Source organism: Apodemus sylvaticus, chromosome 19 (genome assembly GCF_947179515.1).
Source record: "Apodemus sylvaticus chromosome 19, mApoSyl1.1, whole genome shotgun sequence".
NCBI lineage: Eukaryota > Metazoa > Chordata > Mammalia > Rodentia > Muridae > Apodemus > Apodemus sylvaticus.
Genome location: NC_067490.1, coordinates 6,895,302 through 7,038,203, shown reverse-complemented (window position 1 = coordinate 7,038,203; position 142,902 = coordinate 6,895,302). Strand labels below are relative to the sequence as shown.

The following is a 142,902-nucleotide window of genomic DNA, read 5'->3' as shown; positions in this document are numbered from 1 at the left end:
TGTGACCCTACAGGCAAATCTCTAGATTTGCCTGTTTTTCAGTCCGGGATGGTGGAATGGATTCTCCGCAAGGAGGCCCTGGGCAGGTGGAGCTCTCATTTCTTCTCCCTGTGTCCCCTCTCTCTCCGCTTCCCTCCCCTCTCCATTAGTTCCCACCTTTCCCCAGCCCAGCTCTGCCAAGTGCTGGGAAATGAAGACCTCACCTGCCAAGAGGAGCCGGGAGGGGCGCCTAGGGCCCTGCCAGCAGCCTGGAGCTGTCAGGCTGGCGGTAATTAATTAATCAATCCATCCGGGAGGCTCGCCGAGCCAACAACAGCTTCTCCTGAGCAAGGCACAGTGGGCAGGGATGGCAGCTACTCCAAGGAGGATGGGGTCACAGAGGCCCCGCCAGCCTTGGCTAGAGGGCCCTTGGTCCTCTGACCTGTGAGAGGGCTAGGGGAACAGAGAGGAGGGGCTTACCCACTCAAGCCTGATATGTCTCTGGTTCACTGATTCCACAAACACTGTGCACCGCCAGCTGTGTGTTTTAGACTTGCTGGTGGCAGGCTGAGACAGGGTTCATAGGATTCAGATCCTGTGCGTGCACACGTGCGCGTGCACACACACACACACACTTTCACCCTTCAAGAATCCCTCAAGTGGGGGTGGGGCAAGGTTATTAAATGCTAGTCTTGGTTAAATCCACAAGTCCTGGAGCACACACAGGTTGCAAAACTGTCTTGCTCTTTGGGAGAAGGACAGTCCTTTCTGCTTCCACCTCAATGGTCAATGGCTGTGTGCTTGTCTGTGTGTGTGTGGTGTGTATACCTCAAGGCACTTTCCATCGATAGAAGGTAAACACCCCAGTGAAGCAGCAGCTAGGAGCCCTTAGCAGAAGACCTCCCAGCAGCTGAGGGATAGTTGCACCTGTGTGGGTACTGGGACCTTGGGAAGGTGTCTGTCAGTTTTAGTCACTAGAAGTTCTGTGAGCATCATGACCCCTGGACCAGGACTCGCCATCACAGCATCATCTGGGAGATAGTTCATTGTTAGCCCCACCCCACATATTTTGGATCCCAGCCCTGCCACAGGGGCCATCAGAGAGTTTGTAATGAGGAGAACAGTCCACATGTTTATGAAACTGGGGGGTCTTGTGTGACTAACTGGTAGGATGCTGTGGGGGTCTGTTCTTCCCATCCATGCTTAGAGGAATGACTGCTAATGTGAATGCTCAGAAGATGCTGAGGTAACAAGAATAGTTGTACCTTTTGTACAGCGCTCTCTCTGAATGTCTGTGCTTGTATGAGACTCACATGCGGGTCTTTGACTCCTCTTTCAGGCTGCCGGAGCATGGAAAATGAATAGTAACTTGCTTGGGACCAACTTACTGAGGTTTAGTGTGAGTGTGTGTGTGTGGTTTGTTTGTTTTTTGACTCCATATATTTGAGATTTCATTTCTTCTCCGCTGACTACATACTTCCATTCTTAGCCTCCATCCTGTACCTCTGTGTCCCATTTCTGAAGATGTCAACCTCATGAGGAATAAAAATACTCCTTTTGCTGGGCAGTGGTGGCGCACGCCTTTAATCCCAGTGCTTGGGAGGCAGAGCCAGGTGGATTTCTGAGTTCGAGGCCAGCCTGGTTTACAGAGTGAGTTCCAGGACATATAGAGAAACCCTATCTCAAAAAAAAAATTCCTTTTATTATTTTCAACACTTTTTTTTTTTTTTGGACACAGGGCGTCAGAGTGTAACCCTGGCTAGCTTGGAACTTGCTATGTAGAACAGGCTGACTTTGAACTCCCAGAAATCTACCAATGCTGGGATTAAAGGTGTATGCCACCACACAAAGCCTAAAAGATGTATTTATACTATTTTAATTACATGTATATGTGGGCTGGGGCCATGCATGTAAGCGCGGGTGCCCTCAGAGTCCAACAGAGGGCACTGGTTATTCTGGAACCGGAGTCACAGGCATATGAGCTTCTGGACGCGGGTGCTAGGAACCAAACTCAGGTCTTCTGAAAAAGCAGCAAGTGCTCTCAACCGCTGAGCCACATCTCCAGCCCTTAGCTGGTTATTTTTATTATATTTCTTTTGACTTAATTTGTGTGCAGGCATAGCGGGAAATATTACAAATCAACCGTCCCGTCAACTCTCCTGCCCCGCCTGGGCCTCAGCACCAAGACCTTGCTGGGCCCTGCTCAGCGTGGCTCTTGCTGCTGCTGCTGAGCTAACCTCTCCCAGCTACATCCCAGCTGTGTTTCTTCTCTGCTATAGACCCTGTAATTGGTGGACCCACGTTCCAATAACCCCCAAGCCTCCAGTTCTCCACCATCGGTGGACCCACATTAAATTAAAACTCTTAATGGTTAGTTAGCCAATTAGGTTTATGTATATCATAAACACAATTTCATGATGCCAATACAATATCTCTAACCTTATACAAACTCCAGAAAAACCTCCGAAACTATCTTAGCCCAATATCTCTAACCTTATAAAAACTCCAGCAAAACCTCTGAAACCATCTTAACTCTCCGACCTCCTGTGCGCCTCCTTCTCACACGCCTCCAGTCCCTTCCTCGCCAACTCCTAGCTCTGCCCCCCTTTTCCTTGTCCAATCATAAACCATCTCTGCAGGAATATCCTGCAACATGCAGATGTATGTAAGAGGCATACGTGTGCCGTAGTGTCTACCTAGAGATCAGAGGACAATTTGTAGGAGTTGAACCCCACTGAAGTCTTCAGGGGCCCTTCCCCAATACCTCTGCAACCTAGAAGTATTCCTAAATGCCATTATCACCCTAGGATGGCTGGTGACAACTGATGCGCAAGGGACTGAGAATCGAATGCATACGTCCATTAGATTCAGCTGACAGGGATCTCTAATCAATTTTCACTGAGCTGGGTCTCCTCAATGCCCATGACCATTCTGGCACCTCCAGGCGAGGGCAAGCATGATGAAGCGGCCAGCAAGGAGGAGGAGAAATCTAAACTGGCTCTGGTCAGGAGAGCCGTGCTCGCAGAGCGTGCACAAGGTCCCTGCATACGCATCTATTTGTCAAAGCCTCTGAGTGTCTCAGAAGGGGAGTCTCAAGCAAGTGGCTTTGAAACAGAAACCACATCAGACACATGGTGAATCCATTGGATCTGCCTCTGAGTGCCAGGTTGGGGTGGGGTTAGTGTGGGGGACATAGGAGCTTGCAGGTTCTTGGGGACAGTTGTCCATCTAGCCTCGGTCCTGTCTCCAGGCCTCTCTTTTGCTGGTTATATGACTACTGCATTCCCTAAGACAAGTTCTCTGGACCAGGGACAGGGTACCTGAGCCACCCTGGTGACCCGAGTCTCATCCTCCAAGATGGAGGAAGAGAACACACGGACAGACACACAGACACAGACAGACAGACACACACAGATAGAGAGACCCAGAGGGAGAGTCACAGAGAGACACAGAGACAGTAACAGAGATAGAGACAGAGACACAGACAGAAAAATAAATAGCTGGACCGTGGTGGTGCACACCTTTAATCCCAGCACTTGGGAGGCAGAGGCAGGCGGATTTCTGAGTTCGAGGACAGCCTGGTCTACAGAGTGAGTTCCAGAACAGCCAGGGCTATACAGAGAAACCCTGTCTCGAAAAAACCAAAAAAAAAAAAAAAAAAAAAAAAAAGAAGAAGAAGAAGAAGAAAAGAAAGAAAAAGAAAGAAAGAGAAAGAAAGAAAATGTTAAAGTAAAGTGATTGCCTGATGACTTAGTGACAATTCATTCATATCCCTTTATTTATTCTGGGGGCAGGGTTTTCATGTAGTCCAGGCTGGACTCAAACTCACTCCGTAGCAGAGGATGACCTTGAGTTTCTGAGTTTCTGATCCTCCTGCCTCTGCCTCCCACTCCTAGTTTATACAATACTAGGGGTCTGACCCAGTCTTGCCTGTGCCAGGGAAGCACTCTCCCAACACAGCACATCCTTGTTTATATCCCTTTAAGTGGCCTCAGGACTGAGTAAGAGCCTGCTGGTCCTCCCTCGCAGGAGGGCATGCAACGCCACTCCCTGACTTTCATCAGAGTGCCCCCCACCCCCACCCCGAGGCTAAGGCTGCTATTAGGCGCTGCCATCCTTCATTTTAGGATTAATTTGGCAATGCCTTCTGGGAGTCTCGTCAGAGCTATGCCTTGAGGTAGGTCTGAGGGAGCTACACACTGGGCGGGCAGGAGGGTCCATGTTCTCTCCGTTCAGAGACACTACCTTCAGGACCTGGACTTGTTCCTACTAAATGCTCTTTTAGCCTCAGTCTGGGGCCGGCCAGTGCCCACATCCTCCACCCAATTCACCTCATTACGCTCGCTGCTCCTGACCGTCCTGCCAAAATCACTTTGAATCTTGCTTCTTCATGCCCGATCCTCCCTCTCCCTCCTGGCTCTGTGTCACCAGCGAATGCGATAAGCCTATTATGTCTTCATTGCTGTCCCTGATAACAGCCTTCCCTTGCCCAGACTGAGGATGGAGCCCAGAGGCACTAGAAGTCTCCCTGCGGGTAGACATAGCTCCCTTAATCAGCGCCCTTCGGGGACAGCAGATCAATCCACCCCATTACATGGCCACCAGGCCAAGCTGGGCCATTTCTTCTCAAGGACATTGTCAGAGGTCTTGTTGCCTTCCTCAGTGGAGATCTGAGACTGGTGACTGTGTCCAAGAGAGAGGAGCTGATTTGTTCTCCAGCCATTGGTGCTCAGCCGTTCTCTCTCTGTCTCTCTCCCTTTATTTCTTCTTCAAGATAGAGTCTCACTATGTAGCCCTGACTGCTTGGAACTCACTCTGTAGACCAGGCTGGCCTCGAACTCACAGAGACCTGCCTGCCTCTGTCTGCTGAGTGCTGGGATTAAGGTGAGCATTGACATGCCAACTTTTATTTATTAAAATGCGTGTGCGTACACACACAGATAGACAGACAGACACACATACACAGAGAGAGAGACAGACAGACAGACACAGATAGACAAACACACATACACACAGAGACAGACAGACAGACACAGACAGACAGACACACACGCACAGCTATTTTATTGAGACATACATTTAGGTCAGTTCTCATGTCACAAGCATACAGCTTGTGACTTCCCAGAGTGACATACCATATAACATTACCACCCAGAACAAGAAATGAAACAGTACGTCACTAGGGCCACCCCATTAAAAAGAGCCTCTAGTAGCCAGGTGTGGTGGCGCATGCCTTTAATCCCAGCACTTGGGAGGAAGAGGCAGGCAGATTTCTGAGTTCGAGGCCAGCCTGGTCTATAGAGTGAGTTCCAGGACAGCCAGGACTACACAGAGAAACCCTGTCTTGAAAAACTAAAAACAAGAAACAAACAAACAAACAAACAAACAAAAAACCCAAAACCAACAACAACAAAAAGAGCCTCTAGAGCTTCTAACATCACAGATTAGCTTCTCTTGTTTTTGAAATATATTTATTTGAAACACATGTATATTCTATTTGAGTTTGCTTTATCTTTTCCCAGATTTCCTCTGCTGCCCATAGCTCTTAGTATAGAGTTGAGGCCTTGCTGGCTTCTCCCTGTCCAGTTTGGCTGGACCACTGGTAACATCCTTCCTCAGCTCATGTTTGGATGGCCCTGAACCTCGCTTCTGATGTACCAGGAAACACAAATCTTACAGCAAATGCTCTGGTCTTCTGGCTCTTAGAATCTTTCCAGACTTTATTTTTTAAAGATTTATTTATTTTATGTATATGAGTACACTGTAGATAGACAAATGGTTGTGAGTCATCATGTGGTTGCTGGGAATTGAACTCAGGACCCCTGCTTGCTCTGGCCCCACTCGCTCAGGGCCAAAGATTTATTTATTATTATATATAAATACACTGTCACCATCTTCAGACACACCAGAAGAGGGTGTCAGATCTCATTACAGATGGTTTTGAGCCACCATGTGGTTGATGGGATTTGAACTCAGGACCTTCAGAAGAGCAGTCAGTGCTCTTAACAGCTGAGCCATCTCTCCACCCTGTTCCAGACTTTCTTATGCGTTGTTCCCTGAAACTCAGATACAGGATTTTTTTTTTTTTTGAGACAGGATCTCATGTAGCCCAGGCTGGCCTCCTATTCACTATGCATCCAAGGAGGACCTCTGCCCCCCAGCTCCTAAGTGCTGGAATTATAAGCCTGTGACGTTATCCTCAGCCTCATGTTTAGTTTCTTTTGCTCATGTTATATCTGACCCTCGTCTGTATTGGAAGCCACTGTAGATGTCCATTCTCATGGATGCATAATATTCCACATTACAAAGCTTGCATAATATGTTCACCCATCTCACTGTGGCTGTCTAGCTGCTTAACTGTCACAACTATGATTTATGGGCTGTACAGATGGGACTTTCTGGTGATCTTTTTTATTATATGACGCACATGTACATAACTTCCTGTTGAAGGAAATATTAAAAAGAAGTAGAACCAGGAGCACATTCCTGTGCTTGTGCCTCTGCCCTGGCGACCTGGATGGCCATGCACTGGCAGGCAATGGCCGACCTGTTTTTATCTTGTGGAGATTCTGACTCTGAACTCCACAATCTCTTCACCTAGCTCACTAGGTTCCCACTAAGCCACTCACTACCACTCCATCTCCGTGCTTTAAATCCCCCACAGTCTTTGTGGAGCACCTCAGGCAATCCCATGCTTTGCCTTTGTCTTACCTTTATCTCTTGAACCCAGACGAGCCATCACATAAAGGAAAATGCAACACAAACTTAGTTTAGAAACAATGGCAATTCAATCTCTGGGTGCAACAACTAAAACCTAATCTTGTAAGCCTTATTAAACTCTGGTGGCAGATCCTTGTGGCTCTGCCATGATACTAGGAAACTCTAGCGGCCATATCTTTCCCCTCTACTGCTCCAGTTCCAAAGAGACTAACTCTCTTTGCTTCCTCTCTTCTTCTGTCATCTTCCAACAGGAAGTCCCGCCTACTCACCCAGTGATTGGCTCCTTTATTCATTAGGGGATTGATGCATAAAAACAGCACCAGGCCCATCCACAACAACTTCCCATGCAGACTCAGTTCCCTAGGAGTCAGTCAGTTTCTGGGTCATGATTATGTAACTGGTAGTTTTATCAAATAGTTTCCCCCAAATACCCAGTACTGGGTATCCCCATGAGCATCTTCACCAGCAGTCAAGGGACTGAAGTGGGATTCTCTGTGTTTCCCAGTGATAAAATGGAGTGCTCGCTCACAGACAGACTCAACAGCCAATCAGATGGTTTCTTTTGGGAGTTCTCTGTGAAGAGCCTTTTTTAGTTCTTCTACTGGCTTGTCTGCCACTTTGCTTGTTACTTTGTAGCAGTTTCTTTTTGTATTCCTTGTATTTTATGTATTCCTTACATACACTGAGACTTTGTTTAACCCCCTCTGATTATTTTTGCAAATGAGTCTACCAGGTCCCAGGAGGCAGCTAGGAAGGGGTTGGAAAGCTGAGTAGGAAGGAGACTGTGAGTCAGCTGTCATGGCTTGGGTTTACACCTCCATGTTTTTCTTGAAAGGCAATGAGGAAGATATTGAGTCGAAGCCAGCATTCATGCCTAGGTGGGGGCAGGATGGCAGGGAAGGCCATTAGAATGTTGTTGAGGAACTCTGGGTGAGAGCACTCACCTTACCAGTTCTGGGTATGTCATCCTGGGCCAACAAGCCTTTCTAAGCATCTGTTCTCTCTTTCAGGAATAAGAAATGAATACCCAAGTTGGCACGATGGCTCTGTGGGAAAAGCGGCTTGCTGCTAAGTCAACAAAGATGGTGGAAGGAGAGAACTGACTCTCACACACTTACTATGGCATGGGGACTCAGTTACAAATGCATGTGAAAACACAAATAAATACATGTAATTACATCTTTGAAAATGCTGAATCTTTCTGGGCAGGCTCAAGACATCCAGAGCCCCCTCCCCTGGTGTTGCTGAGTGGCCCAGCCATTGAGGGAGGCACTGCAGTGTGCAAGTATGTGGTAGAGAGATGGGAGAGAAGGGGAATAATTTGAACACTATGAAGGCAGGGGGAGCTGGAGATGCAAGGGTGGTGAGGAACAGCCTGATGTGAGTACCCTGCCCTGCCACCCAGGGCCATGGAGAAAGGGGCTTTTATCAGCTCACATTTCCAGATTACAGTCTATTATTGTGGGGTACTCAAGCTAGGAACTTCAAACAGCTAGGCGTATGAGGGTCAGGAGCAGAGAGAAACAAGTGCAGGTATGCCCACATGTTATTCATGCTCAGCTCCATTTTCCCACTCTTGCACAGTTCAGGGGCTCCTGCCTAGGGAATGATGTCGCCCACAGTGGGCTGGGCTTTCCCATATCAACTAAGACAATCTCCCACTGACATGCCCAGAGGCCAACAACGTATGTAATCCCTCATTGAGACTTCTCAGTGATTCTCAGTTGTATTAAATTGACAATTAAAACTAAGTAAAGTGTCCCATGCTAGGATCAAAGAAGAGATACACATACTAAGGATACACACACACACACATATATGTACACACGTACATATACACACATACACACAAACACAATTTTGCCTTATGTTTTTAACTTTGTAAGATGATATGAATATTGTTTCCATTTCCAAGGTAAGGAGAGGACAGGTTTTGTAGATTGCCAAGGCCACCTGACCCTATACGTAGTAGAACCAAATTTGAACTCAGACCTTCATGGATATGTTGCAATCTAGCATAGCTAATCCAACTGCCACTAGATTTGAACGTGTCTTGTCCATTTTTAAGAACCCTTATCGGATGCCTTCCTAGATTTCTCAGGAGTTAGAGGGTCAAGAGAGGCGTGAATCTCTAGATCCTGAGACAGTGGAAATACGTGGCTTGGCATAAAGGAAGGGGTTTGCTAAGGGTGAAGACACTGAGTCTTCAGCACTAAATTGCAGACCCATCAGGAGCCCCCACACTGGAGGCTCTCTGGAATCCCAGGGCCGGAAGCCTGGGATGGCCCTGGGGCTTTCTGTAATGAGCCTGCCATACAGTTGGACAGAGACTTATGACTTCTGGCGTCTGGGCCGCCTCCTCCCGCTTGTCCTCCCTGGTTATTTATCACATTTGTCCCTCTGGAGAGGCAGGGTCATCGCTTACACTGTCCAGAACACGGAATGCAATAAAACTGGTTCTACAGGAAGCCCCGAGTCCCGGCTTCCCTGCACCCGTGGTTCTCTGCTGGGGGTAGGGCAGGCCCCCGCAGCAGTGTTGACCCCTGTTCAGCTTCCCTGGAGGTCTCTAGAAGTATCATCACATCACAGTGACAAATGTCACTCACCTTGTCAAGCTACTATAGCCCAAAGAGGGTCACCTATAGCATCCCAACATCCACTTATTTATCCTTTATCCCCTTATCCTGGTCATCAAACTCAACCAGCCTTAGCCACAGGAAGGTGATGCCAGGCTGAATGAATATCCCTAATCAGGAAATTCCAAAGTTGAGATGCCTTGGAATCTAAAACACTTTGAATGATGACATAATGGTGGGAAGTGGAAGACTCTAAGCTTTACCTCATGTGACAAGTCCGAGTCAAAACACAGGTGCTCTAAAGAGCGTGAATAAAATTACCTCTTTGGCCTGGATGCCTAAGATGTATGTGAAGCACAAATGAGTTACATGTTTAGACTTGGGTCTCATTCCCAAGGTATCTCATGAATCCTTAAAAAATTTAGATTTATTATTTTTATGCGTATGCGTATTTTGCTTGCGAGTATGTCTGTGTACCGTGTGCGTGCCTGATGCTCTCATTGGAGACTAGAAGAGGGCCTCAGATCCTCTGGAACTGGAGTTATGGATGACTGTGAACCATTATGTAAGTGGTGGGATTCAAAACCAAGTCCAACCACTGCTTTTAACCACTGACTCATCTCTCTGGTCCCCAAATTGTCCCTTTTAGCTTAGCCTGCAGAAACCAGAGAAGGAGAATTGTCACAACTCACCCTGTCTCTGCTTTGGGCTTGTGTCATCTCTCAAAGGCTTCTTGAGGAAACCGCAACCTTCTCCCATGATTCCCCTGGTTCCTTGGAGGCTGTGGGAATCATCAGAGGAACTTGGCTCCAGATACCTCACGTTGGACTTGTCTGTACCACTGACCACATGGGAAGCCTGGAGCCACTCACCTATTTCCAGTGTCTTTGTGGTTTTATCTGGTTTTTTGTTTTGTTTTGTTTTTGTTTTTTAAAGGGAGCTGGAAAGATGGTTCAGTGGTTAAGAGCACTGACTGCTCTTCCAGAGGTCCTGAGTTCAATTCCCAGCAACCACATGGTGGCTCACAACCATCCGTAATGGGATTTGCTGCCCCCTTCTGGTGTGTCTGAAGACAGCTACAGCATACTCATATGCATAAAACAAATAATATATATTTTTTAAAAAATGGGAATAGCATGGACCATCTCATGAGGTTACAGGAGGGAAAGGTGTTGCGTCTTGTATGCAGTAGGCGCTTAATAAACACCACATAGGATAATACTGCTATTCTCCAGCCTTCTTGCCTCTGCCTGGAGAACTTGCCTCCCTCCTTCCTGGTCCCCTAGCCCAGGACAGTAGCTTCTCCATCTCCCCCTGCCTGACCCAGTTTCTGTGAGAAGCTGAGATTCTCTCAGGGAGGAGATGACAGTCACACCTACAGGTCTCATCGTCCTATTAGGACAACATCAGTGTAAACATTAGTTATTCACAAACCCAATTACATTTTGATTGCTCTGACCCAACTGAGATTGGGGTTACTCTCAATCCACATTTATTTTTTTGGCACAGGCTTCCTAAGGTTCGGAGAGATAAAAAACAACCTCCCTCCCCTGCGCTGGGCCCTGGCAGGAATCTTTTTCCAGTGCCATTATTTCTTCTCCTTCCCAGTTCCCAGACGCAGTCATTCCTGGGCACTCTGCCATTCAAGAGGAGAGGATCTTGGTTAGAGTGAACCGAGAACTTCTACCAGGAAACCAGAAAGGAGGGGACAGAAGGAGGATTTAGCGTCTTTACCCAAATAAGGAGACTCAGAGAAGATCCCTGCCCTTAGAGCACAGAAGGAGGGCTAACCTGCCCACACCAGGGACTCAGTTCTAGTCTGTGCTTCTAATAAACAATTGCAACTTCAATCCCACATCACTCCCTCCCAACCCAGAAGTTGCTTCTCCCCAAATCTTTCCAATCCCAGTACATCTTTGCACTTGCTCAAGTGAGAAACTTTGGAGTCTTCCCACAATTCCTTTGTCTTTTTTTCACTGCCATCCATCAGCACTATTGCCACTGTATAGGTCCCCTCTCTTGATGCTATGACCAAGTAGCTGACAAGAAACAATTTAAGGGTGGGGGGTGTAAACTGGGCAAAGTGACTCAAATCTTTAATTCCAGTGCTGGGGCAGAGGCAGGCAGATCTCAAAGCCTCTCAAAGCGGGGACTTCCAGGACGGCCAGGGCTACATAGAGAAACTTTGTCTCAAAAGGAGGAGGAAAAAGAGGAGAAGAAGGGAGAGGGGAAGACTCTTTTAGATCTGAGTACAGTTACCAGCACCCATGTTTGTCAGCTCACACTGTGTGTAACCCTAGCTCTCAGGTATCCAATACCCTCTTCTGGCCTCCAAGAACACATGTGTATATACCCATACCCACACACACACATGGTTATACATTATTGAAGATAAATCTTAAAATAAATAAATAAATAAAATGGGGAGATGCTATATTCAAAGGGCAACCCAAGGGCAAGAACTTTGAGGACAGGTTGTAGCCAGCCTTGTCTCTGCTCTTCCTGAGGCCCCCAACTCATAGAAGCCAGAAGTCAGGAGGTTCAGCCCATGCTGTATGCCTGCAAAGCAACATCCTAGGGAGCAGATCTGGGGGAAGCAGGGTGGAGCGTGCAGAGACCAGTAGAGAGTGTCTTTGTTACCCTTTGTTCCCGAGCACACTATCGAAACATTATTATCACCACCTGACTCCACAGCCGTCCTGCTTTTCCTGCCTGTTTTTCTATTTAATGCTTCCCATCTTTTTAAAGCACCCAGCATTTTTATTCTTTCTCATCCTCGACTAGATTGTGAGTTCTACAAGGACAAGAATTTTGTCTCTTTAGTCTGCACATATGTCCTCAGTGTCCAGCCCCGGTGCTTGGTGTTCTGTAATAAATCCATGACAAAGCCAGTGGGCCAGTCCAAGGTGGGCGGTGGGGCGGTGGGGGAGGAGCAGGAGCAGGACCGGGGCCTGCGGCTGCTCCCAACAGCTCAGGTCTCTGGGTTTGGCCCTGGAAATTGCCATCTGTAATGGAGAAAGAATGCATTTGTTGTTCGGGTAATTGGTAGTAACTGATGGTAATTTCGAGTAATTAAACACTAATTAATTCAATGAGTCAGTAATGTACTTATTTATGGTATCCTTGTTTGTTCCCTTATAAATATTGGTATTACTTTTGTCAGGCAATTAAAATCCACTGGTGGGGACTGGCGGAGGTCCCGGGAGATTCTGAAAGTTTGATCTGGACTGAGTGGAAGAATGAATTGGGAAGGGGCTGGAGAGATGGCTGAGCAGTTAACTGTGCTTGCAGAGGGCCTGGGTTTGGTTCCCAGCACTCACGGGACTGAGTACTGGGATTACGGGGACTCACGACTTCCTGTAACTCCCATTATAGGAGATCTGACACCTTCTTCTGGCATTTGTGGACACCTACAAGCATGTAATCAAATATGCACGCACACACACACACATGCAGGCACATACACATACATAAGCACATATGTACGTACGCAAGCATGCTTAAACTCTCTTTTGGGGGGGGCATGGTTGCGGGGGTGGGGGTAGGTTTTTTTTTTTTTTTTCTGAGACAGGGTTTCTCTGTATAGCCCTGGCTATCCTGGAACTCACGATCAGGCTGGCCTCGAACTCAGAAATCCACCTGCCTCTGCCTCCCAGAGTACTGGGATTACAGGCGTGCGCCACCACCGGCCGGCGGGGGTAGGTGTGTGTGGGGTTGGTGGGGTAGGGGTTGGTTTCAAGACAGGGTTTCTCTGTGTAACCCTGGCTGTCCTGGAACTCACTCTATAGAGCAGGCTGGCGTCAAACTTAGAGATCCCCCTGCCTCTGCCTCTGCCTCCCAAGTGCTGGGATTAAAGGCCACCACCACTGCCCGGCGTCAAACTCTCTTAAAGGAAACGAATGAGTGGTAGGACTCAGGTGACGTGGAGGTGGGTGGCACTATGGCTACTGAGAAGTTCTGTGTGTGTTTAGCTGGTGCAGATTTGGGGCTGGGGTTTTTAAGAAGCTTATTCACAAAATCCTTACTAACCTCTCCACTTCCTCATCCATCGCCTTCCCCAACGCAAAAGCGTTGCTTTTTTAAGATTAATATTCGGGAAACCTGTCGGGGACACGATGGAAGGGGGGGGGCGCTCTTTACCTTCTCTTCCGAGACCTCTACTTGAGGTCTGACCCTTTGGCACATGAGCAGACAAACCTGGATGGATCTAAGATGGAGTAAGAGAGGGAAGAGGGTTCCTGGAGCTGGAGCAGGACCTGAGCTGCTGAGTATGTAGGAAAAGAAAGATCCAGCCGGGCAGTGGTGGCACACGCCTGTAATCCCAGCACTTGGGAGGCAGAGGCAGGCAGATTTCTGAATTGAGGCCAGCCTGGTCTACAGAGTGAGTTCCAGGACAGCCAGGGCTACAAAGAGAAACCCTGTCTCAAAAAAAAAAAAAAAAAAAAAAAAACCAAAAATAAACAAAAAAGGGAAAGAAAGACCCAGATTTTTTGGAGTCTTGACGCTTTGGATCAGGGAGGTACACATCTCCAGGTTGTGTAGATAGGAAGACATGGAAGGGCAGACCCGACCCATGAATAGGAGATCTCATCTTCTTTTAGGTTCTTAGTTCATTACCTGTAAGTCTTAGGATTTCTCGGGAGCTTGAATGGGCAGGTTGCCTCTGCCTGCAGGGTTCTTCCTGAACTGCCATTCCCCTTGCTGTGGGTCATAGCTACTCTCCTGATGCTGTGATGAGATTTTCCAGCCAGAGCAACTTAAGGGATCTCATGCTTCTGGGGATACACACCACCCTGTCGGGGACATTGAGACAGCAGAAGCGTGAGGCAGCTGGTAGTATTGTGTCCAGTCAGGAAGCAAAAGACCAATGAACTCCTATGCTCAGCTCACTTCCTCTTTAACAATTTTTTTTAGAGACTAGAGAGACAGGGAGTGCTTGTCGATCTTTTAGAGCACCTGAGTTCAAAACCCACATCAGGCAGTTCATAACTGCACGTAACTCCAGATCCAGGGATCCAACACCTCTGGTCTCTAAGGGAACTTCTTGCATACCCATATGTACAAACACACACACACACACACACACACACAGAGAGAGAGAGAGAGAGAGAGAGAGAGAGAGAGAGAGAGAGAGAGAGAGAATTAAAAATAAAAATAAATCTTTAAAATATTTAAAATAAGTCTTTGAGAATTTCACGTGCTATATTTTTGTCCATTCTTTCTCCCAGAATCCTTCCAGATCCATGCCCACCTCCTTTCCCTCCATGAAACTTTATGTCCTCTTTTTTTTCCCCAGCCCTGCTCTCTCTGACTCCGCTTGCTCCAGCCCTTGTCTTCTTTTTAAAATGACCCATTAACTCCTCTTTGCACTGCCTATATACTCCTGGATATGGGGACATCTACTGGAGGGAACATAGTCAGTCTAGCAGGAGTCACACCGCTAAAGAGAAATGACTCTGTGGCTCCCACCCCTGTAGCCACTGATGCTCCATAGCTCCTTGTTTAGGGGTGAGGGCTTAAGAGTCCCTTCCCACAACATGCTAGAACGATGGCCGGCTTGATTTTGTATAGTTCTTGTGCAGGTTACCGCAGGCGCTTCGAGTTCTTTGAGTGTAGTGGTCCTGACATGCCCAGAAGACACTGTTTTGATCCAGTTCTCCCTGACTTCTGCCTCTTACAAACTTCCCGCCTCTTCCTCTGAGCTAGTCCCTGAGCCTTTGGGAAGGGGGTGTGACACAGGTGTCCCTTTGCACCTGAGCACTCAATTGCCATTTACTTTCTGCACTTTGAATCCTTGCTTCTTTTTATATAGATAGAGTCCAGGATCTCAACCTAGGGAATGGTGTCACCCACAGTGGGCACCACCTCGGTTAACGTAAACAAGATAGCTCCTCTCTCACAGCCATGTCCAGAAGTCCATCTCGTAGGTGATTCTTTTTTGTTTGTTTGTTTGTTTGTTTGTTTGTTTTTTGGAGACAGGGTTTCTCTGTGTAGCCCTGACTGTCCTGGAACTCACTCTGTAGACCAGGCTGGCCTCGAAATCAGAATCCGCCTGCCTCTGCCTCCCAGAGTACTGGGATTACTGGCATGCGGCCCGGCTTCGTAGGTGATTCTTGATGCAACCGAATTGTCAATAAAGGGGAGGGTTTATGACTGCTGTTCTTCAGAACTGTTATTACTTTTTCCCATATGGTTTTTCCACAGGGACGTATGAGGCATGGGCTCTGGGATCAGATGACACCGGAGTGATGAGCTGGGAAATCTCCTCAGTACCTTTGAGCCTTGTTCTTTTACACTTTCCCACTCTGTAGAGTTGCCAGAGCCTTGAAACATACGTAGCCACATGAAGCTCTGGGTCTGTGTGACTAACTGGTAAGAAATGCTCCCTCCTGTTCCTTAGATGACGAATGTACTACCTGGCCCACCTGTGACTCACTTCCTCCTGTCAGTTTCCTTGTCTTTTTTTTTTTTTAAAGAAGCTTTATTTATCTTATTTTACATGTGTATGTGCACTGTGTGCATGCCTCCAGAGGGATGTCAGAAGAACCTCTGGAACTGGAGTTGCAGATGGTTGTGGGCTGCCACGTGGTAGTACTTGGAACTGAACCTGGGCCCTCTGCAAGAGCAGCCAATGATCTTAACCACTGAGCCACCTCCCCAGCCCACCAGTTTCACTCACTTTAACTTCAGAGATCTCCACCCCCCACCCCCTACCAACCCCCCTCAGGTCCAGATCCAGATCAGCCAGAAGGATTTACCCTCCATCCATGGGCTCCATAGCTTCCTTGTCTCTCTCCTTCTGCATGGAGAGAGGCTATGTTCTCCAACTGTTCCCAGGGAATTCTCCGTCTACACTGCCTCGCCCCCACCCCCGCCGCCGTTTCCCAGCGTCTGCTGAGACCAGCTCGCTGCATTCTCCTCTTGCTATATCCCACTGGGCCCCCAGCCTCCTGTGGCCTCTCCGCGGCCCCTTGTCTGTCTTGCTGCCCTTCATTCTGGTTCATCTTCTCTCATTTCTCCTCTCTCCCCCCTTTGTTCTCTCTGTCCCCCTTAATTAGCGATGCTCTGGGACTGAGGTGTTTTTATTATGTTTTATTTATTGAATGGCTTTACTGTTTCCTGTTCTTAATTTAAAAGGCAGATCGATGAGATGCTTTATATTCCCTGCTCAAAACAAAGCTAAGCCAAGTTGTTTTTCCCTCCCTCCCTCCCTCCGCTCTTCCTTGTCTCATTCTCCCCAGGAAGAAAAGATACCTCACCTACATCCTTGTAATCGACAAGAACATTTCATTTGTTCAGTTCATTTGTCCATTAATTATTCAGTAAGTAGTGATTGTGTGCCAGGCACTGTGCTGGACTCAGGGACCCCAGACATCATTCAAAGCAATTTCCTTGTCCTCCAGAGGCTCCTATCTAGCGGGGAAAGCTGGACACTGATATGTGACAGATGAAGCTCGCGGTAACACGTTAACGTATGTAGTGTTGCGTGTGGCCAGGGAGGGAGAGGGAAGGCTAGTGGGTGGAAACTAGATGAGACTCAGAGATGAACTGGTATCTTGATGCAATGCGGTCTCACACAGAGACAGACAGATCCTAAGATGAGGAGATGGGTGTATGTGTGTGACTTAGGAGGGTCCCAGGGAGTGTGGCAGCATATGTCAGTTCATGTCTCGAGGCTGTGACAAGAGGCCCGAGGCCAAGCCCTTAGAGGAGGAAAGAAGTATAATGCTCAGTTTCAGAGTGTCCGTCCACGGTTGGCTGACTCCACATTCCTGGGCCTGTGCTGAGGCAGAAGGTCAGGTGGTGAGACTGAGGGATTCCTTTCATGGCGACCAGAGGAACAAACAGGAAGGATATGCCCCTCAAAGGCACACACCCTCAGTGACACCCCACCCCCCACAGCTGCACCCCTCCGGATAGCCTTTTCGATTTTGAAAAACCGTTTTAATTAATTAATCTATTTATTGTATGTGGCTGGGGTGCACGGGCCATAGTATGTGTGTGTGTGTGTGTGTGTATGTGTGTGTGTGTGTGTGTATGTGTGTGTGTGTAGGGCAGAGGACATCTTGTTGGAGTTGGATCTCTCCTTCCATCATGTGGACCCTGAGGCATCCAACTCAGGTTGTCTGGCTTTACTGCAAGCTTCCTTACCTGCCCAGCCATCTTATTGACCCAGTCTAGTCAACTTCAAATTGGCCAATGGAGTGAATTACTGGTTAGGGCAGAGCCCTCACAGGTGCCCAGTGGTGTGCTGTGGTAATTTCTTGTATGTCTCTCAGGTTAATCTCAGTGATCAGGGCTAACTATCATGGGGGAAGGCCGTTTGGGTGGTGGGGTGGGGGAGGGGATGGTGGTGGTAAGTCTGGTAGGAAGAAAGTTAACAGCGGCGGCAGGTGGGCATTTGGGCTTCATTCCCTGTGGAGGTTTTGGGGGAGACTACAGAACATGCATCAGTGATGCCTTAGGTGGTCAGGGAGCTGAGTTTTTCATCCTCTAGTCAACTGTCTCCCATCTTGCTGCCCAAGAGATGGGGTTCCTCCACAGATGGTTGGCTGGAGAGCCTTCATGCAGAGAACTGAGGGTCCTGCTACCATTGGCATTGGGGGCAGGAGGAAGGTTCCAGATAGACCGAACTCCCGAGAGCGCCCCCTGCAGTCTCAGGAGGTCTCAGAATTCAAGCGCAGGAGACCTCACTCATGTATGGAAGGATGATGAAACACCTTCCCCGCTCCTCCGAGGTGATTTGCAGGGAGCCCCCGCTCGCCCAGGCCCCTGTGGAACAGAGCCCCATTCAGCCCTTTCTTTGAATCCCTCAACCGCACCTCCTGCCAGCCTATGCGAGGCTATTTATGATGTCCTGTCGATATCTGTCTTGGCGCGGGAGCGTGGAGGGGACGGATGGAGCCTGGGGTCCTATCCATCAGTCACTTGGCCGCAATCTCTAAAGAGATTTTAATTGTGAGCTCAGATTTACTCCCGCCATCAGCTGTGCCCGCCCGCCTACTTTACCAGCAAGAGCAGGGCCTGCAGGCCCGCTGCGCTTAGCCAAATGCACATCTTGTAGCAACGCCGAGGAAATATTTGCTGCAGTGAAACCGTGTGCCCTGCGGAAAGCAATCGCCCTAAATCGCCCCCTGACAGCCGTCCCGGCTCTTTGCTACACAGATCTGCTTTCCTGTCTACCTTCCACCCTGCTCCCTGCCCCCAGAGACAGTGGCTTCTACATTGAAATGGAGAGACCTTGAGGCAGGGGCCACACACTACGCCCTCTCCCGGGGCCATGAGGTAGAGGACTGCAGGACTTTAAGGTAGCAGGGTGATGGGTGGGTTGGAAGACCCAGCCCTGAGTGAGGCAGGCCTGTAATGGGCGGGTCAAATAGCCAACGCCCTATGGCCCGCTTACAACTGGAGGCGGGTCCCAGGTTAAAGGACATCCTCTCGAGACTTTGAGGCTGTTAGGTTTGATGATCTGGGAATTGGCAGAAGGCTGGAGCTTTGGGGCCTTCAGCGTCCTGTTCCAGGGACCAGGATCTGCTTCCCTGTGCACACTGAGTGAGCCTCCCAGTGGCTCCTCTGCTAGCCCACGGAGGTCTTCTCTCTGCAGAAGGGGCGGGTGAGCACATGCCACTCTCAGAGAACTAATAAAAAACATTGTTTTAAACGACGCTTATCTTGGTAAAAGGAAAGAGGAGAGAGGAAGGGGGAAGACGGAAGAAGGGAGAGGAGAGAGAGGAGGAAGAGGAGGGAGGAGAAAAGGAGGTAGATGTGGAGGAGGAGAGGGAGGAGGGAGATGAGAGGGAGGGAAGAGGGGGGAAGAAGATGGAGAGAATGGAAGGAGGGGAAGGAGAAAGAGAAGGAAAAGAGATAGAAAGGGGAAGAGGGAGGGGAGGAGAACAGGAAGGAGAGGAGGAGGGGAGGAAAGAGAAAGAAGAGGGAAGGAAGAGAGGAAGAGGAAGGAAAAAGAGGAGTAGGAGGGGAGGAGGGAGAAGAGGAGGAAGGGGAGGAGGAGAGGAGAGAGAGTTGGAGGAAAGGAAGGAGAAAGAGGGGAGAGGAGAGAGGGAGGGAAAGGAAGGAGAGGAGGAAGGGGAGGAAGGGAAGGTCTTTTCCAATCTGCAAAATCATTCAAATGAGAGCTGCCCATTCCGCCTTCACCTTCGAGGCTTACAGCTCTCCCAGACCTGAAGGTCCCATTTGGTCACAGCGCTCGCTCCCTCAGCCCCCAGCAGGCCTTCTTCGGTGGAATCCATCCTGCTGCTGAATCTACCTGGCCACAAGAACTGGGGGCTGCTGACTGCCAAACCCCGGAAATTCAAATATCTCTTATTAGGGACACCATTCCCAGGGCTGGACAGCCCTTCCCCCACCAAAGAGCAGGGGATGCGGAGCCCAGGAGCATCATGGGAGGCGGGAGAGTCAAGCCTGAACATGGGGACCAACTGTGAAGAGCTCTCCCAAATCAGGCCACTAGGAGCAAAGTGGCTGTCCCCTCCCCCCTTGTCCCTAGGGCTCTGCAGTACCCAAGCTCTCTCATTCAGGGGCTTCTGAACGGGCTGAGTAGGCAGTCCGAATACTGTTGAGCAGGCTCTAGTCTGAGACGTGCTTGCCGCCGCCCCCTACCGCCCCCCATCACATAGGTGAGCCATCTGGGAGCAGGAGGGCAGGAGGTTAACATAAAAGGTTGGGGAGCACCCACTAGGCCTCACCTCAACACTGGGATTGTGAGGTTGGGGGAAGACACCCCCCCCCCAGCTCGTTCTCTTCTCCGTGTGGGGTGGGGAGGGAGCCAACGAGGAGAGGTCTTCATGGCCAAACCTGATTTGGCTTGCAGCCTCTTCTATAGTGGACTGATGCTCCCTTCTCCGCATCCCAAACCTTCCTTCATCAGACATGGCCTTCTGAAGGCCAGAGTCTACAGAACGCATGCACGTTCTATGGTAGATGGAGGCACAGCTGGGAAAAGCACAACTTCTTTGTCTCCCATCTGGGCCCGGCTTCCTTCAGTGGACCAGTCAGTCAGCTTCCGCCTCAGGGACTCCTTGACGGGAGTACTGGGGTAGTAGTTGAACGAGAAGAGGTGGTTTGTCCCTGTCCTGTCTCCAGCCTGAGAGCCTGCCTCACCTTCCCCATGTTGTTTACCTTGGCCCGCTCTCCCTGCCCTGCTCTCCCAGCCGATCTGATTGCCGTAATTAGTTAATCAGTAACTGGCATAATTTCCCCCTGATTAATGCAGGAATAATCACCCGCCAGGGCTGCCAGCAATTTGCTTATCAGAGTCACTTTGAAACAGCTTTGAAAATGAGCGATTGGCACCTTCCTTGGGGTTAAAATTAGAACCGGGGAGGCCGCCCTCTGCCGTGGGCGGCTGGGAGTGGCAGGCGGGGTTGGCAGGGGAGCCTCCGCCCCAACGTCTGGGGCAAGTGGTGTGGGTGACTGCCACAGTTCTGTGTCTGACTGATCCTGAAGGAATACTGTAGGGACGGGGTGTGGATATTTGTGCTGGGGGCGGCTCCCCAGGACAGGCGAGATAGATTGGGGTGCTGTGGCTGCCTCTGGAATGGAGCTGCCCATGGGGATCTGGACAGAGAGGCTTCAGACTATCATGATGCATTGGGGTAACAGCACAGGACAGAGGACATGCTTTATACAGCAGTAATAATACCAGCAGCAAGAATAGCAAATCAGTCACTTTCAGTTTGTTTGTTTGTTTATGTCTTTGTTGTTGTTGTTTTGTTTATTGACATGGTCTCTCTATGTAGCCCTGGATATCCTGGAACTCACTCTGCAGACCAGGCTGGCCTTGAACTCAGAGATCCAACTGCCTCTGCCTCCCAAGTGCTGGGACGAAATGTGTGCCGCTACTATGCCCGGTTTCTGGTTTTATGATTCTAGGGATGAAACCCTGGGCGCTGCATAATCGAGGCAAGCGCTGTACCCCTAAGCCACACACACACTCCCCAGCAGAGAAATTACTCCATTCTTTATATACATTACCTCATTTAATCCTAAAGAGATGCAGCTATCCGCAGAGTGAGCTCATCCACTGGACCAATACCTGACTCATTTATTTTTTTTTTCACAATTTTACCTTTAATTAAGGAAAATTTCCCATGTGGGCAGAAACCATTGGGATAATGAGCTCCTATGAGCTCACCACCCACTTTCTACACGTCACCCGATGTCTCCCCGATCCTCTGTAACCACTCTTGGTAGTCCTGGTATCTATTTAAACCAGTTCCAGAAAACAGTAGCTATCCTTCCTGTAAAATGAGGTGTGGGTAATCAGAGTCTCTGCCTCTTGGGGCTGACAGGAAGTTTAATGAGATCCTTTGTGGAGTTCTGAGGTAGATGCGGAGCATCATCATGTTCAGAGTTGAGGGTGCTTTGGCTGGGTGCTGAAATCTGTAGGGTCTGGAGGAGAAGAATCAGACAGAGATGGGGAATGCAAGAAGCCAGAGCTGGCATGCACTCCAGTCTGCTGGGATGGACCACTCACACGGAGTTACAGCAAGTGGGTTTGTTACTCACAGATAGGCAGCAGGGGGTTAAAGGGGTGTGGCCTTATGGGGAACTGCCTGGAGGGGACAGAGTATCTTCTATGCACTGCCTACCTGCAGCATAGCAGGAGGCCGTGCTCTTGGGAACATCTTGAGAACTCACAGGGCGCTGGGAGATCACAGAGGAGAGAAAGGCAAGGGCAGCTTTGCCCAGACCACAAGGACCCCCCACAAGGAGCTGGGCAGGTTACACAACCATCTCTAACAAGTCAGGCATCACTACTAAGCAGTGTGGGGTCTGATCCTCCGCACCTACATGTCTATGTGCATGTCTATGCACATACATGTATGTGCCCCCACACACGTGACCTTGCTCCCGACTGAGCTGTTTTGCCCACTCTGACTGTTGCTCTTGTCAGGAAGATGCAGACACAGTATGTCCTGCACGTGTGCATTCTTGAGAGCCGCAGAGGAGAAAATTAGGAGCCAGGCAGAGAGTAGGTGGGTCTCTGAGGATCACAGTCCTGCACAGGGGTGAATGAAGGTCTCCAGGGTGTTAGTGCAGGGCTTGTACACCTAGGTCTTGCGGGGATGGGGAGGCGAGGCAGGTGTGCCGGCTCTGTTTTATTTGGATGGACCTCAGGGCGCCATGCATTCACCATTGCTGTTGTGTAGACTTTTCCGAGGGAGGTGGCAACAAATTTCTGCTGACCTCAGATAGTGCCGACCAAACCCAACAGACCAAAGGAACATCGTGCCACAGTCCAGCATGGTGGGACAATATATCACTCAACTTACAGATCACAGGGGACCCCAAAACAGCTGCTACAGGAAGTTCCACCCTAGCGTAGATGACCACCTCCCCATAGCTGCATGTGTAGAATGGGCCCTCACTGCAATTAACCTTCCCGGATATATACTCCTTCACATCTCAAGACTCCAGACCACATGCAGCTAGGGCTGAATTACAGCTGGGAGGAAGGTATAGACACAAGGTATAGGAAGGCGCTGTTGGAATCTCAGAGAAGGGTCTAATGACACGCTCTCCCTAGCCCTCCTTCTGAGGGAATGCAACAGACCAGAACTTGAGAGTCTCTTTGAGTAGTCAAAGTGCTTTAAAGTAGCGACGGCTGCTACATTCAGAAGACAACTGAGCTATACCCGGGGCCAGCCTCTGAGGAGCGTTCTTCTTTATGCGATTCACCTGGGGAACTGCAAGTGAGGTCTAAAGGGAGGATCAAAGGGGCTGCTGTGCCCCAGAAACTGAATGACGGCTCTACAGTTGCTATATGGTTCATGGAGTACAGGTTTCTTTCCAGTTTTCTTCCTCAAAGATCTGGGGCAAAACCCAGGCACCCTACACCAGGAGGGTTGGGGCAGCTCCATTATCAGATTTGCTTTAGGGGGCGCTGCTGAGTGAATCAGTAGTGCTGGGGCGTCTCCATTCTCAGATTTGATGCAGGGGGCGCTGCTGAGTCAGGAGGTGAGAAAAAGCGATGGAGACTTTGCCCCGCCTTCGCCCGAAGGTTCTCACCACCTTGTGGGAATAAGATGAGTTAAACAACGTTGTAGAACAAGACAAGCATTTGCCTGGAAGTAACGCGCTCGCGGACAAACCAGAGCCCTGACCTGGCCTGCTAGGGCACATGCCCGCTGACGGATGCACGTGTGCGTGGGCATGTGTGCACATGCGTGGCCTCACGCTCCTGACTTGCAAATGAGCAGTCCTGTGCACACATTGTCAAGGAACACCTGTCATAGAGAAGCCTTTGTTAGGGTGAGGAATAATGAGACGTTAATTTAGAAAGATTTCTCTGTCAAAGAGGTGAGACTGTGCGACTAGAGGCATTAAAAATAAATCATTTAAACACCACAAAAGAATTTAAAAACGGACTTTATATTAAAAGAATCGAGCTGCTCCCATTAGCCAATTTGCAGGGGGGGAAATGGGGTGTCCCACCCCCACCGTGGGTAGACAGCAACTTCCGGCGCGCGCGGTGCTGAGCTGGTCTGCTCCCTCTTTGTGCAATCGTCCCCTGCCTTCCTGAAGCTCTGCTTTCTGTTTTTTCCACTTGGCAGGGGCTGGACTCATCTTGTGGTCCTCCTTCACCTCCTCCACCAGCTGCTTTTTCTGTCTTCTCTCTTAGGCACGGGGGTGGGGTGGGGGTGGGGCCCCTGGGACTGAACTCCCGTTCATGTTTCCGGTGATCTCCTCTATTCTCTTTACCTTCTTATTTACTTGGTTTTGTTTTTACTTTTGCTTTGTTTTTGTTTTTCACACAGTTTCATGTAGCTCAGGCTGGTGCCAAACTCACTAAGTAACTGAGGCTGACCTTGAACTCCGGATCTACGAAGCGCCTCCACCTCCCAAGTGCTGGGATCCCAGGCACGCGCCATCACCATGCCTGGCTTGCTTTCTAGGTTTTACCACAGGCAGACATCTCCCAAACAGTTCCTATGTCTGTCCCTTTCTTCCAGAAAGTACTCCAGGCTGTAGCTGTTCTCCTTGGGTCCCGGACACCTTCCTCAAGGTTCCCTTGCTGGAAATTCCAATTCAATTTGTCCTTTTCAATTTGTCAGACTCTTCTTCCGAGGATTAAATTATCCTTCTTTGATCTCTACACTTTCAACAGGCACCACCATTATCTAAGACCTTCAATCAAAAAATGTGGCTATCACATCTGCCCCCAACACACCCTGCGAATCCAAGGGCTTCCAGCTCCTGGCTCTGCCTCCCACACATCCCACCACCGAATACACCGCGATCCTGCAGGATCCTCATTCCCTGCAGGATCTCCGTCTCTGACTCGGTCTCCCTCCCATCAACCCTCCAAATCCCGACTGTGGATATGAAGTCCTGGCAATAAGAAGTTACTGGAGCTCTCCATGACCGGTTTTAGCTGGTGCCCTCTTTCCTCCTCTTTACCTCTCTTCCTGAACCATCTGACTAACCATTGCTGGGGAAATTGAGGGACAGGTGACCTCAACTCTTGGGACCTGTTCCTCTGCCACCCTCCTTGCTACCTACTTTCTGTCTTTTTTCCGCAAATGCCTTACTTCGGAGCCACACCCCCAACCGTACCCAGTTTTATTAAGTTAGGTATTAGGTTGAGTTTCAATAATAGAGATTCCACATTGTGATAACACAGGTGCTGTTTCTCATCCACGTGGACCTCTCATGCTTAAAATCCACATTACCCTAGACCATTTTAACTTACTCCCTTGTCTACTGATGCCCACGGTCCAAGATGGTAGCCAGAGCTCTAGCCATTACTCTGTGTCCTAAGTATTAAAGAGGGTAGGGCATGTTTAGTCTTTTGAGGACATCTGTCTGGAATCCCCTGGTGTGTTTCCACCTGCATGCTCTGGGTCCACTGCAGAGAAGGGGCGTGACATTTCATCTCTGTTCTGAATTGTGTACCTGGTTGAAAACCCAGCCTGTATTACTGTTCCAAAGGGTGGATGGTTTTGTGGGGGACACCTTTATCTAATGCCATCTGACAGTGCTATTGCACTGACTGGCACCTTTAAACCTGACAACAATGGGAAGACAAAGGGAGGTGGTTCTCTATGAGTTCTAGGCCAGCCTGGTCTACATAGTGACACACACACACACACACACACACACACACACACACACACACACAAAGTAATATGTAAATTATATTTCAGTATGGTGCTGTTAAACCAAACTAAGGAGTCAGACAAGTAGTTAAGGCAGATCCTTATGTGGTAGCAGCCACAGACTGGGGGTTTCACTGTGCTGTTACACAAGGCCACATATCTTTTTGAAGCAAGGTATCATTCTTTATACAGCCTTGGCTGGCCTTGAACTCACTGCAGAATTTAGGCTTGCCTTGAACTTGTGGTAATCCTCCTGCCTCACCCTCCCAAGTATTGGGACTCTAGCTATGAGCCACCATACCCAACTCTCACTACACTTAGTTCTTATTTATATATCTTTGTGTGCTTTTGTGTGTGTGTGTGTGTGTGTGTGTGTGAGAGAGAGAGAGAGAGAGAGAGAGAGAGAGAGGCAGAGAGAAAGAGAGACAGAGAGACAGAGAGAAATCATGTAGCCCAGTTTGTCCTCAAGCCCCTTGTACACCTTGAAATTCTTACCCTCTCCATCTCCATGCTAGGACTGAACCACCGAACCCAGTTCATGCCATATTGGGGATTGAACCCTGGGCTCCAGCATACTTACAAACCTTAAGTTTTGCTGATCATGTCTAAGCCCAATGGCTTTTTAATAAGTTAAAATAACTCTATCTGTCCTTACCTTTAGGCTCAGAACATCTTAAGGGATATTCTTCTTCTTTGGTTGCTTTGAAACAGGGTCTCCTGTAGCCCAGGCTGGCCTCAGATTCCCTATTTAGCTGTGAGTGATCTTGAAATCCTGATATTTCTAAATCTAACTTCCAAGAGCTAGGATTACAGGCATGCCCCGTGACACCCAGCTTTATTTCATTTTTTTTAAATGACATTTATTTATTTAGTGTGTGCGTGCATGCACACAGCTGCCTTTGTGCACGTATGGTGTTCAGAGGGCAACTTGTAGAAGTTCATTCTCCCTTTCTACTGTATGGGTCCAGTGGTTCAAACCCAGATCATTAAGCTTGGCAGCAAGACCCCTTTGCCCACTGTGCCATCTTGCTGGCCCTTTATGTTCTAAGACTTTCTGCAGATGCCTGAAACTGAAGATATGGCCCAAAATCTATGCATTGTGTGTTTTTCCTATATATGCATAATTATGATAAAGTGTAATCCATAAGTTGGGACTGGTAAGAGATTAATAGTAACTAAAAATACAAGTTGTAACAATATAATAAAATTTCTTAAAAGGGCACTGCTTTTAGAATTTTCTGTTTGATATACATGTAGTTTTTTTGAGGCAGGGTTTCTCTGTGTAGCCCTGGCTGTCCTGGAACTCACTCCTTAGACCAGGCTGACCTTGAACTCAGACATCTGCCTGCCTCTGCCTCCCAAGTGCTGGGATTAAAGGTGTGCACCACCACTGACCGGCTTGATATCTTTTTAAAGGCTTTATGTGCATGTGTGTGCCTGAGTGAGTGTGTATGCACCATGTGCATGCAGAAACCCACAGAGGCCAGAAGAGGGCATAGGACCCCGGAACTGGAATTATAAATAGTGTGTAGGAGCTGCAATCCAAACCTTAGTCCTTTGCAAGAGCAGTAAGCGCTCTTAACCACCAAGACATCTCTTCAGCCCCACACTTAATGGCTTTGGACATTGCTACAGAAATTGAAATTGCACACAAGGAACAAAAGTCATGGCTTCTCAAGCCCTAGCATTAGCTCAACCACAACATGTCTGTCCTCCTTTTCTGTTCCATAAGGACTTTTGAGATGACACAGTTCTTAAGAGTATATATTACTCTTACCCAGGACCCAAGTTTGGGTCCCAGCACCCATGCTGTGTGGCCCACTACTGCCTGTAGCTCCTGTTCCCGGGATCCAGTCCCTCTTCTGAACTTTGTAAATCTCTGCACTCGTATGAGCATACGCCTCCCACACATATATGCCAAAGATTAGAACATTTTTAAAATAGTTTAAAATTGTAGAAACTTGTCTTCACAAACGTTACAGCACATTGGAATGTTGACCGTGAACTTGATCGGCCTGGAGATTCGGAGTTGTTGCTGTGTTTCTATGAGCATTTAACATACCTAACAGGGCTAAGGTGGCCTGGTACATGAACTGTGGCTTATGGTCTGGGAACTGTGAACCTGAAAGGCTTCTTGCTCATGTGAGCATCATTGGGAAACATGGAAGGGGCCCAAGATGTAAGCATTGCCTGAGTGAGAGACTAAAGTCACAGTGGTTGAAAGGGAACCCAGAGAGACACAGAAGATTTGGAGGGGAGAAAACCCACCCCTTTACCTCCTCGGGCACAGGGATGCTAGTGGGCAGTCAAAGAGCATCCAGGCAGAAAGTAGATACCACTCCAGACGTCTCACATGAGGGGAATGTAAGACAGAGGGTTTGTCACAAAAGGGATGGTGAAATGACTCAAGCTACTGCGAGAAGGAAACTGCTGGTCTGTCCTCATATTCTCCAGAGACAGAGGCAGGAAGTTATTCCATACCCCCAAGGTAACTGCAAAACAGTGAAGATCAGCAGGAAGCTAGTTGCCACAGGGTCTGGTAATGCACAGCTCGAGGGGCCATCTCTGCAGAGGAGAGAGGGCGAAGGCCGGAAATGGGTCTGCAATCAAATCTGCCCTTGAGAAGGCTCGAAGGGCCTGGTTATGGGACAGAGACTAGGTAAGGGAAAGGTCACTTCATCCAGACCATTTTTGCCTCGCTCAGGGCTGTGTAGGCACCACTGGGATCATGTGGGCATCATTGGGATCATGTGGGCATCATTGGGATCATGTGGGCACCACTGGGATCATGTGGGCACCACTGGGATCGTGTGGGCATCATTGGGATCATGTGAGCACCACTGGGATCATGTGGGAATCATTGGGATTAGTTGGGTATCATTCTGAGAAGCACTGACTTGTCCTTGAATGGGGAGGAAGACTCTGTGTGCTGCCAGACACCAGAAAGATGCAGAGCTTGGGAACAAGCCTACTGCCCTCAAGTCACTCTCCCACCTTGACTTCTGCTCTTCACATACAAAGCAAAGGATGGACAAGACAACCTCACGCATTTCTCTGGCCTTGACCATAGTCCAGTGAACCACTAAACCAGATGCTGGGGCTGCAGTGTGTAGCTTGGGTGGTAGAGCACTTGGCCGGCATGCAGGAAGTCCTGATTTCAGTCTTCTACACTGCCCAAGCTGGGCGTGGCGGCGAGTGCCTGTGATGCCAGTACTCAGGAAGTGGAGGAAAAAGTCGAAAAAGATCATCTTTGAGTACATAGCCAATTCAGACTAGCCTGTGCTCCATGAGATGCTGTATAAAAGCAAAGCAAGACATAATACCTCAAGGGAGAAAAAAAACCCTAAATGTTGAAACAGGTCATGAGGCCATGAGGGTAACTCATGAGGGAGGCAGGAAGGTGGGTCCTCAGGGTTGGAGAGATGGCTAATAGCTAAGACCATTGACTGCTCTTACAGGGAACCTGGGCCCAGTTCCCAGCACCCACGGCTCAGCTCACAACTGTTTGTAAGTCCAGTTCCGGGGATAGGATGCATTTATCTGAGCTCAGTGGGGCCCAGGTATACACATGGTACCCATACATAAGTGCAGGTGCACACATATCCACAAAAAATTAAAATAAAAGTGATAAATATGGAAGAAGAAGGAGAAGGAGGGGAAGAAGAAGGAGAAGAAGGAGAAGGAGAAGAAGGAAGGGGAAAGGGGAAGGGAGGGAGAGAGGGAGGAAGGAAGGAAGGAAGGAAGGAAGGAAGGAAGGAAGGAAGGAAGGAAGGTCAGAACAGATTCCATTTACCCAGGGTCTATAGGCACCTGCCAATTAGAGTCTTATTTATCTTATTTGTGTGTGTGTGTGTGTGTTATATGTAACTATAGCCCCCTCAACTTGAAAGCATCACTAGGTCACTCCCCCTCCTCTTGGTATTTGGTCACAGAAACAAGAAAAGTAGCTAATGAGGGCTGCTCTGAGAAGAGTAGACAGCATTAGAAAATTTTCCCATAGGCTCCCAGGGCTAAAGAACGCAATCACGTGCTCCAGACACCAGGCTCTCAGCTCGGGTCAGCCTCCATTCCTTCGTACCTGTGTGGTTTTTTTTTCTTTCCCCTTAATGGACGAGACACTTTTACTAAAGCCAGAACGATTTACACAAGCAAACAGAGAGCTTGATCCAGCTTGATTGGCTCTATGTGGCCCCTCTATGTGGTGGTTGTCCCTCTCTGTTCTGTAGTAAAGACAAGGCCATGACCTCACGTAAGATACCGACCTCGGGTGTGCTGGCTGGCTCGGTGAGAGAGCAGATGGGTGGGGCCGTATGTGGTAGCGAGGTATGGATGCTGCACCGGTGTTATGTGACAGAGGTTGCATGGAGTGCGAGGTGCGTGGTGCTCCAGTGCGGAACTGGCAATCCGATCTGCTTCCCCTGTGTCTCCTCCCCACAGGCTGCCCACATCTCATACATACCAAGTCCTTACCACATCAAGAATTCATAATCATCCCAAAATATTCAATGGGGATATGAAATATTTACACACAAGGCACCAGACGATGAAACGAGTGTGTCCCCGGCCCTGACAGAAACCTCTCTCTTGCGGGGCCGGGGGCCGCGCAAGATGGCGCTGAAGGGGAGAAGGGCGGGCTGGTTGCTCTCCATGGGTCCTCATCCCCCAGAGCTCTGGTTTGAGGTGTGGGGAGAGCTCTAGCACTCAGCCTCCTGCCTGCTCCCCATATGGGAGCCTGAGGGCGGGAGAGCCTCAACTGTCAGGGACATCTAAGTGAGAGGAACCCAGGGCCTTCTCTGTCCCTGGAACCTCAGATCCACTCCCAGCTGTCAACCTCAAGTGTTTCAGGGAAACCCATCTGTCTTCTTGCTTACACCCCAACCACGAGGACTTATCATCATTTTGCAACTTACAATTCGAAAGCTCTTCCTTGAGAGGTGGGCATGGTAGCACATGCCTGCAAGCCCAACAAGTGAGAGGCTAAGGTAGGAGGAGCCCACGTTGAAGCCAGATGTGAGTTCAAGACCAGTCTAGGCTACATAGAGAGACCCTGCCAACATCCTTCTCTCTGAAAGAAGAAAGAAAGAAAGAAAGAAAGAAAGAAAGAAAGAAAGAAAGAAAGAAAGAAAGAAAGAAAGAAAGAAAGAAAGAAAGAAAGGAGAGAGAGACAGAGAGAGAAAGAAGGAAGGAAGGAAGGAAGGAAGGAAGGAAGGAAGGAAGGAAGGAAGGAAGGAAGAGATGTAATAAAGGAAGCTGTCTCTGCTTTGAAATGCCTCCATATCCCCCCCCCCCCTTAGCCCTGCTCCGCCTGCCATCTCTGTAGCTTGCTCAGAGGTCACCTTTTCCATCCCTTGGCAGCCTGGGTCTCCCGTGTCAGCAGACCCCAGCTCTGACAGCACGCTAGGACACACCAGAGCACAGATGGGCCCCCAAGCAGCCCTAATGGGCTCGTCTGTCTAATTAGCATGCAATTAGCCTAATGCATATTTTAACATTACATCAGAGTTGCTCATCAATCATCCCCTAGCCAGGCCTAGACAGACAGACAGACAGACAGTTGGTCTGCAGAACCGGGAGGAAAAGGATCTTGCTAGTGACTTTTGGGGGGGGGGTCCTGTCCCCACTCCTGGGGGGGGGCTGACTGAGAACTGTGCCAAGTCAAAAGACCAAAAGTCTTTCCTTGTAGTTCCCATGGCAGGAAAGAGACACCCAGGACTCAGTTTCCCCACTGCAGCCAAACTGCCAGCTGGACCAGCAGAATCGGCTGCATCTTTATGCTAATAACATCTGCTTCCCTCCCCAGGACATTGTTTCCCTGCCCCTGTCCCCGCTCTCCCACCCCCACCCCAATCAGGCTGTGAATCCTTTGAAGACAGACTCCGGTCCTCCCTTTTCTCCACCTTTCCCAGAATCCCCAGCTCAGGTCTATGCTCCTGGACAGAAGGAGCGCTGGTATGCAGGACAGCGAACACAAGTGTCACACAGTGTAGAAAAGATGGAGGTGCAAAAGCTAAAGGTTTGATCCAGAGCAGGCCCACTGTGGGCTAGCTGAGGTAACCTTGAAAAGCTGCCTCAGCTTCTCTGGGCCTCTATTCTCTCAGATGCATGAGGGGTCCTCATGCTGCCTCCTTTGTGGGGTCGTTCAGAAGAGAATTCGCTATTATCTTTTCTCATTTGGCCTTCAGTTCACAGGCTCCTTCTTGGACTCCGGCCACTTTGCTGCTGGTGGCAGGAGAGGCATAAGTCTGGGCGGGGGTGGGGAAAGGGGAAGAAGGTCTTTGTGTGGAGAGATGGGGTGCAGTCGTGAGTGGGAGAGGGAGAGCCTTCCTCCTCCATGGGGATGAAGTGGGATGTGACATTGTTCCCACCAGACCCCGAGCGGCAGAACACAGAGGCGCCTAAATATTTCATGGTCAAATTCATCAATAATGGAGACGGAGACTAAATTACATAACTGTCACCTTTCTGTTAAATAATATTTTCTGCAGGGGGCTGGGAGGGGGCCAGGGAGGCCTTTATTGCGAGTCATGAATGATTTAAGACAGCAAATAAAGGGGATCTGGAAGAGAGAAGACAGGGACTTCTAGAATCATCTAACACACTGCCCTGCCATGGGGGACAGCTGGACAGACTCTAAGTATGGGCAGAGAGGGTCTGGCGTCTCTGCAGAGTGTGGCAGACAGGCTTCTGTGACTATAACAAAACACTGGAGATAAATTAATAAGGCGAGAGGAAAGCAAACGGGGACAGAGCTTGGTTGGCAGAGTGGCTGCCTGTGCCAAGCCCCCCACTGCAGAAACGGGGTGTCCTGGCACACGTCTGACCTCAGCACTTGAGAGGGTCAGACCTTCAAAGTCATCCTGTACCACATAGAGAGTTTGGGGCTATCCTGGGCTGTGTAAGATCTTGTTTCAAACAGAGCATAACAAACCAAAACTGAACACAAAGGGCCAGTGGGCTGGCTCAGCACAAAAGTGTTCATCGTGACTCCGGGGGCCAGATAAAGAGGAAGAAGAAAAGCAAATCCATGAAGTTGTCCTCCGGCTTCTACACACGTGCTATGGTGCATGTTTGCATCACCTTCAGCAGCATTTACATACACACACATACACACACACATATACACATATATACACATACACTCACACACACACACATACATACACACACATACACACATACATACACACATACATACACACATACATACACACATACACACACATACACACACATACACACATACATACACATAGACACACACATAGACACACAGACACACACACATACATATACACATACATACACACATATACACACACATACATACACATACACACATACATACACACATACACACACATACACACACATACACACATACATACACATATATACACATATATACACACACAGACACACACACATACATACACACATACATACACACATATACACACACATACATACACACATATACACACACACATACATACATACACACAGACACACACACATGCCATAATAATTGGGGGGGGTCTTTTGAGAAAGAAAACCTACCTGATGATCCAGGCTTCTAATCCCAGCACTTGAGAGGCTGGGTGGCAAGAAAATTGCTGCAATAGTGTGGTGAACCCGTGTAGCTGGCCTGTGGCTACTTTGTGGCTTCCTCCCTTCCCCCCTTTTCTTCCACTCTTTCAGCCCCCCTAACACTAGATAAGAGAGAAAAAGGGACAGGGAGGAAAGGAAAGAGATCCCTGAATAGAGTCAGGGGTCACAAAGGGGGGCAATGTCATCATTAAACTACTTTTTGCTGATTAGGGGTGCCAGGTTTCTTGGGGCAAGATTGGTCTTCACTATTAGGATATCGAATTTCTCCTTTTTCTCCCTCCTTTTCTTCTTCCTCTTCTTCCTCTTCCTCCTCCTCTTCGTCCTCCTTTCCCCCTCCTCTTCTTCCTCCTCCTCTTTCTCTTCTTCCTCTTTCTCTTCCTTCTCTTCTTCCCTCTCTTCCTCCTCCTCTTCTTCCTCTTCTTTCTCCTCTTCCTCCTCCTCCTCTTCTTCCTCCTTCTCTTCCTCCTCTTCTTCCTTCTCCCCCCTCTCTTCCTCCTCCTCCTTTTCTTCTTCTCCTCCTCCACCATCACCACACAGGGCTACTTAACAAACTGCAGCCAACAGCAACCAACAACCAGCAACTCAGGACCCTGGCATTTATACACCCTCTGAAAAGTTCCCAGAATCCCAAACATCACACAATTGCAGAAGCTATTTGTGGCTGGCAAAACCGCACCCCTGCTAGAGCACAAGGCACATCATAGTCAGCTGCTGTGGGCGATCTGAAACAGCCCCACGTTCCCTGACTTGGGATTAAAACGAAAGCATGTTCTTATTTCTGTGTTGTTTTAAAGAAACCACAATTTTCCCTACAGACCTGAGCTACATATTGAATTCCAGGAATTGAGTAAGACTTTGCATTAAAAGTAAGAAAAAAGGCTGGGGGGAGGGGGTTGCCTCCGTGGTTAAGAGCACTGGTTACCCTCCCAGGTTTGATTCTCAGTACCCACATAGTGGCTCACAACTGTCTGTAACTCCAGTTCCAGGGAATCTGATGCCCTCGTCTGGCCTCAGAAATCAGGCATCCATGTGGTGCATGTATATACATGCAGGCAAAACACCCATATGTGCACAATAACAAAATAAGTAAATTAAATAAAATAAAAAGAGAATTATGCAGACAGTTCGCAGCTTGCAGTCAGCCCTAGTGCTATGGGCTTGCAGCTTGAGTCTATGCAGTAGAAGAAGCTGCTCACTTCACAGCAGCCAGCCAGGACAGTGTCAGGCAAGGACAGGGTTTCATGATTTCCTTCTGTTTTACTGTGGGTCTTCATCAACTGGAGGCCAATAGGCCCTACCTCCTGAAGACTCTGCCGTTCTCAAAGAGTCCCAAGCCTTTAGTTGATGGGCTTTAAGAAAGGTCCAGAATCAGACCACAGCAGGTGGACTTTAGGGATGGCTGTGGTTTGAGGGTCAAATGTCCTCCAAAGGCCTGTGTGTTTGAACAATTAGTACCCAGACGGTGGCGCTGTTTGCGGAGGCTGTGGAACTTTTGGGAGGCGTGGCCTGGCTGTAGGAAGTGGGTCTGTGTGGGCGAGCCTTGAGATTTTATAGCAGAACCCCGCTTCTGTTCTCTCCCTGCTTCCTGATGGTAGATGCCGTGTAAACAGTGGTTTCTCTCACATCGTAGCCTTGCCTGCCACGATGTCCCTTCGCACCGAAGAAACCCTCTTCCGGTAAGCTGCCTCTTGTCCGGTATTTTATCATAGTCAGGAGAATAGTCAACAATATAGGGCTATACCTACCAGAACAGGTTTGAGTGAATAGCGCATTAACCTTCAGCTTGCATGATCAAGTTGTTCATTTTACCTGGAAAGAAAGATACCCAGAGACAGTCGGAGAGCGGGGGCGCCGGCTCCTAGTCCAACAGACAGGTGCTGTACGTGGGGAGGCTCCGCCCAGTGGGCACCTTGAACAGCCTTGTCTTCTGTGTCAGAGCTGGAGTACCTGTAGCCAGGACCCTTACTGAGCCTGGGACCATCAATGCAAGGAACTGTACCTTTTTCATCACTGAGCGCCCCCAGGATCCAGCGCTCCTCCATCAGAACCACAACCAATCCGCAAGAATGTGGTATGATCAGATTAGAGGCTCCTGGAAGGCTGGTGTCTGTTCCCCTAATCACAGTGGGGTCCCAATAGGCCAGAACCGCATCTTCTGGGGGGAGGGGGCTCCTTTTCCCTCATTCTTGAAGTCCCTGTCACCTGAGGGAGGCGCCCAAGACCGGTGGCATCCACCTTCTTACAGGAGGAGGTTGGAAGGGGTGAAGAGAGTATGCCAGGCTCTGCTGTGGCTCCCGGCCTTCACTGCAGGCGAGCCCTCCCCTCCTGGGAAAGGAGCCTCCGTGGGCGTGTGTGCAAACTCACCCTGCACCGTCAGCCCATGTGGGAAGGGTGAGGGTTGGGAACGCTGTGCCCGCTAAGTGTATAATTACACGGTACTTGGGGTAATTTCCCTGTTCCTCAAGAAGCGCACGTTGGCCCTGATTTTCCTATCTGCAGATTGTAAGCTCGTAATTAGTAGCAAATTACCCACACAAGTGACAAATTTTTGTGCTTTCAAGTAAACAGACAAAATACCCACAGTTCATAAATTGCCTCTCGGTGCAGCAGGCACCTGGCTCCCGGCGATGCCCAGCCTGCCCACACAGAGTCCGTGAGAGGGACATGGCTGCAGACAGAGAGAAGAAGAGGGCTGGCTTATCTTTACACTTGACCCTTCCAGCTTGTAGACCAAGCAACACCATCAGGTCCTACGCACTGGGGAAGCTTCCTGGCTGTAGGCAAGGGCTGGAAACACCAGGGCGTCAGTCTCAGCTTCAGAGTTAAGTGGATGCCTGTACCCCATCTGTCACTCAAAATGTCATTGTTCTCCCAGCTAATACCATCTTCTGAGTACCACCTGCTGGCAGAACACTGACCTCTGTGATGGTTTGTATATGCTGGGGGAGGGAGTGGCACTATTAGAAGGTGTGGCCTTGTTAGAGTGGGTGTGGGCATGTTGGAGTGGATGTAGCCTTGTTGGAGTAGGTGTGGCTTTGTTGGAGTTGGTGTGTTACTGTGGGTGTGGGTTTTAAGACTCTCATCCTAGTTGCCTGGAAGCCAGTATTCTCCTAGTGGCCTTCAGATGAAGATGTAGAACTCTCAGCTCCTTCTGCACCATGCCTGCCTGGATGCTGCCATGTTCCCGCCTTGATGATAGTGGACTGAACCTCTGAACCTGTAAGCCAGCTCCAATTAAATGCTGTCCTTATAAGACTTGCTGGTCTACAGAGTGAGTTCCAGGACAGCCAGGGCTATACAGAGCAACCCTATCTTAAAACAAAACAAAACAAAACAAAACAAAAACAAAAAACAAACAAAAAGTTTGCCTTGGTCACGGTGTCTGTTCACAACAGTAAAACCCTAAGACACCCTCTTACAGGCCTTTGTTTTGTTTTATAAGCCAGGCTGGCCTCAAGCTTGCTGTGTAGTTGAAGCCTTGGGCTCCAAAAGTCTTTGTCTTTACCTCCCAGTGCTGGGTTACAGGTGTACACCACCACACCAGCTTTGCTGCGTATCTTTGAATATTATTCTTTTATTTTTAAAGATTTATTTATTTATTTCATGTGTGTGAGTACACTGTTGCTGTCTTCAGACACACCAGAAGAGAGCATCAGATCCCCATTACAGATGGTTGTAAGCCATATGGTTGCTGGGAATTGAACTCAGGACCTCTGGAAGAGCGCAGTTAGTGCTCTTAACCACTAAGCCATCTCTCCAGCCCCTGAATATTATTCTTAAACCATCTGAGCCATGGGCTATTGGCAGTCACCGAGCTTCTGTGTTGAACTTTAGTTGGTAGAGCTCTTACCTGGCATGCACAAAGCCCTGAGTTCATCCCTCAGAACTTCATAAACCAAGCACAATGGTGCTAGTTCTGTAATCTCAGCACTTGGGAGGTGGAGGCAGGATGGATGGAAGTTCAAAACCATTCTTGGGTGAATAGCAAGTTTGAGGCCAGCATGAACTACGTGAGACACTGTCTCAAAAAAAAAAAAAAAAAGCCAGCTCTACTCTACATTAGCTGTGTGCCCCTATGTGTCTGGTAACTTCTCTGTGCCTGGTTCTTTAGGGGAGCAGTACTCAACCTGTGGGTTGCGACTCCTTTAGGGGATCAAAAAACCCTTTGCCAGAGGTCACCTATCAGATATCCTGCATATCAGGTATTTATGCCACAATTCATAATAGTAGCAAAATTACCGTTAAGAAATAGCAACAAAGTACTGTTAAGGTTGTTGGGTCACCACAACCACAACACATGGAACTGTATTAAAGAGACCCAGTATAAGGAAGGCTGATTTATTTATTTATAACCACTGCCTTATCAGTTAGCATCTTATACAGGGTTGTAAGAATCAGATGGTATGATGTGTGTAAAGTGTCTATCAGTCCCTTGCACACAGCAAGTGTTCAACCAAACTTATGTTTATCACTGTTAATCCTCAGCTAGTGAGAGTCAGTTCTTAATCCCCACGCTCGGCTCCGGCTGTGCTGGCTGGTGGTTGTGGCTTCCGAAGCCCATGTTTGACAAGCCTTGATGTTCCCTGTTTCCCTTGAGTTCCCTGGTGCCATCTGATATGTATAATATCCTTTCCCTCCTGGCTCATGTGCTCTGCCACCCTGCCTGACCCCTAGGGTCATTATTTTTAAAATGGGACTTCTCACTCTGTCTTAGTTTGAGTTTTACTGCTGTGAACAGACACCATAATCAAGGCAACCCTTATAAGGACAACATTTAATTGGGGCTGGCTTACAGGTTCAGAGGTTCAGTCCATTATCATCCAGGTAGGAACACGGCAGCATCCAGGTAGGCATGGTGCAGGAGGAGCTGAGAGTTCTTGCCTCTTATTCTGAAGACAGCTAGGAGAAGACCGGCTTCCACACAGCTTGGACAGGGATCTTAAAGCCCATGCCTACAGTGACATACCTAATCCAACAAGGCCACGCCCACTCCAACAAGGCCGCACCCACTCCAAGGCCACGCCTCCTAACAGTGCCTCTTCCTGGTTAAGAATATTCAAACCATCACACACACTCCATCATCCTCTCAAGGGGTCATATGGCAAAATGCCTGGCAAAGGCATCTGATATGTCATCGTGCCTGACACTAGATCTATTATTGTGCATGGGAATCTGCCACATTGATGTCTTCTAACAAAGCGCACCTACTTACAGCTCTATGTGTTTTCGTCTCAGGTGACTCTGGGTTGGCTCTAGTGTCCTGCCGTAACCAATAGACTGGAGCCCACCTGAGTGAGTCTCATGCCAGTCCCTGCCTGGGTATTAGAAAGGTCTAGAAGCCTGGTGAACTGGAGGTCTCGGACTAGTGCCAACTGTCCAGAGCTGATGGGTAAATCTGAGGGAATTTTATGAGCTGTCTGATAACGAATTGGCAGCTCAGGGTGAGTCTTTTGTTGTTGTTTTTGTGACAGGGTCTTTAGGTAGCCTGGGCTTGCCTGTGTAACCGAGGCTGGCCTTGAACTCCTGGTCCTCTGGATTACCCTTTGGAAGGAGTATGTACTGGTATTTATTGATTTGTGTATTTATGTAGATATGAGAATGCATACCATAGAAACCAGCAAATGCTCCGTTTTTCTTTTCTTTTCTTTTTTTTTTAAGATTTATTTATTGTATGTGAGTACCCATTGCCCTCTTTAGCCATAGATACTGCGCCCCAGGAAACAGCTCATCCTTGCTGTAATAAAACACGCTTTAAACCAGGAAGTTTGGGGTATGTTGTATTACTGCAGTCGATAGCTGAACCAAACATCATGTGTCCCCAAGACAAAGGAAACCAGACAGTTTCTCCCGCCACCCTGGTTTCTCCCATAACTTTCTGTAGTTTCTGGGGCATCCAGGAAGCCCAAGAAAAGGACGAACAGGACGATGTCACTTGCCCCGGAGCCACGCCTGTCTTGTAGAGATCCCCAGCAGCACACAGCCTACCCTCCTCCGCAGGACATACAAGGTGAAGGAATCTGGAACGTGGGCTTCCACTGGGAATCCGAGACAGGCGCAGAGTCCCCTCCCTTCCCTGTTGACATTTGCAAAGGACTAAATTAGGAGACAGGTAAATGCTAGTCTTTTCTTCTCCTGGGGACCAGGGAAGTGGGAGGCAGACTCTCGGGATTCTGACTGCTCCAAGCTTAGTAAGTGCGGCAATGTCCAGCACGAGGCCAGGGTGTTGGGTTGTTGCCCTCAGCGAACGCTACTGGGGCTGGTGTAGGGCAAGCCACCCTCAGCCTAACCCAGCCTCCCAGTGCCTGCGTAAAGCCAAGGGTCCCTACGTCAGGCCTTACCCCTCAGTGACAAAAGCCTAGTTTGGGAGATTTGGGAATGGGAATTTCTGAGAATCCTTGGGAATTTCTTATATCATACACTATGGTGTATTTCTTTCCACGGCACTATTTTTAAAATAAAGGAAGAGCGGCTGTAATGACAAACAGTCTGTCAGCTTCCAAAGCAACGTTCAAAATCTTGGAGGTAATTTTTTAAAAAAGGAATATAATATAAAATGCATGGACTGTTATTACTAATGCCACTCTGTGTTTACAAGATGGTATATTTTAATAAAATATAAAGTAGCTCTCCACTTTGGTAACTCTCCACTTGCTTGTCCACTGGACAAGCAAACCTGTCAAAATAAGGACACGTAAATGCCACCACTATATCACCAGCATCTGAAAGGTATCACAAATATTCAATATTCAAATTTTCATTCATTTTGCTTTTCCTTCTGCATAGCCCTGGCTATCCTGAAACACTCTTTGCAGACCAGGCTGGCCTCAAACTCTGCCTCCCTCTGCCTCTTGAGTGCTGAAATTGAAGGCATATGCTGTCACACCAGGTTAATTGTAAACTTTTTTTTTTAAATGAAAACCTTAGGCTGGGCGTGGTGGCGCACCCTTGGAATCCCAGCACTTGGGAGGCAGAGGCAGGTTTATTTCTGAGTTCGAGGCCAGCCTGGTCTACAGAGTGAGTTCTAGGACTGCCAGGACTACACAGAGAAACCCTGTCTCCTGTCTCGAAAAACCAAAAGAAAAAAAAAAAAGAAAAAAAAAGAAAACTTTAAAACCCACAGAGCCTGATTTATTAGCCAGCCTGATAGTTGTGATTTCTGTTCTGAAATGGAGACAGAAAGGTTATGCTTTGGTTTAACAAACATAGAAGGGGTTGGAGTGGTGGTGGGAGTGGTGGGGGATGGGTGGTGGCGTTGGTATTGCTGGATTGACCAAGCCTGTGGCTATGCGCACCTTTAACGAGGGAATTCAGATACTCAAGACTTCCCAAACAATGAAGCAAGTTGTCATTTCTGCCCCTAAAATCAATGCTGCCTTTACCCATTCACGCATCCAATCCACTTCTGAGTTTGCAGCCGAGAATTCCATAACATCCCTAGGTTTTCTTTTCTTTTCTTTTTGCATTTCCTCCATAGTTCATATTCAATCACTGGAAAAAGGCAGAGCCCGTGACAGGATGGTATTTGAAGAATGGTAACATTTGGGTCTTCCTGCAAGGTTAGTGGTACTATGCATACAAAAAATTGCCAATTTAGGGGCTTATTCTGCTTCTAAAAGTTATGTTTTGAGATATTGCCCACAGGATCTGCATAATGTATACTATGCAAATAAACTTATTAATATTTATTTTATTTGGAAGATTGACTTGCCATCGGCAGCAGACAGGACCACAAACACACACTGATATAACAGCAAGGGTGGTAAGGAGGACCTTCTAATGAGAAAGCCACGTCCTCCCCACCCCCACCCCACTGACGCCTGTCCCCCCCACCCCTCATTTGAAGAAACAGTGCTGTTAACCTTCAGCTCCACATAGCCAGGGTCCTGACTCCCTGTTTTCAACTTAACAGAAAAGAATTCCTTGAATTGTAAAAATTCCCCGTGTGGATTATGAAGCTCCAGTTCTCAAGGAGAGGACTTTTGATACCTCCCCCCACCCCCATCCTCACTTTTCAGAATTTGGGGGATTTAAGATCTGGGAACAGGTAATTTCCTGAGAAGTGCACTGTGACTTTGGGATAATTCGGATGGTAGGTAGGAGAGCTATGGGGGCAGGAAATGTTCATGGCACCTCCTGGTAGATCTGTAGTGTGGCTTCAGGATGTGGGCCTTTTCTCTTGGCAAAGTGAAGTCAGTGTGCTTGTCTCCCGACAGGAACCGTGGCTGTGGTCGACGACTGGGAAAGGGAGCAAAGAAAGGGGTAGACTCAAGAAAGACCCCTGACTTTGCTGGTACCCCTGTTCCCACCTAGACTGCTGGGCTCGCCTAAAATGGCCCTGTTACTCAAGGGCCTTTCTCACTGTTTTACCCTTACCTTCATTTCCATGACCTCTGGGCATCTGTGATCTTGGCTTCGCTGTCCAGGAGAACCCTAAGGTCAAGTGTCAGTCTAGACTTTTGATGGCCAATCTTCATTGTCAAGCTGACTGAATTTAGAGACACCTAGGAGACACACCTTGGGCGGGTGTTTCCAGAGAAGTTTAATGAGGTTGGGAAGACCCCCCCCCCCCCCCCCCCCCCGTGTCCTCGGCAACATCTCATAGGTTGGGGACTTGAGCTGAATAAAAAATGGGAAAGGAGGAACCCAGCCAGGCACCAGCCTGAAACTCTGCTTCCTGACAGCAGAGGCAGCAAAGCCAGTCACCTGACACTTCCTGCTACCGGGATTGACTGTATCCCCTCAAACTGTGATCTAGAGTAAACCCTTCCTTCCGCAATTGACTTCTGCCAAATATTTAGTCTCAACAAGAAGAAAAAACACTAATGAGTGTGATAAAGGTTACTGGGAGACTTTAGCAAACCCCAAACAGGAAACACCACCAGAGGCTCGGCCTTCCTCAGACAAAAGGCTAAAATTACCCTGCTGGAGGAAGAACCGACTCGCTGAAGTACTTATGAAGATAAATGGGGCAGGAGATGAAATAACAAATAAATGCCAATTACCGACCTGCAGCCTGCTGTGGAAAACGAGGACTATCGTATGCGGCCTCGTCGCACTCCTGGCTTTCTGAAGGATATTTATCTATTTTAATGAAGTTTTCTTTGCTTTCTGGTCCTCGCTGACTGTGGTACTCATACGGGAACTTTTAAATGGTGATATTTAGAACCTACCACCTAGATGATAGAAAGAAGGATAGAATCACGATGCATTACGAGGCTGTGCTTCCTTTGTTACCCTGGGGCAGGAATTTAAGTGGTTCCCTTAGTCAGGGGAGGAATTTTCCACTGGAGGGAAAATCATATTGCCAGGTAGAAGCAGGCATTGATGGTGGTGGTCATGACAGGGGAGTCCGAGAATATAGGAGCTGAAGAAGTTGCTCAGTGGTTAGAAGCTCTCGCAGATCTCCTAGAGGTTCATTTCCCACTTGCTGCTCTCTTAGAGGACCTGGGTTCAATTCCCACTTCCCACATGGCAGCTCGTTCCAGTTCCAAGGAACCCAGTGCCCTCTTCTAGCTTCTCCGGGGTACTAAAGGCTCATCCATACACTCAGGCACGCACACACGCACGCGCACACATGAAATCAATAAGCACACCTTTAAGACAAGCCAGGCATAGTGGTGCATGACTTTAATCCCAGTACTCAGGAGACAAAGGCAAGAGGAACTTTGTGAGTTCAAAGCCAGCCTGGTCTATAGCCAGAGCTACATAGTGACATAGTGAGACTCTGCTTTGAAAAACAAAAACAAGAGGCAGGCAAATTTCTGAGTTTGAGGCCAGCCTGGTCTACAGCGTGAGTTCCAGGACAGCCAGGGCTACACAGAGAAACTCTGTCTCAACCCCCCCCCCCCCAAAAAAAAAAAACAGAAAGAAAAAAAGAAAAACAAAACCATTTCTCATTCTCATTGTGTAGCCGAGTCTAGCCTCAAAGAATCACTAACATGGGCATTTGTCCCTCTTGGTTGCCTAGGACTTGTGTGTGTGTGTGTGTGTGTGTGTGTGTGTGTGTGTGTGTGAGATAGAGAGAGAGAGAGAGAAAGAGAGAGAGAGAGAGAGATTGAGCATGTACAGTGTGAGTAACAGGATCTCACTGTGTAGCCTAGGCTAACCTCAAACTTGTAGTCCTTCTTCCTCTGCTTCTCCATTGTTGAAGTTACAGGTATGAGCAACTCTGACTCACCTCTGTCTAAGGCTTCTAAAAATATTTACTTTTGTTTTATGAATATAAATGTCTTGTCTGCATGTATGTCCGTGTACCCAGTATGTGCCTTGGTGCCCTCAGAGGCTGGAAGAGGGCATTAGATGCCCTGGAACTGGAGTTACAGACAGTTGTGAACTGCCGTGTGGGTGCTGGGAACTGAACCGAGATCCTCTGGGAGAGCAGCTGTGGCTCTGAACATCTGGCCCATTTCTCGAGCCCCTCTGCAAAGAGCTTTACGCCACTCTTCTTTGTATGGGACCTCACATGCTTAATGTGCCTGCTTGGACACCAGGTTCCCTGTCCAGGCGGCCACACACCCTCTTTCAGGATGGAGAGAGACCTGGTTCTATCTCCAAAAAAGGACCACCAGCTGAGAGCCAAGCCTTTGACCCATGAGCCTGTGGGGTGTTGTATATTCAAACCCCAGCACGGTCAAGGCTCCTGTCTACTTCAGCATGAAAAATAGATTTAGCTTACCTCCCATCTCCAATAGGCCCCCAAATATTAACAGTTCCGCCAAGCAGTAGTGGCACACGCCTTTAATCCCAGTACTTGGGAGGCAGAGGCAGGCAGATTTCTGAGTTTGAGGCCAGCCCAGTCTACAGAGTGAGTTGCAGGACAGCCAGGGGTACACAGAGAAACCCTGCTACCAAGGGCACAAACACATGTAGGCAAACCACTCAGGAACATAAAATATCAGTAATAAAAATTTAAAAACAAGTTCTGCCCTTCTATGAACAAAAGCAAAGAGTAAAGAATCCCATCCTTTGATTGATTGATTGATTGATTGATTTTAGATAGGGGCTTGCTGTCTTAGGATTTTACTGCTGTGAACAGACACCATGACCAAAGCAACTCTTACAAGGATGACTTTTCATTGGGGCTGGTTTACAGGTTCAGAGGTTCAGTCCATTATCATCAAGGCAGGAGCATGGCAGCATCCAGGCAGGCATGGTGCAGGAGGAGCTGAGAGTTCTACATCTTCATCTGAAGGCTGCTAGCAGAATACTGCCTTCCAGGCAGCTAGGATGAGGGTCTTTTTTTTTTTTTTTTTTTTTTTTTTTGGTTTTTTTCGAGACAAGGTTTCTCTGTATAGCCCTGGCTGTCCTGGAACTCCCTCTGTAAACCAGGCTGGCCTCGAACTCAGAAATCCACCTGCCTCTGCCTCCCAGAGTGCTGGGATTACAGGTGTGCACCACCACTGCCCGGCTAGGATGAGAGTCTTACAACCCACACCCACAATGACACAAACCACTCCAAGGAGGCCACACCAACTCCAACAAGGCCACACCTTCTAGTAGTGCCACTCCCTGGGCCATGCATATACAAACCATCACACTTGCTATGTAGCCGTGGCTGGCCTGGAACTCCCTCTGTAGACCAGACTGGCCTTGGACTCAGAGTTCCACCTGCCTCTGCCTCCAGAGTGCTGGAATTAAAGGTGTGCACCTCACACCTGGCTATGTTCCCAATACTTCTCCAAACAGCATCCCCAGCAGGGGACCAGGGCCAGGTGACATAGCCTGTGAGGGATAGTTCATTAAAACCTGAACAGTCACACCTATTAATTAAAACATTGGCTGGGTGGTGGTGGCACATGCCTTTAAATCCCAACACTTAGGAGGCAGAAGCAGGTGGATTTCTGAGTTCAAGGCCAGCCTAGTGTACAGAGTAAGTTTCAGGACAGCCAGGGCTACACAGAGAAACCCTATCTTGAAACCGCGCCCCCCCCCCCCCAAATTAAAACATTGATGATACATCTACAAGATTATAGTTCTAGAAGTTTCTCTGCAAAGACCATGTTTATCTTGTGATGCTAAGTTCTTAGACTTGCCATTAGAGCAGATTTCGATGGATTTTATTTAATAGATTGCTGGCGCTAGAACCATTAGCTGGGAATTTCTAGCATGTGAGATTCCATTGGTCCTGAAAATGTCAGGGACTAGCCCCAGTGAGTGGGACCCAGTGCCACTGAAATCTGTCTAATGACAGGTGTAGAAGCCTGGCTGGCCTAGTTCTCATTTGGACGCAGTTCCTACCTGGTAAGTTTCCGGGTGTTATCCTCTGATTTCCCCAGAGATTCCATGAGTCACCTCATCTCCGTTGTGAATTTCTCTATTGTGTCTGTGTGTTTGTTAGTGGGGTAGTGGTATGTATGTGTATGTAGTGGTATTATGTGTATGTAGTGGTATGTATGTGTATGTAGTGGTGTGTATGTGTATGTGGTGGTGTGTATGTGTATGTAGTGGTATTATGTGTATGTAGTGGTGTGTATGTGTATGTAGTGGTGTGTATGTAGTGGTCTGTATGTGTATGTAGTGGTATACATGTTCATGTGGAGGTGAGCACATAGGTCTATGTGGAAGTCAGAAGCCAATGTCTGATATCTCCCTCAGGTATAGCTTTTCTTATTTTGAGAAGCAGTCTCTGTCAGCCAAGCCTGGTTGGACTGGATGGATCGGCTGGCCAATTGAGTCCCAGGCATCTACCTGCCTCCACAGAACTGGGAATACGGGCCCACGTTGCCATACCTGAATCTTTATATGGCTGCTGGGGATTCGAACTCAGGGCCTTGTGTTTGTGTGGCAAGCACTTTACCGACTGAGCCATCTCCCCGTGAGGCCCTCTTCTACAGCGGCCGTGGCAGTGATCTCTGTTGCTTGCAGCTTAGAAAGCCTGATCAAATGCAAACTGGCTCCAGGTTCCTTTGTTTGAATCAGTTCACTGCATGCTGAATACTTCCTTGCCCCTTGGCTGGTGCGGTTACAGGCGCAGTGAGACAAAGATGCATGAGATAGGTTCTTATTATCAGATAAGAATAGCCGGCACCACGGGGCACGGGATCCCAGCACTTGGGAAGTGGAGGCAGGAAGATCAGGAGTTCAAGGTCTTTCTTGGTTACACAGAGTTGGAGGCTAGCCTGACTGACACAAGAAACTGAGGCAACACAGAAAAAACTGATAGGAACTGTAGCGACCGCTCAGCAGTTAAAAGATTTGCCCCACAAGTGTGAGGACCGGAATTTGGAACGGTAGAATCCAAGTCAACACCACGTGGTCCTGGTGGCTCACCTGAGACTCCAGCCTCTGAAGATGGAGGTGTGATCTAAGAGCAAACAGATAAAGGGTATCAGCTGTATGGACTAGCTCTGGCTTTGATTGAGAGCCCCTGATTCAGTGAATGAAAGGGAAGTGTGGGCAGAAATGATGGTCAGTATCAGCCTTGGGCCTCCACATTACATATGTACCCACCACACACACAGGGCGTGCCCACACACATGCAAGCCCACACACACATACATGCGTACCATAGGTGCAGGGAAAATTAAAGAGAAATCATACTGGAACTGGAGAGATGGCTCAGGGGTTAAGAGCCCTTGTTGCTCTTGGCTGAGGACCTGGATTCTGCTCCCAGCCCATACACGGTGGCTAACAGCCATCTGTGACTCCAATCTCCGGACCCTTCTCGCTTTCTCAGGCACAAGGAGGACACACAGCGCATATACATACACATAGGCAAAATACTTATACACAAAGTAAAGTAAATGAATAAATTTCCTATTTAAAGGTTTATTTATTATAAATACAGTACACTGTAGCTGTTTTCAGACACCCTAGAAGTGGGGGTGGTGTCAGATCTCATTATGGGTGGTTGAGAGCTACCATGTGATTGCTGGGATTTGAACTCAGGACCTTCAGAAAAGCAGTCAGTGCTTTTAACTGCTGAGCCACCTCTCCAGTCCCAATAAATCTCTTAAAAAAGAAAATCCATCCGGGCGGTGGTGGCACACGCCTGTAATCCCAGCTCTCTGGGAGGCAGAGGCAGGTGGACTTCTGAGTTGGAGGCCAGCCTAGTCTACAGAGTGAGCTCCAGGACAGCCAGGACTATACAGAGAAACCCTGTCTCGAAAAAACCAAATCCAAAAAACAACAAACAAACAAATCCAAAGGAGTAAAAAAGAGAAAGCCATTGGCTGACACTTAGTGGGCACGTGAACCGAGACAGCACCATTCCCCACCCCAACACACTTATTAGTTTGGTTCTCAGGACCATTTCCTGTGGTGACTGCTGTCACTGACCTCTTGTTGGAGTCAAGGAACTTGAGCCCCAGAGAGGTCAAGTAACTTGACAGCTGGCATCAGACTACAGTGAGCCTGCTCTTAGCCAGGTGACTCGTCCACCAGTAAGGTGTAGACCCGAGCACTGCAACCCTGTGCACTATGACCCTGTGCACTATGACCCTGTGCTCTCCGGAACTGGTTGGCCAGAGGCAGATGGGAAGGGGGCATTTCCAGGCTGTGGAAAATGTGTTCACCAAGGACTGGTGGCACTAGCTTACGTGGCTGAAGTGGCCTGTGGCGGTGTGGGGGCATGAAGGGGAGGGCGGGAGGGGAGGGCCCAGACCTCCTCCCCCTCCCGATTGCCAAGCACTAAGCTCTGCGTTCTGAGCCTGCAGAGCCCAACTTGATCCTGGAGGCTGTAGAGCCATGAAAGGATTTTCGGTGGATTTACAATTTGGAAATCTCTTGCAGGTTTGCAGGGTGTGTGGGCTGGAAGGAGGAAGCTATTGGGAGGCCTTTATGTAATCCAGGTGAGAAATGAGCCAGGCTGGGATGAAGCCCTGTTGATGGGAAGAGGGAACAGACAGAGGGGTAACGGATGAGAGAGGGAGGCAGCAAGCTGGAAGCCTGGACCCTGCATACTAAGAGGGAAAGGAGGCGCTCAGGGTGAGGTCCCCGGAGTCTGCCTGGGAGATGGGGGGTGCCGCTGAGGCTACGCTGAGATGAGAGATACGGGAGGAAGAGCCGGGGCTGTGTTCTAAGCAGAGAGGTGGCAGCCCTGGGGAGCTGGGCTGGAGGTACAGATAATGATGGCGGACAATTACGAAGGCACGCAGCAGAAAAGGGCGACCTCCCAGGGATGCAGGAAGATTAAATGAATTAATACACACAGTGGGCTGGGAATCGTGCCTCTCACAAAGCAAGCAGGCTAAGAGAATTTGCTATTAGTTTTACTATCGTTAGCCCTGTTCCACAGGCCAGGAAACTGGGGCACAGTGTGCTCACCGAGCTGGCCGGGGTCACACGGGCCACAGGGCGGCATGCTGTCTGACTCAGGGCATTGTCCTGGCCCCACGCCCTGCTGCCTGCAGCGAACAGTGTGGAGGGTGACCAGAAGTTAGAATGGGTTAGCTCGCACAGGAGGTACAGGAAAGAGATTAAGGCGGAAGTCAAGAAAGACCCTTCTTTGGCTAAACTATGTCCCAGGCTACATACACCGCTCATCCCTGGAGATCCTTTAAATTACAGACTCGCCATCTTGTCTCCTACCCAGAATCCTCTGCACCAGTCGTTCTGAAAGGGTCAAGGTCCTGGGCTAAGTTTGAGAAATCTTGGATTTAGGAAGGAGACTGAATGCCCAGGACTGAGGTGTAAGGATAGAAATGGTTCCTGTGTGTTTGTTATTTCTCTTTCTCTTGAGACAGAGGCTCACGCATTCCAGCCTGGCCTACAACTCAATATACAGAAAAAAACAAAAAAAAAAAAAAAAAAAACAAAACTCCAACTTCTAATCTTCCTGCGTTCACCTCCTGGCTTGTACCACCATGCCCAGTTTATTCAGCGTTGGGGATGGAAACTAGAACTCGAGGCAGATGCTCTACCAACCAGTTACCAGTCCTGCCCCCCAAAGCCCAGCATGGTCCCTTTTAAAGACTAGAATGAAGATGGAGCTTAGATAACACTGGCAGGTGATGGGGGTGGGGCAGAGGGGGCGAGAATGGGGTTAACCCAACGTGGCAGGCCTTGACAAATCCCTGTGGTGTGTGTGGCCAGAGCAGAACACCTCTGTTTGGGTTCTGCTCCCACCCCACCTCCACCCCCGCCAGGCAAGTCCCTTAGAGCCTGTTTCTTCATTGTCAGACTGGACTCCCGAATCTCTGCCCGAGGAGGGTTCCCGTGATTCATTGACAGGAGGTCTGACTGCTTTGAGGGCTGTAGGGAGCTTGTGAGTGTCTACAAACGGAGCGCACTGTCACATTCCTGTTGCTTCCACCCCTGCAGGTGGCTGGCTGGTGACAGACTAGCAAAAAAGCGTGGGAAGCTGTCTGGGACTCCGTGGGCAGCTCCGTGGCTTGTCAGACAAGTGGGGCAAGGTCAGTGGGCCTGGGCTGAAGAGGAGCAGGCGTGGCTGACTCATCAGACCCAGGAGGGGACTGTCGAGGCTGATGGACTGTGACCTTCTCCTGCTTATCCTGGAACATGCCTGATGGGTTGGTTGCTCAAGAATTTTGCACGGAAAGAGAGCTTGCCTGAATGCAAGCATGTGCGCATGCGTGCGCATGTTCGGGCCGCCGCTCAAAAGGACATCCCAGAGAGGTGATGGGTAAGATGTCTTCTCTGAGAAACCAGCCTCTCCAGTGGGTGACTCTTCAGCTGACCTCCTCTACCAAGCAGTGGGGATAATTGGAGCGCTTGCAACCTTCAGTTTGTTTGGGTGTCAGTGTGCGCAGGCTGTAAGCCAAGCATGCGCACTCGTGTCTGGTGCCAGCCAGCTGCCCACGGAGCAAACATGAGTTAGTAGAAAGGGCCGTTGTTTTCCAAGGTGCGCTCTGCTGGCATTCCCAGCGTCTGGATGGTGACCTCTTCCCTGCCATAGGTCAGACCTTTCTTTGAGGAGAGGTGAGGGACTAGGGAAAGGAGGGAGGAAGAGAGAAGCACGATGATGCCTCAGCGCCCTGGCTGCAGAAACGATCCCCTGGGAGTCCCCCTCTTGTCATATTAATGTCATCTTCCAAAAGCCAGCTTCCCGTTGCAGCTATCACTGGAGAGCTGTACACTTTGACTCTGCTGGGTGAGCATATGTTGTGTGTAGGGAAAGCATGGAGTTCAGTTCTCCATGTTTGCTGAAGACCTTCCTGGCTGGACTTACTGACTGACTTCTTCCGTCCCCTCCCGGCCTGTGGATTTAGAGCTCCCATAACACCTGTTGTATGCAGTTCTGCCTAATTGCACAGGACCTGGGGAGGAGCACCTAGATCACGGCAGACTAGGGGACTCCAATTCCCCATTCTTGGTGTACTTCTAATTGCAGACACTCAGGGGGCATCCGTGCTGTTGACCTTTGATATGATTTGGTCATGTAGTCATCCGCAGAGTTTGTACCTGAGAACCATTATTCAGTGGCTTTACATGTGCATGTGTGCATGCAGGCATACACACAGAGACACACACATACACATACACACACCACTAATTTCAATAAGTTTATAATTTCGTTTTGAGTCACAAAGCAGCTATCTCATAGGCCACAGGATGGGATGTGTCTGGTAGAAGTCTGTCGATGAGTCAAAAATTGGATAAATATGATCTCGGTTTAGACTGGGTTCCTGTACTGGCTGGTTTTGTGTTGTCAACTTGATACAAGTTGAAGTTATCACAGAGAAAGGAGCCTCCCTTGAGAAAATGCCTCTATGAGATCTATTTTCTCAGTTAGTGATCTAGGTTGAGAGGGCCCTGCTCATTGTGGGTGGTGCCATCCCTGGGCTGGTAGTCTTGGGTTCTATAAGAGAGCAGGCTGAGCAAGCCAGGGGAAGCAAGCCAGTAAGGAACATCCCTCCATGGCCTCTGCATCAGCTCCTGCTTCCTGACCTGCTTGAGTTCCAATCCTGACTTCCTTTGGTGACAAACAGCAGTGTGGAAGTGTAAGCTGAATAAACCCTTTCCTCCCCAACTTGCTTCTTGGTCATGATGTTTGTGCAGGAATAGAAATCCTGACTAAGGTAGTTCCTCTAGTAGGGCTAGCACCCTAGGATCCATGCAGAAATGTTGTGATAAGTTTGACAACAGGCTTTCTGGGAGAAGGGCCCCCTTGATGCCCTGGAGGTCGACTGTGCCAAGAAGCCCAACAGTCTGGGAATGGAATATGGAATGTACCTGGTGCATAGTAGGCCTTCAATCAATACCTATTTTAATGAATAGGCAAATGGACAAATGAATGAATGAATGAATGAATGAAGAGCTGGCTGGCTGGTTGCTGAGCCAAGAGGCTGTTGTAGGTTGGGCTGCTTTTGTTGAGAGGCAGAGAAAGTAGACAGAGGCCTCAGGAATCAGGACCTTGCTGATCCAAGGGATGTCCCAACCCCTGTCTATCCCACCCCAAGCTTCCCCAGCTCTGGCCACTGCTTAGCATTCTGTCATAGGTAACCTGGGTGCCGTTGACCGCAGGCTTCGTGTCGGGCCTTTGGTTTCTTCAGTTGTGACAAAAGCCACGTTAATGAGTTATTGGAAAAACCAAGCTCTGCTCAGCAAACAGAGCAGGTGGTGCCGGGAGGCAGAGGGGTTCTCCTGGGAGTGTGGGAAAAGGAATTTACATGTTCCCATAGCTCTTGTCTGTTGGAGCACTGCAGTTCGCACAGACTGGTTGAGGGAATCCCTCAGCCTGCACGGGTTGGGGACTAATAGTCTACAATGATTAGAACTGCTACCGCAGGACCTTTGCACTTCCCTGTGCCTCAGTACTCAGCCCTGCCACACCCTCACTTGACTTGACTGAATGCTACTTCTTTCCCTGGCGACCTTGCCTAAGGTGACATCACCTCCTCTCCAATCCCATCCGTCTACCCTTGATCTATCTTAATTTTGGTTTCATGGTATATAGTAATTTCTAGGTTTTTCTAGAAGCAGACCCGGATGAAGATACAAGAGTAAACCGTATTTGGTCGCTCTTGGAGACGGTTATAAAATTGCTACTGTTGGAAGCTGACGCTCCCATCACTGGAAAACTACGAGACACATTCTCAGAGACGCCCCCCCCCCCAAAGCAGTGAGGGTGCTAGGCTAAGGCCCTGGGTCCTGTGAGTCCAAGGGTAGACGCCGTCACTGCGGAGCATTTTCCTGATGAAGCTGTGTGACTTGGGCTGGTGGGAAAGCTCAGTGGGTGAAGGAGCAAGACCCTAAGCCTGACGAAGACGACGAATTGGGTTTGATCCCCATGACTGCAGGGTGGAAAGAGAGAACTGACTCCTGAAGGTTGTCTTCTGACTTCCACGTACACATTTTGTGACACGCGTACCTAAACATGAGTGCACAAGTGCGTGTGCGTGCTAGACGGTTAGTATAGGCTCAGCCCAGGGAGTGGCACTATTTGGAGGTGTGGCCTTGTTGGAGTGGGCGTGGCCTTGTTGGAGTGGGTGTGGCCTTGTTGGAGTAGGTGTGTCACTGTAGGCGTGGGCTTTAAGACTCTCATCCTAGCTGCCTGGAAGCTAGTATTCAGCCTTCAGATGAAGATGTAGAACTCTCAACTCCTCCTGCACCATGCCTGCCTGGATGCTGCTATGCTCCTGCCTTGATGATAATGGACTGAACCTCTGAACCTGTAAGCCAGCCCCAATTAAAGGTTGTCCTTACAAGAGTTGCCTTGGTCATGGTGTCTGTTCATAGCAGTAAAACCCTAACTAAGACACGTGCACACACAAAATAAGAATAAAATATAATAAATTATAAAGAATGGTGTAGTTGAGATTGGCTCCAGTCACACAGGCGCTAGGCCTACTTTGGGGATACCACTTTTGGTCTCTCTGCCCCCAGCTCTCCCCAGGGTTCCGTTCAATCACTATTCTGAGCTAGGGCATTCTATACCCTAAAGTCTAGCTTGTGCTGGTGGGAGTGGAGAGGAGGTGATGTCATGTTAGACAAGGTGGCCAGGGAAAGAGGAAGTAGCATTCAGTCAGATCAAGTGAGGGTGTGGCAGGGGTGATTACCAAGTCACCTGTGCAAGCACAAAGCTCCATTCTCCCGGGAGCCATGTTGAAACCAGTGCTTTCCTTCCTCAGCTGGAAGAACCAGAGCTTTAGATGTTATTGTCTGAGCAACAAAATGTCCCACAGGTAGGGTAGGGGTGACTGCAGGGTGGAAAAAGAGAACTGACTCCTGACTTCCACATGCATGCATCTCATGACACGCATACCTAAATGTGAGTGCACAAGTGTGTGTGCATACTACAATGGTTGGTATATGCTTAGCCCAGGGAGTGGCACTATTTGGAGGTGTGGCCTTGTCAGGGTTGGTCTGTGACTGTGGGCGTGGGCTTTAAGACCTTCCTCCTGGAAGCCAGTCTTCTGCTAGCAGCCTAGGTGGGTATGCCGATCTGAGGGTGGAGGTTCACCTCAGCTCATCCGCTGGACGTGTACAGGGGCAGGAGCTAAGCACCCAGACCCTTTGTGGGGATGCTCTCGTGGGTGCCTCTCAGAGTGCCTCCAGGGCAGTGCAGCCTGACACAACCTCCGGGAGCCACCATGACAAAAGTCAGCGACATGGCAAAGCAAGGACCCCAAGGAATGAGACATAGCAAAGGCGGGTTTCTCAGCACTGCGGCAATTGGAGGCTTGGGATCCGGATTTATTTGACTTGGAAAAATAAAGCAGGATGACATTTACTGCGGGAGGACGTGGCAGTGTAAATTCAAGCCCACTCCAGTGCAGGAGGCCCTTGGGGCCTCTAGGCAGAAGGGTCTGGGTTGAAAGGCCTGCTCTGGCCAAGCAGGAGGTGAGGGGTGGGGGAGGGCAGGGGGCGGGGCAAGAAGGCCAGTAGGGAGGCAGCAGAGGAATATAATGTGTGGTTTTTTTTTAAATGTACTTGAAAAATAACATTTCTTTATTTCTGATTGTAAAAATAACACAGGCTGCTTGTGGAAAATTGGGGGAGAAACTATAATATATAAAGTCAGAGATGCAAATCACCCCAAATTCTTATCACCCATGATAATCATTAAAATAGAATTACCCAACCTTCTCATCTTTATTCCGTACAGGGCTCTTTAATAATTGAGGCCATATTAATATTATTTATATAATTTACATTCTATCTATAGAGGACAGCAGATCCCATAGCTCTGCACAGTAAACAAATGAGAAATTTGCACACACAGTCCCTTGCCCGTCTAACTCACGTCTTAATTTACAGGGCCGTGGAGCACAAAGAGCAAAAAGGCGGGCGCCAACCATGCCAACAAACAGTATGGCGACCCTGAAGAAGAGACCTCACACTTTCCATGCCTGGGGTTCACAGTCTACCTCACAGCATCCTTGAGGAGAATCATATAGAAAGGTTCTCAATAGGTCTCTGTCACATGTCACGGTGTCATCTAGCCATGGTGGAGGAGGAGGAGGTGCAACCTGCAGGGCTTTGGCATTTAATTTCCTATGTGGCTTTGAGGGTTCCTCCTCCTCCTCCTCCCTCCTCCTTTCCATTCTGTTGTCCCTCCTCCTCTCCTCTCCCTCCTCCTTTCCCCCTCCCCCTCCCTTTCCTCTTTTTTAAAGATTTGGGGCTGAAGAGATGGCTCAGCAGGAAGAGCACACTGGCTACTCTTCCAGAAGACCTGGGTTCAGTTTGCAGTGCCTCACAACCTTCTTCTGTAACTCTAGTTCCAGGGAATCACATGTCTTCATTTGGCGTCATCCAGCACCAGGCGTGCATGTAGTACATTTATACACAAACGGGAAGATGTATTTATTATGTTACTCACACATGTAACATAAAAATAAATACATCTTTAAAAAAAACTCACTGAAACAAAAGGCATTCAGGAGTCTCTGGCTTGCTACATGCCAGTGTTGCTACATGGTAACTAGCTGTGTGGTATTAAGGCTGTGGCTAAGCCTCTCTATTCTTCAGTACCAGTAGCTTCTAAGGATGTGATGAAGGGGGGTCTATGAAGGCAAGTGGTTTTTAATCCAGGCTGCAGCATTTTAACCCACTGGTGCCCCAGAAAGCCCTTGAGCAGGGGTATAGAAAGAATATGCAATAAACAGTCTGGATTATCTTCAAAGGGCTGAGCGATTGGTCCCTTCCATCCTTACAGCCATGCCTGAATCTTAATGTTCCATATCCCCTCTGGTAGGCACTGGGGGAATCCCCCGTGAGAACCAGAGCAAAACAATGAGACTAGTTAATTAAAAGAACAGTAAGTCCCCTGGGCTCTGAGCTTTCTGAACTACTTGGCCTGTAGCAGGGGACCCCGGCGGGGGGGGGGGTGCACAAGCCCCCGTGGCCCTAGGGTTGAATTGTGTTGTAGAGAGAAGCAGGAGATGAGGCTAGGGTAATACTGGTCTGGGGTCACAGGGAAACAGAGGGAGTGGCCCCATACTTTCATTGCTCAGTGGGGCTAGGGACAGGCTCCGGTCCTGTGGAATCTGTGTGAATGGCGCCCCCTGCAGGAAATGCCATGCCTTCTTCGTGTGAGTGTATGTGTGTAAACAGCTGTAAGTCCAAACAAGCTGCCCTCTCCATATCTGCTGCAAATTTTCACGTCCCCAAACCCCATACTCAGATCACAAATGAGTCCTGGCCTGCCTGGGCTACAGAGATAGTTCCAGGCTAGCCTGGACCACTTTGTAAGAAGAAAGCACCTGGGCACAGCTTAGCAGGAGACTGCTTGCCTAGTGTGAAACTGGGGTTCAGCCTCCAAGGGAGGGGTGACTGGAGACAGAATGAAGACAGGTAGCAGGTTAAACAGAAAGAGGCAAGGGAAACTCAGGGCCTGTCCTTGAGCCCCCAGGCTGTGACCTCAGCATCACCGGTCCCCTTTCTGGGCCATCTCTTTAAGCTGGGGAACATTTGATCCTGCTTCTGGCAGAGCCTGCTGGGTAGCTGAGAAAAGCTAGCTCAGCGGAACAGGATCCTTCCCCTGGGGCCCCAGAAGCCAGAGGACAGGCCCTCTCAGCCTGCTCACGCAGGAAGAGTGCCTGGCCTGACCTCTTCTTGCTTAGCCACATCCCAGAAGCAGGAAGCACTGGAGACGCCTACTGTCTCTGCGATCTGCCTAACCCAGGGCTCCGCTGTGTATTCTGCCCCGCTCTGGGTGCTGTGAGCAGCCCCACGTATAGAACCATATAGCTCAAGACATGCCTGTTCTAGGCCCGGGACACGGGTGACATCCAAGTGGCAGCTGGGGTTCCAGAAAGCAGCTGATCCGCAGATGCCAGGCGGTCCTGGGGGCGGAGATGGCTTCCCTGGAAGGCTATTGGAGTGGGTGGGGACAGGCTTCTTGCCTGAATGGAGTCTGGACTGCAAAGAGAGCAGATTCTCCTCCCTGTGCGTGTTGCCAGCTGCCAGGGTCAGAGAGACTCACCATCAAGGAGGTCCTGTCCCCAGGAGACCAGAGAGATATTTACATTGAGAGAGAGAGAGAGAGAGAGAGAGAGAGAGAGAGAGAAAACCCAAATAATATACCAGGCTGGCTGTTCCCTGGGGTGGGAAAACTGAGAGGCTGCAGCCAGCCAGGCAGAAGGGGTAAGAAACAATCTTTCATTAAAAGCACAGAGACATTTACAAGTCCAAGATTTTCCCTTTTGTGTTATGGTCCATCCCTGAATCTGTATTTGCATCTACGTCTGCACCAGGTTGAGAAACAGTCTCCCCTCTTAGGCTGGAGACGGGGGGGGGGGGGGGGGGGGGCCGGGGGCCCGCTCAGGGTTGTGCCTCTTCCCTCAGACTACCCTCCCTGTGGACAGTCTGTGTCTCCTCAGACAGGGCTCCCTGAGGACAGGCTTTATTTTTCTTAGACTGGGGCTTTCTGGTGGCACACCCAGGTCTTCACTTGCCCGTACCATCTACACTATGGAATGTCCAGCATGATGTATGTATGAAACTTGACCACATGAATTGTGAAATTCTCCCAACGGTTGTCTTCCCCGACCCATGCAGTAGAGACACGGGGTCTTGAATTCCACTGTCCCCTATGCCTGCTCAGAGAACGAGACCATCTATTTTTTAAAGTTGGTATTAAAACATAATTACTTCTGATCTGCTGAACCATCATCTCACAAAAAGGTTAAACGAAACCTCCCCTTTCCAGCAATAGTGTGAGCAGGGGGAGGCTGGGACCACGCAGGTGGCTCTCGGATGGGAATTGGTGTTTTATACGTGTCCCACCTTGGTCACAGCTCACAGGCCTTGGAGTCTGATGATGTGAGGAATTTCAGGAGGTGGCCCAGCCATGTTGATAGCTAGCAGACTATTCTGGAGCCTAGAGACAGGAAGATTGCCCAGTGAGACAGGGCGCAACCATGACACAGTGGCAAGCCTGTCAGGGAGTAGCTCATGGCCTCATCATTCACATCTGTAAAATGGACAGTATAGTCTCTGTGGCACTCACTGGAAAGTTCACATGTGACGGCACTGTCTTAGTGTTATTTTAGTGCTGAGAGAAAACACCATGACCAGAAGCGATTTGGGGAGGAAAGGGATTATTTGATCTTGCATCTCCATATCATAGTCCATCACTGAAGGAAGTTGGGCAGGAACTGAAGCACAGGTCATGGAGGAGTGCTGCTTACTGACTTATACTCTGTGTAAGTCTTATACTCTTGCCCAGCATGCTTCCTTATACCATCCAGGACCACCAGCCCAGGGGATGGCACCACTCACAGTGGGCTGTCCCTTCCCACAGCAATCGTTAACCAAGAAAAAGATACCTCATAGACTTGCCTACAGGCTAATCTGATAGAGTATTTTCTCAATTAAGATCTCCTTTTGGGCTGGAGAGATGACTCAGCGGTTAAGAGCACCAACTGCTCTTCCAGAGGTCTTGAGTTCAAATCCAAGCAACCACATGGTGACTCACAACCATCTGTAATGGGATCCGATGCCCCCTTCTGGTGTGTCTGAAGACAGCTACAGTTTACTGATATACATAAAATAAATAAATAGATAAATAAATAACATTTATGTTGCAGTATTTTCTATGTCCAATCATATTAAGGTAGTGGAAAGCCTGTTATTGGATAGGAAAAGGGAGGCAGAGGAGCTAGGAGTTGAGGGGACAAAGGTCACAGGAGGAAAAGGGAGAGGTACGGAGGTGGCTTCGGACGTGGACCTGTGTGGCATTTACTAGCCACAAAAAAGCTGTTTCTATAAGGTTCGAAATATTGGGATAAGGCTTTATCATTATCAATTGGCTCTAAAATCATTGTATTGACATCTTTTACATTATAATATTATTTATACATAAACCTGATTGGTTAGTTTACCTTTAAGAGTCTTGATTTACTTGGTTACTAGGATGTGGGTGCGCCCAATTACAGGGGTTTATGGAGGAGAGGGAACACAGCTGGGATGCTGTGGGAGCTAGCTGGGAGAGAATAGCTCCCACAGTGAGAAAGACAGGGAGCTGGATCCCGCTGGGACACAGTGTTGTGGCCTGGCGGGACAGAAGAGATGGTGGCATCGTTTTTTTAATATTCCTGCAACACATTAAAAAAAAAACCCTCTTTCCAGATATATCAAAGTTGTGTCCAGATGACAAAACCCAACCAGTACAGGAACCTCTGGTGATGCCTGAGAAGTAGTTACCAGAGATTCCAAATCAACAGTCTTCCAAGCTGAGGCATGGATCCCGGGCTTCCAGTCAAGCCCCGCCCATTGCCACTCATCAGGTCACATGGTATTTGTTGAACACCTACTAAGTGCCAGGAACTGTGCCAGGTGCCGGAGAAACAGCCCCTTCCCTTTCCTGCTCTGCTCAAAGCCATTACAATTCTCATGTCACATGAGCAAAACCTGGATCCATTCCAGGCTACAAAGGGCTTGCTCTTTGGCTCGCACTGGTTACAACTTTGGTGCTGACACCATGCAAATCACCACAACCGAAAGCAACCTACAGAAGAATGAGCAGACTTGGGCTCATGGGTCCAGTGGGGTGAGAGTCCATCATGGTCGAGCGATGAGGGGGCAGCGAGCAGCAGGCTTGACAATGGTGTCCAGAGCCCCGAGCTGAGAGCTCTGAGTAAACAGGAAGTGGCTGAAGCTTCGAATCTCAAAGCCCACCATCACTGACACCCCCTCCAGCAAGGCCACCTCCTAAACCTTCCCAAACAGCACCACTCACTGGGGGCCAAGTGTTCAAATATAGGCGTCCACAGGGGACCCCATTCTCATCCAAACCAGAACTCTCTTTGATCTCAGCCACTCCCATTTGGCTACTCACCTGCAGTCCGATCTCCCTCACCACCACAGGGCTTTTGCACATGCTGCCTCATCCCCGAAGTGTTCATTTCCCCCCAGATAGTAATGTGGCTCAATCCCTCTACTCTTTAGTATCATGACTCCAGTGTTAGTGGGAGCCTACATCATTTCTCTGGTAGTCTAGTCCTGCTTTCTACCAACTCCCACAGCTACATTCTCTTTACTATCTAAACACCAGATAGTTTCTGTATTTGCTTGGCCCATTGTGTGTCTCTTTACACCCCCATAAAGAAAGTGTTTTGTCTTTTATATATATATATATGTGTGTGTGTGTGTGTGTGTGTGTGTGTGTGTGTGTGTGTATTTTTTTTACACGAGTGCTTGGTAGCTTCAGGCTTGGTAGCAAGCACCTTTGTCTGATGAGCTATCTCACCGCCTCCAGAAGAGATTTTGTCTCTCTTGTTTGTGCTGAGTCCACAGCACCCAGGGCTCTCAATGGATGGCAGACGTAAAGAATACTGTGTTCATATAAAGCCTGCATTCTATCACCACGGTCTAACTGGGTGTGGTGGGGATAGCAGGTGAAGGATGGGGTGGGATACAGCTCTGGTGACAAAATTCCATAGCCCTCCCTCATCCAGGGTGTCATGGAAAGATTACATTATCCTTAGTCTCGAGCTATACAATTTATAACACAAGTTAACTGCTTACTAATTAGCAGCTGGAGCCATTAATTGGCTATTTGTTAGAGCTCGAATTAATAAACTGGTCTTTCAGCGGGGTCATAACTCTCACCGTTCCTCATCTCCTCCCAGTCTCCCTCCTCCCCTTGACCAGAACTCTGCCTGCTGTGCGATCCAATCAATACCTGCCACCGTATGATTTTCAGACGCAATCTACTTCGCAAGGCGACGGCCCCATTGGGGCCAGGCCGAGTCTCTCCACACTCTTCCTTTGCTTTCCTTGCAGGCTCTGACTCACAAGAGGACAGCAAGCAAGAGATGAGGCATTGCACAAGAAAGAGATGGAGCGCTTTCTAGAAACCCTGATGTCATTAGAGACCGCAGATAACTGTCCATGCTGGGCCCTGCCCTGGAATCCAGTCTCCCTGGCTCATTTCAGACACGGCCAGAGTGAGCTAGTTCTGGGTACTTCCTGGGGCCCAAGTGCTGAGCCTTCTTGGAGGCAAAGGAAAGAGGAGGGCTTTCTTCAGTGAGGAAATGACTGTGGCCTGCTGCAGTCTGATGCTAAGAATCCTTATGGTTCCCCTCAGCAGGGTTCCTGCTGGTCTTGGGGTCATAGCTCCACATTATGTTTGTTTGGTTTTTTGTTGTTGTTGTTGTTGTTGTTGTTGTTGTTTTTTGAGACAGGGTTTTTCTATGTAGCCCTGGCTGTCCTGGAACACACTGTGTAGACCAGGCTGTTCTTGAACTCAGAAATCCACCTGCCTCTGCCTCCCAGGTGCTGGGATTAAAGGCATGGGCCACCACCGCCTGGCTGATGCCTCCACATTCTTAACAGACCCATCCATGTGTGGCCCAGAGCGCTGTTCTAGTGCATGTAGCAACTAGGAGATGCTAGTTATTGTCCCAGTTTCATAGTAGGAATTACAGAGGTGTGGCTAGCCACCTCTGGGCTTGCATATCTGCAGCTTGGGTAGCTCAGCAGGAAGGAGAAAGCTGACCAGCCTGATCAGCACCTGACCCCGCGGCATCTCCGTGAGCATCTCTCTAAGATGCCGGATAATGTCCGACCCAAAACCTCTGCCCCTGTAGCAGGTACCCAGTTAGGTAGAAATCCCACTTGCTTGATATCTGGGTGCAAACAAGGCCCAGACAGCTGAAGGCTGGACCACAAGCCTGGTGGTCCTCTGCTTCCGCTGAGGTTGGCTGCCGCTGTCAATTCTGAGGCTCTGTCCCAGGCAGCAGGCCTGGAACGCTGGGGAGGAAATGACTGAGTTGACAGGAACACATGAACAGGCTGTCGAGGTGTTTACACTACACACAGCGAGTATTCACAAGTGGATTAGCACAGCAAATGTTCAATCCCAGCCTGCCAGGCTCTGGACTTCTGCTCCCCTCCTCCCCACCCTCCTCCACCACTAGGCCTCGTTCTTTTCCAGGCCAATATGTGTTCAGACAAGGTGCCTCATCCTCTCTGCTAGGCCGGAGAAGGATAATTTGATGCTGTTTGGGGTTGGGAAGAGAAGACAACAGTTTCCCAGAATAGGCAAAGCCAGAGAGAGCCTGACTCATCAATGATGGCTCCCCGGGAGCTTCCTGGGGGGTTCTGGAAGATTCCCAATAATGGCAACACATGACAATAAACCAAGCTACTCACCACTGCCCCCTCATTTGATACCACTTCCCTTTCAGACTGAGTGGAGAGGTGGGTGGGAAGACGTTGGACGTCTATGGAGCGGATCATGCATTTCCCTTCAGGTTAACAGGCGCCTGTGAGAGGAGCACAGGGAAGGTAGCCTTGGCCTGCAGGATCTAGCTGATGATGGACATCATTCATTCATTCATTCATTCATTTTTTTTTTTTTCTTGAGACAAGGTTACTCTGTATAGCCCTGGCTGGCTTGGAACTCACTCTATAGACCAGGCTGGCCTCGAACTCAGAAATCTGCCTGCCTCTGCCTCCCAAGTGCTGGAATTAAAGGCGTGGGCCACCACTGCCAGGCTCGTTCATTCTTTCAATCAATCTCCAGCTGCCATCTGCCGAGTTGAGTTTGGATACCCTTAACTGAGCCTTGGACTCCCACCCCTAGTAATAGGAGGACAAAACAAAGAAGGCACGAACAAGTGTGGCTAGCCTGCATGAACCATGGGGAAACTGAGAAGGGTCAGGCTGATGGCACCCCTCCCCACCTACCAGGCAACTCCTTGTGTTTTCCACTCCTTCTTAATAGGTTATGTCTATCCAGGAGGGCCAGAGGAGGAACATCCCGGTGGGAGTGGAGAGGAAGGAGGGGTTTGTTATTACTATTTTTAATTTATGCGTTGATTTACGCGCAAGAGAATCGACTCTTTGGGTGGACGAAACAGGTCTTTGAGTTTGGACAGATGCCTCAAGTCCCGGATCCACCATCGCGGTGGATCCTGAACAGGATCTAGCTTCCCGAGCTTGTTAGCTGCTGCGACTGTCCGCGCTCCCACGGGCCGCTCTAGTGCAATCCCTGCGCTCCCGCCGAGATAAATAACGGCGACAGGTGGAGCAGGTGAGATTAGCAGGACCTGGGTTGGAGGGAGGATGTGATCGCAGGCGCCAGGGAGGTCGCGCGCCTCTCTCCCCAGCCCACGCCCCTCCCCAAGGGCGTCTGGAAGGAACTACGTCTTGGTCACGGCTTCGGCTTCGGCTTCGGGGAGGGCCGGGTTAAGGTGACGGAGGAGTCTCGGAGTAGGGAAGAACCAGGCTTCCCGGCTTGGCTGCGAGAAGCGCGTGCACCCCTAGGGCACTTGGCCACGCCTGAGGTCTCACGGGTAGGCAGGGTTTGAGAGAAGCGGGCTGATGGGGACACTGGGTGTCCCTGTGGAGCTCTGGCACGGGGGTCTTGCTGGCAAACCTGTTGGCAACCTGTGGGCCGCAGCTAGGACACGAGCTGCAAGCGCGTCCTCCTCAGCGGCTCTGGCAGCGACCGAGCGCCCGACCCGGGGAGCGGCCGAGGCAGCTTAGAAAGGGGCTGGGGCTCTGCCAGGGGCGGGTGGTGGTGGAGGTGGCGGGATTCCCAAGCCGAGCCAACATCCCTGCAGAGCGACAGCAGGCAACCGCCTCTCGCGCCAGCTCTGGTCTAGGAGACGCAGACGCCTCGGCCTTTCCCTCCGATCTTAGGCTCCAGTATCGCCTTCTCCAAAGTGCAAAACATTCATTAAGTGTCCAGTGCCCTGCAGGCTTGGGTCCCCGCAACCAGCCCGCCGGTGCCTGCCCGGCGAGGGCGAGCGTGCGGCGATCGTTTGCACCCGGCCCGAGCTTTGCCAGCCTGGGCTGTGCAAGGGCGGGCGGAGAGCGTGTGCGAGTGCGCGGCTGCAGAGCCCGCGCCGAACCCACGTTCCCGCTACTGTCCTCGGGATAGATGGATCCATTGCTGCTTTCTGACATTTTTCTGCCAGGGGGCTGGTGGGGGAGGCGGAGATAGGGAGAGAGAGATGGGGGGCGGAGAGAGAGAAAGAGAGAGAGAGAGAGAGAGAGAGAGAGAGAGAGAGAGAGAGAGAGAGAGAGAGAGAGAGAGAGACTGCTTCCCCCAGCCCTGTTTTGTTTTCTCTAATTGGTCCTGGGGGAAGCAAGGAAATTGGACAGAGGCTGGGCCGGGCGAGCTAGGCTGCCTTTAATTGGCTCCCCCCTTTTTTTAACTGGAGGGGAATCAAACAGGAGAGCGAGCGACAAAGGGTGGGAGAGCGAGAGACCGATCGCGGAGATGGGAGGAGGGAGAGAGGGAGGAGGGAGAGCGGGAGGCGGGGTGGTGGTGGGGAGGTGGAGGAAGCGCGGAATGAAAAGCTCGGAGGGACCAGAAAGCAGCACAGCGAAGCCCAAGTTGCCGAGCGAGCGGAGCGCTCCCGCGGCCCCGGAGCCGGAGTGGCCGCCGTGCCCGGGAGCCCGGCCCGGCCCCGCCCGCTGGGCCCCCCTCGGGCCCAGGCCGCCGGGAGGGGGGCGGGGACGCCCAACTTGGGGCGCGGCGCAGCCCCGCTCTCCCGAGATCGCGGAGCCCGGGAATGCCACGGCGGCGGCCAGACGGCGGGAGAGGAGCGGGGAGAGAGGAGGCGGCCGGCGGCTCCTGAGCCCGGGCCTCGGCAAGAGCGCGAATTATTTTCAAAGGACTCAAACTTTCCTCTTTCCCTTGCTGGCTGCGGTCCTTCTTGCTTTGGAATCGTTCTCCGGATTCCCGCGGGGGCGCCGGGACGCGATCGCCTCTCCCGGATTCCTCGGCGGCGGCTCGGCTAACTTCGCGGACTCGGGGACCCGGAGCGCTCGCCCCGTGGCCGAACCCAGTCCTCCCTGCTCCGGCGCTCCAAAGGACCGGGACCCGGGCGCCCTCGCCTCCGGGAAGGGCGCCCAGCCCGGATCCCCTGGGTCGGGCTGCGGAGCCCTCCACACCTACTGCAGGACTGGAGCCAGCGGATTAACCAAAGCAGAGCCCCGGCCTCCCGGCCTGGCTCCGCGGAGGGGCGTCCCCTGGGCGGGGAAACGACAAGTTTGTCAGGCATCGGTGGCCTGTTGGATCGGAGCTCGGCCGCCGCGGGAAAGAGGTCCCCCCGCGCTCAGCTCCCTCGGCGGACAGCTCTGGGGACTCAGGACTGCTCGGTGGCGGAGCTTTCCAAGCCAGGGAGCTGGCTGCTGCGCCGGTGCGCAGAGGCATCAAGGTCTGGGCCAGCGCCCCCTGCGTCTCCACCCGGGCAGCCGCCCTTTGGGAAGAGGACGAAGCCGAGTAGCGGCTTGCTCAGACTCCTAGTCTCGGTCGCCGCCCTCTCCAACGCGTCTCAGGGAAAAGGAGGGAACGCGGAGGGCATCGCGGCGCCCCGGCGGATGAGCCCCCCGCCGCCTCTCAGGCTGCGCCGCCTCGCGGGGATGAAGCACTGGCCGTGAAGATGGAGGTGACCTGCCTTCTACTTCTGGCGCTGATCCCCTTCCACTGTCGGGGACAAGGAGTCTACGGTAAGAGCCAGCGTCCCGCTCCACCCTGGCGGAGCCGCGCGGAAACTTTACAAGATCTTGCTCAAAGTGCGCGCTGCCGGGGCTTGGTGGAGCCCTGGGTTTGCACTCTAGAACGGATGGCCGCGTCTCCGCCCTCGCCTGGGCGCCGGGAGACCGAGCAGGCTGCTCCCGAGCCCAACAGCCGGTCCTAGGGTATTGGCGTGAGGCTGGAGATGCTAGGGTGAGATCTTGGCTTTCCGAAATCTTTCCAGGGGGTTGGAGAGATCTGGAAGTCTTGGGAGAATAATGCAGTGGGCTCAGGAGACCCGGGAAGAGCTCAAGGAAGGTCTGGGCTGGGGCAGCTGTTCCCACCAAATCCTTTTCCTCCCTCGGCTCAGCCTCCCGATTGGAAGCGGGCGATGTGCGATCCGGAGTTGTGCGCGGCTGGCGGGCGAGAAGCTCTCCAGCACCGCGGCCCTGAGGCTGGCTCGCCTTCCCGGCAGTGGCCGCGGCTCGATCGCCTCTTCTGGCTTCTTAGCGATCTGAGCCGTAGCTGGGCTCGTCCCCTAAGCCCAGGCGCCTACTGTTCTCCGCATCCCTTTTCAGACCTCTCCAGAGCCGGCTCTTCCCGTCTCTGGTTCCCAACCACAGAACCCCAGCCCCAGCTTCCTTCTGCCTGCTTGCACACACAGACACATTCAGCCACAGTCCTCAGGAAACGCAAACACGGCTCGCACCCATCCGGCTGCGTGTCTAAACTCTGCCTCCCGCCACGCAGCTCTAATTCTTGGCTACCCAAGACCTTTTTCTCCAGTCCACGCTGTGGGTTTCCCCACTGAAGACTCCTTGGTTCCATACTACCCAGGGTCATCCTCCCGACGTGCACAGCACAGAAAGTCAGTCAGTCCCCAGAGTCCACGGCCCTGACTTGGCCTTCTGCTCACCACCGCAGGGTGGGCTTTGTAGTGACTTTCTAATGATCTGTGGCTGGGGTGGGCAGAATTCTCCCGCTTTCTCTGGGGCTAAGAATCTAATTATTCTCTTTGAGAGTAGAGGGAGTTGGACCTGGACTGTGTGACTGACAGAAGCCATATCCCCTGGCTACTAGCTTCAGGTCCTGGGTCCCTGACTGTGCCAGGCAGGAGAAAGGAGCGTCCTGGAGAGAGGGTGTCTGGAAAGTGTACACCCCTGGGCTCTAACAGCTAGCTGGCTAGGGCTTAATTCCCTGGTGAGGCCAACCCAGGCATCCAGCCAAACTCTGCTTCTTAATTAGTTTGTGTGTCTCTTACTGCCTGGCCCCTGGCATAGGCCAGAAAAAGGCAGGTGGGGGGAGGGGGTGCTGCAGGAGGCTGGGCTTTATGTATTGGGAGTGGGGGGCTATGAAACAAGACAGGGGAAGACACCGGAGACCTCAGAGCCCCTGTTCTCCATCATCACTAAAGATACCAGCAGCCCAGTCACTGCCACCTTCAAGGGAGTGTCCCAAGGGGCTATTGTAACTTGCTCACACGCCCTCCTGAGATGCGGGTCTGTCACCAGCACCTTCCTCCTGCCTCTGTCCTTGGCCTGGTCTGATGATACCATCTCATGCTCTTGGCTTGGGCTTTTCCATCTTCATCTGGGAGACGTTTAAGGAGGCCTCTCTGGGTCTACGTAGGAACCCCAACAAGGAGGACAGAGGTTAGGAGAGAGGAACCATGATCTCTGTAGACCCTCATTTTCAAGTTTCTCTATCCCATTTCTCATACGCAGGGGTCCCAGCTGCTCCTGTTACAAAGCAAAGAAGGGTAGGCACACTGGGTCCGTCTCCCGTTCCTCAGTGTCATTCTTTTTGCTCCTGCACTTAGAGAGCTTGGCTCCAGGGAAGGCTGGGTTGCCGAGGGGATTACTGAGCAGGACAGCTTTCTGGAGGTGAACGGGAAGCAGGAGAAACAGAAGCTGTGTCCCTTGTGAGGTTACAAGTGCTTGGTGACACCTCAGCACGGTTGGAACTAAGGCGTAGGGTGAAGAGCTAGGATGTGTTCTACCCCACCCATTTCTCTGAACCCCAAAGCAGATGAAGCAAAAGAGCGGGAGCGTGGAGGTATCCAGGGATGAAGATGTCCACCCTGGTCATCCACCGCAGCATCCAGCCCCAGTCTGGTACCCGGCATCCTGTAGGAACGAACACCAATGAGTTTGTTTGAGTTTGTGAAGAGCTAGGGTGGAGGCAGGTTGACAATGCCTCACGAGATTCTGAGGTGTCTCCAGAGTTTGGCATTCACCAAGTTGGAGGGCTGTAGTTGAAGGTTTCTACTCAGAGAGCATGAGGACCTCGACTTGCCGCCCTAAGAGAGGGAATTGTCTGAAGTGCTGGGGTTCACTAGCCTGGAGGAGGGAGAGGTCGTATGTTAGTGTGTGCTGCGGATAGACTTCAGCTGCTACAGTTCTGTCCCAGGCCTGTGCTGCTGCTGAAAGGGATAGTCTCATAAGGAGGGTGAGACCAGGGAACAGGGAACAGAAACCTTTGGCGTGGGTGAGGGTCACCCATCCTAGTGGGAGACAGCTGCTCAGAGCCCTAGGCTCTGAATCCTGCTGGGTCCACGCTCCAGCTCTGAAGCTGGCCAGCAGCAGCAGGACTGGGGAGGCCCTCACAGTCTGGTCAGGTGGCTTTGCTTTTCTCTGGGGCCACAGATGCTACAGTGGGCCGGGGATGGGACCAGATGGTCCATTTGGAGCGGGGCCTGCTCCTTTCCCCGCTTCTCAATCTCTAGCCTAGTTTGTTGTTTTCAGGGTGGATCCTATAATCTGCCTTCTGCCGGGCCAGTGTGTGTGTGTGTGTGTGTGTGTGTGTGTGTGTGTGTGTGTGTGTGTGTAGAGCTGAGGCTGGCCCCAGAGAGGTCTAGTTCTGTGACAAAGACAGTAGGCTGGTGAAGGAGGGGTAACACACTCTATGAAGGCAGAGTCAGAGACTTCTTATCCTCTCAAACCTCTCAAAGCAGTTAGGCTCCCGGGCAGGGGCCAGTGAGCAGGATTTAGCTCATCACAAAAAACACAACAAACCCCTGGATTATTTAATATGCAGGAGTGGGAAGTGACATTATCCTTAAGACAGGTTGTTTGCAACTTACTGGGGGAAGTCAAAATATTTCACCAAAGGTGTCATCAGAAACTACTATCCTATGCTAATTTTTGTGGGAACATGAAGACAGATGTTGAATAATTTGACAAGAGCAACATCGCTTACAGAATTATCACCAAGTCAGGTTCTCCCCACCTCTGGGGAATGGTGGTGGGGAGAGAGGAATTTCGGGAACTGAATTTCCCAGTGTGGGGTTTCTAGTATTGAGGTGGGTGGAGACACTTGGGACTTTTCTCTCTGAGTTCCACACCCCTGCCTTGAACATGGCTGTTTAAGCTCTTCCCTGGAGAAGCAGGTTCTGGAAGCAGGTTGACCCTTGGGTCAGCAGCAGGCTTAGGTTTTCCTAACTCCCCAAGGAAAGTCACGCCTACTTTTGTCCCCTTTCTGGTTTCATTCTTTGTTGCAGACACTGCCCGAGGCAAAGATTGTTTTGTGTCCACAAATCCAGGCTATTTGCCTGTGCTGCCTTCGGGCAGCTCCCCCAAGCCTGCCTGGGGGCTCCCCACAGGGTTATTCTATACAACTCCTTCTGGTTTGTCCCCCCCCCCCCCGCCCCACCCCATTTTAGGCAGACGCCCCTTCCTACTCTGAGGGCTGGACATCTGAGTATCATACCTGGGAGAGTTTCTGGGGTCTGGAAGCTAGATTGGAAGGGATTGTGTGAGGAAGGAAAAGATTCCTTAAGGGGCAGGCTGGGACTATCTGAGGGGCCTGCATGTAATTGGCCAGGTCTAGCTCTGAGCTCCTGAGCCGGGGTGGCAAAGCCTCATTTAGAGCCCTGTATTAGCTTTGCTTTGCTGGAACATGAAGGGATGGGCGGGGGGCTCCGTAGGGAGGTGGAGGGAGCTAATCACAGCCGCCACGGCCTGGCAAATGAATGATGCAAAAGATCGATACCTGGGGTGGGAGTGGAAACCAGGCTGTGGTAGCAAGGCTGGCTTCTCCTGGTTGCCCAGGAGGCACGGAGGGACCTGGGTGTATTAAGGCCCAGGCAGGAATATGGAGGCTCTATTCCTCTCAACCTGTTCTCCACAGGAACCCTGATGACTCTTTCTGTGACTGGGTTCAGGAAGATTAGATCAGAAGGTACCCCACCCACAAAAGTTGGGGAGACCCGGGAGGGAATTTCAGGTCCCTCAGTCTAGAAAAGGCCCCACTTTACCTTCTCCCTGACCAGATACTCCAGTTTGAGTAAGTCTCTGATTCCTGTAATTTACAGGGAGAAGTGGGGTGTAATCCTTTTGGCCCCTCGATGAAAAGCTGGTGCTGCGCTTCCAGACATCGCCAGCAGGGGGCAGGCTTGGCCACCATATCGCCTCTTCCCTTTCTTTGCGGGCTTTCTCACTCCACCACAGGAGAGGACTCATAGTCCTGATTCCCCAGCCTGGGGTGGAAGGGGGCTCTCTCCAACTCCCACATGCCTGACTCAGAATCTAAGGGCACCGACCATGGATAAAGCAGTTTATCCTGCATTTCCAAGATGACTCAATTCTTCTCTGGGCCGTCGAGAACTTTGTGGGGGTTCCGCTGAGCTTGTGGGGCTCTGGCTCGAGTAGGCGGTGTGTGTGGAAGGCTCTGATACATCTGCACAGTTGCCTCTCTATAAACCCAGGTATGGTCCCTGGCTGGCCATCTCCTTTTCTGCCGTCAGAAGCCTAGGGGCCCACGTGGCATTTAAGAGCTGATGCAGGAGGTAGGCGAGAACCAGGCTTAGCTCAAAGGAATGGATTTTATTTATTTTTAAACAATGGAGTGTCTTCCTTTCTCCCAAGACTAGAAAACATGTGTGCTTTGCAGAACAATCAAGAAATGCACGGAAGTCTAAGAAAATGAAACTCCACCCCCATGCACTGGTTCGGCTCTTCCTAGCCCCTTTAGGAGAGTGACCCATTTGGGGGAGGATCCCTAGTGAAGGTGATGGCCAATCACAGGCACGGTGGTACCCCCATGCGCTGCCAAGGCTTGACCTGACCATGGCCATCATTTCCCATGATATACTGAGAAGGCAGCCCACAGGGTGTCCATCTTTGTCATTTCACTGAGGCTCCAAGGTCATAGGTAACCTACTGGGGGGGGGCACAGTTGATAAGAGATGGTCCCCAGTGATGGGCCCATGGGCCTTCTGGGTAGAGAGAAGGAAAACGGGGAGCAATTTTTTGGCGGGGCATTATCTATTGTGTCTCCACCTCTGGTAAAGCTGGTTCTGGGCACCATGGGGTGAGTCCTGGAAGGAGGGACTAATGCTACAAAGATCCAATAAACCCTTCTTGGCAAAGACAACATGAGACACTCAGGGAGGGTGGAAAAGTCACCCACCCAGGGCTTGCGGATGATGGAGATCGGATCAGTCTTGGCCATCAGCAGCCAGGCCTGGGAAAGCCATCTCCGGCAGAGGGCTTGCAGAGCTGAAGACCCTGGGTAGAGAGAGGGTTGCTCTGTTGGCCAAGCATTGATTGAAAGGAAATCGGGGCTGTGAGGAGCGGAAGGTCAAGGGATGATGATGATGGTGGTGGTGAGGATGAGGATGATGGAGATGATGAATGCACATTACTGACTGCAGCTTGCACCAAGCCTCCTGGAGAGATAGACTCCTCAGCCCATATCACCCCTGAAAATGCCAAGAGGTTCAGAGAGATGAAGTTGCAGCCCATTCGTGGGGCCCAGAGTCGAGAACTGCAAAGTCTGTGATGGTGGATGTCTTGGGAAGACAGGTAGAAGGGTCTTGGTAGGAAGGGAAATGGTAATGTTTGCTGTGTTTGAGGGGGCAGTGTGCAGAGATTTTTCTGGGGTCCCTTCAGGGTGCAGAGCTTTCTTGAGGCTTTGGTCTGGCTCAGAAACTGGGAGAAGGAACTAAAAGAACTGAATCTAAGAGGGATTCGGGGAAGCAGGGTCAAGACCAGCTCTCGTTTCTCCCGGAGTTTACGTGACTGCAGAGGGAGAGGCGATCAGGACATGAGAGCTTGCAGATACTGCGTCTTATTGAGAGGAGTGTGATGCAGACTGGGGTGGGGCGGGCTGAGGGGAGAAACTGGGGGTCACTGATACCCAGTGGCTGAGGATAGGGGCCTTCTTGGGGAGCTGCCCCAAGAGCAGAGACTTGAAGATTCCTAGAGAGGAAACTGCACGGATATCCACAGAAGCCTTCCAGATGGGAAACGGCCAGGGCAAAGGCCCTGGGGTATGGACACAACCTGGCTCATTAGGACAAAATTCAGGAGTCCAGTTGTGAGGAAGAGAAAGAGCAGGAGGAGGAGGGAGGGGAGCAGACAGGGTCTGAGAATGTGCCAGGTCAGATGTCCGGAGCACTGAAGCCTGTGTAAGAGCTTCTGAGTTTGTGTGGGATGGGGCATGGTAGAGGGGTTTGGGGCCTAAGAAGGGTACAAGGGGGAAGTTTTCCAACGCCAACCAAGTACCTTGAAGAAGGGAAAGGGGGTGAGTTGGAGATCCTGCAGAACATGGTCACGAGACCCAGAGAGCGAGGCAGGGAAAGAGATCCCAGGGGGACAGAAGCTGACAATGGCCCGAGGTTTGCAGTTGGGGAGCTGGCTCGCAGTGGGAAAAGACAGAATAAAAAGCTGTTGATTAGACAGATTTGGGGCAGGAGAGTGAAAAGGGTAAGGGCCTGGGCTTCTGAATTGCTACTTGATCCTGCCCCAGCATGAAACCCTGAGAGGAGAAGCTGCCCGGCCAGCCTTCTGTCAGCCTGCAGACAGGCAAACAAAGGCCCAGGCAAATAGCTTTAATGGTGGTGGTGGTGGAGGGGGTGTTTTGAGAAGGGCTGGTTTCACAGTCAAGAATGACCTTGAACTTCTGTCCTCCCTGCCTTTCGCCTTGGGAGCACTGGGAGGGCTGAGGACGGAACTAGCTTTGTGTTAGGCGGGGGACTCTGCCCACAAAGCCATGATTCTAGCCACGGAGTGTGGTTTCGAAGGGGAGCTGTGTGCCTAGGTTGGGTGGCAGGGAGGCTGGCGTGAGGATGATGCAGCTCAGAAGAGGTTACTATGCACCTTGGATGATGTCCACAAAGCAGTATGGACATCGCCAGAGAAGAGGCGTGTCCGTGGGGGCAGTGGCTGAGTCCAGGGGCCTGAAATGCACCCACGTCTAGGGAGAAGAGAGAGCAGAGACAAAGTCGATCTCATTAGGGAGGCACGCCAGCAGTGGCTTGAGAAGGGACGGGGACCTAGAAGACGGGCAGCGTTGAAGGAGCTGTGTGAGGTGGAGGAGCACAGATCCAGGCTGTTCCTCACAGAGACACTGCCCCTGGATTGCTCTTTGCCTTACAAGGGCAATAGGCAGGTGGGCAGGACCTGGCTCCCTCTTCAAGAAGAGCCTCAGTTTCTCTGTCTGGAAGGTGGGTTTGCCACCTACTGTTCCTGGGCTCACAGGGAAGCCTCCATGGGGTGCCAGTACCTTGGCAGCTCTGAGGTGAGCTATAGGGACTCTCTGGGAGCACAGGCGGTGGCAGCAGGGATGTCCCCGGAGGGTGCTGCGTGGAAGCGGGAGTGTAGAAATAGGACGTAGGGCTGCACATTTGAGAAGTTTGGAGGACCATGGAGGCCCGAAGTGACTCTAAGAGTCCTGCTTCTCTGTAGTTGCCTTGATGGCTTGGAAGAAGCTGCCTCAAACTTCCTTCGGTTCCCTTTCAGCCCCAGAGCCTGCCAGGATGCTAGGATTATCTGGTGGGTTGGAGACTATGAGGCGGGTTGTCTAAGCCATCAGGAACTTATCCTCAGTGCAGGCTGGACCCTCCGCTGCAGCTCTGTGGACGGAAGCTGTGGCTGGAAACCCTGAAACTGGTGCTTTGACATAGAGGCTACCTGGATCGACACGCGGGGTGCAGCTACGTCAGAACAAGTCCGGCCTAGCTGCATCCTCTCCCTGGGATGTCTCCAGGGCATGTCGAGGCTTCCAGGCCACTACCCAAGCTGAGGGTCAGCCAAGCTCCACTTGAACCTAGGGGCTTTAATACAGTCCACTTATTATTTCTAAAGTCACCAGCTGCAGCCTTTTGGCTTGGATGGTTCTCATAGAAGACTCAGGCCAGGAGATCAGGATACCGCTTTATTCCTGCTTTATTTTATTGATTGATTGATTGATTGCTTTTTCAAGATAGGGTTTCTCCGTGTAGCCCTAGCTGTCCTAGAACTCACTCTGTAGACCAGGCTGGCCTTGAACCGGAAATCTACCTGCCTCTGCCTTCCAAGTGCTGGGATTAAAGGCGTGCGCCACCACTGCCTGGTGTATTCTTGCCTTTAATCACAGAGCATCCCCACCCCAAACCAGCTAAGGGCTGAGAGGTACGTGGGGGTGAGGTGGGGGCTGGATGTCCCTAAGGAGCTCCTCACAGCTCTCATTTTCCAAGTGGAAAGGTTGAGGGTCAGGCTGCGTGCTGTGCCAAGGTCCTGCGGTTGGCAGGTAGATGGCAGAGTCAGGATTTGAACTCAAAGCTGTCCAGTGACAGACTTCGTGCCTGCCTGAACTATGTCAGCTGTGAGGCTCTGGTGGTACTGCCTGGATGGTTTGTTCGCTAGACTTTCTTCGGGGGATGGGTTGATTCCTAAAGCAGCCTGAGGAGCCCCCCTGCCCTCCAGGATCCGTGTTTACCCATGAAACACTGAGGCTTCAGTCTCTGGCTCCTCGGGTCCAGGGATCTTCCAGGCGCCTTCCATCTGGGGCTCCTGCTTAAGCAATAGTCCCTGGATTTGGCTGCACATAAGATAACCCCAGGTCAGTCTAACAAATATCGGTGTCATGCACACTTAAATCAGTATGTCTGACATTTTGGCCAGTCTTTTTTTTCTCGAGACAAGGTTTCTCTGTGTAGCCCCGACTGTCCTGAAACTCTCTCTATAAACCGGGCTGGCCTTGAACTCAGAAGTCTGCCTGCCTCCTGAGTGCTGGGATTAAAGGCGAGCACCAGCATCACCAGCATAGCCCAGGACTCCTCGCCTCCTTCCTTCCCAGAAGCTTTCTCAGAAGCCCCACCCCCGGGGGAGGTGCTTCTGTTCACATTGCACAGCCCCTGATTCCTTGGCCGTTTTAAAGGGAGGCTGAAGTGCACACACGCTTGCCTGCAGAAGTACAGGGGTTCCACAGAAAGACATGCGTGGGGTCAACGAGCTGGCTCAGCCAGTAAAGGCACTTGCCACGAAGCCTGGGGACGTGAGTTCAATCCCCAAGTCCCACTTGGAAGGAAAGAACTGACTTCTGAAAAGTACCCTTTGACATCCACAAGCTCATCTTGGAATGAGCATGTGTACACACACACACACACACACACACACACACACACACATACTTCACAACAAAGTATAATGATGATGATGACGATGATGAAAAAGAGACAGATATGGAGATAGATGGGTGACAGGCTAGATACCAGCCTCCAGCGTGCTGCTGTCCTATTTGGGAGTTTGTATCTGTAGGAGAGCAGAAATCCGTGTCTGTAGGGAAAATGAGCGGGGCCTGTGTACCTGTAGAGGATGCCCGGCTGGACTGGGAAGTCCTTGCTTGTAAATGCTGTGAGGCCTGTTCTATTTCTCCAACACGGCCGGTTTAGAGAAGAAGAGACAGCCCATGGTTGTAAAGCTTTATTATAGAAAAGTCGGAAAAGGGAAAGAGACAGAGAAGCAAAGGGAGAAAGCAAAGATAGTGGGATAGAGGGGTGAGAACTGGCCATGACCACGTGGAAAGAGGGGAGGAGAATGGGGGGGGGGAGAGAGGGAACAGGGGGGCAAGAGACAAGGGCAAGACAGCTAGGAGGGGGCTGGCATCGCCTTTATAGTGGGCTGGGTTACCTGGCCGTTGCCAGGTAACTGTGGGCGGGGTGGGGGGTGGGAGAACCTGGCTGTAGCCAGGTGACTGTGGGGGTGGAGTCTAGCCAGAACGCTAGGGGCAGGGTTATGTCCAACACTCGTCAGGGGACCTTCTCAGTTGCGCATCACCTTGACCCGAGGCTCACTGATTAGCTGAACTGGCTGACCAGCGAGTCCTAAGGAACTGCCTGTCGGTGCATTCCCAGAATTGTGAATACAGCCCTGTCTGGCTCTATCTTCTTCTTCTTTTTTTTTTTTTTAAGATTTATTTTATTTTTAGTTACTTGTCTCTGTGTGTATATACACAAATACAGGTGCCTTTGCAAGCTAGAACAGGTCTCCTGGAGCTGGAGTTATAGGTGACTGTGGGTGCCCGATGAGGGAGGGTGTCTGTCCTCTGACCTTGGGCCCTCTGCTTAGGACGACATCCAATGCTCCTTAGCCCTGAGCACCTTTCCAGCCCAAGCCCAGCTTTTTCAAGCAGTGCCTCAGGTGCGGTTGCAGTAGTGTCCCAACAGGGCGTGGCAGACTTAGCCCTCCCCTTGTGGCCTCATGTGACCCAGACGTGGATCTCCGAGACCGAGTGTGGAAGGACCCTTGAGACCGGAGGCGGCAGCAAGAATTCCGAGCTGTGCAGTGCAGCAAGCACCCGGCCCACCACAGAACCATATTCCTTCCCACTGTCTTGCCTGAGAAGAATGTCCGAGGGGTGTGAATGGCTGCACTTCACCGGCTCTGCCGACCTCCCTCTGGTGAGACAGGGCCTTGGAGAAGACCCAGACCGGAGCAGGCAAATGATTTGTCTGCAGTCAGGCCTGCTTGTGGCTCTGTCCCTTCCCCCAAGGGACCCCTTGCCCTCCCAACCCCTCTGTCCTGGCTCCAAGGCTCTTCAGGGAGTCTGTCCACTAGCAGGTGTCTCATTTCAGCCTCAACTCTATGGCCTAGGGAGTGGCAGCTTCCTGGCTTGCAAGACCAGACTCCGAAGGGCTGGTGAGGGGAAGTCCTTCTGAGGGGAACAAGTTCATTTGCTAACTTCTAAGGAGCTCGTGAGTCCATGAAGCTCCACTATAATTTCCCGTGTCTTTCTTTGGGCCTTCATTTTGGGAAGTTCTTGCTATGGTCTGACCTTATTTCTGCTTGCTGGAACCTAACCTGAAGTTAGAAAGACCCGGAGCTGAATCCGCCCGAATCTGTCCTTGGCCCCGAGCCTCTTCATGTCTTGACATCTTGGACAGAGTCTCGTTTCTCTGACTCTAAGTGGAATCCCAGGAGGGCTGAGCTGGAAGAGAACTGAATTCCAGTGACCTGATCCCTTGGGTCTGGTTCTAACGCTGCAGTAAAATGCAGGAGACCTTAGGGAAGGTCGGATCAGGGTCCTGCGCTAATGAAGGTCTATGTGCAGTGAGGCTGGGCTCCCCACGGAGCAGATACAGAAGCACCGGAGGGTGTGGCAGACAGGACTCAGGCACCCCACTATGGCCTCATGCAATGGGTCTCTGTGGGAAGAGACCTGAGATCACAGGAGAAAAGTTTGTGAAGACCACACAGCCATCAAGTGCTCAGGCTGAAGTCTATAGCCATATAGAGGGACTCCAGAGTCCAGTCTATTAGGATTCTATCTAAACTCCACCTCACAGTTACCTGGCAACAGCCAGGTGTGCCCCTCCCTACAATTACTGGCAACAGTCAGGTAGGCCTGGCCCGCTCTAAAAGGGATGCTAGGCCCCTGTCTCTCTCTTATTCTCTTCCTCTCCTAGCTTCTCTCTTGCCCTCTTGGGCTCTTCTCCCTCCCCCTCCCCTATCCTCTCTCTCCACATGGTCACTCTCTCTCCACGGCCTCTGCTTCTCTCCTCTCTCTCTCTCTCTCTCTCTCTCTCTCTCTGCCTCTACTACCCCCTCAACTCCCTTCCCCATACCCTGAATAAACTCTATTCTATACTATACTGTCGTGTGGCTGGTCCCTCAGGGGGAAGGGATGCCTCGGCGTGGGCCCACTGAGGCACCCGTTCCCCCGCACGCCCACAGAACATATCTTAATAGCCTCTTTCTCTTTTCATGATCACAACAGAATCTCAATATCTCATGTCACCTCTTCGGCATGTCACTATGGTATTAATGAATTCCTGTCTCTCCCCACCCTTGAACTCCATTCCAAATATCCTACAGCCTCAGCGTCCCCCCAAGATGGGATGAGGTACTTGCTTTGAGTCAGTATGTGGGCAAGGGGTGGGGGGGGGGCAGGTCTGGAGCTTGCTGACACAAGATCTGCCATGCAGGCAGCAGCCAGCTGTCAAGGGACAGCCCCGCCTCCAGCAGGGAAGGCCTGGAAGCTATAACCCAGGTCTGAAGCCCAGGCCTACCCTAAGGGGTAGGTGGTCCAGACATGGGGGTATCCAGGGGCTGCCCTTGCTTGGGGTAAGGGAAGAAAGGGGTGATTAGGCACAGTGTGAACATGGTTATAACCAGGACGCTTCAATGGGGGACACCATAGGCCGTCATAACTCCCTTGGAACTGAGGTTTTAGGTAGCAGAGGGTTGAAGCAGGCAAATGAACTCTGGAAAAGAGGGGCCCCTCCCCCTCGAGGAGCCGGATGAAACCAGTTTCCCCTGCATCCTTCTGGAGAGCTCTGGTTTGTATCTGCCTCTCTTCCCTGGGGTGATGACACACCCATCTCTGCTTCCTCCTTTGACCAAGCATCCCTCCCACGGTAGGATTGTTGTTAAGTCTGACCTCTGAGTCCACCGGGCACAAAGGGAGATCAGCTGGGGTGGACAGGGTGGGGTCAAGCTCCATACAGTGAGTGGCTAGAGGGACATGGGGCACCGACAGCAGGTCCTACCCCTCAGCCTGGTCTTTGTGGATGGAGCAGCCTGATTTGAAGAGTTGGAGGCCCGAGGCTCAAGCCTCTTTCCAGAGCGTCTCATTAAGTCCCAGTGCGTAGTGCATGAGTTTCTCTAAGTCATTGGTCCTCAACCTTCCTAATGTTGTCTGACCCAACTTTAACACAGTCTCTCATGCTGTGGTGACCCCCCCACGATAAAATTATTTTTGTTGCCTCTTCATAACTGTAATTCTGCTACTGTTATGAACTGTGATATAAATATCTGATAGATGGTGGTCTTAATAACCCAGGGGGTCGCGACCCACAGGTTGAGAACCATTGCCTGAACCTTTTCTGAAAGATAAGGGTAGTGTCTGTGTTTGTGGAGGACAGGGTTAAGGAGTGGTGAAGACAAGCAGGGGTCCCCAGGGTACTTTGGATAGTGCTGCAAGTGGATCCTAGCTCTGAAGAATTCAAAATCAGGTCAAAATGGGCTCGTCACCTTGCCCGACAGGCCAGGTTTAAAGAGCCACAGAATTTCGTCCATATCTGCAAGGAGTTTGCTATCCTGCAGTTCTGAACAGCTGCAGTTCTCACAGGAACCACAGAGGTTCCTCTGGCCTTTTGGGGTGCTTCCATCTGGGACCCCAGATGAATTCAGCACTCAGAGAGTACTCGTATGTCACACAGAAGTGCTACATGCAGCTCAAATCTGCAAGAGGTTAGAGGTCATGGGCTGAGAGGTGACCTGCTCCATCATATTAACTCCATCTTTCAGAAGCAGAAACTGGTGGCTGGGTGTAAGCTAGCGGCCTTGTTCCTATCTCCTCAGTGGGACCTGGGCTCGGATTGACTGAGATGTGATGTGTGTGTGTGTGTGTGTGTGTGTGTGTGTGTGTGGTGTATGTGTGTGTGTACATTTGTGTACAAGTGAGGTGTGATTATGTACATCTGTGTGTGTGTTCGAGCAAGTGTGTGTGGTGTGTGTACATTTGTGTATGAGTGAGATGTGATTATGTACATCTGTGTGTGTGCTCGAGCAAGTGTATGTGGTGTGTGTGTGTGGTGTATGTGTGTGTGTGTGTATGTGTGTGTATGTATATTTGTGTATGAGTGAGATGTGATTATGTACATCTGTGTGTGTGCTCGAGCAAGTGTGTGGTGTGTGTGTGTGTGTGTGGTGTATGTGTGTGTGTGTACATTTGTGTATGAGCGAGGTGTGATTATGTACATCTGTGTGTGTGCTTGAGCAAGTGTGTAGTGTGTGTGTGTGTGTGGTGTGTGTGTGTGTGTGTATGTGTGTGATTATGTACATCTGTGTGTGTGCTTGAGCAAGTGTGTAGTGTGTGTGTGTGGTGTATGTGTGTGTGTGTACATTTGTGTATGAGTGAGGTGTGATTATGTACATCTGTGTGTGTGCTCGAGCAAGTGTGTGTGGTGTGTGTGTGGTGTATGTGTGTGTGTGCACATTTGTGTATGAGTGAGGTGTGATTATGTACATCTGTGTGTGTGCTCAAGCAAGTGTGATGTGTGTGTGTGTGTGTGTGTGTGTGTGTGTGTGTGTGTTTGACATGGCAGAATAGCCAGCAGATGTGAGTGCCTTTTCAAACTACCTCACTCCTGGGACATTCAGTAAGCGCCACCCTACCTTGCCTTAACCTTTCCAGACAATGTGACCCTGGCACCAGCTTCATGATCCCCAGCTGGTAGGTGCTGGTTCCTGAGTTCCCAGTCAGAACACCCCTGTGTGACTCCTTCATTTTACTTTGGGAGGAGAGGTGGAAGTGTGAGGCGAGTTTGCCGCCCCCCACCCCCCACAGCCCACACCCTCCCCAGTTCTGTTGGAGGCAAACATGAGACTGGCAAGTGTTTCTCACTGTGGACCCTGACAGCTTTTGCTGCCTCACACAGAGCCTCTTCTCTCTCTCTCTCTCATACATGGAAATCTGGCGGGCCCATGTGAGTGTGTACACAGACACTCCTGGTGCTGCATACAGATGGACGGATGTATACACTGGGGGTGTGCACTGGGGACTTCCCTGGGGATTCTGGGCAGCTACCTTTGTCCCCAGCCCTCCGACAGATTGTGGTTCCTGGCAGCCACCAGGCCCAGCCCCAGCACCCGGGGTGCAAGCTGTCTCATTCTGGCTCTCATCCCTGCTGGGCAGAGGCCTTCTCCTCTCCCTCACCAGGAGGCCTGGGGTGGGGGGCAGGGGCAGGGGCAGGCCGAGGCTGGCCCAGAGCTCATGGCTAATTTTCCCGGCCGCAATCGATCCAGCAGCTTCTCCTGAGTCTATTAGCAGTCGGCAAGTGGAAATATCCCCCATCGAGAGCCCTGACCTGAGACGGGGAGGGATCTATAGCAATTTGTTCAAACAGAGGAGAGTGATTCCTTCTCATTTCTATTCCAATTTAGTCCAGGGAGAAGGGGGTCAGGTGGGAGGCCAGAGCTGGACCCAGGCCTTGTCCACTGGGTCTTCTATGCCAGCCAGGGTGGCAGCTGGTGCTACCCATAGTTCCTGGGGGGGGCTTGGGAAGGAGGCCTGCCAGCCTTCCCAGCAGGCTTTGCTTGGCTGCCCGGGCCTGGTTGTGGGTTTGGTTTTCACAAAACACAAAGCCGTCCGCCAGAGGCTCGTTCCCAGGCACCAGGCCCTGTGCCAGGCGTGCGCTCACCCAGGGCACCCTTGCCAGGAAAGAGTCTGGGCTGGTGCAGGACCACAGTGTCCCCATCTGGGCCCAGCAGTAGACTGGGGGGGGGGCGGTTCTGCCTCCTGAAGCTCTAGGGCCAATGGGTTGGGGACAGCCATGGCTCGAAGGGCAGCCAGCACGTCAGGGCTCCTGTGCGGTGACTTCCTGACTTAGGATCCTACTTTGGGCTTGCTCAAAACCAGTGTTTTGCTGGTGGCCTACCCGGGGAATCTCTTTCAAGTTCCTTCCATAATACCTGCTTCCACAGCTGGGGATGTTGAGCCATCGGTAGAGTGTTTGCCTAGCATACGTGAGTGGCTGGTTAGATGCCCCGCACTACCTAAACTGAGGAACCCTGTGATCTCACCACTTGGGACGTAGAAGCACACGGTCCAGGAGTTCAGTGTCACCCTTGGCTACATTGTGAGGGCGACCTGGGCTACCTGAGACCCTCCCTGCTTATCTTGAGAGAGAGAGAGAGAGAGAGAGAGAGAGAATACTCGTTCCCTGACATTTGGTAAATGTCTACTGTATTCTGGTCACCAGGCCAGAGAAACTCTCCCTTTCCCCATCTACCTTGGTTTCTCCCAGTTGTTTCTTTTGCTCTTGTGCCTATCTTGTCCCCTCAGCCCTCCTCACATTCCCAGAGACCCCTGAGAGCAGCTCCTTTCTTATGACTGGGGAGACCCTAATGGCTGAAGCTTCAGGACTGGGGCCACTGCAGTCCCTTCCCAGGGTCTCCACCTACAGACCCCCCTTCAGCCTCAGGCCTCTCAGAAAGTAGTGTCATGGCAACCAGAGAGGAGGCTTCTAGGAAGGGTTGGCCAAATGGCCCCATGAGCCTGGAGGCCTCCTCCCTCCTTCACAGCTTCCTTCACTCCTTCAGAGCCCCAGGGAGGGCAAGATGGGAGAAGATCTTCACACCCAGGTATCAGCGGCTGGCAGTTCTGAGGTCAGCCGCTGCACATGACTTGCCTGGTTCAGGTGATACCACCGGCATTTAATTTCAGCATCACGCAACTAAATATACCACAGTGGGTGAATAATGTCTCTTGCTCAAGGGGGGTGGTGTGGGGCCTGGGGGGGGATGGTGTAGGCTGAAGGGAAGCTCAGAATCTTCTAGAGTAGATCCTGGCTTGCAGTCCTGCCTCAGCCGGGTGAAAACCTGGTCTGGGTTTCGTTTCCCTTGTGCCTGATCGCTTCACCTATGAGGAGCATCGACATGTGCTAAGCTGCTCCTAGTCCAGTGTCTGGTCCAGAAATGGCAGAGAGGATGACAGAGAACCCAGAAAACAATCACAGTCCCTGCTGCATCATGCACAATGCCCCCGGAAGAGGAGCCCTCATGCTCCGTGTACAGGCAGGTGACACAGTATTGGGGGTGGGGGGAGAGAATGAGGCTAAGGCTGTGGATCTGGGAAGGGGAGAGGGTATCACCCCATCCCTGATTCCTGCGACCTTCCTGTGTGCCTGCCTAGCGCAGACCCACCAGCCGCCTCTGCCTCGCTGAGAATGCCACATTTCTTTTCTTCCTGAGAGCCAGCCCAGTTGCATGTCCTATCCACAGTCATCCCCTGTGGAGCCCCCAGCCCCCAGGAGCAAGCCCTTCACCCCTCGCCCACTCGGTCATTTACAGCTCGCTCGTGGGCATAGCATTATAATCATATCCCACGGTTTGTGCCATTTACTGCTCCAAAAAGAGAAACCTTTCAGTAATGGGGGGGAAAAAACAACAACTAATAAGAGCGTGCTTGAAGAGGAAGGCAGGCATTCTATTTCCTGGTTTATAAATATACTGGACGCTAAAGAGAATAGATTCCCAGACTTTTTTTTTTTTTTTAAACTGACTCTCAGAAGAAATGGCATGTCCTTTTAGAGATTTAACATTTCCCCTCCTCAGGAATGTTTGCTTTGAAGGGACACACACACACACACACACACACACACAGAGAGAGAGAGAGAGAGAGAGAACAAAAATGGCTGGGAAGGGCTTCATTTCTTTTAAAAATACTATGTGTATGCGTCTATGTGCAAGTGAGTGCAGGCATCCACAGAGGCCAGAAGGGGGCGTCAGATCTCCTGGAACTGGAGTTCCGGGCAATGGTGAGCCACCTGATGTGGGTTCTGGGAATTAAACTTGGGGTCCTTTGCAAGAGCACCAAGTGTCCTTAGCTGCTGATCCGTCTCTCCAACCCCCCAGTGAGTTTTATAAAAGAACTCACAAAGTAGGGGGACGGAGGGTGGCGGTGAGTGAGGTGCCCTGAGGGTCTCTTGGAAGGAACTGCTGGAGAGAACAGTGGAGAATTAACTTAATTAAGCAGGGCAATGGCGTCTCCGAGGTGATGGGGTAAGAGTGGGCGTGGCCTGCCTCAAGGAAGTGGGGAGAAGGGCAGTAATGTGAGGTGACAGGTGACAGAGGACTGGACAAGGCAGGCATGGTGGCTGATCGGGGTTTGGTGTTGTCTGCTGTCATTGAATCATCTGGGAGACACACCTCTGGGTGTGTCAATGAAGATATTTCCAGAAAGGTTTGCCTGTGGAGGGAAAGCCCAGCCTGCAGACAGGCCGCAACTGAAAGTGAACGAGGAGGAGAAAGTTTGCATTGCTCTTTGTTCTGACTGTGAGTTCAGTGAGGCCTCAAGATCCTGCAGCCCAAAGGACTGGGAACCAGAATAACCCCACCCCCAACCCCTGTAACCCCTCGGATGATTGGCCCTCCCTCTTGTAACGTGTCAGGTGATTGGTCACAGACGGGAGGCAAGACACTAATGCAGCGGGTTGCTGAACCTACCGGTTAGGTTTAATTGAGATGGGAACGGGAGCGAGTGCAGGGGAAGGGGATGCTGTTAATGGTCGCTCCTGCTTCTGCTGTGTGGTGAGGGAGGAGGCCCCACAGACCTGTCAGGAGGCCGCTTTAACTGTCCAGGCAGGAGCTGGTGACTGGGGCGTACAGGAGGCAAGCTCCAGAAGACTGAGCAGGCAAGGGTCACTCGGGGGTTACAGGACAAGGAGAGTTCGAGCTTCCTGACTGATAGCCACTAGGACATCAGACCGTGTGTCCCACTCACATGGGGATGCTGGCTCCAGAGGCCAGTGGCTAAGTTAGCGTCACCTTGGAGCTAACCTTCCCATGGCTCCAGGTGGTTAGGGTGACCTTCTGGCTTACAGGAACACTCTGGTGGCTCCACATGCAGGCGGTCTTGGAAGGTTCTGGAAGTACAGCTGTGGTTCCTCCCTGAAGCTGGCTCAGGGAGCACCCCAAGGGTGAGAGCGCCATTGGAGGCTCAAAGCAACCCGAGATGAGGGAAAGGGACTTGTAGACTTTCATCCTGTCTTCCTTGCCTCTCCTTTTCTTCTTCCATCCTAGGAGTTGGGGCCCTGCCAGCTGCCCGAGCTGCAGGATTGATTTTGCTTTCAGTGTTGTTATTGTTATTATGAACCACTTAAACAACTTCACAGGAAGCAGCCGGCCCCCGTGCCCATCAAACATTAACCATTCATTCGAGTTCGCTGCCCATACCTGTCGATATATTTTTACATAGCTGTAAACAGTCGTCCCTTCTGCTCTCTCTGCTGACTTTATCTCCCGCACACGTCTCACGCTATTGACAGAGCCCTCAGTCCTGCCACTTTAATGGGCAGGTAGCACCCTCTGCATTGACGGGCCAGGCTTGGGTCACGGTTTCTCTGCAGCTAGCTCCCCAGCAGGTACCAATTTGCTTTTCTCTTCAATAACACCACCATGAATATCCTCATGCGAGTGATTTTTTTTCCCATTTGAAATAATTTCTTAGGAGATCTTTTCCCCAAACGTCTAGCTTCCGGCACTGAAACAGTTGGATGGGCGCATGCGCGGCCTGGTCACACGAATCTGATCGTCTTCGTGTGTTTTTCTGACCCGGTTTAAAAGATGTATGCTCTCGTGCTTTTTAATTTCTGACTTTTCGTATCCCTGGGCCACGTTTGGACCTCTCTGCACCTAGCAATCATAACAAGACTAGATGTGCACCGGGCTTTGCTGTTTATAAGCACTTTGTTAGATGTCGCGTTTAACCAGACGCCGTGGGCCTAATGTTATATTTGTGGGAGTTTAGCAGAATGAAAAGCTGGTACAGAGCCTCCCCCAAACCTTGACTTCCAGCAGATTCGATGGAAAGGATTCCCAGGCAACCACCACTGTCCCATTTTGTCTAAGGGCTCAGGGTCCCAGATATCTTCTAAAAACCCAACAATCCCTGTGCTCTGGGGTTGGGTATCAGATCCATGGGCTCAGGTGACTTCCTGGGCTTTGGGGTCAAGAATCTTCAGTCTGCTTTGCTTGCTTCTCTTCAGGGCCTGAACTAGGCTCTGCCTTCTAAGATGGGAATTTGGATGTGGTACCCATGTCCCAGGCTTACAGGGATAGCAGCCACTCAGATGTAAGGGTCCACACTGGAATAGACAGGCTGTAGTGTGGGCCTGGTTTATTCTGCCCCCTCCTGTCTGTCCTTCTAGAGTGTCTGTCAGGTGTCCTATGCTGTGCCCGGGGTATCCCATCCTAAAATATTTAACACTCGCTGTTTATAGCCAACCCATTTTATAGTCAGAAAACTGAGGCTCCAAATTAGAGTATTAGTTTGTATTAGTATTAGTATTATTTTTAGCATTACTATTAGTTTGCTTCAAGTCACACAGCAATTGTAGTTACAGTTGGGACAGGAAGCCATATCCAGACATGAGTCTCCTTCCAGCCTGTACCTCCACTGGGAAGATCTGTATAGTTATAAGGAATGGGAACTGGGTTATAAGCAGGTACTAGGGTCCTGGCTGAGACCAGGCTGAGGCAACCATGAGAATGGGAGAGCATTTTGGAGCCAGGTGTTGGGGATCCAGTTAGGATGCTGGATGAGTGAACCAGTGAGCCTGGCCCCAAATCCCTGAACCAGGCCACTAGGCAGCAGCTTTAGTCCCCCAACACCAGGGGTGCTCTTTCACTGGTGACCAGGCTCCGCTTCTCTTGCTGCTATGGTTTTAGTATCCAGCTAAAGTAGCCCCATTCAGATTTACTGACTCCTCTTGTGCAACTTCGGAACTGTCTCTCAGAGGGGCCCTGGGCTCTGGTACCAACTGGAACTAGAGAAGAAATGAGTGCCTACCAGGTACAAATCCCTGTGCTTAGTGCCCAGCATTGCATCCTCAAGTGGATGTTGTTCCTGGTGGAGTCTGAGGAATAGTATTTCCCATCTTGCAGATAAAAAACTGAGGCTTGGAGGTTTATTAACTTTCCCAGGGTCATGTGACTGAAGCCCAAAAGTTTTTCCTCTGTCCTTCAGACCCACCATAGGCCGCCCAGGACTCACAACCTCAATCTAGCACGCTTCTGCCTGAGGCAAGGGCCTTCCTGCTTTCTCTTCTCTGAGTTCCCTGTGATGACTTCTGCTGCACTTTGTCCTCAAGCTTGTACTGGTGTCTCTGCAGCCATAGGAACGGAAAGGTTCTCATTCAGAGGTCTTCCCTGGTGGCCGAGGGAGTCATCCCAGAGCCTGGATGGCTGCTGACTGGCAGTTGACAAATGTCCCACCTCTTGCTTTCCAGCTTTACCTGGCCCACCTCCTGCTTGCTTGCATGTGTTCCAATGAGGCACAGATGTGGTGAAATGCAGAACATTCCAAGGGACTGGGGCACAGATAAGCTGGACACTGCTTTCAAAGAGATGGGTTGATACGATGATCTGCCTCTTCCAGAAGCTTCTAGCTCTGCCAACAGGCAGTGTGTGCATCTGTCGATATGAAACCAGCTTGTTTGGGGGCTCAATGGTGGTGATGGCAGGATGTTCATCCTTAGGTGTAGACCCATGCCTTGCTCAGGGGTGAGGGGGAGCTTGGTTGGCCTTTTATCATTTTCTTAGTGTGCATGTGTTACTGCATATGTATATGAGATGTATGTATGTGTATGGAGGTCAAGGGTCAACTTTGAGTGTTGTTCTTCAGGAGCCATCACCTTGATTTTTTTTTTTTTAACTGATTTGGCAAGGCTAGCTAACAACCTGTCTCTCCCTGCTCCTCAGAACTCACTACTGGCACCATGCTCTGTGTCTTAGTCAGGTTTGTTTTCCTGCACAAGACGCCATGACCAAGAAGCAAGCAGGGGAGGAAAGGTTTATTTAGTTTACATTTCCACGTTGCTCTTCATCACCAAAGGAAGTCAGGACTGGAACTCACACAGCGCAGGAACCTGGAGGCAGGAGCTGATGCGGAGGCATGGAGGGGTGCTGCTTATTGGATTGCTCCCCCTGTCTTGCTCAGCCTGTTTTCTTGACTTTTTCTTTTTCTTAATTTTAATAAATTAAAATTTTAAGATTTTAATTTATTTTATTTAAATGAGTATATTGTAGCTATCTTCAGAAACACCAAAAGAAAGCATCAGATCCTATCACAGATGGTTGTGAGCCACCATGTGATTGCTGGGAATTGAACTCAGGACTTCAGGAAGAACAGTTAGAACTCCTAACCACTGAGCCATCTCTCCAGTCCTCAGCCTGTTTTCTTATAGAAAGAACCCAGGACTACCAGCCCAGAGATGGCACCACCCACAACAGGCTGGGCCCTCCTCCTTTGATCACTAATTGAGAAAATGCCTTACAGCAGGATCTAGAGGAGGCCTTTCCTCCAAGAAGGCTCCTTTCTCTGTGATAACTCCAGCTTGTGTCAAGTTGACACACAAAACCAGCCAGTACACTCTGGCTTCTTATGTGGATACCAGGGATCATTGTGCTTTGCAAAGCAAGTGTTTCACTGGCTGAGCTATTCCTTCGTCTGGTGGGCGTGGCTTTGATCAGCACCCTAGGCCTTGGGGTGGAGAGCAGATTTTCACCATGGTCTGAGCTGAAGAGCCCCAAGGCTCTCGGCCCAGGAGGCTCTCTGTCTTTAAGGCTCCAAGGGACAAGATAGCTCATCATGGGGGCTCAAGCAAGAACTGTTACAGAACCAATCGACCCATAAGTGGAAAAGTCAAAGGTGATTGGGCCTTTACGAAGGCTTGGGAGCACGGGAGAGGAAGGGGAGGATGAAAAGCAAGGGGTGTGGCCATGGGGTGATTGACTTGGGGGAGGATGACCAGGGGTGGATGGGGTTTAAAGTCTGCAGGAGTGTCTGCATTTGGCTGGCCCGGGGCTGAGGCTAGGGAAGATAGGCAGAGAGCGATGGGATTGTTTCAAACCCGTCTTCCCAGCATGGACCTGGAGGTACCTCTAGTCTCAGCAGTCTCCCAGAAAGTGTCCTGGCTCACCCCTGGCTGGCAGTGCACAGAGGCCGCGCCTCGGCAGCTTTGTAAATAGCTGGGTTCCACGAAGGTCAGGCCAACCCCTTTTCCGAGAGCATAAAAGACAAGGCTCATTTCCCTCGGAGGCCGGCGTCTGATAGCCCACGGGCTTCCGGTAGGGGTCACAGAATCAACCACGGCAACTCTGCTGTTGCCTGCTCTAGGAAGCCGGCTCCCATGTCCTCGGACGCCATTCTCTGAGCAGCTAATTAAGGGAGAAAAGCTTGTTAATATTTCAGCACTGTTAACTCCACCAAGTTACTAAGTGTCCATTTACATTATGTGCATAAAAGGATCAATAAACACGTTCGTTCCCAGAGATGGAAGAGCTGGAGGGGGTCTCAGTGAGGAAAGGATGGTACTGAAGGATCCTGCCCATGTGATCTGACCGGAGCCAGGGTCCTGGGTGTCCCGAGCCAAGTCTTTAACACTGTGCTGGGCCCCCAGCAAATGAAGTCCAGGAAGGGTCGTGGCTTCCAGCCCAGGGTGGTTTGCAGGGTTTATGTAACCTTGCTGAGCCTCATCCTTCTTACCTGAAAAATGGGAACAGCAATAGGCTCATTAAGGCAACAAATAGGGTGACTTCTGAGACGACACACTCTGTAGAACACTGCAGAATAAATGTGCTTCCTGAGTATGCTATGTGGCGAGGGTACTGTTGTGGGGAGACCTGAGGTCTGACCCAGGTCCCAAACTCACCGAAGTCCCTCACTGACTGACTCTCGGCTGGCCTCCAGTCACAGCGGGTGGCCTCCTGGAGGAACTAAGTAGTGGGAAAACCACAGGACAGTGAACAGAGTTATAAGGCAGCGTGGAGAATGCCAGGGTCTGAGTCCCAGCCTACCGAGGTCTCACTGAGTGACTCGATCGAGGTGTTTTCTTCTCTGTGCCTCAGTTTCCCTCTTTGCGAAGGAGGCTAAACATTGACTTGCATTTTCTGTCTCGGAACAGAGCTAAGGAGCCCGAACCTATGTGGGGCACGGCAGGATCACGCTACTACTGAGCATGTGCGGAAGGGGTGTGGTAGGGTCTTTATACCGCCTCGTAGAGAGGCAAGTTCCCGGGAACTCACGTCTGTCTTAGGGGAGGCTGATGGTTTAGGGAGCTTACTCGCTGTGTGCCAAACACACAGACATCACTTTATTTTATTTATTCAACGTGTACATGCTTATTTACATGCGTGTGTGAGCATGAAACATGCCCACGTATGTGTTCCTGTGAGAGTGTTTGTGGAAGCCAGAGGAGGGTGTTAGGTGTCCCGTTGTTACTTTCTGCCTTGTTGACTGAAAAAAGAGTCTCTGAGCTAGCAAGATCCAGCAATCTTCTCGTTCTGCCGCGTCGACTGTCCTCTCCCTTTCCCCAACCCCCAATACGGAGATCAAGCCCTAGGTTTTTACACATGGGTGCTGGAGATTTGAACTCAGTCCCCACGCCCACACCGCAAGCACTCTTGCCCTCAGAGCTATCTCCCCAATGTTCTAACATTCACATGGGATTACTTATGAATTCCTCATAGGACTGCATTTTTAAAAGCCTAAGGCTCAAGAGGCTTGAGCAGCACTGTACTGTTAAGAGCGTCCCTTAGCTTCAAAAAGAGCTCAGGAGCGCCCCCTACCTCCAGTCCCTGCACCACCAGTGGGATGAATTTCTAGTGTATTCATGAGACATCCTTTCCGGTTTGATATCTGCAAGAGAACCACAGTAGGTGGTTCCTAGTCCCTCTTCCTGCTTCCGTTTCACACTCTTGGGGACCGTCACTTTTAATGAGAGCTTGTATTATTTGGGCCAGTGTTTTACGTACATATGTAAATGCATACTTTACCTGGAACATTCCTGGAATGGAACATTCCCGGAACATTGTGGTTCCGAGGTACTGCTAAGAGGCCAAGGCTCAGAAAGGTTAAGAAACTTGAGACGCGTCACCCAGCAGGGGGTATCAGACCTGGCCATCAGTCCTAGACCTGGTGACTTCAGAAGTCTGCTCCTCTCTCTACTCTGTCCCTCCTGTTCTTTGTCACATCCCCCTGCATTCCCTGAAGCCACTGTGGTCCTCTTTGCCCTCCTGCTTGATCAAACCCTTTGAGAAGTGAGCCCTGCTTACTTTTAGAGACGGTCTCTTCGGCACCCAGCAGGCGCCAACCCTGAACGTTTGTTGTCCAGCAGTTGGAAGAAAGGATTATGACAGGCCCTGACTAGTGGCCTTTTGAAGCGGCCGCTGCTGCTCCTGGAGGCTTCCCAGGATGTGCGGAACAGGATGGGGGGGGGGGTGCGAGAAGTAGAGTCAGGGACAGAAATATTAACATTCATCTAGAGAGCAAAGTCTGTCGTCATGACCTATGGAGGACAGTGCTGCACACAGCGACATGCCAGGGAGAGGGGGCTGTTATACCAGGAGGAAAATGTAAGGCTGGAACCATTTTTATTTATTTTTATTGTTATTATTATTATTATTATTATTATTTTTTTTGGTTTTTCAAGACAATGTTTCTCTGTATAGCTATCCTGGAACTCACTCTGTAGACCAGGCTGGCCTTGAAATCAGAGATCCACCCATCTCAGCCCCCTGAGTGCTGGGATTAAAGTTGTGTGCCACCACCACTCCACCCAAAGAAGCTATTAACTTGTGGCTTTTTCTGAGGAGACATGAATGAATGTCTGTTCCCCTGCATAAGGCACCTAATGAAACTGAGTTTATAGTTGTTAATTACAAGAGACTGGGCAACTCAGAGGCAGGTACGTCCGGGGAGCTCCCCACACAACTTGCAGGTCTCTCCACCAGCGTCTCCTCTTCAGCAACTCTTCCTGCCTGAGTAACTTTGACCAGGGGTCTTGTGAACAAAACCCTCTGGATCACCTGGTAATTTTCTGGAGTCTCTCTCCTCCCTCAGGGAAGAATTGTTTCTGTTCCCAGGAAATGGCTACACAACCGTGTAGGATGCAGGTAGCTCTAGATTCTTTAATTACAATGATTAATGCCAACAGAGACAGGTAAATAGATGGTTTTCTATTCTTTATTTTTTTAAAAGAATTATTTAGGGAGCTAGAGAGATGGCTCAGCAGTTAAGAGCACCAACTGCTCTTCCAAAGGTCCTGAGTTCAAATACCAGCAACCACATGGTGGCTCACAACCATCCGTAACAAGATCTGACATCCTCTTCTGGGGTGTCTGAAGACAGCTACAGTGTACTTACATATAATAAATAAATAAATCCTTAAAAATGACTTATTTATTTATTTTATGCATGTGAGTACACTATGGCTGTCTTCAGACACACTAGAAGAGGGCATCAGATCCTATTACCGATGGTTGTGAGCCACCATGTAGTTGCTGAGAATTGAACTCACGACCTCTGGAAGAGTAGTTGGTGCCCTTAACCTCTGAGCCATCTCTGCAGCCCTTTTTATTGTTTCTTAAGTTGAAGTAGAACTTAGTGTGTTAGTCACTGTGACAAAATACACAAATACATTCAGTTTAAGCATTGAGAAAGTTTGCTTTGGCGAGTGGTTATTACAAATGCATACCACCATGACCATCTTTTTTTGTTTTGTTTTGTTTTGTTTCATGAGTTCTGGGGATTAAACTCAAATCCAAATCCTCTTGAGTACAAGGCAGGCCCTTAATTTGCGGATGTGTGTGCTCAGCCATACCCAGCTCTGCTTTGAGGCAGGATCTCAAATAGCCCCAGGCTAGCCTCAAACTCTGCGTACCCAGGAGTGACCGCAAAGTGGTTCTCCTGATCAGCCTCCTAAACGCTGGGGTTCATGTCTGGTTCTATATAGTGCCTGGGAACAAATCCGAGGTTACATGAGAGATAAACAAGTACCCTATAATCAAGCCACAGCCTGAGCCCCCTTTATCTCAAAGGTCTTCCATTAACTTGATACTCTCATGATCCAGTCACCTCTTGCCATAGCTTGGGGACACATGAGCCTTTCGGAGAGAAGCATGCATACCCAAACTTTAACAGACAGGATGAATGTCCAAACAAATACTTGGGTATGTGGCCCTTGCCACCATGAAACGGTATTCAGACCCAGCTTTCTTCTATCCCACCTTCCCTGGAACATTCTGGTATTCCCTTCCCAGTTAATAATATCTTGTCTACTCAAGGCAGTCACTGCCAAACCTCTGTCGTTACAAGGTTAGCTTTTGCAGTTCTGAATTTTGAACAAATGAAATCATGCATTATAGACACGTTTGTGCCTGGGTTCTGTCAAGTCGTGCCTGGGAGGATCAGCTGGGGATGGCCTGGCCATCACTCATTTCTTTCAGTTGTGTAAAGACACCAGCGTGGGCTGAGGAGATGGCTCAGTAGGTGAAACCCGAGCCATGCAAGTCTGAGGACTTAAGTTGGATCCTTAGAACAATTTGGACACAATAATGGAAGAGTATAATCCCAGGGTGCCCTTCTCCCCGGGCGAAGAGAAGCAAAGACAGGAGAATTATCAGAAGCTCCGTGTCCAGCAAGCCTGCAGTATGCAGCTGAGAGACAGAGCTGTTGTAGGATTTTCCCTGTCCAATTACATTAGGGCAGTGGGAGACCTGTGATTGGACAGGAAAGGGGGAGGCGGAGCTAAGAGTTGCAGGGATAAGGTTCAGGGTCTTTGCCAGGCAGTGAGAGGAACGCGGAGGGCCCCTGTCAGAGAGATGGCCCGGAGAGAGCCCTGTGGTCCAGGGTGGCTGGAGAGTTGGCAGGAGCACAGGAGCATAGACTCACCCGGAGAAGAGATGGTGTACTCATTTTTTAATATTTCCTACAACACACAGCCTGATGTTTTGTTTGTTTTAAAGACTTATTTATTTTGTGTATATGAGTAGACTATAGCTGTCTTCAGACACTTCAGAAGAAGGCATCAGATTCCATTGCATATGGTTGTGAGCCACCATGTGGTTGTTGGGATTTGAACTTAGGACCTCTGCAAGAGCAGTCAGTGCTCTTAACCACTGAGCCATCATCTCTCCAGCCCCTTTCTTTTTGTTTTTGTTTTTGTTTTCAGACAGAGTCTCTTTGTGTATCTCTGGCTGGATATAGAACTTACTACATAGACTTGGCTGGCCTCAAACTCACAAGGCTCTGCCTGTCTCTGCCTCCCCATTGCTCTGCTCTATACAAGCACACATCACCACACTGGGTTTCCCTTTACCACTCTTGACAAGCTTTCGGCTTGATTATAAGTTGTTTTTTAGTTGTAAGAAGAAAAGCTACTTAGATGATTCTTTTTTTTTTTAAGGGTTTATTTGTAATTATGGGTATGAGTGTTTGGGCGCAGGGGCATTCTGGGAACTGGACTCAGGTCCTCTGCAAGAGTAATGTATACTTTTAACCACTGAGACATCTCTCCAGCCCCTCGGGAGAGGCTTGGACCTATTGTGTGATTGCCTTGAGAGCTCTTTCCTCTTGTATCCATTCCCAAGAGAAGAACTATGGCATCATAGGGTACCTAGCTGTTTAGCATTCATAAGCACGGCCCAGATCTCTTCTAGTGTACTCTGCCATATTCGACTCAGATCTTCTTAATAGCTAATGTTGGCAGAGGGAGGCGGGCCATCTTAATGATGTCATCCGTGATGGCTGCTCCCTCCCCACCTTCAGTGAGGAAGCTACAGGCTCTGCTTGTGTCTGTGGCCAGGGCCCCACACCCTGGCCCAGGCTTGCTGTGCCCTGAGCGTGTGCAGCTTCATAACTCTTTTCCATCATTCCTTATCAGCCACCAAAACCCCTGTCATTACAACACCGCCTTGCTGTGGGCAAGCCATGGCGTCCAAGATTATAGCTTATCTTCCATTGAAGCCTGTTCAACCGATGTCTTCCTTGTCAAGAGGCACCCCGGGCTTCCTGCAGACATCCATACAGCCTCCTGGTCTTATCAGCAAGCAGCATGCATGACACCTCTTGGTAGCTTGTTGCTTGATGAGGTTTCCTGGGGACCTGGGCCAAAGATGCCTATCTCTTATGTGTACGGTTGACGTTTGTGCATTTTTATGGCGCCGTGACAGCGACAGGCCCACTCCCTGGAGTGTGCATTTTACACAGGCACCAAGCACACGCTGATTACAAAATCAATAGCAAGTTGAAAAGACCTCTGAGATCTTCAATCCATTTTCCTCCTCTAGGTGGGGAAACGGGCTCAGACAGGTAACTCCAATTGCCCAAAGACACACAGCTTATCTTTTAAATGCTCAACCCAGGTTCATGGCTCTGTGACAGCCATGCACAGTGTCATGGCTAGTGGCTGTACCTCAGATTTCTCCAGCCTATCTGGGATAGATGGCACATGCCTATAATCCCAGCATTTAGAAGGTACATCAGAAGTATCAGGAGTTCAAACTCATCTTTGCTACATTGTATACCGGAAGCCAGCCTGGGCTTGCTGAGACACTCTTTTATTTTTTAAAATTATTTATTTATTTAATGTATATGAGCATCTTGTTGCTGACACACCAGAAAATGGCATCGGATCCGATTACAGATGGTTGTAAGCCACCATGTGGTTTCTGGGAATTGAACTCAGGACCTCTGCAAGAACAGTCAGTGCTCTTAACCACTGAGCCGTCTCTCCAGCCCAACCCTCTTTCAATTTCTTGACCTGCTGACTGATGGCCTTTGGGGACAGTGCTCTGGTTAGATCTGTCCCATCAGTTGTTGATGGTGGGCACGTGTTTTGAACCTGTGGCAATCCTATTTTTCATTCATCACCACCATGTAAGTTCTAGGAGCTGGCTGCATCTCCATTTCAGAGACAGGTAAACTAAGGCCCAGACATCACTGCTGTTCTTCTCGGATGACATTGAATAGTGTGGGACTCATCTCCAGCCACTGGCATGGGTCTTCTTTGTGATTTGGAGTCTGAGGCAAATCCATGGAGCCTCCTAGGATCCCCCCAACCTGCCCCCCCCCCAAACAGCTACTGCTTTCTGCTTCCAGGAATCCTTGTGAAATGACTCCTTCTCAACATGGGGTCTTGTGTAGGGACCAAGATGAGGCCCCTGGACCACCATCCTGCACATTCTGATGTGCGGACACCCTGGATGCTGGATGCCCACAGGGAGGACACTCCCTCATGTGCTTTGTATCTGTATCTGTATCCTAACCCTTGTTCTCTCTGTAGTCTGCAAACCAATAGGAAGCTGGGCCTCTCCCTCCTTTCCAGAGCCCAAGCACTGGTGGATGGGGATGGTTGGTGTTAGGAGGATGAGACTAGACTCAGTTTCCCCTTGTGCTCCTATAGCCAAACCCTAGGCTTACCCCTTTGGATCCTGGGTGGAAGGGAGCCACAGTCTTCTGAAGTCTCCTAATCTCCCATTAACACTTCTGTCCCTTGGAGGAGAAGCTACGCGCAGCTTGGGACTACATGAACAGATGATTTTGCTCTGGGAAAGAGGCTGGGCTGAATTGCCTTCTCTAAAAGCAGAGGCTGAGAGGGCTGGGAAAATGGCTTTGTGCTTAAAGCACTTGCTTTATGCGTAGGACTGGAATCAGATCCCCAGAACCCAAGTAAACACCAGGGTGGGCGTGCCGGCCTGCCATCAATCTCAGAGCTCTCTCGAAAAGTGGAAGAGGGCTGGAGAGATGGCTCAGCGGTTAAGAGCACTGGCTGCTCTTCCAGAGGTCCTGAGTTCAATTCCCTGCAACCACATGGTGGCTCACAACCATCTGTAATGAGATCCGATGCCTTCTTCTGGAGTGTCTGAAGATAGTGACAGTGTACTTTCATAAAATAAATAAATATTTAAAAAAAAGAAAGGTGGAACAGAGGCATCCCCTTAGCAAGCAGGCTAGCTAGCTATTCATCTAGACCCTGATGATAGTAAAGTGGAGGGTGACCGAGGAAGACTAACCTCAACTTAAAGCCTCCACGTGCATGCGTGCACACACCTTTACATATATACTTATACATACTCAAACACACAGACACATCACACACACACACACACACACACACACCATAAAACTGAAAAAGCAGAGGCTGAGAGGGTAGAAGCAGGTGTAGGCCTGTGATCTGGTAGGTATGTGACCTCAAGAGAAATTGAGGGTCGAGGCCAAGCAAAAATAAGGTTTAGGAAGTTTAGGCTTAGCCTGTCCCTAGGGGGATCCCGAGAGCCTGAACAGCCATGGCCAGCCTTCCATGGTCTGAGTGTGTGTGTGTGTGTGTGTGTGTACATTAGAAGAGGTCATCTGTTCTCATTACAGATGTTTGGGAGCCACCATGTGGTTGCTGGGAATTGAACTCAGGACCTCTGGAAGAGCAGTCAGTGCTCTTAACCACTGAGTTATCTCTCTAGCCCAAATCTCTTCACTTCTGTTATGCCTATTACAGCAGAATATGTGAAACGCCCCCGTCCCTGCCCCTTGAAGCTGTCCCTCACTAAAGAACACATTTGGTACCACATAGTCCCCAAATCCAGAGGTCTCCTGATTCTGGCCTGGGACACAGACAGAGTCAGTCTTGGCCCAATGCTGGTGAAGTCTGGGATATCAGACTGGACTCTCCTCAGCCACACTCAGAGGCAGCTGTAGTTCCTGAGCTCTGTGAGTCCTCCCTATTCCCCTCTGTCCTCTCTCTCTCTGAAGCTCCAGCCCAGGCCCAGATCGTGCATGCAGGGCAGGCCTGTGTGGTGAAGGAGGACAACGTCAGCGAGCGAGTCTACACCATCCGAGAGAGCGACACCCTGGTGCTGCAGTGCCTGGTCACTGGACACCCTCGGCCCCAGGTAAGATGGGCCTTGGCCTTGCTGGGCTCCTATCCTGCCCCCTCTCCACACTGCCACACTCTGCCTGGGATCAGAGTCTGAGAGAAAGCAGGAGCTGGAGACTACACTCCACAGAGCAAGCCACATGACAGGATAGGAATCACTGGGACCAGATGACGAGCCTGGAAATGAACTCTTCAGGGAAGTGTTGGATGCTGTGGGTACCGTCACCTGAGAACATTGATAACCAAGAGGAAAAATGGATTACCAGTTGCTCTGTTACACACCACCCCTCAACTGTGTGGAGCAGATACATCTTTACACACACCCTCAAGACATGCTAGAGGGCAGACTGTATGCCAGGGAGGCTCCTCCATGCCCCTTTCTCTCTCTCTCTCTCTCTCTCTCCCCCACACACACACACTCCTCCAAAGGCCCCATTTTACAGCTAAGAGAAAACGAGGCCCTAGGATGCTGGGCAAACTCCCAAGGTCCCACAGCACTTAAGGAAGCGGAAGCAGAGTTTGAGTCTAGAAGCTGTGCCCTCTGGTAGCTTGGCTCGCTGCCCTCCTCTTTGGGTCAGGAGCCGCTCAGATAATACGGGCGGCACTTCAGTCTTTTGGCAGGCCGGAGCAAACTCTGGCAGTTCAAAGACGCTAAGCAATTAGGAGGGGACAGGAGACAAGTGTCTAGAAATGCCAGATGAGTTTTGCCATAGATCAAGTGCTCAGGTTCAGGCAGGAGGTGGTGGCTGGCTGGCTATTGCTGATGGAGGAGACAGGGAGGGAGGAGGGCTGGAGGAACCCGCTGCCTGGCGAGCTGCTGTGACCTTTAATACTTGAATAGCGGCAACAAAGGTGGCAATTGGATTCTAGGAAGGACATTGAAATACAGAATCCTTTTCTTCCCCCCTGATAATTTGGGGGAACGAAGACAGCTTTCACAGCTTCAGCCTTGAGATAAGCAGATGCACGAGAAAGCCCCTGAAGATTCCTTCCACCTTAAGCCTCCCCGCATCACGGCACGATCCTGCTCAAAGGTTTCTTTGGCATTGAAGACTGTGCAGCTGCATTTCTGTGAATCCGTGTATCACGCGAGATGGCAGGGATGTGGCTGGGGAGGAAGCTGCCAGGCTATACCCACCATCTGTGCACATGTCCCATACGTCCCCACCGGTGGCCATGGCTGGGTGACCGGGTCTTACATCACCCAAGCAGGGCCTCAAATTGCCGCCTAGCCAAGGATAACTTTGAACTGTCACCTTTCCACTTGGACTTACATAGTACCGATACCCCAGACAAAAGCTTTGGGTACCACACGCCCAGTTTATGCAGTGCTGGGGATCGAACCCAGGGGTCTGGTGCATGCTGGCCATGCTGGGTAAGCACCCTATGTCTTCCTGCCTTCCATCAATGGCTTCATCGTTCACCCTGTCAGACAAGCTTACATGTGGGGCTCTGCCCCATCTCCCACAGCCAGACTCTGGCTTTCTGCGTCTCATCTGGGTGCCCACTTCGTCATCCCACACAGCTCAGATCGCCAGTCCTGTCCCTGGTCCCGGCCCCACTGAGGCAAATTGGAATTGATCTCCCAGGCACCTTGTTTGCCCCTTCACTTCATTCCGTTGGAACGAATACCCCCAAGTCTGCTCTGTTACCTCAGCCGCCTCCACTTAGCAGCAACCACTGTCCCCCCATTGTTTACCAGCTTTGATTAAGCCTCTGGGGTGCACCTGCAGACTTTCTGAACCCTGGCTCCATTCACCCCTGCACACCCATGTCCTGACCATATGGGCCTCTCCCAGCATTCCCAGGCTGCCCCGTTAACCCCACTTCTGTTATTGAGATATCCTCTCCCCAGATGCCTCCTTTCCTGCTTGCTTCCTTATAGTGACAGAGAGCATCTGTCATGTTCCAAACACAGCAGTGGGCGGCAAGGATGCAGCTGGGGCACCTATCCATCAGGGTAGCAAGGGCGGGGCCTAAAATCCCTTGCTGAGGTCAGGATAGAGAACTGTGTGAACACAGAGCTCCTCAGTCCAAACAAAGAGCAAGGGTGTGGGCATGCTGTGGTCTGAGACACCGGAGAAATCTATGCAAACGGGAGCCGGGGGTTGAGGGGGAGAAGCCACAAACCCAAGTTCTTTGCTGCCACTCAAGCAATCCAGTGACTTTAGGACAAATTATTGGTCAGTGAGAAGGGGTGATTTAGAGAGCTGGAGAAGGCAGAGGGTTAGGGATGTGGCAGAAGGAGCGCTTGTCTGGCATGCGCTCTGCGACAGCATTGCATCCCTGGCATGTCAAAATAAGGCATGGTGATGCAGACGGGACATCCCAGCACTTTGGAGATGGAGTCAGAGGCGTCTGGAGTTCAAAGTCATCCTCAGCTATATATCAAGTTTAGGGCCAGCCTGGGCTATTGGAGACGCTGTTTGGAAAATAAAAAGGAGGTTCTCTGCCAGGTTGTGGGTGCTTCTGTGGGGAGTGGTGGTGGGGGGAGCAGAACAGACAAACAGATGGGAGCCAAGTAGTCCTCAAGGCTGTGACAGACTCTGGGTGTTCCAAATTTCTGATGCACAGGTGCTGTTCTCTTTAGGCTCCTGGAGTGTTCTGGGTTTTTGTTTTTTTTTTAAGATTTACTGTTATATGTAAGTACACTATAACTAGCTTCAAACAACCCAGAAGAAGGCATCAGATCTCATTCGGATGGTTGTGAGCCACCATGTAGTTGCTAGGATTTGAACTCAGGACCTTGGGAGAACAGCCAGTGCTCTTAACCACTGAGCCATGTCTCCCAAAGGAAGAGTTATGGATAAGAGTCCTGTAGTTAATTACTAGGACATAAAAGGTACCTCTGAGAATGAGGAGAGAGTTAAAAGCTACCTTTCCCTGGAGTATGGGAGAGACAGAGAAAAGCAACTATCCCTTGCTGGACAGAGGAAGAGAACATTTGGGGGGGGCTGGGGAAGGGGAATGGGGGACAGTTTTAAAGCTGTCAGGTGTCAGTCCACGATAAAGCTATTGGGAGACACGGCAGACAGCCCAGCTGTGTGACTTCCCAGATTAGTGGGATTTTAAGTCAACCGATAGCAAATGAATTGAGAGGGTTTAAGGATTCCCCCCTTCTCCCACCCCCCTGGGTGCCAACAGCAGTGAGCAGAAGCTGAGAGGTCTGGGGCTGTGCACAGCTCAGGAGGAGGTAGAGTTGGCCATACACAGGGCAGTAGGACTGAAGCCCACGGGTGGCAATGTTTCCATTGCTGTGACGAAATGCCAGAGAAAGTAGACTTTTACCTCCGGCTTTCAACAGTCTCCCAAAGCATGCCCCTATTGGGATAAAGTTCCTCAAACTAGTTCCCACTTTCCAGTTTCCACAATCTCCACGCCAGCTGATCTGAACCCATCATTGGCCCACCCCATCGAAGCCCGTCAGCTAGCAACAAGGCCTTAAACACATGAACCTTCCGGGGATACCATCTAAACCACAGCAGGGCTACAAGTCAATTCAGGACTAGGCTGAAGTGGATGCCCAAGAGCTTCTGCCCATGAAGTGGGTGGGCAGAAGCCTGTTCCCAGGGCCGCCGCAGGGTACCAACACCTAGGAGAAAGCACAACCTTGCCCTATGTCTTGATCAGTTTGGTACGGGGGTGGGGAGTGGGGGGAGGTGAAGCAAACAGAAATCATAGAAATAAAAGCTGTACAGTCTTTTTTTTTTTTAAAAAAAAAAAAAGATAGTTTAATACCTCAGAAATAGCCAAAGAGAAAATTAGTGAATTGGGTGCTAGAGTGAAGGACATTAACTAAAAATCTGGAGAAGCAACAGAAATCATGAAAAGAGTTTTGAAGATGTAGCTCACTTCAGAGAATTGAACATGCACAGACCCCTGGATTTGACCCCAGCACTGTATTAACACATGGTACTACATTCATGATATACCAGCCACCGTGGAGGCAGAAGAACAGGGAATTCAGTGCTACCTGTCAGCTGCATAATATTTGAAAACAACAACCTTGGAAAAGCGGAAAAAAAAAAACCCCCACAAAACCCAAGTTTTGAATAGTATGTTAAAAATCCACATAGACAAAATAAGGTAAATTCTCAGCGCATCAACAATTACCAAGAGCACTATTAAATAATAGAAACCGTTGACTGACTAATGCATTTTAGGCACGACGTTTAAGTGCCTCACTCCCTACGCCTCATAACTTGCAAAGTAGGCATTATGCTATATTAGTTATTGTTGACTGGCAAATACTTCAAAATGCAGGGGCTTGAGTCCCGGAACACTTCCTGTCTCCCAGTGCCGGTGGCAGGGATCCAGCAGCCTGGCAGATTCTGGTGCAGGCTCTCTCAAAAGGCTGCAGTTGGGTGTCAGTCATTCCAGGAGGAGTGGGACTGGAGAACTCTCTTCGGAGAGAAGTGTGGCTTCTCCTAGGCTCCTCTCCACAGGACTGCTTAGGGCAGAAGAGTGGGCTTTCTCCTGATCAAGGCCATGATAGAAATCAGTTTTGCATCCTAGTCTAGGCTCTTCCAAGCAGAACTCTAGAACAGTGACACAGTGGGCGGGGCCTACAGAAGAGAGTGAAGCCCATAAAGCCATCTTTGACACTGGCTTCCAGCAGAGCTCTTTCAAGTCCAGGAGTGAGAGACTGAAGACTGAGTCACCCATGAGATCACTAAGCTAACAAGCAGGTCAGCACACACTCAGCAGTCTTTCCAGCACCGAGTATATGCTTGTCCAACCGTCCGTTAACCCTAAGCAACTTAGTTGGGAAAGAGGCTCGCTCACGCCCCATATCTGTCCTGACCCACAGCCCTGCCTGCCTCCACTCCTGAGAGCCTCCTCCCTCTGACCTTTAACCTTTTCTCTGCCCTTCTTATCACTGTAGCATTCTAAGGGATCATGGGGATCAGACCGGGGTCCACCCTCTCCGGTACCCTGGAGAGCTTGGGGCAGGCAGGGGATACGAGCGCAGGCAGGGCCTTCAGCCTCAGTGCGGTGACTGCCCACCCAGGTGCGGTGGACCAAAACTGCCGGCAGCGCATCAGACAAGTTCCAGGAGACGTCAGTGTTCAATGAGACTCTGCGGATTGAGCGCATTGGCCGCACGCAGGGAGGTCGCTACTACTGCAAGGCGGAGAACGGAGTGGGCGTACCGGCCATCAAGTCTATCCGTGTGGACGTGCAGTGTGAGTTAAGGTCCCTCAAGGTTCTGGACCCTGACAGGCCGTGCCCCTCCAGGGCTCCCGAACCCTCGGGGGAAGGGAGTGGGTGGGGGGAGGGAAAGGATAGGATGGAGAAGTGGCAGGGTAGTGAAGGACTGGAAAGACCTCGCTGGGAATGGTCAGCTGTGTGCTGTCCCTCTGCCTTGTAGCTCCCTAAATCTTTTCTGCATTCCCATGTCCTCTTGTGGACCGTGATGCAACCCTTTAAAAGATATACTGAATTATACTTCTTTCTCAGATGAAGAAAAAGCAAGGTACCCCAGTCTTGTTTCCAACAACACCCCAGAGTGGGGACAGTCTTCTATGAGAGTTAAGGATACAGAATCAGTTCTGGGATTCTGCTCCCCACTACCCTGTGAAACTGTAGACACCCCCAGACACAGCCTGGGCTGTATACTAGACTCTCTGAGGAAAGTTTAAATTTTTATTTATTTGTGTAGCATGTGTAGGGTGTGGGGTCACAGGGCAACTTGAAGGAGCTCTCTCCTTCTGGGTCCTGGGTCTTGGGGATCAAACTTCTGCCGTCAGGCTTGGTGGGAGATGTTTTCACAGGATTAGCCATCTCTCCAATCCTCACACCTGGACTCTGCTTCCGGAAGTTCTTAGGTGACAGTGAATGTGGCCAGACATCAAGGATGCCTTAAGCCACCCGCTCAACAAGTGTTTCCATTTGTACAATGTGGAAGCACCACTGTTTGTTTGTTTGTTTGGTTGGTTGGTTGGTTTGGCTTTTGCTTTCTAAGACAGGGTTTCTCTGTGTAGCCCTGGCTGTCCTGGAACTCACTCTGTAGACCAGGCTGGCCTCAAACTCAGAAATCCACCTGCCTCTGCCTCCCAAGTGCTGGGATTACAGGCATGTGCCACCACTGCCCAGTGCACCACTGGTTTTTAGGTGTAGTAGTATGTTTCCAAGAAGCTAGACTAGGGAGGGCGCCACCTGTGGTCTGGAGGCAACGTGCACCCTAAGACGGCTGTAAATGCTGCCTAGCACAAAACAGGAAGCTCACTGAAAACACTGAGATTCATTTGGCTTGTTTGTTTGTTGATGAGAGAACATCATGTCCCACCACCAAAATGTCAGACATGCCTGCTAGGTAATTCCCTGATATACTCTGCCAGCAAACAGCACCCCAGAGACAATCACCAGAGTTCTCGGCATCAGCGTTAAAAAGAAATCCCAGTTACTATGTGGCTCTGTTGGTAGGGTGCTGGCTCAGCATGCAAAAGGCGCTGTGGTTTTGCACAAACTGAGTGTGGTGGCGAACGCCTGTAAAAGCCAAACTTGAGTGGTAGAGGCTGGAAGTTCAAAAGTTCAGCCTCAGCCGGCAGTGGTGACACATGATTTTAATCCCAGCACTTGGGAGGCAGAGACAGGCAGATATCTGAGTTCGAGGCCAGCCTGGTCTACAGAGTGAGTTCCAGGACAGCCAGGGCTGCACAGAGAAACCCTGTCTCGGAAAAAAAGAAAAAAAGTTCAGTCTCTGCAGCATAGTGAGTTCCAGGCCAGCCTGGGATGTGTGAGACCCTGTTTCAAAAACAAAAATAAAAACAAACAAAACAAAACCCAAAAGACAAACAACAACAACCAAAAAAAAAAAAATCTCCATATTGTTTAAACAGACCTGAAGGCTGCCCATCCCAGTCTGGTTGGTCAATGAAAAAAACTGAGGCCCAGAGAGAAAAGGAACTTAGGTAGGTCACTACCAACTAACAGCCAATGAGGGAGTTTAAACCTGGCTTTGAACTTGTTTCCAGTCTACAGCTGCCTCTTCCATCCTATAAACCGTGTAGAGCTAGAGGCCCCATACAGGTCCTTGGGGGAGGACAGCTGATCGGGACCCTGGGAAGTCATCCATCAGATCCACTTCCCTGTCTCTAACAGCTTAGTCAAGCTTGCAGACCCAAAGGCAGGCGTCCACTTCCTGTGTCCTTTAAAAGTAGCTCTGCTCTCCTAAGGGCTCCCAGGAGCCTGAGCCCCCTGCTCTGTGGCCACCTCATCTTGACTTAGGGCTGCTGTTCTTTCAGACTTAGACGAGCCTGTGCTGACGGTGCACCAGACGGTGAGCGACGTCCGAGGCAACTTCTACCAGGAGAAGACTGTGTTTCTGCGCTGTACCGTCAGCTCCAACCCGCCCGCCCGCTTTATCTGGAAGCGGGGCTCCGACACCCTGTCCCACAGCCAGGACAATGGGGTTGACATCTACGAGCCTCTCTATACTCAGGTCAGGATGGGCAGCTGGCTCCACATACTCTTGTAACCCAGGAGAGATGGGGGGGGGGGGGAGTGAGGTCTGGAGACTGGCCTAAGGTCATCAGTGCAGTGTCTGGGCGGGAGGCTGGCCTCTACACAAACCGGAGTGAAAAGTCAGAGCAGAGAGGTCAGAGGGCAGAGTGAGCCCCACACAGGGGGCTCCCAAAGACGACGTGTCCCTTAGAAAATGGCTGGAGAGAAAAACGAAATCCGAAGGACACGCAAGCCATCCGTGCCTGCTACTGTGGCTGAGATGGGGACCCATGAAGAGATACTACAGGAGCTGGATGAAAAGAGGCCTCTCAGTTCCAGGAGATGGTGACAAAGCCATTCGGCCAGGGAGGCTTTTATAAAGGGACTGTCAGCTCCTTATGGGGCCTGTAGGCCAGTCCCATGTTGTGTGGCTTACAAGCCACAAAAGTAATCCCTTCCCACTTCTTCTCTTCCCAGAGCGGGAGACTTAGGCCTAACCCTGGCATCTGCGTGCCCGGGGGCAGCCTCTGCCACGGAGAAGTCTGAAATCTCAGCCGGAGGGGGCGGGGCTGGAGGTTTCCTGCAGAAGGTGGTATGGGCGGGGCTGGGGGGAGATAAGAACTAGCGTAGGAATTGCCTGCTGTCCGTGCTGTGAGATAGATGAATGAATGTGGGGGACCCCAGGAGACCGAAGCAGGTCCCTGACTCCAGTGATCCACCACCACCCAGGGGGAGACGAAGGTCTTGAAGCTGAAGAACCTGCGGCCCCAAGACTATGCCAGCTACACCTGCCAGGTGTCCGTGCGCAACGTCTGCGGCATCCCAGACAAGGCTATCACCTTCCAGCTCACCAACACCACGGGTACAGACACCTCCCACCCCCCACGCCCACGTGGACCCACGCTCTACCCCATGCCAAGCTCCTCCCCCATCCCCCCAGCATCCATTTCTGGGCTTCCCTCATCTCTGCCAGAGCTTCCCTGACCCGTCCTGCCCAGGTTTCTCTGTTCCCTCGTCTCCTTCTCATTTAGCCCTGGAAGCCTCCTGAGACCCCACCGCCTTGTCCCCTTAGCACCTCCAGCCTTGAAGCTGTCTGTGAACGAAACTCTGGTGGTGAACCCTGGGGAGAACGTGACAGTGCAGTGTCTGCTGACGGGCGGCGATCCCCTCCCCCAGCTGCACTGGTCCCACGGACCTGGCCCACTGCCCCTGGGAGCTCTGGCTCAGGGTGGTACCCTCAGCATCCCTTCAGTGCAGGCCCGGGATTCTGGCTACTACAACTGCACAGCAACCAACAATGTAGGCAACCCAGCCAAGAAGACGGTCAACCTGCTGGTGCGATGTACGTGGTCTGGAGGGGCAGGCGGGGAGTAGTGGGACAAACAGGGTCCCTGCCGGTTCAGGAACTGCCGGCCAACCGGGAGAGGGAGCCATCTCTTTGCCCCAGAGGGTGAGGTGGGTCAGGGAGCCGCACCCCGATTTCCCTGCAATTCAGCGGTCTACCATCAGGGGCAGAAGAACGACAATTTGCAATTTTCAAGAAGGTCTGGTATTGCTGACCTGTTTCTTTTAGACTGATAATCACGGGGCAGTGGTGGTGCACGCCTTTAATCCCAGCACTTGGGAGGCAGAGGCAGGCAGATTTCTGAGTCGGAGGCTACACAAAGCTAAACGTGGTGGATTTCTTCCTAGCTCCAGACTGACCAAATTTAAGTGACATTAACATTTTTATAGGCCATATATACAATTTTTTTTTTGAGACAGGATCTTACTACATAGCCCTGGCCAGCCTGAAATTCACTCTATAGATCAGGCTTTCCTCCAACTCACAGAGATCTGCCTGCTTTTGCTTCCCAAGTGCTGGGATTAAAGGTATTCTGTGCATGTACAAATCTCTAGTAGCATAGAGTGTCAACAAATCTGAAGTTAATTACTAAGTGTAGCACAGTATCAGACCTGCATAAGATCTAAAAAAGGTATAGACTCATTCCTTACTAACTCTCAACCTTGGCCACTTTTATTAGCTTCTTGTCCTGATTTGGAGGGGTTTGGTTTGTTTCATTTTTTTGGTTTTTGTTGTTGTTGTTGTTTGGGTTATTTTTTCTTTCTTTTCTTTTTTTTCTTTTTTTTTAGGCCAAAACTTTCAGAGTATGATAATGCAAACCTTTCATTCCAGTAATGGAAGGTAGAGATCAGGAGTCAAGGCTATCCTTGGCTATATAGCAAGTCCAAAGCTAGCCTGGACTACCTGAGGTCCAGTCTCAAAAAAAAAAAAAAAACACCAAAAAACAAAAAATACAGACTGAAAAGATGACCCAGCAGTTAAGAGCACTTGCTGGTCCTGCAGAGGACCCAAATTTAGTCCCGAGGGCCCACAGAGTGGCTCACAACCACCTGTAATCCCAGTTCCAAGGACTAGGCCCCTCTTCTGGCCTCCATGAGCACTGTGTACACACACAGTGCACACATTTACAAGTAAGCAAACACCCATACACTTTTTTTTTCCAATACAGGCTTTCTCTGTGTAGTCCTGGAACTCACTTTGTAGAACTGGTTGGCCTTGAACTCAGAGATCCGCCTGCCTCTGCCTCCCGAGTGTTTAAAACATCAAACAAGTAAATTTTAAAAAGACCCAGGTTTCGTCCAGCTCTTAGCCCTGGATGTGAGGCAGAGTTGCTGACAGATAGAACCAAGCCTCTGCTACCTGGCACTGGCTTCTGTGGTGTTCTCTAGCTGACCAGTCAGTCTCTTCCCCTGTCTCCACTCTGAGGAGAGGCCGACTCTCTTAGGCTGACTCTCTTCACCTTCAGTTGGACTGAGAAGCAAAGTAACACGAATAGAGCTCACAGTCCTGGCTTTCCCTTCCACAGAGAAAGCTTCACATTTCCCATCAAAGACAAGCTGTCTCCACCCGACCCCACTTGACCTTTACAACATGGGCTGGCGAGATCTTTCTGGACTTAAGTAGTGGCAGTCACCTCTTGGGGTGACTCCACAGCCTGTCTTGTCCAGCCCAGTCCTGACCTCCACCCTACTGTACATGTTCTGTCAAGTTAGCGCCTCGCTTATTAAGTAAGGGCTCTGACTTCAAACAAGACCCGCATTTTAAAAAGCATGCAGAACCCTGGCTTTGCAGACCCTGTGATGTCATGAAATTGCATGCAGGATCATCCTGTTGGCTTTTTATCCTTAAAAAAAATCACACGGGCATGTTGTAAGGAGTCAGACAGTACCAAGGGGAGATAGGGGCAATCAATTGCTCTTCAGTTTCCTTAGAATCCATGCTACCCAGAGCCACTATCAAGACTTCTGTCTCCTTCTAAATCAGTATTTTGCATACACGAGGTTTAAAACACAAATACAAACAAATCAGTGTTGTGGCCAAGAAGGCTCTGAGAATGTTAGTTAGACTGGCTGAGTCCCAGTTCCCTGCATCCTAAGGAATACATAGTAACAGCCTCCCTCAGAGGTTAGGTGGCTGATGGATGCCTGGGCCAGAACATCTCACTGATGAAGTGTGCTCATTACTAACGCCTGGAGTCAGCACCAACCTCATTTCTCTGCACTCAGGTCTTTAAAGCTATGAAAACATCTCTGAGCTCTTGGAACCATTTCTGGACTGAGAGAAATTGCACGCTCGTGTGTGTGTGTGTGTGTGTGTGTGTGTACGTGTATACGTGCAGGGGTGGTGTGCAGCCAGTTTGAGGGGAGAGGCTGGGGTAGAACATGGATACCTGTCCTTGGGCCAGCCCCAGCCCTTCTTTGAGCCCGATCTCCCCTTGCAGCCTTGAAGAATGCCACATTCCAGATCACCCCCGACATGATCAAAGAGAGCGAGAACATTCAGCTGGGTCAGGACCTGAAGCTGTCCTGCCACGTGGACGCCGTGCCCCAGGAGAAGGTGAACTACCAGTGGTTTAAAAACGGCAAGCCGGCACGCACATCCAAGAGGCTGCTGGTGACCCGAAATGACCCGGAGTTGCCTGCCATCACCAGCAGCCTGGAGCTCATTGACCTACACTTCAGTGACTACGGCACTTACCTGTGCGTGGCTTCTTTCCCGGGGTCACCTGTGCCCGACCTCAGCGTAGAGGTCAACATCTCCTCCGAGACAGGTGGGAGCATCGGGAGCCGGAGAAGCCCGAAGAGGTGGGGGTGGGGTGGGGTGGGGGGCAGGATTTGAGGACAAGGGGTGGGCGGACAGCAATTTGCAAATGGGCAACTAGAGGAAGGAGGACACCATTTGGTTATGCCACACACATGTGTTGGGTCTCTGTCATAGCTGAGTCCTACAACCTGGGGTAGAATAATGGGAGAATAGATGCTATGTTCATTGAACTTGGTGGGAAGCTGAACCTGTTTCAGAGAGTTTACAAAGAGAGAGGGAGGCCACAGAGTCAGCATATGCAAAGTCCCTGAGCTAGGGGAGCACACTGGCCCTTTGGAAGGCGGGAAGAGGCACAGTGGTTAGGATTGTGGAATTGTATCATCTTAGAAAGGCCACCGTGGGGAACCTCTCAGTGTGGAGGCTGGAGGTCTGAGGGAGGGGTGCCACCAGGGTTGGGTTCCGTGGCTAGCTGGTTGCCTCTTGTCCCCTAGCCTTGTCTGTGTCCTAGACGGGATTAGGGGAGGTCCCATTGACTTCATCCTTCAAAGGCCTTCCTCCAACATAGTCATTTTCAGACAGTCGCGTTAGAATGCCAACATAAGAATTCTGAAGGGACAGAATGCATCCTATGACAGGCCATGGTGAAGATTCAAGTCTTCGTTCTGATAATAATTATTATAATAATACAATTAGCTGATAATAGGACATCGAGCACCACTATGCGTTATGACGAGCATTGATTTTCTCCATTCACTTCTGTAGTTCATTCCGCTCATTTCTTTTCTGTGGGTATGCATGTGTACACATGTACCGTGGCACATGTGTGCAAGCCAGAGAATGACTTGCTGGAGTTGGATCTCTCCTACCATGTGGGTCTCAGGGATCAAACTCAGGTCAACAGGTTTGGCAGCAAGGGCCTTTACTGTGGAGTTACCTAACCAGTCGGAGGTGGCAGTTTTATCTTCTCTTCTTACTGATGAATTAGAGTGCCTTAGAAATTCGCACTTGAGAAACTTAGCTTGCGTTGGAGCTGGGCTGAGAGCCCAGGCAGGGTCCTCTGGTGTCTGTGCTCAGTCACTGCTATGGAAGAATGGCAGGAAACCAGGGGGTGATTCTTTTGGAAGAGGCTCTCCAGGACCTTGAATAGAAGCTAACTGACCTTGGCACAAGACCGAGCAGTACTATGACAAGTACTGAGAGTCCTAAATGCTCTAAGAGTTATGAGTGCATCTTCCTCTGGCCCTTAATCAGTTTCTCCTTGTGGGCAACTTGACCCAGGGACCTTGGTGACCCCCTCCCATCTTTGACATCTGCATGCAGGGAAACCCAAGGGGACTGGAGACAACAGATGGTATTTCTTAAAGCAGGTGAACTTGACTAAGACCTTAGAGTGGATTGGGACTCCACAAAGACCTGAGTTTCATTTTCACAGGACACTCTGTGTCAAGGTCCCGAGGAGCTAAGAACCTGGGACTCCAGCATCGCCAGCCCCTTCCTCAGAACTCACTGTCTGGGCAGGGGAGCTAGGGCTGGTAAGAGAAGGGAGAAGATAGGGAAAACCCTGGAACTCTTGCCTAGGAGGCAAAGGAGGAGTCTGGAAAGGGGACACTTTGGAAGGGAAGCTAGGCTGCCTGAGGAACCGGAGGAGGAGGTGGGTTCCAGTTGGGTGTTTTTGGGGGGAGGGGTCCTATAGGTTCTGCCAGGTGAGGAAATAAACCCAGAGAAAAGTACAGCAAACAGAAAGGAGCCATAGAAGCCCCACAGCGCGGGAGACTAGGTGTTTCTCCCAATAGGTGAGAGGATGTCTCACAAGAGCATGGTGCATCTAGGAGGGTAGCGGTGGAAGTTGAGTCTGGCAGTGATGAGGTTGGGGTCTAAGGGCCTCCTCCCCAGAGCCCAAATCTAGAGCTTTAACCCAGGGCATATGGCCAAAAAGGGGGGACATCTCTTCATCTTGGGGGCCTAAAGGGCTCAGGAGACCAGAAGCTTCTGATTGAGGGAAGGGGCCTAGGGTATTTGGCTCACATGTCTGATGCCTGGAGCATGGAAGTCTCATAAAAGCCTCTAGAAACAATTTAAACCTGGAGGGGGACAAAAAAAAAAAAGAACCGACTGGCTCCAAAACAGGAAGAGAAAGCCGTGAAATGCAAGCCAACAGATGCACAAATGTTGGCAGGGTGCAAATTATATAAATGAGATAACTGGACCTTCGCCTGGTTTGTATACTTATTTACAAATAGTCGCTTTATATTTAATTATATTTAATGCTCAGTGCTTGACATTTAATGATAAAATGTTTGATGTGGGCCGAGACCTGGGGAGGTCTTCTGAAAAAAACAACCCTCCATTTGGCAGTGTGTTGGGGTGGCGTGGGTTCAGCTGTGAATAATGGAACTCTAATTAATAGTGATTTAGCCGCTGAGGTGTGGCTCACCAGCAGAGCCTCTGGCTTAGCACATATAAGGCCCCGGGTTCCATCCGGAGCCGGCACACAAGTGAGATGTGTCGTGTGGAAGTTGGCTGTGGAGCAGCCTGGTTTAGGATGGCAGCTGGTCTCCACAAGTTCTTCAGGATTCTAGGTACCACCCTTTGTTGTCACCTCCATGATGGCGGTTCCACTTGAGGCCAGTGACCTGCATCCTGACCTGCAGGAAGACCTGTATTTTCTATACTATTCCATTGGTCAGCATTTATTCAGAGGCATGCTGGGAAAAGTAGTGCAGGCCTTACTGAAACCAAGTAACCTTATTACTTTGGAAGAAGGGCTACAAGATGTTGGGAGATAGACTAATACACCTTGCTGATTGTGTAGGCAAGAAAACCTGAAGGGCTGCTGGAGAGATGGCTCAGTGGCTCCCAGCATCCAGATTGGAAATCTGGGGTGGCTCATTACACTCTCTAATGCAGGTTTTGGGGATCTGGTGCCCTCTTTTGGCCTCCTTGGGCCACACATACATATGTGTATGCAAATACATATACACATAAATAAATATAAAAATACATTTCTAAAAAAGCTGAGGGGCTGGGAAAGAGGTTAAAAGTGCTTGAGAGTCTTGAGACAGGAGGACAAATTCAAAGCTAGCCTCTGCTACATAGCAAGTTCAAGGCCAGCCTGGGTAGGCAACAGGTAGAGCCCCAGGTCAGAGGCCAGGGGTCCCTAACTCGGTCGACTCCTCTCCACCCTCCTTCAGTACCGCCCACCATCAGTGTGCCCAAGGGCCGAGCAGCGGTGACAGTTCGGGAGGGCTCTCCTGCCGAGCTCCAATGCGAAGTGCGGGGCAAGCCCCGGCCTCCAGTGCTGTGGTCTCGAGTGGACAAGGAGGCCGCCCTTCTGCCCTCGGGGCTGGCCCTGGAAGAGACTCCGGATGGGAAGCTGCGGCTGGAAAGTGTGAGCCGAGACATGAGCGGTACCTACCGCTGCCAGACTGCTCGCTACAATGGTTTCAACGTACGACCCCGGGAGGCTCAGGTGCAGCTGACGGTACACTGTGAGTCCCTTCCCCAGACATCCAACCTAGGCCAACCCCACCCCTCCTCCTACTGTTTGCACACCACCTAAAAAGTCCTTGGCATCCCCTCCCGCCGAGGTAGTAATTTGCCTCAGTTTGCATAGCAAGGCTGGGATTTGAACCAGGTTCCAAGCTCGGAGGCTGTGCGGTCTTGCGTTATGTGTTGGTCGAGGGGACCCACTGAGGCACGACCAGTGGCCCAGTCTAGGAAGCATGGCTGGAGGGAATGGCCCGCAGTCTGAGTGTGGGTGCTGTATGAGTGAGTTGCGAGTGTACCGGCCCTGAGAGCCTCTCAGGGTCACCGGACTGGGGGACAAATGAACTGCTTCTTCCATGGTCCTACTGACGATAGTCCCGGTCCGCAGTCCCTCCAGAGGTAGAGCCCAGTTCCCAAGACGTGCGCCAGGCTCTGGGCCGGCCTGTGCTCCTGCGCTGCTCGCTCCTGCGTGGCAGTCCCCAACGCATCGCCTCGGCCGTGTGGCGCTTCAAAGGACAGCTGCTGCCCCCGCCGCCTGTTCTCCCCGCCACTGCTGCTGAGACCTCCGATCACGCAGAACTGCGCCTGGACGCCCTGACCCGTGACAGCAGTGGCAGCTACGAGTGCAGCGTCTCCAACGACGTGGGCTCAGCCACCTGCCTCTTCCAGGTCTCCGGTGAGCGTCCGGTCGGCCCCACCCGAGCCTGCTCGCCCACACCGCCCACACCTTCCTGGGACCAGGCTCCGTCATCCACCCCAACCTCTACCCCTCCCCCTCGCCCTCCTCCCTGCGGCCCTGCCACACCTGCCTGGACTGCTCTTCGCTTCTAGCTTCTACAGTCTTTAGGCATTTGTCTTCCCAAGACTTTTTATCCCTCCTCTTGAAGGCACACCCCCTCAAGACCACGCCCCTCTACCCCAGTTCCTGGTTTCTCCCTGCCAAAGTCGGTTCAGTCCCTTTCTTTGGCCTCTTACAGCCACGCCCCCTTTCACACGCACCACAGTAGGTTTGGCCCCCTTCAGCCTCATCAGATTCCAGCTCAGTGCATCTGTCCCTTCAGCCCTGCCCACAATCAAAATCTGGGCCCAGTCCCATCTCAGCCATAACTCAAGCCTTTCCTCCATGGTCCCTGACCTCAGAGAGTGTGAATGGAGGAAAGCCATTGGGTACCCCGCTTGTAGCCTGGAGGGAAGAAGATGCCTCTGAACAGCTGATTGAGGCTGGGCTAGCCAGAACATAATCTCCTCCTATCCCTCCACCCCCGGACCTTTCGCCAGTTGCCACCCTAGAGGTAGCAGTGCACCCGCAGGGACCCGATTCCCTGTTGCCTGTCACCTCCCCCCACCCCCGGCTTTCTCAATAGCCCCCAAAGGCGCTAGGTGCATCCTTTAGTTCTTGCACCCTACAACCCCTCAGTAGCAGGAGAGCCAGCTGCAGGTCGCTGCCCGCCCCCCTCCAGGCCTCTCCCGACCCACTCAGCTTTGCCAGCCAGAGGCCCCTGTGACATTTCCCCCTCCCCTCCCCCTCCCTCTCCACCCGTTCCCCCATTTTTCCTGTCTCCCAACCTTTTGACCTCCACCCATCACTACTTTCTTTCCTCTCTATATGCCTGGCCTTCGTCTTTACCAATCTTTCTGTTTTCTTCCTTGGCCTTTCCTCTCTATCCTCACCAACATCCCCTCTTGGAATTTACAATCTGCCCCCTCCATCTCCGCCCCACCCCCACTCGCCTTCATTATCCCCTCTCCTTCCAACACCAACTCTCCTCACGACACCCCTTTCTCTTTGTTGCCTCCACCTCTGTTCCTCTTTCCCACGGCTCCTCTCCCTGTGTCTCTCCCACCCCACCCTCACCCTCCACGGCCCCATGCCCCCCTCCCTGCCCTCTCAGCCAAAGCCTACAGCCCGGAGTTTTACTTCGACACCCCCAACCCCACCCGCAGCCACAAGCTGTCCAAGAATTACTCCTATGTGCTGCAGTGGACACAGAGGGAGCCAGATGCCGTGGACCCCGTGCTCAACTACAGACTCAGCATCCGACAGGTGGGCTGGGGCATGACGCATGCGCAATGGGGCATGGGAGGGTGGCGGGTCCTGGAAATCCGGACAGGGGAGGAATTCCCAGACACGGCCCCTTCTGTCTTGACAACTTTTCTGAGGCAGAGGAAGAGTCCAGATGTAGTGGCCAGAGCTGCAAGCCTCTGAGGTCCTGTATCCTCCTTACTGGACACAGCTGGGAACCGGACATACGACAGCCGGGTTCAGGGCAAAGCCATTTTGACTCACAGAATGAACATTGACTCTGGTGTTCAGGGCTAAGGACCGGGACTCTGTGATACAAAGCCTGAGTCTGTGAGCCACTCTCATGCCTACCTGGTCCAATAGATGATGAGGTCCTGCTCTGCCCAAGAGGCAGTAGTGGGGGGCAGGAAGGGGGAAGACTGTGGCCCTTGGGAACAGGGCCTAGATGTGGGAAAGGCAGGGGGTGGGGGGGGGGGGTAACAGAGCCAACTTCTAGCAGCTAACAGTTAGAAAAGAGCTAACAGCTCTTTTGACCCTCGTTTGCTTATCAATGAAGTAGAACAATGTTACTATTTCAAGAAGATTGTTGTTTTGAATATTAGGTGAATTGATGCAGCATAAGTGCTTTATAGTGCCCAGGACACACTAATTGCTCCATGCCTGTTGCTACAATATGCTATTATATATAATTGTTAGCATAGAGACAATCCTGGGACAGGACCTGGAACAGCAAAGTGTCCATCTCCAAGATGGGGAAACTAAAGACCTGCTGTCCCAGACCTTTGCTCCTTCAGCTCTCCTGAAGCTTTCCAGGGCCTGGGCTCCGCCCCCCCCCTCCAGAGGAGGGTGTGGCCTTTTGGGCATCTGGGAACACCCCTGTATCCACAGTTGAACCAGCACAATGCCATGGTCAAGGCCATCCCTGTTCGGCGTGTGGAGAAGGGACAGCTGCTGGAGTACATCTTGACTGATCTCCGCATGCCCCACAGCTATGAGATCCGCCTCACACCCTACACCACCTTTGGGGCTGGTGACATGGCTTCCCGAATCATCCACTACACAGAGCGTAGGTGATGGTGGTGGCAGCGGTGGTGGCAGCTCTGGCGGTGGCAGGGGGGAGTAGGCCCACCCCATATACCCTTCCTACACAGCCTTCAAACTTGGAGCCCCCCCACTGTTCACGCTTACCCTGTCATGGTCAGGTCTACTGGTCCCCAGTCCTGGCCCCAAAGATTCTCCCCATCCCCCCACTCCCCTCCCCCACCCTCCAGACTGGGCATGCTCTGTTCTGACTTGGTTTTGTTGCTTGCTTTTTCAGCTATCAACTCGCCCAGCCTGTCAGGTGAGAGCCCAGTCCTTAACTTCCCTTACTCTTTAGGGACACAGAGTCCCCCATGGGACTTGGGAACCTTAAGAGATACCCAGAGAGAAGAATTACTTCTTCCTGTGTTTCCATGGAGAAGGCCAGCAATAGAGGATGGGGAGGTGGGGAGACACTTGCAACCCTAGTAGTTTATTCCAGGGCTTAAAGGCTGCACGTTGGTGGTGGTGGGAGGGCACTGGCCATCACAGTAACAGGAAAGTTGGGCTGTCCTGAGGCCCTCTGCTTCTGCAATGGGATTCTCTGAACAAAAAGCAGCCTAGAGAAGGAAGGGTTGTAATCTGTGATGCCGGGCGCCCGCAAGGGTCCTCAGTATAGAACGCAAGGGGTATCCGAGTCTGAAGAGGCACGCCGTTATTTCTGACAGATATTCAACATGCTTTTTAATGATGAATGCAGACAACAAACCACCACATAGAATAATCACGGGTACCCGTTACTCTGTCGCCCGCCCATAGCCTGCGTCTCCCCGTTGTCTTATAGCTGTTGCAGGCATCTGCAAATGTCACTTTTATTCATTAGCATTTCAGAACCACGGTAGTTATTAGACCTCATGCTAGATGTTGCGATTTAATTACATAATAAAGGAGCCCCTGTTATTATATAACAGATTACAAGACTATTTTGACAACTGTATTTCAATTTAATTGATTTCCTTTGAAGCTCCTGTGCATTTTATTGTATGTGTCTAGAATCATTACTCTGGAAGGAAGTCTCAAGCAGGCACGGACTCTTGTTCTGGAATACATTTGTCCCGGGCGCCACTGCCTGGTCTTCCAGGACCTGTTGTTTATAGAGTATTCAAAGTTGGCTTAGGGGTGTTAATGGGGAGGGAGGGTAAGGATAGACCAGGCATCTGAACCTCCTTGTCCCACCCCACCCCACCCTACCCCCTGTGCCCTCCACACAGACAACACCTGTCACTTTGAGGATGAGAAAATCTGCGGCTACACCCAGGATCTGACAGACAACTTTGACTGGACGCGGCAGAATGCGCTTACCCAGAACCCCAAGCGCTCTCCCAATACTGGGCCTCCTACTGACATCAGTGGCACCCCTGAAGGTGAGGGTGTGGCCTGTTGTTAGGAATAGAGGGTGGAAAAGAAAAAAAAAGCTGGGCAGTGGAGGCACAGGCCTTTAATCCCAACACTTGGGAGGCAGAGGCAAGGGATTTCTGAGTTCGAGGCCAGCCTGGTCTACAGAGTGAGTTCCAGAACAGCCAGGGCTACACGGAGAAACCCTGTCTTGGGGGGTGGGGGATAGAGGGTGACTTCTGGGAGGAGTCTAGGTCTGTAGACCCCTAGTCTGAGGTGAGAGAGACACAGACAATCCCCAGGGAGACACACCCTGTCCTCAGGGAACCCTAGTCTGAGGGAGACATAACTTTGACCTGACTGAAGATCAGAATGAAAGAAATTAAAGAGCTTCTGAACTCGGAGTTGATCCCTGCAGGGCTCTGTGATTTGCCTCAGGGAGACTGGGCCTCACCAGCTATGCTAGGACTGAAGAGAGGAACTCAGTTGTACAGTGGCTGGGTGGCCAAGGAGGAAAGACTCCTAGTACCCTCCCCTCCCCTCCCCTCCGCTGCAGGCTATTACATGTTCATTGAGACCTCCAGACCCCGGGAGCTGGGGGACCGCGCAAGGCTGGTGAGTCCCCTGTACAACGCCAGCGCCAAGTTCTACTGCGTCTCTTTCTTCTACCACATGTATGGGAAACACATCGGTGAGTTAGAAACCGTGAGATCTGACTGTATGCGCACGCTGGGGAGGATGAGGGGGCCGCAGGAGGCCTGGGGCTTCCCAAGGAAGCCTAAGCTTCCTTCTCTAGTTGGCATGGGGGTGGGGAATGATAGGCAAGCAGTACTGGGGGTGGGGAACATAACTTAGCTGTTTTGGTTGCGTATAGACAGCTTGTCAGCCAGGTACTGGGGTCCACATAATTCAGAAAGGCTAAGCATTTCCTGGAGACCGAGAAACACAGTGAGCAACCCATCCTGGGTCTGATTTCCCTGAATCCTAAACACAGCACTGAAGGGGTGTGTCTTACCGAGCCCCAGGAGGAAGAACCTTTCCCTAAGTGTGAGCGTGAAGTAAGGACAGTGGGATGGGGAGACAGTGCAGGCAGAAGCCATGGCTTCTGCCGCGTGCCAGGCATCAGCCACTTTGATGCATGAGACGGACAAGTCCCCACCCTCCGGCAAACCTGACAGCTAACAGCAGCTGATAGGAGTTAGTAGTGACCACCCTGGTAGCCGTGGTCAACCTCAGGACAGCAGATGATAAGGAACAGGAAGTGTGGGGGTCAGAGTCTGGGGAGTCTGCTAAGAGCAAAACAAGTTGCTTAATAAAGTGCTGTGCATGCTGGGTACGGGGGTGAATGATTTTGATCCCAGCACTCAGGAGGTAGAGGCAGGGCTCAGTTGGAGGCTAGCCTGGTCTACATAACCAGTTCCAAGACAGCCAGGACTGCATAGTGAGACCTTTAATCCCAGCACTTGGGAGGCAGAGGCAGGAGGATTTCTGAGTTCGAGGCCAGCCTGGTCTACAGAATGAGTTCCAGGATAGCCAGGGCTACACAGAGAAACCCTGTCTCAGGAAAAAAATTGTCTTGTTTGTTTTTATTTGGTTGGTTGGTTTGGTTTTGATTTTATTTTATTTTTTAACTTACAGGAGAGAGCAAATGTGTTTTATAGGGTCTGAAAGTTATAAAAGAGAGGGCAGTAAATGCCTCCCGCTCCTCCTGGTCCCTCCACCACTGCAGAAGGCAGAGCGCAGTGTCTCTCTCCTCACCATTTTATCCTCATTTTATGCTCACCTTTTCTGTCTGGACCATCCATCATCTCGGCAATCCTTCCCTATCAGTCCTCTGAAGCTTCTCCATTGTCCTTGTGTGCCCCTTCCTTCTCCCGCCCCCTCCCCTTCCCCTTCCCCTCCCTCTTCCCCAGCTACTCTAAGATGCCCACAGTCCTCAGACTCACCCAGGAGAAGTTTCCACAGCCAGGGAGGAGGGTCACACTGGATAGATGAACCAGGATAGGAGAGGGACAGGACATTCTGCCCCCTTCTGTTTAGGCAGACCAGCACTGCAGAAGTTCCCCACCACCACCACCACCACAGGGGGTGAGAAAGGTGGGTGACCCCGAATGTCTGACCTCCTTTCTACTGAGTTTCAGAGCAGTCACCCCAACAACCCCAGGCAAATATGGAGATGGTGGGTCACTGTCAGTTTAGCGTGACCCTGAGCATCCAGGTGTCAGGAGGAACACAGAGGTTGTTGTAAGAGCCTGGGGAAGTAGGGAGACAGATAGCTTGAGGAGACATCTCTGTGACACACAGTCCTTGCTCTGAGTCTCACAGTGGTGGGGTGAATCCTACGCAGTAACTCTTGGGAGGCAGCTTTGAGGCCACCTAAAGGGGCCTCTCATTGCCAGACCTATGGGACAGGAGTGGGCTATTCCGGAGGCGAAAGGCATCCTTCCCCGCTGACAGAATCCTCCAGCAGTGGAGAGACTCCATCTCAGGTGACACTACTCCTCTGCTCAGGACCCTCTGACCTTCCTGCCACCATCCTCAGGTCTCCCATGCCAGGCACAGCTCTACCCATCTCTGACCTTAATTGTTGCTGCCTGACGCTGGTACCTCGGTCCCTTGTTTGAGTAAGGGCACATTCCTGCTTCTGAGGGCTTCTCAGAGCAGTACCTGGCCTAGAACATCATTAATTCCTTCACTTGGGTCTCCTGGGAGAATCACTCTCCACCCCACTGAATGTAGCTGTCCTTTATTGCTTTTTCATTTTTTAAATAAAATATTTATTTAGAGCATCAGATCTCATTACAGATGGTTGTGTGGTTGCTGGGAATTAAACTCAGGACCTCTGCAAGAATGGTCAATACTCTTAACTGCTGAGCCATGTCTCCAGTCCCTTGTTTTTTCAATTTTATGTGTACGTATGGGAGGGGTCTCTGCGTATGTTTGAGTCTGTGTATGTGCACCTGCCTGTGGAGTTCAGAGGTCAACCTCAGACATTGTTCCTCTACCAAACTCCACCTTATTTACATTCTCTTTTGTTTTGTTTTGTTTTGTTTTGTTTTGTTTTGTTTTGTTTTGAGGAAGGGTCTTTCTATATAGCCCTGCTCAGCCTAGAGCTCACTGAATAGACCAAGCTGGCCTCAGACTCAGAGTTCGGCCTCTCTTTGCCTTCTGTGTGCTAGGATCACAGGCATGCATTACCAAACCTGGCCAAGGTCAATTTTTTGAGAGAGGGTCTTTTGTTGAACCTGGAGCTCATTGATTTCGCTAAAGAGATGCCTAGCAGTCAAAATAATACTTACTGTTCTTGAAGAGGACCTGGGTTCAATTCCTAGCACCCACATGATATCTATCTCAAAATGAGACCCTGTTTGGGGGCATCTGATGTCCTCGTCTGATCTCTGTTGACACCAGACACACTTGTATACACACTAACATACATGCAGACCAACACTCATACACATAAAAAAAAATGAATAAATCTTTTTAAAAAAAATTGTTTCTGAGACAGGGTTTCAGCCCAAGCTAAAAGTCGTATTTGTTTTGCAGTCGGGGGCTTGTAAGGCCCTTGAAAAGCACTGGGTCTGGGGAAAGTGATGGTTTCAGGGTGGCCATTTCCTGTTTTGCTAGGACAAGTAGCTGCCCTCTTCGGCACCCACCCTTGACTGTTGAGGTCTGCTGGCCCTGAGCCGTCAGCGTGTCTCCCAGGCCTGATGTTGCTATTTAAGCCCCCTCCCACAGTGCCTGGCAGCTCTGGGCACCAGCTGTCCCTAAACTTTGTGTCTTGTCAGCTTTCCTTGGTCCCAGCCAACTCCTTTCATCCAAGGCAGGTAACATTTGGTGACTCTCCCAACAACAGGGGGTGGGGGGAGATGGCTGTCTGTCTCTCTGGCATCCCAGATGGTGCAGCTTTGTCTGTGGGCAACGCCACGGAAATGCCAGCCACCAGGCGCCTCTGAAGATGGATTTCCCTTTCCTGCAGAGCCAGGTCTCTTGTGCCATAAGAGGGGCTGAAAGAGACATCCAGGGGACACTGACAGCCACTAGGTGCCTTTCACTAAAGCTGCAATCCGCTCCTCTCCTCATGCCCCTCAGAGCACCAGGGGTTCCAGATCCCCCAAGGCTGCACAGACCGGTTCAGTGCCCCCAAAATCTTACCCTAATTCTATTCACCATCGGATTTGTGTCTTTAAATGCATCGTTCTGTGTTCCGGTGCTGTTTTCTTTGTCTGTCCTAGCATCTGTGTTAGAGGGTATGGCTGGGACAGCGAGCTTTACCTAGTGCCCAAGACATCCAGATAAAGGAGTTGGGGAGCTGGCTTAGCTCAGCGGGTGAAGCATTTACTGCTCAAGTGAGAGGATCTGAACCCAGAGCCTCAGTATTCATGCAAAAGCTGTGTGGCAGGCAATTCCCATCTGTAACCTGATGGGGCTGAGGAGATGGGGAGCAAGAGAGGCAAATCCTAGGGGTCAATGCGTGAGCTACACACACACACCACACACATACACACACACACACACACCATAGGGCATGTGTAAATGTACCCCTTTCACATATATGTATACCACACACAAATAATAATAATAATAATATAATTTAAAATCACACATGCATAGGCCTGTAGGATGGCTCAGTAATAATTCAGAGAGAGAGAGAGAGAGAGAAGAGATGGCTCAGAGATTAGCACTTGCTGTTCTCGGAGACCACTGTGTTTGGTGCCTGACACAGTTTACAATGACCTGTCACTCCAGTTCTAGTGGCTCCTGTGCTCCTTTTTGGCCTCCACAGATGTGTGTGCACGCCCATGCACATAAATAAAAACAAGTATATGTGTATGTGTATATGTATAGCTTACAACTATACACATAAAGATGGCCAGCCCGTCTTTGCAGCCCACTTACAATGTACATATGCTCTAAGAACCCTGTCAGAGCTGAGGAGATGAGGAGAATCCTGCCGGAGCTGGGGGAGTGGCGCCTCTGGGATTTCACTCCTGGATGGGGATGGCGGTGTGTGTTTGTGTTTGTGCCTGACCTGATTCACTGATTTCATGGGAAAGAAAGAAAAAAAAAGGAAGGAACTCCGCAAACTGGTCTGGGGACAGGACCAGGTCCCTCCAGCAGGGTTGTGCTGAGGAGGGGGTGATGGAGGGTGGGGCCAGCTTGGGGAAGACTGGAAGGCAGGGGTGTCCTGGCCAACCTCACCCTCATTGTTCTCCTGTTCTCTCTCCTCCTGCCACAGGTTCCCTCAACCTCCTGGTGCGGTCCAGGAACAAAGGCGCTCTAGACACGCACGCCTGGTCCCTCAGTGGCAATAAGGGTAACGTGTGGCAGCAGGCTCATGTGCCCATCAACCCCAGCGGGCCCTTCCAGGTGAGGAGATAGCTGGTGATGTTCCGAAGGCAGGTGGCTCCCGGGGGTGGTTAAGGCAGGGAGGGGATGGGGGCTTCTGTAGCCCGAGGTGAAGGGGTAGGGGAGGCTCTGGTGCCAGGCCCAACGTCCCCAACCCCTCCCCCTGCTCTCTGACCCCACCCCAGATTATTTTTGAGGGGGTTCGAGGCTCGGGCTACCTGGGGGATATTGCCATAGATGATGTCACACTGAAGAAGGGAGAGTGTCCCCGGAGGCAGATGGATCCCAACAAAGGTATGAGTCTGAAAGTGAGTTGGGGAAACGGGGAGAGAGGGGAGGGGAGGGACTGGGGTGGAGGGCTTAGGATGCCTGGATGACAAGAACTGTGTCTGACTGTGAGTGAGTGCCCACCCCAAGTCAGGCTGTGAGGAATATGGAGGACCCAAAGAGGCCACTGACCCTGCCTCACCTAAGCTTACTGTCTTTAGCATATACCTGTGGCCCAGATATTTCCTATGTGAACTGTGTGGACTGTGGGAACTGTGTGTGAACTGTGTGAATTATATGGACTGTGTGAATTGTATGAACTGTGTGGACTGTATGCAATGTGTAAACTGTGTGAAATGTGTGAACTGTGTAGACTATATGCAATGTGTGAACTGTGTGGCCTGTGCAATGTGTGAACTATGCAGATGTGTGAACTGTGTGAACGATGTGGACTGTGAACTGTGTGAACTATGTATACTTTGTGAACTGTGTGAATTGTGTGAACTATGTAGACTATATGAACTGTGTGGACTGTGTGAACTGTGTAAACTATGTATACTTTGTGAACTGTGTGAATTGTGTGAACTGTGTAGACAATATGAACTGTATGGACTGTGTGAACTGTGTAGACTATGTGGAGTGTGTGAACTGTGTGAATTGTGTGAACTATGTAGACTATACAAACTGTGTGGACTGTGTGAACTGTGTGGACTATGTGGACTGTGTGAACTGTGTGACTTGTGTGAACTATGTAGACTAAATGAACTGTATGGACTGTGTGAACTGTGTGAACTGTGTAGACTGTGTGGACTGTGTCAACTGTGTAGACTGTGTGGACTGGGTCAACTGTATAGACTGTGTAGACTGTGTAAACTGTGTGAATTGTGTGAGCTGTGTGGACTGTGTGAACTGTGCACTATGTGGACTGTGTGAACTGTGTGAATTGTGTGAGCTGTGTGGACTGTGTGAACTGTGCAGACTGTGTGGACTGTGTGAACTGTGTGAATTGTGTGAGCTGTGTGAACTGTGTGAACTGTGCAGACTGTGTGAACTGTGTGAACTGTGCAGACTGTGTGGACTGTGTGAACTGTGTGAATTGTGTGGACTGTGTGAACTGTGCAAACTGTGTGAACTGTGTGAACTGTGCAGACTGTGTGGACTGTGTGAACTGTGTGAATGCCCACCTTCAGGCTTCCTTCACCCCCTGAAGAGAAGAAGCTGAGTCATGGGGCCTCTCGTGGCCTATCTGTCCGTCCCTCCCTGTTCAAGATGGAGCTAACCAGAATCCTGGTCTGTTTCTTCTCTATCTTGTGTCATAGTGGTGGTGATGCCAGGCAGTGGAGCCCCCTGCCTGCCCAGCCTGCAGCTCTGGGGATCTATGGCCATCTTCCTCTTGGCGTGGCAGAGATGATGAGAGCCGTGTGGCCCCCACCCAACCCTGCCCCCGGCACACCAAAGTGTCCACATCGTACCAAAGACTGACCCCTGCCAGCCGGGGTGCCCAGGGGCGGGGCCGGCCCGCCAGGGAGGGGGCCTTCATTGGCTGCAAGGATGAGCAGAGAACTCGGACAGAGGCCAGGCCAGGCTCTGGTGGTTGTTCAACACACACACACTCACACACACACTCACACTCACACACACAGATATATTAAAGCACAAGTTTCTATTCGACCTGCCAGCACCTCCTTTACTGTGGAGATGAGACTTACGTGGATGGCGTCCACCACCTCCAGGGACCTTGGTGCGACACGGGCCTCATCTTATCCGCACACTGCGCTGTCTGTCTGACCTTGCCTTGTCCTGACTCAAGGCCGAACTCCAGCCCAGAGGCTTGCCAGAAGGGAGCGGATGTGTGCAGAATATCAGACTTGGGCTGCCTGGAATGAGGTCACAGAGTTCAGAGGCAGGCCAGTCGGGACTCCGTGAGCTCTCCGACTGTCCCTTGTTCAGAGGCTAACAAGAAGGGCACCTGCTGCAGAGTGGACACACTGTTCAGCCCAGATCCCCCGACCTGTTTCTAGGATATCCTCTCCCCCTCCCCACGGTGCCCACTTGGCAGGGCCCCAGCCCAGAGCTTAGGGTATGTACAATAATGAGGACTGCTTCCCACCTTCTGCCCGCCTCCAATCAGCAGCTAGATGCCACTCCAGATAGTCCCAGCTTGGGGGGGGGCTGATGTGTGAGGATAGTGTCTGTCCCATTTTCCCAGGTGAGCACTGGCTTTGAGGGGAGCACAGAGCCCTGCCGCTGTGACCCATGTCCCCACAGAAAACAATGAGCTCACGGTGGAGTGGATCCCTTGTTTCTTAGGTATTTGGTCAGAGAGTTCTGGAAGAGGCTAAGGCACTGTCTAGGCAGCCCTGTGGAGTACAGAGGGCAGTGGGGGGAAGATGGATGAAGGTGGTTGTGTCTCTGTTCCCTCAGAGCTGGGAAGAGGTTTTCATCCTTGGAACTGATAGATTAGGGTCTAGAACTTTCCTCTTTGGGTCCCTTTACCCGCTACCTAGTTTCCATGGGAGAGCAGAATCCTAGCCCCTTCTAGGATGAGTCTATGTACACGTGCATGGGTGTGTCTGTGTGTCCATGTTTGCGTGTGTGAGATCATGTGTGCCCATCTGTGTCCGTGTAGCATTGTGCACATCATTGGATGGTAGCGCGCAGGAACACGAAGATAGGCACAGTAAGGCCCATCTCTGTGGGTGAGCGGCAGCGTGCAGTCTTCACCTCAATGACATGTTTGTGGGGTACTGGTCCTGTCTGCGGTCGCAGACTGCCTGCTACAACCTTTCAACCCCTTTGGATGACGAAGAGCTTACAGATGACCCTATTGAAGGCTAGCTCCTTGGCTGGAGGCATGGTGTAGGGCTCTTTGGGCATTTGAGGGGACAGCTGCAGAGAGAGACTGAAACCCCCGCTTCATCGCAGCACCCAGAGGCACACTGGGCATGGAGGCCCTTGCAGCTTAGCCCTCCACCCCACCTGGCCTGTGTTATCACCACCACCACCACCACCACCACCACCACCGTCATCAGCTTCTTTTTTATCGACATCGTCACCATCATCATTGGCTGCTAGAAGGTCAGGCCAGGCTTCAGCAGGGCATCCTGGTACCCAATCAGTGCGGCTGCCTTCCTGGCCCTTCAAGCCCTTTGTCTGAAGTGAGTTGCTCTGGCTTCCAGAACACACTTCCGTGACATCTTCAGGGCATTGCTCTTCAATTGTCCCATCTGTGCAGAGTCTATTGCCCCAACTAGACTGTGAGTCCCTCCTGCTCTGAGTCTCATGGGTATGAGGGACACTAGAGTAGAAACCAGGTGGAATGGATCCTATAAGCCAGGAAACCCTGGCCCTGGCTATACAATCAACTGTCCAGGGGTCAGCCTGGGTGTGGAGTGTGTTTTAACAGCATCGGAACGCAGCCTGGTGTTAGAAACATCCAGAAGCCTCTTGGGTCAACCCAAGAGGGGAAGCCAGGGTCCTCTCAACTCCAGGGCCTCTGGGTCAGTGCTGTGCTGGGAAAACAGCTCCCCCCTCCCGCTCCTCCTGGGGTTCCTACCCCACCCTAAGCCTGCTCCCTCAGATGGGCCCACTGTCCTGACTGCTTTATTATACCTGACTCTATATATCTTAGAGCCGGACACAGGAAAGGTGCACAGTATGTGTTGGCCCCGTGTTCCAGAACCTTCTCTGTAGTGAGAGCAGCCATGCCTGAGGGGTGTGTGGCCTGAGATTGCAAAGCCTGTTTAAGAAGCCCACCCTTGTGTGCAAGTGAGCCAGGCTGGGGTGTGCATGTCTGTGTGAGCCCACTGTGTGCAGGGGCTGTGTGGTCGATATGTGCGTGCACGTGCCAGAGGTATTTAGGCACGTGTGCAGGGTTGAGAGTCTTCAGTGTAACTGTCGGGTGGGAGCCTTTTGCACACGGACACCTGTGAGTCTGCATTCCTGTACGCACCCTAGTGGGTCCATGTGGGGATAGGTGGGTGGTCTATGAACACCCCGGTGCCAGACCAGGCTGACGGGATCTAGCGGATCTCTTCAGTGGCCTCACCCTCTGTGTTGGGAGACCTGAGGGACTTTGTGGCCTTAAAGCAGGGACCCCAGAATAAAGCTCTCAGGGTTCTGGGGCTCTTTACTCCTGGCCCTACAAGTTAGTGTCTCAGAGGAGAAAGTCATTCTTGGGACCAGGTAGTGAAGAGCAGCCTATGGGTAGCCTCAGCTTGGCTGTCCTGCCCCCTGGGATCACAGGTAACCCCCACGCCTCATTCATCCGTGAAGACAAAACCTGCTGCTCCTGGTACATTCCTCCCATAATTCCCTCTTTCTCACTCACCGCCCTTCTCCTGTTCTCTGGAAGCACCTGTTCAGGCTAGCAGAGCCAGGACGAGCCTCAGAAATGCAGGCTCAAATGCAGAAGCTGGAACAGAGACCGGCAGGCCTGGCTCAATTCTTGGGAGCCTAGTGCTACAGCCCTGGGGATGTCACAGCACAGGCCACTGCTCCTGGAACCTCTGACCAGAATAGCTACAGACAGCAGAGTGGAAGCGACTCTTCTCTGGGTGCCCTCGATGCTGCTGCTGAGGCCAGTTGCATGCGTGACAGGTGCTACTCGGAGATTTTTGAGAGAGAAACCATCTCCCTGTCCTACTCTGGCCTCTTCTCCCAGATTAGACGCTCCTTGCCCGTGGACATCACAGTGGCCATACCGAGACTTTTGTTCTCATCACCGCTGTCTGCACAGGAGGCTGGGCTGGGAGCTGAGGCCAGCGGAGGCTGGTGTCTCATCATCCTGACATCCTCCCCAGGACCAGGAGGGCTGCAGAGGACATGTAGTGCTCTTGGGTTTTCTTCTGCTTGGACAGCTCCGTGGGTCTGGGGAGGGGCGTTTCCAGAGAACATCCTAGGAGTGTGATGAGTGAACCTACCTGTCCTGGAGAGTTCCTGCAGGCCATTGGCTGAGTTCAGATTCTGGGTTCATTCCGTTCCGTCAGTGCCGAGCAGTGTGTGTGTGTGTGTGTGTGTGTGTGTGTGTGTGCAGGAGGACTACACTTTTCTGGAGATCTCTTGACCCTTAACACTAGAAGGGACCTTAAAGGCATTGAATCTGGTGTGCCCACTGTACAGGTGTGAAAACTGAGGTTCAGAGAGAAGGCATCTGACTGTCCCCATCCCTCTCCCTTCCATGTTTGGCCTGCATTCATTGCCCAGAGGTCCTAATATAAATGCTCTCCCTCCTAGCACCTTCCTGCCCTCCACTCAGACATCCCATCCCCCACCCCATCTCAGCCCAGTTGGGAAGGGAACTGCCCCAGGGCATCGCCAACCATTACCACCCTCTGCCCAAGGGAAGCCTGATCACCAAATGCTTATTATCCCCAGCCCATGAGGGACAGGAAAGTAGGGACTGTTCCTGCCCTGGCACCTCATAGATGAAGGAACGCCAATCCTCCCCATATGCCCAGGCCCATTTGTCTGCCCCGCCCACCCTGCCACTGAGGTAAAAGCACAACAGGAGACCCCCCCACTCATGGGTGACACTCGGGGGTCTCTCGCGACTCCGACTCACCCCTTTGCCTTGTTCTCTGTCTCCGCCCAGCCTCTGTTCCCCACCACCCACCTTTCGCTCTTCCACAAACCCCAAAATGTAACCTCTAGTTGCGGACGCGGTTGTTCCAATCAATAAAGATGCAGTGTTCTAGAACTCGGGGCCAGCCTGCATGTGTTGGGCTTCTGGGAGGGCAAGCAAGGGGCTGGGCTGAGCTGGGCTGGGGCAGCCTTTCTTCTCTGCCACCCGTCACTGTGGCCTAGACAGAGGACACCTGCGTCCTGTCTGCCCACAGAGAACCTCTGTTCTCGTTCACACAGATACCAGCTGAATCTCTGATGTCACGAACGAACGGGATCTCCTATCTAGTGGGAGAGATAAACATGAAACTAAGACCGATACCAAGAGGCCTGTCGTGAAAGCAGAGGGCTGTCAGAGAGATTGGGCTCATGGCTTCTGGGAAGATATTTCTTTTTTAAAATAGACGTTTAGCTGAGTGTGGTATATGCTTATAATCCCAGAACATGGGAAGCTGAGGCAGGAGGATCTTGAGTTTGAGGCCAGCCTGGGCTACAGCAGAGTGAGTTCATGGCCAACCTGGACAATGTAGTGAGACATTGTCTTAATATAAAAGGTTAAAAATAAACAAATTGTGTGTGTGTGTGTGTGTGTGTGTGTGTGTGTGTGTGTGTGTGTGTGTGTGCCATTCTGGAGAGATGCTTCAGATGCAAGGTCTTGCCATGTTCTTGCCCAGGACCCGTGTTTGGTTCTGGAACATGTGATGGTTGATAACCACCTGTAACTCCAGCTCCAGGGCATTTGACGCCCCCTTCTGGACTCTGTAAGCCCACATTCTCACATGTGCACAACCCCACACATAAACACACATACACATAATTGAAAACATTTCTGAAAAGGTTACCTTTGCCTGCATGTATGTATGTATGTATGCATGCACATTGAATCCCCTGGGACAGGAGTTACAGACAATTGTGAGCTGCCATATGGGTGCTGGGAATTGAATCTGGATTCTCTGGAAAAGCAGCTAATGTTCCCGACCGCTGAGCCATCCCTCCAGGACCTAAAAATACTTTTGTAGCGCTGGGCCATAGCTCTGCGGCAGAACACCAGCCCCGGATCCTCACCAGCTTTTCCTACTGTCCAGGTGCCTCAGACTTAGTTACCTGAGTGTCTTCCTCTGTGCTCCTCAGAAGTGGACTCGCTGAGCTCACAGGGCAGGCCGAGGAGAGGGAAACCCATGCTCCCATGAGTACCTGGAGCAATGGCCACACCAGGATAGTGTCAGGGTGGGGACTGGAAGGACATCAGGTACGTGGCACTCTGTCTTGTTACATAGGTGAATTGACTGAAATGGGTTGAGTCACCAGGCGACCCATGTCTTACATGGAAAAACTGAGGCTTCAAAAGGCAACAAACTGTGGGTTTCCCTGCTCTCTGGGGCTTTATTGGTGCTGGTCATAGACACAATGAGGACACACCTGGCTGGAGACTCAGAGCTTGGGTAGACCAGCTCACAAGGAGCTAGATTCAAAATCTAGAGTCTCTCTCTCTCTCTCTCTCTCTCTCTCTCTCTCTCTCTCTCTCTGTGTGTGTGCATGTGTGTGTCTATCTCTGTCTCTCTCTCTGTCTCTCTCTGTCTCTCTCTGTCTCTGTCTCTGTCTCTGTCTCTCTCTCTCTCTCTCTCTCTCTCTCTCTCTCTCTCTCTCACACACACACACACACACACACACACACACACACACACCAAGAGGGACAGACTTTGAAACACCAACAGGCATTGAGTTGTGACAAAGATGGTTTCCTGGGCTTGATGGGGATTCTGGGTTCAAGGTAGAACTGAGAACTTGAGAGCTGAGACCATTAGCTGTACAAACTTCTAGCTCTTGGTCTGAGGTAAAGATGGCCAGAAATCCCTCCTTACACCTCCTATGGAGAGGCAGAGTCTGACTCCCTCCAATCTGGTCTTAGCGATTTGTTTGTACAACTGAATCTGACTTTCTAAACTCCTTCAGCTCAGGGGTCTTGGGATATCCCTGTCTCGTAGGGAGCCCTTGGGCCACCCTGCACCTAACTCTCCCATGATGACCAGGAGGCAGCTATTTTAGCTGGGCCTGGCCTTCCAACCATTTTGGGCAAAGCACCAGAAGATTTGGGAATAGGGCCATCATCGTGGACTCTGGACCAACCCTTCCTCCACTGGGTATAACCCAGAACACATCTGTCTGAATTTCCGACCATCAAGAGACATAATGAGTACTGGTCCTGAGGTTGGGGCTAGCTCATCACTTGGAACAAGCACAGCCTTTATTAACATGGCCTGTATGATTCCTCATTCTCTCCTGCACTGTGCATACCCCGCCCACACAGCTCCTCCGCTGACTCATGTCGGCTCATGTCGACTCAAGTCGCCTCAAAACTGTAGCCCAACCAGGTATCAGGACCTCAGCTTGTTTCTCCATACGAACTTCCTATGGCAAAAGCATCCACTGACTCAGTCTCTCTAGAGAATCGACTGCTGGGCCTGACTACTGCTGCTATGTCCAGCCACACCACAGTCAAGCAACCTGTAGATTAGTTGCCCAGTGTCACGTGCCACCTCTGATCTAATCAGCTGGGCTGAAGGAAGGGGTCCTGGCTATCCACCATGACCCACACAGGGGCTCCCATTTTTAGAGAGACCCGCTTACAGAGGCAGGAGGCAGGCAGGTCTCATTAAGTCCTTGCTTTTTCACCCTTTTTAAAGTGACCATCCATTCCAGGGTCACTTCTGTGTAATGTGTGTACCATGAACGTCCTCCAGTTGACCTTGCCCAAATGCCAGTGGGTCTCAATACCAGTATCCTGGTAGGTGAAGTCATTCTTCAGAAGCCGAGTCCTGTTTGCTCGTGTTAACTTTTGTGCGAGGGGCAATATACACACGTCTATCACAGAAAGGGAACCCATGACAGGCCAAAGAAACAATGGTACTGAAGTCCAATTTGGTGACCCAATAAGGATTTTTTGTTTGTTTGTTTGTTGTTTGTTTGTTTCCGAGACAGGGTTTCTCTGTGTAGTGTAGCCCTGGCTGTCCTGGAACTCACTCTGTAGACCAGGCTGGCCTCAAACTCAGAAATCCACCCGCCTCTGCCTCCCAAGGATTAAAGGCATGCCCCACCACTGCCTGACTCCAGTAAGGTTTTTGTTTGTTTGTTTGGGGTTACTAACAGTAGTGTAGGTGGAGGAGATGTGGGGGGAAGGGGTTACTTATGGGAATAGGTACATAAAAAAGCAGCTACATGACTGAAAGTCCCCCCCCCATACTGAGAGCTCTTGGCACAACTTACAGACAGCTCCACAGTCCAAGAAAATCTCCCCTCTGCACCCTGAGACAGTGTGCTGTTTCCCTAAAGCTGGGGAAAGCCGTTGAGAAGCTTGCACGGTTCAGCATCTCCCAGATGCAAGCCCTTCCTTTCTGCCTGAATCTTGGGTGCCTCCCCAACCCTCCTGAAGCAAATTTTCTAGTTCTGAGGAATGTGTTAAGTTGACTTGGTTATTCTCGTTCTACCCTGCCAGTGAGGGCACCCAGGTTTGGAAAGGCGATGTGGCCACCTAGGGTCCACAAGCTTCAGGAGGGGAAGGGTCTGAAGACACCCAGCCTTTGGCTTTCCGAATGGCATTCCTTCCGGCTGGACGCCCCCTCTGCGCCCTCCTGGGGTTCTTCTATCTTGCTTGCCAGCTCATCCCAGGGGTAGAGATAAGCAGAGCCCTTCCCTGTGGGCCTTGGGCTCCAGCCTCTGCCTCTGGTGGAATTGTTCCCCGGTCCTGCTTTTCTTTTTCTAGTATCTTGACCTTTTTGCATACATCCTTTGTTGAAAGCCTTACCAACACCTTTTCAGAGAGAGAGGCTGAGTAAAAATAAATCCAAGGAAAAAGCCGACAGGCTTCTCCTTGAAGTCACCCCTAAATCCAGGCAGAGGCCCTCCCTCCAGCCTGCTTCTCACAGTTCAGGCTTCCAGAGCCATCTTTCCTGGGCACACAGCCTGCCAGCACCCAGCATGGCTTCCTGCTCTGAGGTCAACTCAGCGGCTCCCCCAGACACATGTCCCCAAATCCATCATCACTCCGACTCCTCAGCTGTTCGGGCACTGAGGCCAGCCAGGGCTGCATGGATTCTGTGTATAGAGCCAGTGCATGGATTCTGTGTATAGAGTCAGTGCATGGATTCTGTGTATAGAGTCAGTGCATGGATTCTGTGTATAGAGTCAGTGCATGGATTCTGTGTATAGAGTCAGTGCATGGATTCTGTGTATAGAGTCAGTGCATGGATTCTGTGTATAGAGCCAGTGCATGGATTCTGTGTATAGAGTCAGTGCATGGATTCTGTGTATAGTGTCAGTGCATGGATTCTGTGTATAGAGTCAGTGCATGGATTCTGTGTATAGAGTCAGTGCATGGATTCTGTGTATAGAGTCAGTGCATGGATTCTGTGTATAGAGTCAGTGCATGGATTCTGTGTATAGAGTCAGTGCATGGATTCTGTACTTCTGTGCCACCCCCCCCACCCCCCACCCCCCCCCACCCCCGGTTATGACAGCTGCATTGGGCGGGGCTCCATTCTCAGATCCGCTCTTATCCCCATGGCCACCCACTGTCACCTGACAGGCAGGAAGAGTACAGCTGAACATGAACCAGGAGGCTGAGAGTGGAACGTCAACTCAGTGGCTGTCTTCCGTGCTGGTCAGAAGTGTCCACAGTGAGTGAGAGGGGACGGCCAGTTGGAAAATGGTCAAATGGCACGCTGGTTACCATTTCATTCACGTGTGCAAATATGTTCATGCGTATGCAGATGCGCATGCGTGTCATTCCTCATTCACTGTCCACCCTCTTCATTTTTTAAAGATAGGGTCTCTCCCTGGCCTGGAGCCTGCCCACAAGGCTAGGCTGGATGAGAGAGCTCCAGGAGGCCCCCTGTCTCTGCCTCCTCAGTGGGAGGAGGGCAGAGTCTTGTCACTACACCGGGCTGTTCTCACATGGGTTCTGGGGAGTGAACTCTGGCCCCCACGGTTGTAGAACAGGTCCTTTATTCAGCCATCACTCCAGCCCACCATGTCGTTTTTATACAGAAATATCTGTGCATTTATGTGTGTGTGCTGCCTGCCTCCCCAGTCCTAAGAGTCTTCACTGGATGTGAATACCTGTTATCACAACAGAGAAATTTCAGAGGTTCGGACTTCCCTCCAGGCCTTCTGCCTAAGCCAAATACCTTTACATAAACATGTATGATTTTTTTAATAGCCAAGAAGAAAGCCCGATTTCCCCCTCCTTGGGAAAAGGAAAGGCAGAAGTCATCAAGGACTATAGATTAAAAGTAAATAAAGGCCACCTTTCGTTCCAAATACTTTCATCATTTAGACATTTCATAGCTTGGGAATGGGGCTTTGAACTTGAGATCTCTCCTTGCTGATTTATTCAAAGAAAAATACTCATTCAGTTTGGAGGGGAGGCAGAAAGTATAGGAGGAGCTGAATAGGCACAAACAGTAGGGATGTTGAGCCACACTTTTAATTAATTTTATAATTATTAATTAATTTTGCAATTAATTATTTAATTTTACAATTGATTAATCGAGTGGGCCTCCTCCTCCTCCCCACCTTCATCCCCTGAAGGCACACCCACAAAAGATCGAGGAGAACCCCAACATGCATAACTGTTTCTATTGGCACGTGCCCTTACCCTCTGAGCCAACCGCCTTGAACCAGGTAAGAGAGGCGTCAAAGAGAAGCCACAGTTTCCAGGGAGAGATACTAACCTGCAGTGTTATGTCCAAAGTGGTGTGCTTGTGTGCACGAGGGGCAGAGGGACTGCACAAGTGTGCACATGTGCATGCATGCACACGTGTGAGCAGATGGCATGCACACTTACGTGTGGCCTGCAGCCACCTTTCCTCTCCAATTAGTCATGAGGTAATTTAATGGCTACCCTAGGTTGGTAGTTAGTTGCTACCGTCGAGGAGAAAAGGTCCTGCACTTTTCCTGGTCTTCATCTTCCTCAGTAGTTTTTCACATCCCCACCCAGACTTGAGGACCCAGAATAGAGACCAAGATCTGGGGTCTGGGTGCGGTGGGGAGACGGTGTGATCAGCCAGGGCTCCTGTGCCCTGTCATCTCCTCTAAGCCTCCTGTATCCTCTCTCTTTTGGCTCAAGGGTACCAAATTCCTTAGCTCCGAAAAAAGCAGGGACAAGAGGCAAGGATCAGTCAGCTGGACCGTGAACCGGAATGCCTGGAATTCGAAGAACAGCCCCACCATTGTGCTTCCCAGGAGAGGGTGCATTACGCCCACTCTGCAGACAGGACTCTCAGTGCGAAGGGTGCTTTGTGGGGAGGTTGCACAACCATAGAGGCCAGTGCTCGGATCCTGGGTCAGACTTCTTATCCCACCACCTGTTTATCGACCATTCCCTGGGTCCCTTTATGCCCCAGTCAACAGGCTTTGAATATAATAGATGCTGATGTCAAGAGCATCCCAATGGGAGACAAATGAAAGTCATGTGCTTGCTGATGAAATGTTGAGGGGCGCGCTTAGAGAGTTGGGGGATTCAGGGAGGAATGGAGGAGCTCCTTGGGAACCTGTTTTCAGTCCAGGGAGAGGCAATAGAAGGAACAGGCAGGGTTTGGGAGAGCAGGCCCTGTGTAGCCATCTCTGCCAGACTGAAACAGTAAAGGGGTAGGTAGGCTCATGAAACCCATGGGAAAGTGGTAAGACCTCAGGAGAAAAGTGACAGTGTTCATAAAGTCACATCATGCCCAGCACTGGGGAAAGGAGACTCTTTGCTAGATGGTTGTGAGCCACCGTATGGTTGCTGGGATTTGAACTCAGGACCTTTGGAAGAGCAGTCAGTGCTCTTACCTGTTGAGCCATCTCTCTAGCCTTGAAACTCATTCTATAGACCAGGTTGGCTTTGAACTCAAAGATCTGCCTGCCTCTTTCTCCTAGGTGCTGGGATTAAAGGACTGAGCCTCTACCAGCCTTTTTTTTTATTTTTAATACTGATATCATTGAATAGCTTGGTCAGATATTATATTATGTCAAGGTCCTCCCACTGTGCTTGGGAAGAAAGCCTGCTGGCCTTTCAACCTCCCCCTGGCCCACCCTGTACATAGCAGGCTCGGTGCTTCCCACAGACAGAGTTCTCGCTGGCCACCACTAGCCTCTGCCTCAGGATGGTTGGAGAGGGTACGTGGATTCTCTGGAGGGAGATGGAAGAGAGGATACCTAGACAAAGATTGAACCCGGAACAAATGGCGTGGGCTAAAGGACTTGTCTGGTATGAAGATGACTTGAGCCGGCCTCTCAAGGCCCAGTTTTCTGTGAACCAAGAAAGGATCAGGGAGATTTGAACTTAAAATGTCTTTCTGCTCAGGTGATCCATGATAGGCGAGAATTGGGTGTTCCTAAAGAATGCTAAGAAAGAGAAAGAACACCCACAAAAGGTCAAGGAGAACCCCAACTTTATAACTGTTTCTATTCATACATCTGAAGCAGGTTGTCTCCACCCACACTATCCAGGTCTAAGTGGGATCGAGTGGATCTCCTCTTCCTCCTCCTCCCCCTCTTCCTCCCCCTCCTTCTTCCCACCTTCATTCCCTCAACGGGGATCCACCCTCACTGGGAGGAGGGCAGTTGACAGGAGTTATGAGACCAGGACCCAGAGCTTCAGCTGACTTGGCTTGGTGCCTGAGGTCATGGGTCAGAGCAGCCATCAGGATGGAACGCTACACGGAGCAGGCTTGAGCTCCGGGCTCTGGGCTCTGACTCACACAAGCAGCACCGGGCTCAAGAACAGCAGCAGGCAGAGACCTGGCTGGGACCTAGGCAGTAGGCCTCAGTGGAAATGGACTGCAGGGGTTCTAGCTGGGGGAGATCTGCCCTCTGTCCTGGATGTAGGGAGGCCCAGTGCACCCAAGTGCCTAGAGGTTCCCCAGAGGCTGTTGAACTTGCCCAGGACCCCTAGGGGTGCCTAGAGAAGGAGATAGGAGGGAGCTGGGGAATGGTGGGCGTGTCCTGGGACCCAGAGATATATGCATGTTTACTGCTGTGCCAGGACGCCTCCAAGCTGTTGGCCAGTTCCACTCTCTTCAACCTTCTGCATCCTGCATCCAGTCTAGGATTTACCTTTAGGAGAATGGAGTTGGGAGTTCTGCCTTACCCTCTCTGTGCGCCAACAGACTCTGGGGAACCCCAGACTGTAGCTTCTGACTCACTCTGTGGAGACTACAATTCTTCCCTGAGATCAATCTCCGATCCAATTTTGGAAACACAGCAGGACAGATGGCAAGGATCAAAAGACACTTACTGATGGTTGAGTCAGAGAAGTAGTTATGTCCTCAAAATACTCGGGACTCACTACAGCTGAGGAGGGAGGTATCTCCAAATCCAGAATGGGAGATTACAGGGGGGTGTCTTCCTCCCCCAGAACAGGGTGTGCTGACATCAAACTGTGTCTCCCTCAGACTGCAGCTCCCTGAAGATCGGCACATCTCCCTGACACCCCCTGAGGACAGGCCATGTTACCCTCAGCCTGGGGACCTCTGAGGACAATCCGTGTCCCCCTTTAGACTGGAGCTCCCTGGGGTCAGGTTGTATCTCCTCAGCCTGCCTCCCCCCACCCCCAGCCAGGCTCTGTCTCCCCCAGGCTGAGGATGTGTCTCCCCCAGACTGGGGTCACCAGAGAATGGGCTATGTCCTTCCCAGAATGAGTCATATCTCCCTGGGGCCTCCTGAAGATAGGCCATGTTCCGCTCATACTCCGAGGACAATCCATGTCCTCCCCAGACAGGGGTTCCTGAGGGAAACATCTCCGGCGTGCGTTTCAGACATAGACCATTCTCTTGGGCTTCTGAGTGCAATGCGGGGCGATTCCTGTTCTCACCCCTCCCACCCTGTCTCCAGAGCTGTGGTGGTGACAAGGGCTGCAGATGGCATCCCATAATGCTCACGGGTGTTTGAGTACCCTGGGAGGAAAGCTTAGCCTCATTACAGCTTGTTGGAGAGAAGAGCCAATTAGAGAGGCAATTTTCCTTGAGCAGTCTGAAGAATGTGTTGCTATGTCAGTCGGTTAGGGGAGAAAGCCAGCAACCTTCTTCATCTCTGCAGGCCCCATGGTGGCCCTGACTGTTCCTTAAACCACTGGGAGTCTCCTAGCCACTGGATTTGGGCCAATGGTAGAAGAGCCTTGGGCCTTAGTCCTCCTGAGACCTCCGGGTCTCTCTATGAACCTCAAACCAGTTTCTTTCATCTCACTGCGTCTCCTGCTGTGGGGAAACCTCATCACTAATCGCCTTCTTTGAGGCTAAATTTCTTTTTATTGGATTCTTTGTGAAGGAAATGGGACTCACCCTTAGGAGAAAGTCAGTGCTCCTTCTGCCCCCCAGCCCTCCCCCTCCCCCACCCAGAAAGTCTTGAGGCATCAGCAAATAGGAGGAAAGGTTCTGTTCTAAAGCTCAGTGGTGGCCAGGGTAGGGATGGGACACAAATGAAAGAAATCAGACAAAAGCCACTGAAGTAACACAAAGAGGACTCTCAGAATCAAAGCAAGGGCAGAGAGAGACCTCAGCAAGTTGCTCGGAGCCAGAAGTCTCTCCCTCCCTCTGGCCTTTGAGTTAGTGTGATCTCTAGGTACCTTTCCCTCACGGGACATTCACATCTCCTCTGCCTCTCCCTCCACTCAAAGCCTTTCCGTGAGAAAACAGCTAAAAACTCTTCCAGAGGTTTGCAGGGAGACTGCTGACAGTTTTGCTTCCACGATCACATCTCAGTGGGTGGGGGGTCCCTGAGAAAGGCCTTCCCTCCTGTTGGAACCAGAGCCAGCCTGGTGAGCCCATGCTAGGAGGAGGGCAGAGACAGGAAGGACTACAGGGTGGCCATCCATCATGGGGACAGGTGCCTCATTTCCTCACTGAGCCTGTCATCCTGTTACACGAGGTCTCTTGAAACAGGCACTAAAAAGTCCCCATCATTAGCACCGTGATTTATAGGAAGGGAAGCCAGGGCTTTCGAGAGCTGAAGGATTTCACCCAAGTGAGAGAGGTAGGACTTGAACACCAAAAAAATCTGGGGCAACAGGAGTTTGGGGGAAGGACTCCATTTGATGCGATAAAGGTTGGACACAGGACTTGGAACTCCCAGCCGCAGACAATCTGCACACGGGATCTCACTCCGAATGCGCAGAACTCAGGCGGCAGTTAATGCTGAGTGGGGCCCCTGGGGCAGGTTGGAATGTTAAATGTTCCCCCATAGGTTAGTGGATTTAACTCGCGCTCCTCAGCTGCTGGCAGCTCTGTTTGGGAAGGTTCTAGACCCTTTAGAAGCCGGAACATGGCTAAAGGAAGTGGAACACAGAGGACGGGTCTCTGTTTCCCGTTTGCTCTCGCCTTGCTGACTGCAAACGCTATGACCAACCTCATCCGCTGCCTTGAAAGGCTGTATTCCTTCTCCAACCTTGAACCAGAATAAGTCTGCCTCCCCCCCTTTATGATTTATTTTATTCTGTATGTATGAGTGCTTTGCCTGCATGTATGCCTGTGCACTGCATGCATGCCCGGGGCCTAAGGAGGTCCTTTGCAAGAACAATAAGTACGCTTAACCGAGGAGCCAATTCTCCAGCCCAAGTCGGACATCCTTCCGGCCCCTTGGTTATAGCAATATAAACACAATGAATACCTGTGAGGGCAGCGGCGGCGGTGGCGGCTGGCTTCCTAGAGGAGGCAGTGCCTGCAAGTGGCAGGTTCTGAATGCATTGAAGAACCCTTGGTTGGAAGTTGGGCTGGTGCACTGCAAGGAAATATGGAAGAGAAGAATGAGCTTTGTCTTAGGGTTTTACTGCTGTGAACAGACACCATGACCAAGGCAACTCTTACAAGGACAACATTTAACTGGGGCTGGCTTACAGGTTCAGAGGTTCAGTCCGTTATCATCAAAGCGGGAGCATGGCAGCATCCAGGCAGGCATGGTGCAGGAAGAGCTAAGAGTTCTACATCTTCATCTGAAGGCTGCTAGAAGACTGGCTTCCAGGCCACACCTACAGTGACACACTCACTCCATCAGGGCCACACCCACTCCAACAAGACCACACCTTCTAATAGTGCCTGGGCAGAGCATATACAAACCATCACAAGCTTCCAAGGCATCCCAATCAGTGACCACAAACAATGTGAGGTTGGGCAGCTGGGGCCAGAAACCTGGAAACCACGAACATGCTGGGATTTCACTGGGACTTCATGAGGCGGGCACAAGGTCACTGGATTTTTAAAGAACGTCCTTTTTAAAAAAAAAAAAAATTATTTATTTTGTATATATGGCTACACTGTAGATGTCTTCAGACACACCAGAAGAGGGCACCGGATCCCATCACAGATGGTTGTGAGCCCCCATGTGGTTGCTGGGAATTGAACTCAGGAGCTCTGGAAGAACAGTCAGTGCTCTTAACCGCTGAGCCATCTTGCCAGCCCCTAAAGAATGCCTTTAATTTTTGCCTATGTGTGTATGGGGCCTAGCAAGAAGGTACACAGAAGTCTAAGAACTTTCAGAGGGCGCTGGAACTCCTGGAACTGAAGTTACAGGCAGTTGTGAGCTGCCTAATGCAGATTCTGGGACCGGAACTTGGGTCCTCTGGAAGAGAAATCAAGAGCTCATAATGGCTGAGCCATCTCTGCAGCCAACGTGGGGTTCTTAACGGATGCAGACAGTAGAGAGAACACTTCTAGAGGCCGGTCTCAAATGCTTATTGAGCCAATGCTCTACGGCCCAGACTAAAAGTAGGGCAAAGTAGAAGGAGGAATCAGGCTCTCCAGTGCTCCTTCCAAGGCAGAAAGCAGGACAGATCGCAGAAGCAGGCACACCATTGGGTGCTCATCAAAGACTCAGAAGTCTGGAGGAGACGTTTCAAGTTCAAATCAGGACAAGGAGCGACATCTGGTCTACCTGAGCATACACAATGTCAGTGCAGCCAGAACTCTGTGTGTGTGTGTGTGTGTGTGTGTGTGTATACACATGTGTGTGAACATAGGTGTGTGTGCACATGGAGACATAAAGTTGCTGGCAGACTCATCCTCAGTAGTGCTTCTAATTCACTCGTCGAGAGAGGGTCTCTGTCAAACCCAGAGTTCATGGATGTCGGTAGCCTTGCTAACCAGCTCACTCTGGGACTCTCCTGTCTCCACCTTCTGAGGCCACCACACTCACCGAGAATTTTATGTGGGCTCTGGGGATTCAAACTCTGTTCTTCATGCTTGTTCAGCAATCAAACCGCTGAGCCCTCCCCCTGCCCCCCTTTACCACTTTTTCAGAAGACAGTTTAGAAGAATGAGCACCTACTCTGTGTCAGACAGTGTCATTAAAAATTCAATGCTGTCTGAGTTATTAGTACATGGTGTGGCTTTCTACATGTTTGACAAATATGCAAATGAGGAACCAAGACCCTGAGAATTAAAGAGCCATGTTCAAGGTTACACAGCTGGAAAATGAGAGAACTCAACAGTCATGGTAGTGTACTCCTTTAGTCCCAGTACGCGGGAGGCAGAGGCAGGCAGATCTATGTGAGTTCGAGACCAGCCTGATCTAAAGAATGAGTTCCAGGGCGGCCAGAAACTGTCTCAGAAAATCAAAAGAGGAGGAGGAAGTGGATGAGGAAGAGGAAGTAGAGAAGGAGGAAGAGGAAGTGGATGAGGAAGAGGGGGAAGAGGAAGTGGATGAGGAAGAGGGGGAAGAGGAAGTGGATGAGGAAGAGGAAGTGGATGGGGAGAAGGAGAAAGGAAGAAAAAGAGAAAACAAGAGAACTTGATTCACCTATTTCAAGGCCAATGTCTTCAACCATCAACCCCTGGGACCTCCCTGGGCACAGGTGGACCCCCATCCCCAGGGGGTAGGGGTGAGGGATTGTGCCTCTGCTATCAGACTCACTTGTCATTACTCCCTCTGCTTTTGGGGAGGGGGCTTGTTCAGGGTTTGTATCTATCAGCTCTGCACTGGGGAGAGAGAGAGGCCCTGCACAGGCCTTGGGGACTTGGGCTCACCCTAGGCACCAGCAGTTCCCTGGGCGTCTCTGAGAGGCAACGCCACAGTGGTGGACAGCCTGCTAATTAGGACACACTCTTTATGACTTTGTATTCCAAGATGTCATTTACTAGGCTTGGGGCTGGGGGGGGGGGGGTGGAGAAGGACATACACAGTTGTTTTTAATTACATTTGGTTTGCTAATTTCTGATAGAAAATAAATATTTACTAAGAGCCGTATTTCTTCATTTCACGCCAGCTGACTCTCAGAGTTTATCGGATGCCCAAACAGGCACTCCCCTCCCCACCAGCCTCACATCCCCCCTCAAGTCCCCACCCCCTTGCCGGAGTCACACTCTGGAGCCTGGAGAAGGAAATAGGAAGGGGGAGATGGGGAAGATGGAAAGGCAGAAGGGGGTCAGGTTCAAGTGTGGACAGTGTGATGAGAGTCTGAGGACACAGAGACGAGCCTCCTCCCTCAGTCTTGACTGTGATGGCTATTGCAGAGGCCAGAAGGCAAGGAGGATTTAGCCCTGATGTGTTCTCTCCTGGGTCTATCCCTCCTTATGGGCCACCTCCAAGGGTGTGCGGTCTACCCTGCGCTAGGATGCAATCACTCTGGCTTCAAGATGGACCCTCTGAGGACCAGCATCTGAAGTGTTTTGGATGATGGGTGGACAGATTTTAAAAGGCCACCCTGTCGAATCTTCTCTCTCTGACAGGCTGTTGGGAGATAATAGGAGTTGGAGGAAGCTTGGGAAGAGAGGGGGAAGGCCTGGGGGGGGCAGGGTGAGCACCTTGTGGGGGGTGGGGGGTGTCATAAGATGTAGCTACAGGATCAGGACTTCTTTGGCTGTGTGTGCAAAGGCACAAGTGTACAGAAGCAAATATACACAAATATACATGGGCTTGTGCAGTACACATGCGTACACACACTCGCGCGTTTTTTTACGTACACTACAAAGTCTGGAAGAGATCACTGGATCCCCTGGAGGAGGAGTTACAGGTGGTTGTGATCCACCTTGTAGGTGCTGGGAACTGAGCTGGCATCCTCGGCAAGAGCTGTCATGTGATGCCTGCCCCTTCTCCCAAGGTCTTAATGACAAACTGAGGCACGATTCAGAGTGAATCAACGTTCACTCTGAAGAATGAATGAACTGATGGGGCTTCCTTACAGAGCCTAGGTGAAGCGATGGGGGCACACCTCGCCCAACTGGCTGCACCTGGAAATCCGTGTCCCACAGACACAACAGAGAGTGATTTCCTGTAACTGCATAAATGGAGCCCTGTCTCAGGATTTCGGTAAAAGCTAGCTCCGCCCCCAGGCCTCTTGCTTGGTTCCCTGGTAGGGAGCAGCTGACTTCTCGCAGAGAATCTAGGAGCTCTACTCCACCCTGGGGATGGGGGGTGGAGTGGGCAAACAACCACCCAGCCCAACCCAGCTAAGAGGATTCCTTTGGTGGAGGCACAGATGAACTCCCCGAGGCGTTTGATTCTCGGCTCTGAGAACAGTCTCAGGATACAACCGCTGAACAACGGTCTCTCCAGGTTCCCATCCTCCTGTTTTGAAACAGGATCTCTCACTGGGACGCGGCACTTGGTCCCAGGGATCCCCCTGTCACCAGGTCCTCAGCACTGGGGATACAACCAAGCTTCACTATACCTGGCTTTTTCTGTGGCATCTGGGGCTTGAACTAAAGTCCTTGCATAATTTACAAATTGAGCCACGCCCACCCCGCCCACATTCCCCACCCCGCCCACATTTCCCCCCCCCCCCCCCACACACACACACACCCGCAGCCCTTCACTCTCCTCCTTGCAGATAGCTGTGGTCTTGGCCTTGACGACGCCTTCTCCGGCCGGCCGAACAGAGGGATTACAGCCTCTAACTAGCTGAGGGGATGGTAGACGAACAGGGTCTGAGTCTCCGCAGGTCTTATGGGGCTTTCCTTGGTACCTAACCTGTCTGGTGACGCCCTGGCTCCCTCACCCCACCCCCACCCCGCATTCATGACAGCCAAAGTTGCCTGTGGACAGAGTCAGACCAGTGATAAACCAGGTGGTCACAGCTGGCCCTCACTGAGAAGCCCGGCTAGGTAGTTAGGCAGAGAGCAGAAGGGAGGAGCCTCGAATAGACCTGGAGGAGCCTTGGAGTTGGGGGGTTGGGGGGAGTCTCAATGGTGCCTGCAAAGGAACAGGACAAGATAAGAAGATCCGAGGGCAGGAGAGTGGATAGGTCCCTGCCCCCAGTCTGAGTTCCAAAGCCATGGTAAGCCAAGACTGTTTTTTTTTTTCCAATTACATTTCAATTTAGCTCAATTACTTTTCCATTATTGTTCAAGCGACTCGGTTTTAATTGAAGCTGGTGGTTCTTATCTTCCTCATCCCCCACATACAAGAGAGGAGGGGTAGGAGGTGGAAGAAGAGAGGTGGGAGGGAAGCCTAGGAGTGGTGGCGCCTTCGGGTGAAAGGTCAAAGCTTACCTGGAGCTTTGGGACACCCCCTGAGTGGCCAAAATAAATCTGCAAGGTGACAGAGGAAGACGCGAAGAAGCAAAGTGGTTGGCCAACTCTGACCAGTACAGTGATCCACTTCTGTGCCTGGTTTCAATTCCTGGGATTTCAGACAGCTATGGTCCAAAACTATTCACCTGGACTCCTTGAGGAGGAGACGCTGTGCTTGCAGGACTTTTATTGCGATGTGCCGTTACAATTGATTTGTTTACGATGGCGCATCCTTGTGAGCTTCCTTCATAAACCCAACTTTATGGTGGTGGGCATGCGCGTATGGGGATACCTGCTCCGGGTTTCAGGGGCCTGAAATGGATCCTGGATGATCTCAGGAGACTTTTGGACCAGACAAGCCAAGATTCATTTCACAGTTAGCACAAACCCTCATGGTGCTTCACAGAGGAGAAAACTGGAGCCAGGAGATGCGAAGGGATTGGTCCTGAGTCTATTGCAGAGGTGGGGCTAAC

General features: G+C 50.9%; 1 protein-coding gene across 1 annotated transcript; it reads left to right on the top strand.

Annotated features, from left to right (window-relative positions):
• Positions 1-64,523: 64,523 nt before the first annotated feature.
• Mdga1 (MAM domain containing glycosylphosphatidylinositol anchor 1) lies at positions 64,524-123,066 on the top strand. Its single transcript, XM_052163600.1, has 17 exons — positions 64,524-64,813; positions 96,114-96,253; positions 101,249-101,423; positions 103,485-103,681; positions 104,413-104,545; positions 104,756-105,025; positions 107,469-107,798; positions 110,983-111,279; positions 111,666-111,953; positions 113,170-113,321; positions 114,189-114,366; positions 114,619-114,642; positions 115,592-115,744; positions 116,272-116,406; positions 120,955-121,085; positions 121,250-121,358; positions 122,651-123,066. Exons 1-17 carry the CDS (start codon positions 64,747-64,749, stop codon positions 122,740-122,742), a joined length of 2,871 nt encoding a protein of 956 aa, XP_052019560.1. The 5' UTR covers positions 64,524-64,746; the 3' UTR covers positions 122,743-123,066.
• Positions 123,067-142,902: the final 19,836 nt, after the last annotated feature.

Excerpts from the sequence above, each read along its gene's own strand:
- Mdga1 (XM_052163600.1), top strand. The coding sequence starts at position 64,747 with ATGGAGGTGACCTGCCTTCTACTTCTGGCGCTGATCCCCTTCCACTGT. Across the intron at positions 101,424-103,484 it reads TATCCGTGTGGACGTGCAGT|ACTTAGACGAGCCTGTGCTG; the intron begins GTGAGTTAAGGT and ends CTGTTCTTTCAG. Across the intron at positions 114,643-115,591 it reads CAACTCGCCCAGCCTGTCAG|ACAACACCTGTCACTTTGAG; the intron begins GTGAGAGCCCAG and ends CCCTCCACACAG.